The 132,134-nt window shown below is 49.6% G+C and overlaps 3 protein-coding genes across 4 annotated transcripts; all 3 read left to right on the top strand.

Annotated features, from left to right (window-relative positions):
* The first annotated feature begins 1,997 nt into the window (after positions 1 to 1,997).
* LOC136558238 (inositol 1,4,5-trisphosphate receptor-interacting protein-like 1) lies at positions 1,998 to 3,449 on the top strand. The gene has a single exon (XM_066552561.1). The coding sequence runs from the start codon at positions 1,998 to 2,000 to the stop codon at positions 3,447 to 3,449; it is 1,452 nt and encodes a 483-aa protein (XP_066408658.1).
* Positions 3,450 to 8,056: 4,607 nt separating this feature from the next.
* LOC136558237 (inositol 1,4,5-trisphosphate receptor-interacting protein-like 1) lies at positions 8,057 to 9,508 on the top strand. The gene has a single exon (XM_066552560.1). The coding sequence runs from the start codon at positions 8,057 to 8,059 to the stop codon at positions 9,506 to 9,508; it is 1,452 nt and encodes a 483-aa protein (XP_066408657.1).
* A 27,490-nt stretch (positions 9,509 to 36,998) lies between these two features.
* Positions 36,999 to 131,809, top strand: DAAM1 (dishevelled associated activator of morphogenesis 1). Of its 2 annotated transcripts, XM_066551974.1 has the most exons (27): positions 36,999 to 37,100; positions 56,783 to 56,881; positions 77,809 to 78,032; positions 91,171 to 91,260; positions 100,522 to 100,593; positions 101,886 to 101,980; positions 104,094 to 104,427; positions 105,581 to 105,691; positions 105,812 to 105,915; positions 106,319 to 106,385; positions 106,726 to 106,843; positions 106,968 to 107,106; positions 107,458 to 107,516; positions 107,847 to 108,034; positions 108,356 to 108,661; positions 108,743 to 108,850; positions 112,891 to 112,920; positions 114,223 to 114,326; positions 119,838 to 119,922; positions 120,705 to 120,811; positions 123,010 to 123,098; positions 123,367 to 123,535; positions 124,283 to 124,390; positions 127,308 to 127,368; positions 127,990 to 128,121; positions 129,639 to 129,809; positions 130,402 to 131,809. In XM_066551974.1, exons 3-27 carry the CDS (start codon positions 77,850 to 77,852, stop codon positions 130,609 to 130,611), a joined length of 3,240 nt encoding a protein of 1,079 aa, XP_066408071.1. In that variant the 5' UTR covers positions 36,999 to 37,100; positions 56,783 to 56,881; positions 77,809 to 77,849; the 3' UTR covers positions 130,612 to 131,809. The 2 variants fall into 2 exon arrangements, with proteins under 2 accessions (XP_066408071.1, XP_066408072.1); XM_066551975.1 differs by lacking the exon at positions 112,891 to 112,920.
* Positions 131,810 to 132,134: the final 325 nt, after the last annotated feature.

Genomic DNA, 132,134 nt, shown 5'->3' with positions numbered 1-132,134 from the left:
CTGAGAATGGACCACTCAAATCCAGGTGTACAATATGGCAAATGCCACACGTTTTCCTGGGGGGGAAAAAGCTTTAAATGAAACACAACAAAGTCCCCAAAATCAAAGAGTAATGTTGGAATATTTTGTGATTGATGGCTTAGAGAAGCAGCTGTGCAGTGCTGATTGTGCCTTCTCTGCATACTCATCATCTATGCTTGTCTCAGGGGTCTCTGAAGCCAGGTAATCATTTCTTCCTGCTCCAGCCTGTGCTGAGACCAAGCAGGCCTGGGGTGCCCAGGCCCGTTAGCAGGAGAGCTGGTGAAAGTCACTGCCAGGCACACGGCCTTCCCCTCCAAGGCTCCAGAGACACAAGGGCAGAAAGCTGTAGCCTAAGCTGCATTGCACTTGCACCTTTGTTGGCCTTGTCTGTCCTCTGGCATCCCTCAGGCTGGGCGGTGTAAATCTGAGCTGCTTCCACAGGGAATTCAGGGTTTGCCCACACTGGGGCCTTGCTGAAGGCAAAGGCCACGCAAGGGCTCTCTCCCTTGTGCCGCCCGTGCCATGGAAGGCCCCAGAGCAAGAAGGCATTTCTTGGCTGCTGAGACCCCTCTTGACACTCTGGCCTTGCAGGTTAGCAAAATCCACACGGACATACGGAGACATTCCCGCACTGACTTTCACTCCTAACCTTTCAATTCTCTACAAGGAAAATTCTGCTTTTTCCTTCTGCTCTGAAGGCCATGGATTCCCTTGGCTGATGTTTTTGGCACAAAGGTTCTCCTCACATGGAAACCCTTCCGGGCAACCTGAAATTCTTCTGCCCACTGAGAACCCATTCTGTCCCACGGGAAGTGCAGTGCAAAAGCCCCACGTTTCTCTCCCCTGCCAGGAGCTGGTTTCACAGCTCAAATGCCAGACACGATGCAGATGGCCCCAGAAGGGAGGTTGTAGCTTAGTGGGAGTCATTCTATCAGCCCAGGGAACACACAGTATGAGCAGAGGAAAATGACCTCAAGTTGCGCTAGGGGAGGTTTCGATTGCATCTCTAGGAAATATTCCCTCAAGCAAAAGGTGTCAAGCTTGGGAACAGGCTGCCTAGGGAAATGGCTCGGAGTGACCACCCTCAGAGAGGTAGAACAGTCTTGTTGATGTGGCATTTGGGGACCTGGCTGATTGGAGCAGTAGGCAGTGTTAAGTTTGCAGCTGCACTGTGTGATCTTCAGGGACGTTTTCAACCGCGCTGACACCTAGATTTCAGTGTAGCTCAACCAGCGAGGAGTCAAAGCTTAGAGTCAATGATCCTCAAGGGTGCCTTCCAACAGGGATGTCTATGAGATTGCCAGTAAAGGGCCGATGAAAAGAATGACAAAAAGAGAGAACAATGGGAAATCCTTTGGAAAAGCTTCCCCCAACAAGGGCAGCACTAAGCAGTACACCAGGGCCACTCTGAGTGCCTGAGCCAGGAGTTGGCTCAGGGCAAAAGGGTGGGGCTGGCTGGGTTGTGACATGCTGTGACACGTGTGACGTCACGGGGGACGTGTCACAATGGGGACAGCTCTAAAAGGCCCCAGCAGGTAACGCTGGCCCTGCATTGCTTTGGCAAGCGGTGAGTACACACGTGGCGGGGAGGCTGGACTGGGAACAAGGGCTGGGGCAGAAATGCTGCACCTGGGGCTGGGTTCTCCTTCTGCATGCAGGGACAGCCCCCCATGGGAGAGCCTTGGGCAGGCCACAGGGTGGCTGCTGCTGCTGCTGCTGCTGCTGCTGGGGCACGGAGACAGGCCTTGCTGCCTGCATGCTGTCTGTGGCCCTGTGCTTCCTACGCCCAGATCCCTGAGGATCCTGGCCTCTATCCAGCAAGCAGCAGTTCCCTCCCTCCCCGCCCCACTCACAGACTTCTCTCCCTCCTCCTGCAGACCATGGCTCCCATGGCGTTCTTTTTCACGCTCTTGAAAAGCCTCATCCAGTACCCACAGCCCGTGGCTGAGGGATTGGATGAGGAAACACGTCTGCGCATGGAAGTGCGTGCCAAACACCTGGAACGGGAGAGGCTTCAGCTGGAGCAGGAGGTGGAGCGGCATAGCCAGCAGCAGGTGCAGTTCTTGCTGCTCTTAGCTGTTGCTGTGCTCCTGGTCTACATCTTGGTCCTGTGGTTTATTGGGTGGAAAAGCAGCCTGAGGAGAGAGGAGGATGAAGAAGAAAACCGTGGTGCAAATGAAGAGGAAGCGGGCAATGTTGCTGCAAATGAAGAAGACGATGTTGGAAACGAAGCTGTCAATGAGGCTGAAATTGCAGCAAACAACGATGTTGCAATTGCAGTCCAAGTAGAAGATGATTTTGACGATCGCGTTGGACGACTTATAATGCAGCGCATCCGGTGGCCTGTACAGGACCTGCAGAGAGGCTGTCAGTGGACAACTAACCTGATGGACAATTACACGGTTTATTTTGGACACGTCTTGTCAAACAGTTTCTACCCAGTCTTGCAACGAGCCATCGGGGTGGGCAGTGCCTTTGAGGGCTGGAGTCCCCGTGAGGAGGACGTGGTGTACCGCGTGCTCATCCCCATGACTCCTCCCCGAGGCCACAGCTTCCACCTGGAGCTGGACAGTGCAGGGCAGAGGCCCGTGAGGAACTTCCGTGTCCGCGTGCAGCTGGAGTGCACCTGCAGGAGGGAGCAGCAGGCTGAGGACATGCTGTGCTTCCTGCACCAGCCTGAGGAGGAGCTGAGGAGGAATCAGGGTCCCAGCCTCCTGCACACCCTGTGCACCGGCTCCTACCTGGACGTGCAGAAAACTGCCCGCTGGTTCTACCAGCTGGTGAGAGCAATCTGGCCAGCTTTGCCTCAGTCACACAACTGGCACTTAGTGCTGCTGCCCTCCACGCGCTCCTGCCAATTCAAGGTGACCAACGGCAGGGAAAGCTTCAGGATTGAGATGCTCTTCGGGGTGCGGAGAGACGACTCAGCCGTCTTCGTCAGCAGCCAGACCAGAGAGGCCCACACAGCAAGCACAATCTGGCCCGAGTCTTATGCTGTGGCAGAGGCTGAATTCTTCAAGCACATTGCCAGGCAGGCGCCTCCTGACAGCTTGCACCTGAAATGCCTGCAGTTCTTCACCCGACTTCCGCTGGGCTTCAGCTTTTCCACCTACACCATGAAGACCATTGTCATGCACCTGCTCAATGTCAGACCCGTCTCATCGTGGTGCAGGAGAGACCTCCTAGAACGACTGCAGGATATCATCAAGAGCCTGCGCTTCTGTGTGCAAGCCAAACGCCTCAACCACTTCATTGTGGGGAACCCGACGCTCCCTCAGCACATCCATGTACCTGCAGATGTTCAAACGTGTGGGACGTACAATCTTCTCCTTCGCCTGGCGCAGCAGCCGGATGCCCACGCCCAGGCCATCCATGAGTACCGGGTTCTGAAAAGGTGGTACAAAAGAATCCTTCTTGCTGAAGATTGACCCTATGAAGGGGAGGAGTCATGGCTGTGAGCACAGAGCTGTGCTTGTGCTGTTCACAGCTGGCAGCAGAGAACCACCTTGCGGTCCAGATTTGGCTGAGAAGAGGTTGCGTGCAAAGGCTCTGGTGAAGGTCCCACTGGCTCTCCTGCCGCCTCAGCAGGTGGAGGGCCCTGGGTGGTTTTATACCAGGTCTTTCTGTAATTTCATTTTCCAAAAAAAGCACCCAGACCGCATTCAGCCCTGCTTACCACTACTCTCCCATGCCTGAAAAAGCACATGAAGAGAACACGTGCAGGGCTAAAGCCTCCAAAGCCGACCTGCAACATGCAGTCTTTCCTGGCCTTTGAAAAGGGGCAAAATCTAGAGCGTGGAAGTAGTGTGAATGTGGGACAGAGAAAGAGAAAAAAAATGGGGCAAAAAGGACCAAGAGAAAAAGCGGGCGCTGCTGGCCGAGGATCAGTCAACGGATGGAGTCTCTCTATGTTCCTGGAAGGGACATCTTGACGTCAGCGTTGGAACAACGGCGTTGGAGCTGGCCGGAAATTTTGTATACGAAGGAATCCAGATTTTTATTTCATAGATATATAGTGTATTCCTATTATAGACTATAATATTTATAAATTAGATATACTACTAAACTACCATCAACCAAAACAATATACTAAGAGAAATAATATAAAATATATGAAATGTGTAGTTATGATGTCAGGATAAAAAGTAATTTTAAAGAGTTGAATCTGTAATTATGTGTAAATACTAACAGTAGAGGCCATATTTAGTGTCACTATCTGTTATGACACATATTGTTGGTTTTAGTATGTTTATGTCTGGAAGGTGTTCCATAAAAGAGAGGTATTTCTAACATAGATAAGATACATATGATATATACATGCTGTTAAAATTAGATTTGAATAGAACTGTGTAATATGTATTATATACCCTATGCCTGTATATATTACCCCATGCCTATAATATATTAGAATATATTACGTTACTCATGCAATTTTTAGATACATATATAGCCATATCTACTGTTGCTATCTGTTATGAACCATATATATGCCCTATAGTTAGCGCACTTAAGAGCGGTGAGCTGGAAAATTCTTTGCTCTTGTTTCAATAAAATGCAATTTTACAGGATCTGCTGTGTGCAAGACTTTATTGATCTCAGCAAGGCCTAGAGTAGTGGTAAATGTCACCCACTGTGAATCTGGGATCTTGAACAGACGCCTTGAAGTCAACCAAACTGAGAGTGCTGAATTGGCTCTAAGCAGAAATTAAGCCAAGCCAAGCCAGCCCCTCAGATCACAGAATCCCAGAATGGCTTGGCTTGGAAGGGTCCTTAGAAATTGTCTTGTTCCAGCCCTGCTGCCAAGGGCAGGGACACCTTCCGCCAGGCCAGGTTGCCACAAGGCGCATCCAAGCTGGCCTGGAACACGGCCAGGGATGGGGCAGCCACAGCTCCCGTGGGCAGCGTGGGCCAGGCCTCAGCAGCCTCTGAGGCCAGAATTCCTTGCCCATCACCAGCCTAAGGCCGTCCTGTGTCGCTGGGAAGCCACTGGCCCTGGCGCTGTCCCTGCGGGCCTTTGCCAAGAGCCCCTGTGCAGGTCTCTGCTGGCTCCCGGGCAGGGACCGAAAGGCCGCAGGAAGGCGCCCCTGGAGAAGGCCTTGGAGAGCGCTGGGGCCAGGAGTGCCGCCATGAGGGCAGCAAGCGGGGCCTGGGCTGTCTGTGCGTGTGGGAGGGCACAGGGCGGGCACCGAGGCCCTGCCAGCTGGAGCTGGGAGCTCTGCAGGGCGGCCGGCAGAGAGGCCTGGGCTCCCGCAGCTCTGCAGCCCTCACGGCTGAGGCAGCTGCCCGGGCACAGCCGGCTGGGGACACGCGGCCGGCCCGGGGCCAGCCGCAGGGGGAGCCGGCTCTGGGGCCGGCCCAGGCCGCAGCAGGGAGCAGCCCATGGGGCTGTGCCCGGCCAGGGAGCGGCTCTGCCCGGGGACAGGGCTCCGGGAGCAGGGCAGCAGGGCCGGCAGTGCCGGGCACAGACACAGGTGCACACATGGCTGCAGCCACAGTCAGGATCACGCAGGAGCCTTCTCACTCTCTGCAGCTCCCACACAGCAGGGTGGGGCTGGTGCAGGCCAGCCTCTGCTCCCAGGAACCAAGGGAGAGGACAAGAGTGGCTGCCCGAGGAATTGGTGCAATTGTCCTTGCTTGAGCCACTTCAGCAATGTGTGGCAGCGGCACTCGGGGACATGGTTGCGAGTTGAACTTGTCTGTGTTAGGTTTGTGCCCTGCGACTTGATAGCAGGACCAATGTGGAGTGGGACACAGCCCAGCTGCTGGCAGCTGTGAGCTGACTTATTCCGTACAGATGAGCCTTCCACCATGGCGAGCACCAGTGCTGGCAGCCGAGCCACTGGCACCATGCCACCTTACACTACTGCAGAAGACTTGAAGGCTCAGGCTGTGTCACAGGAGGGGGGTGGGTGGCTCTCCCAGCTCTTGAGCTCAAGGTGAGAGGAGAGAAAAGCTGTTACCCATCAGTGCCTTGAACTGAAACATCGTAACAGGGGAAAGAGATGTGCAAAGGCACAATTTTGAGTTCCATGTAGGCAGCACTGAGAATGGACCACTCAAATCCAGGTGTACAATATGGCAAATGCCACACGTTTTCCTGGGGGGGAAAAAGCTTTAAATGAAACACAACAAAGTCCCCAAAATCAAAGAGTAATGTTGGAATATTTTGTGATTGATGGCTTAGAGAAGCAGCTGTGCAGTGCTGATTGTGCCTTCTCTGCATACTCATCATCTATGCTTGTCTCAGGGGTCTCTGAAGCCAGGTAATCATTTCTTCCTGCTCCAGCCTGTGCTGAGACCAAGCAGGCCTGGGGTGCCCAGGCCCGTTAGCAGGAGAGCTGGTGAAAGTCACTGCCAGGCACACGGCCTTCCCCTCCAAGGCTCCAGAGACACAAGGGCAGAAAGCTGTAGCCTAAGCTGCATTGCACTTGCACCTTTGTTGGCCTTGTCTGTCCTCTGGCATCCCTCAGGCTGGGCGGTGTAAATCTGAGCTGCTTCCACAGGGAATTCAGGGTTTGCCCACACTGGGGCCTTGCTGAAGGCAAAGGCCACGCAAGGGCTCTCTCCCTTGTGCCGCCCGTGCCATGGAAGGCCCCAGAGCAAGAAGGCATTTCTTGGCTGCTGAGACCCCTCTTGACACTCTGGCCTTGCAGGTTAGCAAAATCCACACGGACATACGGAGACATTCCCGCACTGACTTTCACTCCTAACCTTTCAATTCTCTACAAGGAAAATTCTGCTTTTTCCTTCTGCTCTGAAGGCCATGGATTCCCTTGGCTGATGTTTTTGGCACAAAGGTTCTCCTCACATGGAAACCCTTCCGGGCAACCTGAAATTCTTCTGCCCACTGAGAACCCATTCTGTCCCACGGGAAGTGCAGTGCAAAAGCCCCACATTTCTCTCCCCTGCCAGGAGCTGGTTTCACAGCTCAAATGCCGGACACGATGCAGATGGCCCCAGAAGGGAGGTTGTAGCTTAGTGGGAGTCATTCTATCAGCCCAGGGAACACACAGTATGAGCAGAGGAAAATGACCTCAAGTTGCGCTAGGGGAGGTTTCGATTGCATCTCTAGGAAATATTCCCTCAAGCAAAAGGTGTCAAGCTTGGGAACAGGCTGCCTAGGGAAATGGCTCGGAGTGACCACCCTCAGAGAGGTAGAACAGTCTTGTTGATGTGGCATTTGGGGACCTGGCTGATTGGAGCAGTAGGCAGTGTTAAGTTTGCAGCTGCACTGTGTGATCTTCAGGGACGTTTTCAACCGCGCTGACACCTAGATTTCAGTGTAGCTCAACCAGCGAGGAGTCAAAGCTTAGAGTCAATGATCCTCAAGGGTGCCTTCCAACAGGGATGTCTATGAGATTGCCAGTAAAGGGCCGATGAAAAGAATGACAAAAAGAGAGAACAATGGGAAATCCTTTGGAAAAGCTTCCCCCAACAAGGGCAGCACTAAGCAGTACACCAGGGCCACTCTGAGTGCCTGAGCCAGGAGTTGGCTCAGGGCAAAAGGGTGGGGCTGGCTGGGTTGTGACATGCTGTGACACGTGTGACGTCACGGGGGACGTGTCACAATGGGGGCAGCTCTAAAAGGCCCCAGCAGGTAACGCTGGCCCTGCATTGCTTTGGCAAGCGGTGAGTACACACGTGGCGGGGAGGCTGGGCTGGGAACAAGGGCTGGGCCAGAAATGCTGCACCTGGGGCTGGGTTCTCCTTCTGCATGCAGGGACAGCCCCCCATGGGAGAGCCTTGGGCAGGCCACAGGGTGGCTGCTGCTGCTGCTGCTGCTGCTGGGGCACGGAGACAGGCCTTGCTGCCTGCATGCTGTCTGTGGCCCTGTGCTTCCTACGCCCAGATCCCTGAGGATCCTGGCCTCTATCCAGCAAGCAGCAGTTCCCTCCCTCCCCGCCCCACTCACAGACTTCTCTCCCTCCTCCTGCAGACCATGGCTCCCATGGCGTTCTTTTTCACGCTCTTGAAAAGCCTCATCCAGTACCCACAGCCCGTGGCTGAGGGATTGGATGAGGAAACACGTCTGCGCATGGAAGTGCGTGCCAAACACCTGGAACGGGAGAGGCTTCAGCTGGAGCAGGAGGTGGAGCGGCATAGCCAGCAGCAGGTGCAGTTCTTGCTGCTCTTAGCTGTTGCTGTGCTCCTGGTCTACATCTTGGTCCTGTGGTTTATTGGGTGGAAAAGCAGCCTGAGGAGAGAGGAGGATGAAGAAGAAAACCGTGGTGCAAATGAAGAGGAAGCGGGCAATGTTGCTGCAAATGAAGAAGACGATGTTGGAAACGAAGCTGTCAATGAGGCTGAAATTGCAGCAAACAACGATGTTGCAATTGCAGTCCAAGTAGAAGATGATTTTGACGATCGCGTTGGACGACTTATAATGCAGCGCATCCGGTGGCCTGTACAGGACCTGCAGAGAGGCTGTCAGTGGACAACTAACCTGATGGACAATTACACGGTTTATTTTGGACACGTCTTGTCAAACAGTTTCTACCCAGTCCTGCAACGAGCCATCGGGGTGGGCAGTGCCTTTGAGGGCTGGAGTCCCCGTGAGGAGGACGTGGTGTACCGCGTGCTCATCCCCATGACTCCTCCCCGAGGCCACAGCTTCCACCTGGAGCTGGACAGTGCAGGGCAGAGGCCCGTGAGGAACTTCCGTGTCCGCGTGCAGCTGGAGTGCACCTGCAGGAGGGAGCAGCAGGCTGAGGACATGCTGTGCTTCCTGCACCAGCCTGAGGAGGAGCTGAGGAGGAATCAGGGTCCCAGCCTCCTGCACACCCTGTGCACCGGCTCCTACCTGGACGTGCAGAAAACTGCCCGCTGGTTCTACCAGCTGGTGAGAGCAATCTGGCCAGCTTTGCCTCAGTCACACAACTGGCACTTAGTGCTGCTGCCCTCCACGCGCTCCTGCCAATTCAAGGTGACCAACGGCAGGGAAAGCTTCAGGATTGAGATGCTCTTCGGGGTGCGGAGAGACGACTCAGCCGTCTTCGTCAGCAGCCAGACCAGAGAGGCCCACACAGCAAGCACAATCTGGCCCGAGTCTTATGCTGTGGCAGAGGCTGAATTCTTCAAGCACATTGCCAGGCAGGCGCCTCCTGACAGCTTGCACCTGAAATGCCTGCAGTTCTTCACCCGACTTCCGCTGGGCTTCAGCTTTTCCACCTACACCATGAAGACCATTGTCATGCACCTGCTCAATGTCAGACCCGTCTCATCGTGGTGCAGGAGAGACCTCCTAGAACGACTGCAGGATATCATCAAGAGCCTGCGCTTCTGTGTGCAAGCCAAACGCCTCAACCACTTCATTGTGGGGAACCCGACGCTCCCTCAGCACATCCATGTACCTGCAGATGTTCAAACGTGTGGGACGTACAATCTTCTCCTTCGCCTGGCGCAGCAGCCGGATGCCCACGCCCAGGCCATCCATGAGTACCGGGTTCTGAAAAGGTGGTACAAAAGAATCCTTCTTGCTGAAGATTGACCCTATGAAGGGGAGGAGTCATGGCTGTGAGCACAGAGCTGTGCTTGTGCTGTTCACAGCTGGCAGCAGAGAACCACCTTGCGGTCCAGATTTGGCTGAGAAGAGGTTGCGTGCAAAGGCTCTGGTGAAGGTCCCACTGGCTCTCCTGCCGCCTCAGCAGGTGGAGGGCCCTGGGTGGTTTTATACCAGGTCTTTCTGTAATTTCATTTTCCAAAAAAAGCACCCAGACCGCATTCAGCCCTGCTTACCACTACTCTCCCATGCCTGAAAAAGCACATGAAGAGAACACGTGCAGGGCTAAAGCCTCCAAAGCCGACCTGCAACATGCAGTCTTTCCTGGCCTTTGAAAAGGGGCAAAATCTAGAGCGTGGAAGTAGTGTGAATGTGGGACAGAGAAAGAGAAAAAAAATGGGGCAAAAAGGACCAAGAGAAAAAGCGGGCGCTGCTGGCCGAGGATCAGTCAACGGATGGAGTCTCTCTATGTTCCTGGAAGGGACATCTTGACGTCAGCGTTGGAACAACGGCGTTGGAGCTGGCCTGAAGTTTTGTATACGAAGGAATCCAGATTTTTATTTCATAGATATATAGTGTATTCCTATTATAGACTATAATATTTATAAATTAGATATACTACTAAACTACCATCAACCAAAACAATATACTAAGAGAAATAATATAAACTATATGAAATATGTAGTTATGATGTCAGGATAAAAAGTAATTTTAAAGAGTTGAATCTGTAATTATGTGTAAATACTAACAGTAGAGGCCTTATTTAGTGTGTCTATCTGTTGTGACACATATTGTTGGTTTTAGTATGTTTATGTCTGGAAGGTGTTCCATAAAAGAGAGATATTTATAACACAGATAAGATACATATGATATATATATGCTGTTAAAATTAGATTTGAATAGAACTGTATCAGATGTATTATACACCCCATGCCCGTATATATTACCCCATGCCTCTAATATATTAGAATATATTACGTTATTGATGCAATTTTTAGATACATATATAGCCATATCTACTGTTGCTATCTGTTGTGAACCATATATATGCCCTATAGTTCGTGCATTTAAGAGCGGTGAGCTGGAAAATTCTTTGCTCTTGTTTCAATAAAATGCAACTTTACAGGATCTGCTGTGTGCAAGACTTTATTGATCTCAGCAAGGCCTAGAGTAGTGGTAAATGTCACCCACTGTGAATCTGGGATCTTGAACAGACGCCTTGAAGTCAACCAAACTGAGAGTGCTGAATTGGCTCTAAGCAGAAATTAAGCCAAGCCAAGCCAACCCCTCAGATCACAGAATCCCAGAATGGCTTGGCTTGGAAGGGTCCTTAGAAATTGTCTTGTTCCAGCCCTGCTGCCAAGGGCAGGGACACCTTCCGCCAGGCCAGGTTGCCACAAGGCGCATCCAAGCTGGCCTGGAACACGGCCAGGGATGGGGCAGCCACAGCTCCCGTGGGCAGCGTGGGCCAGGCCTCAGCAGCCTCTGAGGCCAGAATTCCTTGCCCATCACCAGCCTAAGGCCGTCCTGTGTCGCTGGGAAGCCACTGGCCCTGGCGCTGTCCCTGAGGGCCCTTGCCAAGAGCCCCTGTGCAGGTCTCTGCTGGCTCCCGGGCAGGGACTGAAAGGCCGCAGGAAGGCGCCCCTGGAGAAGGCCTTGGAGAGCGCTGGGGCCAGGAGTGCCGCCATGAGGGCAGCAAGCGGGGCCTGGGCTGTCTGTGCGTGTGGGAGGGCACAGGGCGGGCACCGAGGCCCTGCCAGCTGGAGCTGGGAGCTCTGCAGGGCGGCCGGCAGAGAGGCCTGGGCTCCCGCAGCTCTGCAGCCCTCACGGCTGAGGCAGCTGCCCGGGCACAGCCGGCTGGGGACACGCGGCCGGCCCGGGGCCAGCCGCAGGGGGAGCCGGCTCTGGGGCCGGCCCAGGCCGCAGCAGGGAGCAGCCCATGGGGCTGTGCCCGGCCAGGGAGCGGCTCTGCCCGGGGACAGGGCTCCGGGAGCAGGGCAGCAGGGCCGGCAGTGCCGGGTGTCGTGAACGGCGGAAGAAATGCCTCATACAATATGCGTGAATGGCAAATCCCAAAGTTTATTGAAAGCTCACACATATTTATATTGGTGTTAATGAAGCTTATACATATTGCAAAAGCTGAGCTCATTATTGGTTAAAGCACACTTAGATGAACCACACCTACTTCTATGCTCTAATGATTATTTTGTTTCTATGTTTGCATTCTTCTAGCTTCTCTACCTAGGATATCTACATTTTCTGGCAAGCGACTTTCTTCCCCGTCTTCCCATTTCAGCGAAGGTCACTATGACCTTTGTCAGTGATTGGACACCGGTTACATAATTCCCAGCTTTTTTTCCCCTATCCTTATCCATCAGTATCACATCGAAATGGCCTTTCTCAGCTAACCAATTATCCAAAAAGCTCTCTACAGCCGGGCACAGATATAGGGGCACACATGGCTGCAGCTACAGCCTGACTTCCCTCAGGCAGACCCAACAGGCAGATCCAACATGGTCAGGCAGGATCTCCTCCCACCCTCTTTGTGCCCATGGGCCAGACTCTGCCTTGATGTATCCTGGGGCCTACCCTTAACCAGGTGCAGGGCCTTGTACTTAGATTTTTTAAAACCACATGAGATTTCCATGGTTTCACTCCTTGCGCATGTCCACATCTCTGTGGTTGGTGTTCTATCCTTCAGGTGTGGCTACTGCTCCACTCTGCTTGGTGATATCAGCAAATCTTCTGAGGATGCCCTCGCTTCCTTTGTCTACAGCATTAATGAAGATATTAAGAATCACTGCTCCCAGAATAGACCCTTGGGGGACACCACTGGTCACCCATGTCCCTCCTGACTCTGAGCTGTTGACCTCTGGAAGCACTGTGCATGCAATTTCTTATCCATCCAGCAGTCCAGGCATCAAGTCCATCTCTAATATAGATAAGATGTTGTGGGGATCATGGCAAAGGCTTTACAGAAGTCCAGATAAATGACTCCTGTAGCCCTTCCCTTGTCCCTTCATGTTCTGGCTCTGTCACAGAAGGCCACTGGGTAGGTCAGGCAGGATTTACGCTTGGCTGTCCTTAATCACCTCCCTGTTTTCCATGTGCCTTTAGCATAGCTTCAAGGAGGATGTGATCTGTGATCTTGCCAGGAACAGAGGTGAGGCTGACATGTTGGTCATTTCCAGAGTGTTCCTTTCTACCCTTTTTTAAGATGGCTGTAGTGGGTTCACCTTGGCTGAATACCAGGTGTTCACCGAGCCACTCAGTCACTTCCCTTCCTAGGGGGACAGGGGAGAGAAAATAAGATGGAGAACAAGTACTCAGTTTTGTCTAAGGTGAAAAAACAGAGTTTGTGCACAGAGAAGTAAAGGAGAAAAAAACATTTAATGTCTACTTCTCACAGACGAGCAGTGTTCAGCCACTTCCTGGGAAGCAAGCAATTTCTATGTTCTCTGGTCTTCTCATTCCCTCTGAAATACTGGGCCTGTTCTACCACACACCTTAACAGAGCAGAGTGATACTTCCTAAGGAGAGCTCTGTTCAGCTTAGCAACCCAGCCGTGAGTGGCCTCTAGCTGGAGCCAGAGGTTTATGTATTCCACTCTGGTCCTGGAGAAGTGTAACAAGTGAATGGCTGCAGACGTGCTTGCGCTCTCCAGAACGTCAATCTTCCCTTGTTTCTAGTTGGTTCCTTGTCTTGTTAAAGCACTCTGAGCAGGGGAAGAGGGAAGCAGCCGTCAATCTTCCCTTGTTTCTAGTTGGTTCCTTGTCTTGTTAAAGCACTCTGAGCAGGGGAAGAGGGAAGCAGCCGTTTCCAATCCTTTGGCTAGCCCAAATCACACCCACAGATGAATAAAGGACAGAATTGCCCACAAAGTACTTGCTGACTTTCTCTACTCCCCTCTAGCAGCGATTTCTTTCGTATGGTGATATTTTCTTTTGTGGGGGTGATGCAAAATGCAAGGAAACAAGCAGAGCCAGCAATCAGACTGCAAGTTAGGTCACTGCAAAGAAAAGGGGTTAATCTCCCACTCAGAGCTAGCAAGGGTTAGATAAAAACATGCCTGTGTGGAGCGTGGAATGCTGCAACAGGTCCCAAAGGGCTGAGCACAGGGAAGGGAACTGGGACAGGGTCTGGAGATCAGGTGTGATGAGGAGCAGCTGAGGGAGCTGGAGGGGCTGAGATTGGAGAAGAGGAGGGTCAGGGGGGACTTTCTTGCTCTCTACAAATCCCTGATAGAAGGGTGGAGTAGCCAGGTCGGGGCCAGGCTCTGCTTCCAGGGAACAAGGGACAGGACAAGAGGAAATGGCCTCAAGTTGTGCCAGGGGAAGCTTAGATTGGGTATTAGGAAAAAAATTCTCCTCTGAAAGGGTTATTAAGGGTTGTTAAGGCTGCCCATGGAATTAATGGTATTGTCATGTCTGGAGGCTCTTAAGGAATGTGTGAATGTGGCACTTGGGGACATGGTTTCAAGGTGGACTTGTCAGTGTCAGGTTTGTGGTTGGACGCTCTACAGTCTTAGAGAACTTTTTCAACTTAAACAATTCCATACTACTGTGATGGGGAGCCGGTTTTAATCCAGAGTATTTTGTAATGTCATTTCGTAAAGTCATTAATAGCAACTTCACTCTAGTGCTCAACATTATGCAGCTGCTTTTCCTGTGCTCTCCTCATCTTCACCTTCAGCCTTGGAGCAGGAGAATTGGCTTTGGTGGGATCAGTGGTTGTGGGAAAGCCTCATGCCAGGAGGTCATAGGTTGTTTTACTTCTGCCAAGGTTGGAGCTGCCTCCAGAAAAGGCTGTGATGTCTCTGGTCCCTATTCACATTCTTTGACCACTCTGAGGTGAGTTCCAGGCTGCAAGACATGTTGGTCAAGCTGAAGGCAGATCACAGGAAGCACTAATCTGAAACCCAGCTGAACCAAGCAATAGAGAAAATCTCTTAGCCAAATCAATCCCAAACCGCGTTTGCCAAGCAGATGAAAATGACATGAACACAAAAAATGTAGGAAATGGTGGGAAAGTCGCTCATTTCCAAACAACATGCTTCAGGAATCACTGTTTCATGTAACAATGAATGGAAGAAGCTGGTGTGCCACTGTTATGACCCTGTGTTGTTTCAATGTTGTTGGTCATACAATGGAGTTATTACAGTATTATTATGGTGCAAATTATACGTATTTAAAACTATTGCAATATTTTTCAGGGCTTTATTACTTTCAGACAAGGTTTTGCCCAGCTGCCAATGGGAGCAGATGACGACAGAAAGAACCCACGCATGAAGAAGATTTGATTTGCTGAAGTCCCTTTAGCTTCCCCTTCTGCCATCTGCTGCAGCCTCTGACTTGATGGCAGGAAGAATGTGGGGCAGGACACAGCCCAGCTGCTGGCAGCTGTGAGCTGACTCATTCCATACAGATGAGCCTTCCACATTGGCTGGCACTGGTGCTGGCAGCTGAGCCACTGGCACCATGCCACCTTACACGGCTGCAGAACCCTCCCAGGGTCAACCTAGAGCAGGGGAGGGGGGTGGGTGGCTCTCCCAGCTCCTGAGCTCAAAGTGAGAGGAGAGAAAAGCTGTTACACATCAGTGCCTTGAACTGAAACATCGTAACAGGGGAAAGAGATGTGCAAAGGCACAATTTTGAGTTCCATGTAGGCAGCACTGAGAATGGACCACTCAAATCCAGGTGTACAATATGGCAAATGCCACACGTTTTCCTGGGGGGGAAAAAGCTTCAAACAAAACAGAACAAAAACCCAAAACCCAAATAGTTACATTTGAATTTTCTGTGATTGATGGCTGAGAGAAGCAGCTGTGCAGTGCTGATTGTGCCTTCTCTGCACACTCCTCGTCCTTGCTCATCTCAGGGGTCTCTGAAGCCAGGTAATCATTTCTTCCTGCTCCAGCCTATGCTGAGACCAAGCAGGCCTGGGGTGCCCAGGCCCGTTAGCAGGAGAGCTGGTGAAAGTCACTGCCAGGCACACGGCCTTCCCCTCCAAGGCTCCAGAGACACAAGGGCAGAAAGCTGTAGCCTAAGCTGCATTGCACTTGCACCTTTGTTGGCCTTGTCTGTCCTCTGGCATCCCTCAGGCTGGGCGGTGTAAATCTGAGCTGCTTCCACAGGGAATTCAGGGTTTGCCCACACTGGGGCCTTGCTGAAGGCAAAGGCCACGCAAGGGCTCTCTCCCTTGTGCCGCCCGTGCCATGGAAGGCCCCAGAGCAAGAGGGCATTTCTTGGCTGCTGAGACCCCTCTTGACACTCTGGCCTTGCAGGTTAGCAAAATCCACACGGACATACGGAGACATTCCCGCACTGACTTTCACTCCTAACCTTTCAATTCTCTACAAGGAAAATTCTGCTTTTTCCTTCTGCTTGGAACGGCATGGATTCCATTGGCTGATGTTTTTGGCACAAAGGTTCTCCTCACATGGAAACCCTTCCGGGCCACCTGAAGCTCTTCTGCCCACCAACAAGCCCTTCTGTCCCACTGGAACACGGGAAGTGCAGTGCAAAAGCCCCACGTTTCTCTCCCCTGCCAGGAGCTGGTTTCACAGCCCAAACCTTTCCCTCAATACTGCTAATATCAAGCAGTTCCCACATGGCCAGTTGTGTTCCCACCCAAGTTTTGCAGTGGGACACTTCAGGGCATGTAGTCTTCCAAAGTGTCCTGCCTCTAAGAAGGGAGTTGGACTTTGTGAGATGGCTATGGGAGGTCAGTTGAGGAAATACTGTCAAATGATCTTAAGCTCCTTAAAAAAGGAAATCTGTAATGTTCAGTGGTATTTTCTGGTTTACAGCTAAGTGACTGAAGTGCAACAGCTAAACGGGACTCTCCCTAACAGAAATGTGAAATACTTTAGCAAAAGAAATATTTTTTGGTTTTGAGAACTATGTCTTTCAGAGAGGGCTCCTTTTGTGACATATCCCTTACTCAATTCCAACTTGCTTCAACTTTTTTCTCCCTTCTCTCCCCTGATGGCAGCACAGCTGCTGGCTTGGGATGGAAATTGCTTTGTAGCACCAGTGTTCCTGGTGAAATCCTTCTCTGAGGGTGGAATGACCTTTGCACTACTGCAGTGGTCCAGAGCATCAGCACCTGAGTTTAGCATTCTGTTCTGACTGTGGTTTTTACAAAGTAAAAATCTCACTCCTGAGCACTTGAGGCTCATCCTCAGCCAGCCTGAGCCAGTGGCTCCTGAGGGTGGCTGCCCAGCTCTGCCAGCTGGCAATTTGCTCCTCTGAGCCTACATTTCTTCATGTCTCACAGGCATGAGTCTTTCTAGACACACTCCAAAAGCAGCTCTGAGCTGGACACTGACCCTGCTACAGCATTCACCACAAAGCAAACACTGAGTGCAGGGCTGTAAGGCATTTAACTTTCAGTCAGACAGACATTAGGTTTATGAAATCTGGGCTGTGAAAGCACTAGTGGTTTTCTAACAAAATGTAATGTTTATTGCCCAAGACTCCACCCTCTAAACCAGGATCTCTGCAGACCCAGTCCCAACTTTCTCATTGCCTCCACACACAGCAGTTTGGGCTGAACAAATGCAGCACTTTTCCCCAGAGTGGTAAGACAGCAGCTTCCCTCCTCCTTTCAGCTAAATTCCCACTGCCAGACAGGTTTTCAGCCCCCTCCTTTGGCCCAAAGCATCCACGTGTATTTGTGTTTTGTGACTTTGAAGAAAATGCAAAAGGACTTATTTTATTAACAGCCAACAGACACTTCAAAGCAAAAATGTAGTAGAGAAATTAATCATTCTGCACTTTCAAAGTGAGATTTATTATGATTCCTAAAATAAGTTTAAAATGAACCAAAAGATAAATGAATGAATCACTCTTTTGAAATAAAAGTCAGAACTTCAGTGGAAGGTCTGTGTACTGGTAAAATTAAATGCAAGGACATCTAATTTTCTTCATTTAAGATAATATTAACATAATATGTTGTCCCTTAGCATCTCAATGGCTTGGGGAAAGTGTTTCCCTTTAGCAGAAAAGGTTTTGTGTGATAATGCTTTCCCAGATTATTGAAAAGGTTTTGTTCCCACCTTTTTTTTTTGTGTGTGTGTGTGCGTGGAGGGATTTTCTAAACAGCCAAATTAATTTCCTCTGAGAAAATGCCCACTTTCTGTGTTTACCAGGGCAAAAATGCCATTGTCTGGGGAAAATGGATCTGATGGGAATTTGAATTCAGGGGCAGGGCATTAACATTTGCTGAGATGGATAACAAGTGGGACAGAGTTTCACCTAAGAGGTTACATTCAGATTCTTGGTGGATTTTTTTCCATAGTTCTTCCAAGTGCACAATCTACCAGAAATTGGCAGGACAGTGTGGCCAGCATGACGTCCAGCTTCAAGAGTGTTTTTTTTTTTTTAATAACCATCACTGCCAGTTGCTGCTTTGGGAGCTGGTTCCCAGAAGCTCACGGGAAGATGGTGAGATACACCCTGCTTGCTGCTGTGATCACAGGCTGTGAGCAGACAGAACCCATTTCACAGGTAGGACTGTGACCAGAGGAGCTCCCTTAATAACCCTACCATGTTTTCTCAGCCCATTTTCCTCCTTGTGTGCCTGGCTGAGCAAGGATGCTGCTTTCCCAGCTGTGGCCGTGCATTCTGCATTGGCCTTGGACCCCATCAGCTCCTTTAAAGTTATTCTCACTGTGTTATAACTCTGTTTCCACTGATGAGTACATTCTGTATTTTCCTCAAACCGTATAGAACCAAAAACCTCACTAAGCAGAACAGCTTTGCCTTTTTCTGAATTATTTGTACGCAAGAGATGCTTCACCCCAAGGGCTTGAAAGCCTCAGCTTCCCCTAATTAACACTTGTCTAATGCACTAAAGTGGCTTGGAATACTTTTATTTTCTGTCTGCCTTGGCTTTCATTTCAAAAGCACAAATTCTCTGACTACAAATAAATGACAGCTTTGCGCTGCAGGGATAAAGCGCCTGGACAAAAATACTGCAGCGATATGAAAGGGAAATTCAAATGTCAACATGAAGTCCTTAGACACCTTTGAAAGAGTTTCCTGTTTTGCCAATCCTTTAGGGCCAGGCAGTGAGTTCATGCAGAGCTTGCTCAGAGCTTACTGATACCAGCAGGCCAGCTCACGGTGGGGACAGCACGTATGCCAGTGGCACCTCACTGCTGCAGCCAGCCAGCTGAATTTACAGCAGAAACCCACCCCAAAACAGGCTTCTAGCTACAAATCTCTTGCCAAAATTGGGCAAGAGCTTCAATCACCTCAGCTTCCAGAAGATGGGGCTGTCCTTCCTCTCAGAATCGTCCTGCCTGGTGGGATACTCTTCTGACTCATTTTCACTCATAGTGCTCAGCAAAAAACCTAGAATCACATTATTGTTCAGGTTGGAAAATACATCTGAGATCATTGAGTCCAACTGTTACCCCAGCACTACTAAGCCCACCACTAAACCGTGTCCCAAAATGCCACACCCAAACACCTTTATGAACACCTCCAGGGATGGTGAGGTGAGCTGTGTTTGATATAGGAGCTCATATATAGGTGAGCTCATGACCTGTACAGCGTGTTTCAATGCCTGACTATCCTTTCAGTGAAGAAATTTCACCTAATATCCAATCTAAACCTCCTGCTATACAACTTGAGGTCATTTCCTCTGTTACTTGTGATCTGGGAGAGGATACTCATCCCACCTGCCTCAACCCTCCTTTCAGGGAGTTGTGGAGAGTGGGAAGGTCCCCCTTGAGCTCCTTTTCTTCAGGCTGAATCCCTCCAGCTCCCTTAGCTGCTCCTCATCAGACTTGTTCTCCGGACCCTTCCCCAGCTCCATTGCCCTTCCCTGGACACTCTCCAGCCCCTTAATGTCTTTCTTGCAGTGAGAGGTTCAAAATTGAGCACAAGACTTGAGGGGTACTTTGGTACAGAGATTGTTTGCACATGACTGTCCTTCCCTAGCCCACAAATCACTGTGTGGTGTTTGCATGTGTTGCTGCTCTGGAGCTGGGCTGAGCAAAGATGGTGGTGTCAGCCCAAAGAGAGATTAAATGATTGTGGAGGAATTTCTTTATCACCATCCTATGTAAATAGAGATTAGAGACAGAACATTTTCCTTACAGCTGTGCCTCTGCAAACAGGAGGGAATACAGGGCCAGGCAGTATTACAGAGACAGCTTAAGTGTGTTGTTGCAAATCCAAGAGGACATGGACTGATGGTAGTATCCAGGTAAAGTGAGAGAGTGGCAGTGCCATTCCTCCATTGGCAGTGCCTTGGGCAACAGCAGAGCACCAAGCTCACATTGCCAGGTTTGTGTTAGTCCCAGCTGAGCCTCAGTGACCTGCTCCCTGAAGGCCAGGTCACCAGGTCACTGGTGTTTGTCCTCCAGGGAAAGGTCTCTGTAGGCAGTGGAGTTGCAAGATCCCTGAGGAGGCCCCTGTAACAGTTCTGTCCCTGGCAGGGTCCCAGGCCAGGCTGGATGGGGCTCTGAGCCTCCTGGTCTAATGGAAGGTGTCCCTGCTCATGGCAGGGGGGTTTCAACAAAATGGTCTTTTGGAAAGTCCCTTCCAACCCAAACAATTCTATGATTCTATAACATACAGATGAGAGCAAGCAGGAGCTCAAGTTGGAAGTTCAGTATTTGAAGTGTTAGTTCTGATTGCTTTCTCAGATAAATTGCTTTCCTTTGGGGTGGGTGGCTAATTCCGTGCACTGAGCACTGAATTATTATTGGAAGAGGTGAGCTGTGTTTGATATAGGAGAGTATATAATGTAGCTTTCCATGTTTCAATGGCTGCCTCCTTTTTTGCAAGCCGGCCTTGGAAAGCGTACAGAGCAAAGTAAAAATAAAGCAGTATTCATCACTAGTAATGAAAAGTACTCCTACCCCAAAAGAGAGAGGAGTAACATTTTTTACAGTTTGAAGTGTGGGCATTTACCAGAGCAGGTCCTGCTGTGTGCTTGGATGGCACCCAGCCCATGTCTCATTGCTGTTTACTCTGTAAATATTGATTTCCCAATGGGAACAACTGTTGCACAGTACAGCCAGAGTTAAACAACAGCTCTGAAAAAAAGAAGCCAGCCACCCGCATGCCTCACTTCTGCAGCATTCCTGAGACAAGGCTGTATTTTTATCATCTGCAAAACCAGCTACATCTGCTGTGCTGAGCTATAACTGGAATCCCAACTCCCTCATTATGACCTCTGTCAGAGAAGTGAGCTAGCTTCTCTGGGGTATAATTTAAATTCTACCAGTTCCATGGCTTTCCCAGGAAAAAGATAACACTCTGGTGCATGAAATCGGATGAGAGACTAGCACAGCTCAGCTGCTGTAAGAGGACATGCTGTGTCCTCTCATCTTTCCTAAAAGTCCTTCTAGGCCACAGGTGTGCATTGCTGCTATGGATGAACCTTTTTGAAAACCATCTCCCACATTTTAGCCTTCTCCTGCACACAGCAGCTTTGAAGTATGGAGCTTTTCTCCCTCCACCTGCCTCCAGTGGCCTTGGGTTTGCTGCTCTCTTGGGTGCTCAGCAAACGCTGCCCCTTTGCAGCACTGCAGCCACCCAGGCAAAGTGGGATGTCCTGCAGCACTCCCAGCTGCCTGCAGGCCTGTCAGCGTGCCTGCATTCCTGCCTTGCATCTGCTGCAGCTCTTGTGTTGCAGAGCTGTTCCCAGAACACCTCGCTGGATGCCCTGGCTGTCACAGTTATCTGAGGTTTTCTCAACTGGTCTGAAAGGCTTCAAAACCCCCAAGAGGAGGGCAAGGCTCCAAGTTGGACCTAAGCCCAAGTTCTCTTCATGCTGAATGAGGGATGCCTCACTCCACAGGGGAAAACTGAAGCAACTCTCCAAGGGCCCCTTCTTACCACCCATCATGGGAGGTTGTTCCCCTGCCAAGGTGTCCTAAAATCAAATATGAAGATAAAATACTACTTTGGTGGCATTTTCTTTTTAGGAAGATCATTTCTGCACCCTCTGACTTCAAAGAAGAATTTCTGAAAACAGGGAAGTAATGCCAACACCATCTTTGCTTTGCTCTGACGAGGACTCCTAGAAGGAGAAATGGTTCTCCTTTCTCATTTCTCTCAGTTTTGTTGCATCTGTTAACAGGATTCAATTAAGCTGCCAGAAATGATAAGCATTTAAAGGGACATCAGCCATCACTCCTCACTCCCAGACAAAATCTTTGTCATGTCAGCGGTCATAAATCATTGTGATTGTACTTGGGAAGTGTTAGACACTGTAACTCATCACCAGGGCCTATTCAGCTTCCCTCAGGGCACTGTTTTACCTGGTCTGCCAAGGTAAATGCCTTGTGCTGTTGGTACACAAGAAAGGAGCAATTGGGTGGTGTAGAAATTATGTCTGTTTGCACAGAAAAAGAAAAAAAAGAGGTTAAAAAAGGTTCCTTCTAAAATGGATTTAAGATTGCAAGAGGTAGGTTGGTCAAAAATCAAATGCTCCATCCCTGGAAAAAAGTCAGGCTTTTTAAACCCTTAGTTTGATACCAAATCAGGACAATAAAAATGGAAAATATTCCTATTTTTCACAGGACAGTATTTGTTGCCAAGTTCTGGGACACTTAAGCCTTCCATCCCTGCTCACTTTGCAGCACACAGATCACTGTGATGCTGGTGCCAAGGGGCTTTGGCCCCTGTTTTTCACCCAGGCTTAGGCCATATCTCTCATAATGCACCCAGAACAGCATCATAAGTGGTGGTAGATAAATACAGACCAAAGGGGCATCTCTCTGCACCCAGAGTGTCAGATTTAAGAGCAGAGGTATTGGTGGATGGAGATGAACTGACAAGAAAACACAAGAATACAGGAGTCTACTCCCCATGAGTGTACAGCCTCAAAGCCTTGGGGGCCAGTCCCAGCTTTGATCTCTGCAACCATCACCAGGCAGGTCTCAAAGAGGATGATGAGGTATGAATGGGAAGAGTAAAAGGCAGCACAGGAGGAAACATGAAGGTGTTGGGATTGAAAGTGGAGCAAGATGGTTATGACTGACCAAATCCATGCTTGGCCAGGACAGCATCTACCAGGCCATGGAGAGGGAGCTGTGGAGAGGCAGAAGACAGCTGCAGAGAGATAAGATGGGTGGGTAAATTGGTGGGCTGGGAAACATCATCTCTCCATGCCACTTTCGAGAATTTGTGCTCATGATGAGGACAACACAGGCTCAGGTGTCAGCTTTGCTGCATGGATGAATTGTTAAACAGATGCTAAGAGGAGGGCAGACAGTGGCTTGGGTCAAGATGGGAAGCCTCACCAAGAGCTCTCTGCTGTGGCAAGCCTCAGGTTTCCTCAGCATCATCCTGGTGGGACTTGTCCACCACCTCTTGAATTTCCCAAGTTACCAGTTACTTTTCAAACTTCTGTCAGGAGAGGCCAAGCTATGACTGACTCACAGGTGCTTTTTTTTCCCCCTTAGTCTCCTAAGGGGATGGTTGCAAATTGCTTCCTGCAATCAGGCTCCTTCCTTGCACACTGGCAGGCCAAAACAGCCCCCTGAGCTGATGGAGGCTCTGGAAAATGTTGTTTCACGCTTGGCTCTTTCAGCGCCCTGCACCAGGCACAGGAGGCAGTTTGGTCCTTGTGCTTCATTTCAACACCACCAATATTGACCTTTTCTTTCCTTAATGAGAAGGGATTCAGGGAGGTAGGAGGGACAGGAAAGGAGGTTTGCTCTTTGCTCCTGCTTTGTGAGCCAAGCAGAGGAAAGAGACGCTCAGGGTTTACTTTGAGGTCTTTTCACCTTGAAAATAGAAGTGCTGGGCAGGAGGGTTTTACTGCTTTCCACACTCTGGGAAGGGGTTTTGCCACTAGGCAGAGGAGAGGCCACATTGCAAATCAGCTGCTTTTTGGGGTTTTTTTCCTCCTCAGTCTGCAGATCAAATGAGTGCTCAGCAATGGCAGGTTCAGAGTCCACTGCTCAGAGATCAGGGTAGAAAGAATTTGGTCCCTGTGAACTGAAATGTCTGCCCCTACCTACACTGCCCATGTCCAAAGGTCTCAGTTGGGTCTTTAAGAAGGGGATGTTTTTCTAAATTCCTGTTTCTGGAGTCAGAAAATTGCGATAGAGGTTTTAAATTTTGGGGTTGTTTCTGCTGCTGCATGTGGGGGGAAAAAACCACTTCATGTCCTGAAAGCACAAAATCTCAATAAAAAGAGACAACTTCTACTTAAAAATAAACAAATATGAATCTCATTATTTCGGGAACCTTAATTTACAATGTATGAAGTCTGTGATTAACAGTACTGCATATCCATGAGACTTGAGCAGCAGCAAGTGATTTCCCTGGCTTTATTCAGTACCCAAAAATGTAACAAGACCTAAAAAAAAAATTAAATAACTATTTAGCCTCCTGCTCACACAAGTTCAGTCTAAGGTGGAATTCCCAGCGAGGATTTCTAAAGGAATTCCCAGTGAGGCAGGTAGGAAAGCCAAAGCAGATATCCAGCCTTGAGCCAGTGATTTCCAGTTTGTCTCACCACTCATGTGTGCCACAGGCAGGGCAGGATCAGGCTCTCTGCAGGTTCTGGCCCCTGCCCCATGGCAGCCAGTGGCTCTGGTGCCATCCTTCCATCCTGCTCCTAATGGAAGTGATGACTCAGGATTAATTAAGGAGCACACCTTTCTCAGTGTGCAAGCAGCTCCGTGTCATCTTTGCTTTACCATGGCTGGTGATGCTCCAGGCTCAACCAAAAATCTCAGTTCTTTAATTTGTAAACAGAATACCAAAAGTAATTTGCTTGGAAATCACCAACAGATTAACAACCTCCAGCTGTAATTTTGATGACTAACTCGGCCTGATCTAACTCAGCTGTGCCAAAGTTCTCATTTGTTTAATTTGACATTTTCCTACGGGTTCTCCACAAGGAGGATGGAGAGGAGATGGGTTTTCAGATGGAGCTGAGGTTTGTTTGAGGTTTATTTTGAAGCTGTGCACTCGATGGGTTTTAAAGATTGTGCAGATCATGTTAGGATAACCTGCTGCAGACCTGTCTGAAAGGAGAAGTAGAAAGGGCTGATCTAGAAATCGGAGAGACGTTTTTGCAAAGCTGGAGGCCTGCTTTTGATAAGCACTGAATTCAGTTCCACACTCACAAAAAAGAAGTCTCCAAGTTAAACACTTTTAATATCTAAGTCAATTCCAGCCTGTTTTCAGCATGAAGGCATGTATAAGCTTTTGTACCAGAAAAAAAGCAGGATAAAAAATTAAATGCGGATCTGTATTTCTCATGGCCTTCAGACTCTTTGTTTCTCTTCCAGGCTGATTTACTGTGTTTCTGTGGATTTATTCAAACTAAGAGGGTCAGCATTTCAAAAAGAACAGATAGATAAGCCAAATATGCCCAATCCAATGCCATCCATTTTCAGCATTAATTCAGAGCAGCTTGCAGGTTGGGCATGGGTGAGTAGATCCTGGATGAAGTTAAAAGCAGATAATTCTCTGTGTGAGCTCAGGGTATCTTTCACCTCTGATCACAAAAAGGTGTAATATTCAGGAAAATATGCCCTCTGCCTTTCTCATGGCTGACTTAATAGCTAAGATCAAGTTGTAAAGATACTTTTTGACCATGCAGAGTGTGTCTCTTTGCAGGAAGGGAGAGAGGAGGCTGAGGAACAGCCCAGATCCATGAACAAAGGGAACAATAGGAACTATTCTGCAGGCAGAGGCTGCTGCATTCTTGAACACATTCACATGGATAAAGGAGATCAAATAAGAGCTTCCAAAGCTGCACTGATGATAAGAGAAAAATACTACAGCACTGTTCTGCAGGCTGGACTGTGCAGGGATTATACAGCAGTTTGTCCAACACAGCTCCCCAGGGCCAAAATGCAATCAGTAACCCTTCCCTTAGAATCCTGGCTTTTCTGCAGAGCCACAAGAGCATCTGATAATTCCCTGGCAGCCCTGTCCTTGTGCAAAGGCTGGGTGAGTTGAATGTCCGGTTTGTGCGCTTTTCTCACACACAGCAGCGCTGGCAGGGAGGCACAGCACAGGCAGGGATGTCCACATCCCCCCTCTGACACTCATCCACTCCTTGGGCTTGGGCAAGACATCCAATCTCCAGGAGCTGCTGGAGGCACAGAGGGCACCAGGACTTGGTGCTGGACATCTGCACCCAGGGAAGGTATGTCCCAAAGGAAAGGGATGGATATGGGACAGAGGTGGAGCAGATGGAGCTGGGCTGGTGGTGGCAGTGGCTGTTCAGAAGAAGAGCCTAAGGTGGAAAGTAGGTGGGTGTACCGCAGTTGGGGAGAGGGATGGAGACTCCCCTTCTGTGATTCAAAAGAAGGGACAAATTCATCCCTTCTTGGCTGACAAGAGCTTTTGTTAGAGGCAGTGCCAGGGCATTGCTGGAGCTGGGATTTTGAAGAGGAGCCCACAAGCAAATATTATCCAGAGCGTCTTCCAGACAGCTCTGGTTGATGTGGAGTACAAACAGCAAGCAAACGAGCAGTTTTGTGTTGTAGCTCCATTAGGGCTTCGTGCCTGCGCTCTGGGGCTGGCAGGCTGCCCCTGGGCTGGGCTGGGAAGGGAGAGGTGAGTCTCCCAGATCCCCTGTTTCTCTGCCAGGGCGTTTCCAAGCAGCTGCAGATTGCACCATGTCTGACGCAGGAGATCCTGTAACTGCCCTGCTCTGTCTCACCGACTCTGAGCTCGAGTGTTTATACCAAACCCCAGAGATATGGCACTGCTCTGAGAGGCTTGAAAGATGGATGATGTTAAACACCTCTAAAAGGAGTCCTGGATGTGGAGATGATTTCTGAGCACGTCCAAAGGAGCCTCTTCACCTCTGCTTCCTGCCAGCAGAATCACTCAGGGCATCTGTGTTACAAACACATGGATGGTAGCCCAATAAAAACAATGGCAACTTTTATACACAGCCTCCAGTTCAAGCCCTTCCAGGAGAGACTGCTTCAAATAGAAAAGAAATACACATCAAAGCCGGCCCCCAGCATCTGCCAGGTTTGTTGGGGAGCCGCAGCATCTGTGTGGTGGGTACATCACAAGCAGTCACTCCCCAAGTGGGAATCCTTCTTCCAGGAGTGAACTGGGGAGAGCAGGGCCCTTTGGGGCTATCAACAATGTGCATGTTCACCTCTGCTGGACTCAGGTGGGTGATATGGCATTCCTGGAGCATCCTTCCCAGGGAATGTATCAGGTGTCATGTGGGGCTGTGCTCAGCTCTGGAAGCAATGGGTGCCAAAAGCTCACAGGGAGAATGTGGGCCAAAGAAAGCCCAGCATCATGTGAGTCCCTTTAATCCAAACTGAGCAATGTGCTAATAGGATGGTCAGCAGCTCTGACTGCAAAGAGACTCACTTGGAAAGAAATGGAGAAAGTGGAGTACCCTGTGCCAGAAAAGGTCCTTTGTATCCCAGGGAGGAGCTGGTTGTCTGGAGGGTCAGGTTGTCAGCTCCTGTTTTCCATGACAGGGTCATTAAGGATAGGGCAAAGGTGAATGGACACTCAGCTGCTGTCATCCCCCACTGTCATCCTCTGCAGCCACACCAGGTCAGAGGCAAATCTGCACTTGGTTACATCCCCAGCACATAGTGCAGGACCTCCCAGGTAGCCCTTCCTGCGGCCAACTCCTTGTACCCAGGACTGGTTCTCTTGTTCCAGCCAAAAGAGGGTTGGTGCCAGCCTGTGCTGGGATAGGACGGATGTCTGGAGGCAGACAGGTCCTGGGAGCTCAAGAAAAATGCCCTGGTGAGTTGTGCCATGAGTGTCAGCTGTCCCTGGGCCAGGAACAGCCCTGGCAGAGCCAGCACAGCAGGTAACGGGACACAACAGTCCATTGCCTGGGCTGAAATTCTAGAAAATTATCTTTCCACATGATTAGCATCTTGTGGGGCACCCATAACACCTACAGCTTCCTTGAGCCAAAAAGATCTCACTGGCAAGGGTACTTTTGACAGCTCCTTCTACACATGATCTTTGCTCCTGTAAAAAGCACAGTGTAAAATGTCTTCTGACAAACTGGTGTTACTGTTTCAGTGAAAGCTTTGAGTGTTCTTGACTCAGTGTAAATAAATAATGTTGAAAGAATAATACGGAGCTAATAAAGCTATTATCTGGGAATATTGCAGCCTAATCTCCAGCTCAATGAAGATAATGAGTGCTGAATCATGCCTGGAGCATCCTAAGTAAGTGGCAGTGGTTTGATAAAGGATAGGAGCAGATTTTTGGTGTTACCCTGTTGCTTGCCTATAGATTTCTGGAGTGACCTTTGTGGGTCCCTAAGCTGGCTGTGGGTCCACATTCCTCCTGGTGGCAGAGCTGGCTCAGCCTCCCATTGCCTTCATCCTGGAGTGGCCCTGGGAACCAGCTGGCTTGGCCACAGCAGCGTGACCAAGCAAGTGGCACATGGCTCTGGAGCAGGATGGGGATGCCATCCCCAAAGACAATGCCACATCACACAGCCTCTGCTAGGCCCACGGGGTGGCTGGGTGTCACCAAGGGGTCAGCCTTATCCAGATAACTGATTCCCATGAGGAATGGACTCCATCTGTGTCCCACAGCTGTGTGGGCTGCAACTGCAGCTGGGGAAAGACACTGGCCTTGGCTGTTCAGCCACAGTGAAACCTTTCCACACCTTTCCCTGGGGCTCCTGTGATGGTGAGCCCGTGGCCTGAGCAAATTCCTGCTTGTAAAATCCTTTATCCTCACAGAAAGGCAGACACAGTGCAAAGGGTTTGCAGGGGCTGGACTCAGTGGTGCTTTGGAGCTTACATTGTCATTTGCAAGGAGCAGAATGTGGCAGGAACAGGCTACTAAATGGACAGCTTTGCAGCAAGCAGCCATCCCAAAATAAAACACCCCCGGACAAGTTGAGGATACACAAAGGAACTGACAGCCTCTGAATCTGGCTTCACATCAAGGAGTTGTAACTTGAAAGCTTTATTTAGACTACTAAGAAAAACAGCTGCAGAAGAGTACTTATGACGTGCTTTAAAGGGGGATTTCTGCAAGGAGAGAAGTGCTGGACTCCTGCTGGAAGTGGAGCACACAGCCCCTTCAAAAACCCCAGCATGAGACTGGAGAGCATTGCAGAAGGGCAGGATTTGTATTACCTGAATATACTTCTGGAAAAAAAAAATCCCAAACCAAAAAACCTCACAACAATTTAAAAATAATAAAAACCTACCTGGAGGAGAGCTTAGGGGAGTCATGAGCAAGGGATAAATCAGGGAGTGGATGCAGTGCTTGGCAAGCTTTTGGTTTGCATCTCCCTCAGACCAAGTCGAGCTGCCTGGTGCTGGGTGGTGGAAATGCTGGCAAGAGCAGCCCGAGCAGCACATGGACCTGTGCAATGTTGGAGAAAAATATTTGCAACTGTCAAACAGAGCAAGCTTGTTACGTACCCAGCAGGGCTCTATCGCCGAATCCCTTTCTGCAGAGCCATAAAGAGCGGGGAGGGGGAGGTAACTCCAAGGCGAGATTCTTGTGAGCTCATAAATCTCCATGAGCTGGGTCCCAGGACTGATGAAATCACTGGGAAGCCCAGTGGCCTGGTTTCTGCAGCACTGCCCTCCCTGCCTCCGCCAGCGACGGCATCACTGGGAGAAAAATGGAGCCAAGCTTTTGGGAGAGGGGTGGCGTTTTCCGAGCAACGGGGAAGCTGTTACAGCCCAGGGCTTTCTTAGGATGAAATGATTTAAGCACCTCTCTGGCATCCTGCTGATCTTTTGGAGGCGGGGAGCCTGATAGCTGAGACTCCTCGGGATGATAATTGTGGTGTATTTGTAGAATCAAAGGTTTCCCCTTGGAGCAGGGCCAGCAAGCTTTGGGAAGAAGAATGGATCCAATACAAAGGGGTTTTTTAAAAGCCCATTAAGTCGCCTAGGGGCTGAGCTCAGATTCCCACCGCCTCGGCAGCCAGGGCTCAGGGAGCAAGGTTTCATTCCCATTGCCTTTGCCCAAGTGGGAAAGTCCTTCTTCCCCATTCCTCCCTTTCCCAGGTCTCCAGAGAGAGGGGGATCACGCTGGGGTCTGGGTGCAGCCCCTGGTCCTGGAGGGAGCTGGGGGCTGCCATCTCCCTGTCCTGCACCCCAAAAACCCAGCTGGCCATGGAGAGGCTGAGCCAGGGTCTTGAGGCTTCTGGAATACCCATGGCTAGGAACTGTGAAGAGACCTGTGAGACTTGGTTTGTGTTTGAGCCCTATGCTCATAATTTGTACTGTCCCTTATACATAAACCAGCATCTGGGAGATATTGAGACACTCACAGGATCTGATCTCACTCCCAACTTCCCATTGGTCAAAACAGGGAGAGCCATGGACAGAGCTGGAGGGGCTGGGGGATCTTCTCCAAGGCAAGTCCATGTCCCAAATGCAATCTCTGGAGGGACTGAAGTGTTGCAGATACTGTGGAAAAGGCTGAACCGTGCGTGCCCATCCCCTCTCAGTGGCACTGCCTTGGGGGATGCTTGGGGCAGTCCTCAACATCCTGCCCCCCCAGGCTGGCTCTGTCCTGTACCTGAGACACCACCCCAGACCTTGCACAATCACATAAGGGGATGAAAAGCCAAGCCTGATAGTCCCATCAGCATTTCTCTCCTTGAGGGTTTCTGGAGGCAACAGACATCCCTAGGAGTCAGCTCTTACTCATGCCGCCCCCATGGAAAATATAAGGATGGGGTTGGTAATCCAGCTATGACTAAGGAGGTTGCAGCTGGGGAGGTCCCTCTTGCTGTTGCTGTGACTGTGATTTCCCTCTCTGCCAGTTTAGCAACACCCTTTTGTCACCAGTAATCTGAGGCAGTGAGGGCATTTTCAGGGTTCCATCCACCACAGTGATACAGGGAGGCTGCTGTTACTGCCACACCTCCTAACGCCCCAGGTGCTCATCCCTGCACTCCCAGGCCTCCCCCTGTGCCAGGGAGGTGCTGCTCTCCCAAGGCTGCAACCTGAGTCTGAGACCTCTGAGCATCACCAGCCATGGGCAGCTTTTAGATACTGAGGACTTCCTGCCAGGATATCAGCCAGAGTCTTGTGCATGGACCTAAAATTCCTGCAAGGCAGATGGAGGAGGAGAGGTTTGTGTGCTTGGGCAGAGAAAAGGCTGAGCAGAGGAAAGAGGAGACCTTTCCTGCAGAGTCCAACCCCATGCCAAGCCAGGAAAACTTTCCAGTAGGGCTATTGCTGTGGGTACAGCCTGGATCAGCCAGAGGTGGCTGCAATACCTCCCCATCACAAACATTCCCAGCACAGTGGCTCTGACAGCTGATGGAACCACAGCTGCATGGAGACCCTGGGGTGGAGCAACATCTGGGCATCGTGGAAAAGGGAACACGAGCCTGCAGGAGTCCAGCAGAGAGACTGCAACTGGAGAGTAACCAGAAGCCCTCCAGGGAAAACCTGTAAGAAAATCTAGCCAGTCAAAGAGAGATGATCTCATGGTGCTGATGTCACCCCAGGAGTGCCCAGGGATGGAGCAGGGAGGCTGGAGCAGTCCTGTGCTGCTCCATCCATGCAGGATGTGACCTCTTGGCAGGGATGCAACAGGACCCTGCTGCTCTGCTGGCTGCAACATCGCTGCTCAAGTCCTGTAAACAGATCTGTCCTGAATTCTGCTGATTATAAAAAAAAAATGCAGCAGCAGGACGTGTAAAAGCCACACTGATGCTCTGAAAGATACCAGGAGCATGTATGTCCAGTTACACAGCTGTCAGGGATGGGAGAAATATTCCTGCCTGTGCTGCTCGCTGAGTCTTCACATTCCAGCCCTTGTGCTGGGAGGAACAAAACCTCTTAGCTCTGCAGTTACTGGAGACAGGAGGCACAAACTTTAAGTCATCTGGAGTCAGGCACTGTAAAAATTTAATGATGCAGGACAAATCAGGGGGACCAAAATAGTGAGCAAAATGGAGAGGGTTTTGTGATTTATTGTGCTCAGCCAGGACTTGGGGTATCTGTGAGCCATTCCACAGACTCTCAGAGTGACCTTGGCTGAGTCACTTTGGACAAATTCTGCCAAGAACTGGTTTAGGCATCATACAGAATATTGAATCATGCCAAAAATCATGAGGATTAAGATATTCCAAATGCAGGTAGGCCCTTGATGAGGGCTCCTAATTCCTTTGGATAAGTTTCTTTCCTTAATGGATGGCAGAATTGGGACCCACCCAGTGACCTGGGGGTTTTATGCTGCAATAAGAAGCTGGAGGCTCATCATGAGTGTAAGGTGACTTGGCACTTCCTCACTCTGTTGCTGCTACAGATCTGGAGCAAAGGATGCTCCACTGATAAAACAACAGCCTCACTTGTCCCCCTGGCTGTTGTAGCCATGTGGATTTGTAGCCCAAGCAATGGAGCCAGATCTGGCCAGGCTATTTCCACCTCCCTGTTTTCCCTTCCTGCAAAGCCTTAATCTGAGGTTTTAAATGGGATTTAAGTGATGCTCTGGCTTTTTGCTGGCCCCTCTGCAAAGGCAATAAATTCAACCCCTGCTAGATGTGAACAAATAAAAGCAGCTCTCCCTGTAGGCTGTGTGTGCACACATCCCTGTTAAAGCCTTCTCTGACAGCCCCAGCAACAGCTGGTGGAAATCTGCAGCAGTCTCTGGCCTTGAGAGAGAGGCACTGATTTACACCCCTCTCCCACCCCTTCACTCCTCTTCCTCCTGCCTCACCTCTTCCCTGGATGCTACCCTTCATCTCACCTCCTTTCCTGCTCTCAGCAGATAAATAACCAAGGATGGGAGGAAGAAAACAGGGCACTGAACTTTCATCCATTGAGAATTTGCTCTGGTGTTTTTTGTTATTGTTGTTTGTTTGGTACCTTTTGCAGCAATTCAGTGCAAGTCATCTCTAGGAATAGGGAGGAGGAAAAAGACCTGGGCAAAGTCCCTAATCAGGAATGGCTTGTTTTCTAGCTGTGTTGGGAAGTCTAGGGGGAAGAGACAGAGCCCTCCAGCCACCCTGAACAACACATGTTCCCCCAAACCCAGCATGTGAGGCTGGCACAAGGCTGTGGGTGAAGCCTGGCACTGACAGGACAATCCAGGGAGGAAGATTGACCCCTGGCTTTGTGAGCAATCAGGAGCTGAGTGTCAGGAGCCTGCCAAAGACACACCAGGTAGCAGCAAGATGATCCAAACCAGGGCATGGCCACACATGCAGCATCTCACAGGAGACAGGCAGGAGGATGGATGGCAAAGGAAGCGTGAGGGGCTTCTGGCAGCTGCAGGGACCAGTGGAGAGGGGAGGAAGGCGATGACAGAGCACAGAGAGGGGTGGACTGGAGGGCCCTGACCAAGGCACTGAGATGATTTAAAGCTTCCTACACCCCAGCACACTTACAAGTGCTTTATATCTCTCTGCCACTCATCTGAGTCATCTGTTTCCCACAGGGCATGGTGTTCTTTCAGGTAAAGCAGCCAGGAGAGGTTGTGCTCTCCCAGCATCTCCCAGCAGAGTGGCTTTAGACAGGGCAGGGCTGGAGCAAGACCTTGTTGTAACTGTTTACAGTAAGTCTCACAATCTGCTCTCCAATTGTTTCTTACATTTTTTATTTTTTAGAAAGACCAGCTGGATGGGGCACTGAGCAAGTGGTCTAGTGGAAAGTGTCCTTGCCCATGACGAGGGGTGGAACTAGATTATCTTTAAGATCCCTTCCAATCCAAACCATTCTATGATTCTGTAATATGATTTCATGATTTTACCCTTCTCTGAACACACTGGAAAAGAATTTGGTTGCTTGGGCTCCTGATAGCCCCACCTCCACCAAGGTACAACTCCCTGGTACGCCATAAAGTACTTATGTACATGTGATTAAATGCCACTGAAGCGGATGGGAATTTGCTTACAAGCAAATTACAAATTCCTTACAAGCTTAAGGACTTTGCAAAATCAGGGCCTAAATCCACTGAGTCTTTGCTAATGCTCCCAGCCAGCTGAGTCCTGCCTTGGGAACGTGTTTTATTTTCCCTTCTGGGGCTATGAAATGTTACTCTGAAGCTTTGCCTCCCCCTGCCAGCTGCAGGGAGCTGATGTGAACCCTGGGGTGAGAATGGGCTTGGTGCTGTTGGAGATAACATTGATTTAGGGTGTGGTTTGTTTTCACACAGAGCATCCCAGCCCAGATACGGAACCTCTAAATGTCCTCTAAGTACTCTAAAAACCTCATATCAAAGAACAAAAAGCATAATGCTGTCTCCTACCTTTGAACCAAAACAGCCCTGATTGCTGTGATGGAAATATTCCCACAAGCTCCCATGGTCTGGGATGGTGGTAGGGGCTCAGGTGGCGATTTTGTTCTTTTGGTGCAAGTCTTAGGTTTAACCAGAACAACAATTAAATAAAAGCTGTGCCCTGTTTTTCTGCTGAGCATATCATCTGTGCAACATGAAAGACTATAACCTCGAGAGGGCTTTTTTCCCTCCAAAATCAATTTTACTTAATTTTTGTAAGGGGATGGGTTCCATATTCCATTACTGTCAACTGAATAAAGAGTGTCCTTTTAGGTTTCACTGGAACACATAAAAACTCTTCCCCAGGGATAAGACAGTATTGATCTGACATGGATTGGTCTCAGAGAACATTTATTAGGGTCTGGTGAGCATCTAAAGACGAAGGCTACCAAGTATATTCTTACAGATTTAGAACAAGAAACCCATTTTCTTTCCCTCAGCCCTGAGAAAGTCCTGGTTTAGTTTTTCATCCAATAAGCAAACCCTGCCAACCCCTCCTGTTACAAGGCATTTACAGGGATTATTTTCCAAGCAGGCTTGGTACCCGTGGTCTCCCTTTCTCGGGGCCGGATGCACATCAGTCTTCCACTATGACTATTGCATGTGTCCTACTTATCCAGAAAGGCTCTGGGCAGCTGCTTATTGGGTTTTCCTGTCTGAATACAGGAGCTTAATTTAATAGGCGGCTGTTGGAAAAACAAGCAGGAAAGCAACACAATGGGGTTTGATAAGCAGCGTCCAAACAAGCTCTGAGGAGGCAGTCACCAGAAAATGGCTGAGCAGTTCTGATGAGGAAGATGCAATTCCAGATGCCAACCATTAAGCTGATACTTACCCAGGCTGGGAGCTTGCAGATGAAACCATCACTATATGGTTAACAAAAGTCCTTGAGGAGGAGAAGAGTGGGAAGGGGGGTCCTGGGAAGGCATTTTATGGAGGAAAAAAAAGATGAATGGAAGAGCAAAAGAAAAGCTGTGCTGGGATGGAGGCAGGGACCATTTTGCCCAGCATCCTCTCATAGCCAATGGTGCATGATAAGCCAGGGGTATGAGAAGTGTTCAGGGATATTTTCCCATAAACTCTCCAAGCTCACAGCAGGCTGCACACAGCTCCAGGACTTCCTGAGCCTGAGGCTTGTATAGAAATACTGGATTGAATAGTCCTGGCCTAACCCTTTACCTCAGTGAAAAATGCTCCCTATCTTTGATCACCAGTTCTTTGGTGAGAACAGAGGCCACAGCTGCTCACAGCATTCAAGAGGAGAGCAAACCAGGAATTTGTACAGCACTTTTTCCTCTTTCCTCATTAACTCCTATCCATCTATTTGCTTTCTTGACTGCTACTCAGCAATGAGTTGATGCTTTCATCAAATTCCTTGTTATAATCCGGGATCTTTCTCCTGAGGGGCTGCAGTCAGTTCAGAGCCCGTTGCTGTTTGCATGATGTTAGGAGTGCTCCCTGTGAGGCTCATCACTTACATTTGTCTCCAGAGAATTTCATCTGTCATTTTGTCACTGAGCATCCCGAGGTCTCGCTGCGCTTTGGTGCCATTGGCCATTCCAAGCAGCTCAGTGTCACCAGAAGCCATCACCATGTCCCCACCCACCCTCACTCCTACATCACTGATGAAGATGCTGAGCACAGATCCCTGCTCAGATCTCTGTGAAATTCCCCATCTCATAACTCCAGTGCACACTGACCACCCCAGTCTGGCCTTTGTGGTTTCTGCCTAAAAACCACTGAGGCTTTTTTCATGGCTCCTTACTCCCCTCAATATCTTTTGATGAAGGATTTTGTCAGAGCCTTTAGGAAATCAATATCTCTTATATCCATTAGATCTACCACATATTTGGCTCCATCAAGGACTGTGGTAGATTTTGTGAATTATAATTTCTCTTGCCAAAACCTGTGCCTGGGTACAGATGTTTATCCTCTTGTCCCACCAGTTTCACAACACCACCATTGGGTTTGCTGCTCCAGAAAACCTGCCCTTGACACCTTTTATCCCAAAACTGCCTCTGTGATTGTTGCCTCCCATTTGCTTCAACACCCAATGGGCAAGAATTCAAGCAAGGCAGGCTGGAGACCAGCATGGCTGAGCAGAGACCTGCTCCTCAAACTGAGGAGTGAGAAGCAAATGAACAGTCAGTGGAAGCAGGGACAGATGACCTAGGAAGAGTACAGGGATACGATTTTGATGTTTAGGGATGGGGTGAGGAAAGCTAAGGCACAGATGGAAAAGGCCAGTGAGAACCTGTTCTAGTGGAAGCTGTCCCCGCCCATGACAGGAGGGCTGGAACAAGATGATCTCGAAGATCCCTTCCAACCCAAGCCCTTCTGTGACTCTGTTAATTTTACTCCACATTTTGGTATCAACTCTATGGATGCTCTTTCTTTACTTTCCCAACACTGGCTTTTCCTTTGTCCCTGCATCAATTTTTGTGCAGACTCCATATGAAACACAATCACAGTAAATCCCTTCCTGCCTTTCAGACCTTCCTATATAGTTGTTGCCAAGAAAGAAAAAAAAAAATCAAGATGTAAATAGCTTGACCTGTTCTCAAAAAAAAAAAAAAAAAAAAGTTTACTTAAGGTACAGTGTTCCACACTATTAATTTGATCTGAGATTTGATTTGCACCAAGAACACAAACCGCTCCTTCTGCCATCTCATGCAGCGAGGTTATTCCCATGCACGTGGGAATCCAACCGTGTGTCCAATCGCTGCTCTGATTCACGTGAAATGGGAACCCCTGGAAAATTGATTTCTTAAATCCAAGCGGAGCCTGCCGCATCTTGGGAGGCCTCCCCCAGGCAGCTGCGACACAGAACCCGCGTGTCCGTGTCGCCCATGTCGCCAGCCGGCTGAAACTTTACCCTCGCCGCTCGGCGGGATAAACCCTCCCGCCTGCCCTGCGCCTCCTCTGCAGCACGGGCAGTGAAGCGGGGCCCGCAGCGGAGCGTCCCGGTGCGGTGCCCTCGGTGCGGTGCCCCCGGTAAAACCTCCCGGCAGAAGCTCCGGCAGCTGCGGCACCCCCAGCAGGGCAGCCCCGGCGGCGGAGCCCCCGCCCCGCGCGTCACTCGCTCGCAGTGCCGGCGGCGGGCGGGCGGTGACGCCAGCGCGCCGGGCGGGGCGGGCGCGGCCCATTGTGGGCAGGGGCCGGGCGGGCTCCGCGCCGCGCAGCGCAGCGCCGCGCCGGCAGGTACGGCGGGCAGCGAGCCCTCCGCCCCGGCAGGAACGGCGGGCGGGCCGGGGACAGCGAGCCCTCCGCCCCGGCAGCAACGGCGGGCAGCGAGCCCTCCGCCCCGGCAGGAACGGCGGGCGGAGCGCGGGCACCGAGCCCTCCGCCCCGGCAGGAACGGCGGCCGCGCTGCGGTGAGTCCTCCGAGCCCCTCGGCGCTCCTCCCCTCTCGGTTCGACGGAGTGTGTTGCCCTTCTCCCGTAGCCGTGCTGGGGAGGGGTTCGGGAGAGCCGGCAGCGGGGCGGGGGACGGCGCTTTTCTGCCTTTTCCCCGCCGTGCGGAGGGAGGCGAGCCCGCGTCCCACCCCGCCCCGGGCGCTGCGTGGAGCTGTTGCCCTGAGGGGAGCGCCCGGGCCCCTCGGCGCCCGCCCCGCTGCCGGCGCCCCGGAGCACGGCGTGTCCCGTGTCCCCCGGCCCCGGCGTGTCCCGTGTCCCGGGCGGTGCCGGTCAGGGGGCGCCCACGCGGGGGCGTGGGATGCGGGATGCTGCTGCTGCGCTGCCTTCTCCATGGCAACGCCTCCGGAGGCTGCTGCAGCCCCGGCGCCGGCTGGCACGGCGGCTCCCACCCCTGCGGCGACTCCCACACCACCGATGTGACCCCCCCCGATGGGGCTCCCGCGGGCTTTGGGGGGCCTCAGGCTCCTGAGTGCCTCCCCACAGGCACAGCAGTTTGGGGCTGCCCCATGGTGTGTATGTGCCAAGCCTCTGGTGCTGGTGTCACACGTTTTGCTGCAGGCGTGCTCTTGTCCAGCCGATGCTTTGATGTGGGAGCTGGGGTGGGAGTAGGATTTTGACATGTGCCGATGTTGGGCTGTGGCTTTGCTACAAGCAGGTGTGTGGCTCAGGCACCAGGTGGGGAGCTCGGGTCTGTCACTGGCTGCACCCAGAAATTCTGGGAGGGAGGATTCCGGTCAGGGGTCCACCTGGAAGAGGGAAATGCCCTTGCTGTGTGGAGCCTTGAGGGTTGGCACCCTCTGCCATTGGTGTGCTGTGGCTGTGGTCAGATCCTGGTCTTTGCTTGTCTTGAAGTCTTCAGTGTGAACAGTGGGGTTTGGTCCCTGGGGTCTCCAATGCTCATGGCTTTCACTCCATGCTGCCTCTTGCATTGGTGCTGGTGTGAAACAGTCTGCATCTTTAAGTGATCAAGGTTAATTTAAGGCAAAGACAGATGATAATGTGACGATAATGTGCCTCCTGACAAAAGCCACGTGAATTGACCGGGCTGTGCTGCCAAACTGGGGATGGGGAGCTCCCTGTGGAAATCTGAGGCAGGTGGAAGATCACGGGGTGCAGCCAAGTCCCCTGCTCCAGGTACTGATGAGAGGGCAGCCCGTGCCATGGGCTGCCCTGGTGGTTTTGACCAGGCCTGAGCACTGCAGATGCCCGGCATTGTACAGCCAGACAGCTTCTCCCAGCAGCACGGAGAGGGAGAAGCCAGCAGTTTCCTTTTTTTCCCCTCTCTAGAGGTTGATTCTGATACTGAGTACAAAATCAAGTGCTGCTGTGTATTAATGCCTCAGTGGTGAACCGTGGTGCAACCTCGTTATCCTATCCTCCCTTGCCAAAACCAATGTATTCCAAAGCTATTGGCATTCCCTGCCTGCCCCTCTTGGAGTCCCATTAGGAGCAGAGGTGTCCTGCAGCATCTGGACCTTTTTCCACGAGCTCTGGAGTTTGTTTTGGCGTGCATTTCCCCCCAAACCCTGCGGGTCAGACATCCACCTTGCTGTTCCTCGATTAATGAGTGACTCACCCTGCTCTCCTGATGGCCATATGCCGGGACCTGCCTCTGCTCTGACAGGAGCAGGAAGCAAAAGCCAAAGTCCGTGATCTCTGAACGCCCAACGCTGTGTGACACCAGGACAGGAGGAAGCAGTGACACTTCCTGGCTCTGGCCAGCGCTCAGCTGGTGTGTGGCTCTGCCCCTGGTGCCCTGACACGGCCCTGGGATTTTTGGGTCCAGCCAGCCAGGCGTGCACCCTGCTCGGTGCGCTGGCCTCTGCCCCGGGGAGGCAAACAGGATGGGTGAGGTGTAAAATCAGCGCTGAATCCGCTCCCCTGGGCTTGAAACGGAGTCAAACCGGTCTTGACCTGAGCTGGCTCCTTATCTGACCCTTTGTTTGTGGCAGGGGTGCAGGAGGGAGCAGGGAAGGACAGCCACGGCGGGCTGGCTCCTCCGGTGAGGACAGGCAGGACCTGGGGACAGCTGGTCTGACTGGATCGTGTTTATCTCCCTTTGCTTCTCTGCTTTGTTTTGGTTCCTTCCTCCACTTTTTCCCGCGCTATCATGTCACAGCTGAGGAGCCCAAGGCAGTGGGGACATGGAGCTGTTGGGCAGCTGGGCTTCCCAAAAATTCTGTCTGTCAGCCAGCCAGCAGCGTGGCTCCTCTCACTCCATCTTCCTGCTTTGAAGTTTCCATCCCTGGAAACTGGGGATCCCTGGGGTGCTGGGGATGCCTACTAGGTCCATCCCTAAAAGCTGATGATGCACTTGGAGCAGCCCAGGTTGCACGTTGGTGCATTTATCACCTGAACGGGCTGCGTGGGGACCCTGACAGATGCCCCACCCAGAGTGAGTGGTCTGCCCATCCTCCTCCTGCACAGACACCCACCGAGCTGCTCCCACACGGCCACTTTTATCTCTGAAGTATTAATAAATGAAGCCAGCCTATTTCTGTGAGCCTTTTTAAGAGGCTGGCAGGGCTGCCTTGAAGGCTTGCTCGGCACTGCAAGTATTCAGAGCTTTTTTCCGCCTGTGCTCTAGCAGTCGATAAGCCAGGGCATCCAGCTGTCAGCTTTGGAGATTGCCAAAGCCTGCTCAGCGACATTTCTGCAGCCTTCGCTCACAAATGAGGATTTTGTTGGACGCTTTGGTTTCTGACTTGATGCTGGTAATTAAATATCTTAACTCGGCTTCAGAAAGCTGCCACTGCTGTGGAGTGACTGGTGAGGCCATGTGAAGCAGGATGTGCTTGTTCTGCTGGAATTGAGTGTGACCTAACTATGATTCTTCAACCTGCAATTTATTTTCTTATAAAAATATACTTTTTTATATAAGCAAAACCCTTTTAAAGGGGAAGAAAAACCTTGTGTTTTACTGCTGTGCTGTTAAGCTTGCATGGACCTGCTGGGACAGCTGTTTATTTGCAAGTCGTGGCAGCCAAATGCTGTAAAATTCAAGTCATGTCCACATTGATTTTTTCCCCCCTCTCTCTTTTTTCCCCCTCTCTTAATCATATATGTACTTTTCACTCATGCAACACAACAGATGTCAGTGCTATGCTGGAAAAAAAAGGAGCTGATCTGAGCAAAGGGCCATAAATTGGGGCAGAAATACTGAATGTCTGATTCTGACTTGTGTGTTGGTTAATTTAGATGCTAAGTCACATAGATTTACTCGCTCTGTGTATTTAGCATACTAGGGGATGAGAGAAACAGCTAGTTAAGGGTTGGAAAGTCATTAAATATTCCAGCTGAAGCTCTTCTGAGTATTGCATTAGTTCCCTCATCCTTCATGACATATTCTTTGAGCAACCTAAACTAGGGGAAGGGGGTTGGAACCAGATGGTCTTTAGGGTCCATTCCAACCCAAACCATTCTGTGATTCTATGATTTCTAACTTTCTATTTAACGCAAAAATTAGAGGCTCCACAGCCCCTTGCCAGATACATGTTGTAATTTGCTGTTTGCCTTTGATTCTTCTTTTCTTTCTTCCTTAATTGGGAGAAAAGCTGTGCTGAAGATACCAAGTGCAAATGGTCTCCTGCCCTCTCAGGAGACCATTTGTGCTTGGTATCTTCTGTCCTTGTGGCATGTCATAACATTCTGGCAGTCACTGAGGAACCAGGAGTTCTGGGGTAGCACAGAAAATCTCAGCTCAGTGAGTCATAAAGCTTTCAGATCTTTGCGGCCACTGAGAAGAAAACCAAAGGAGATGGAAATGAGAGAAACAGCCCTGGCACACTGTAAGGACGTGGTTAGTTGACTGAAGAGTTTCAGGATCTGAGCTGACAGCACTTTGTTTCGTGATTGGTGTGGCCTGAACACCAGCCACCTGAATTATAGCAAATTAACCAAATTAATGCCTGAAGTTGTCTGAACATCTGGCCTGTGTTTTCGTCATGGTGGGGTTGGGTGGGGTCATTCCCAAGGGCATCTGTCCCATGCTGTTCCCAGGTCTGGAGCAACCTCTGTGCCCTCACATGAGTCTCTGATTACCCCATCCTGTTCATGCTCCCTCCTGTGTTCACCCCCAGCCTTTTGGGGGCAGTTTATTGTAAATGTGTGACATGGTGAATGTTTGTGCTGCCTGGAACACCTGGGAGACGAGGCTGCTCGTGGTCCCTTCCTGAGTCAGCCAAACTGGATGGGATGGCCCAGCCTAGAGAGACTCACTGGTGACTCAGTGTGACCATGACTCAGAAGGTTTCTCCCTGTTCTTCTCCTCATGGCTGAGTTGCCTTGAGAGGCAAAACATTGCCGTGGCCCATTGGAAGGGCGGTGTTGGACAGGTGTGTTCTTACCCACCAGCCTGTGGAAACCCAGGGCACTGGGAATATTTCCCTGTCTGCTCTGGGGTGCCCTGACCCCCAGGGAAACACTGACTTGGAGCCTCATTCATGGATAAAGTTTCCCAAACTGCAGAATAGAGTTGAATTCACTAAAGTAGATTGTAGAGAGTAGTGTAGGTGTATCACTTAGGTAGGAAATTTAGGGTTTGGCATTATTAGTATGTTGTGGATGGAAGCAAGATGGAGGGCACAGGGTGTCATCCTGGGTTTCTTCTTCATTCTTCTTCTTCCTTCTTCTTCATGGGTTTGGGTGGCACTTTGTAATTGGGTGGAAAAGTCTGCATTGCAGGCTCTTGGGGATCAGTTATTGGGTTAAAAGGGGAAAAAATCAAGGATAAAGGGGAATAATCAAGGTTCCTAATTGGATAGTTTAGCTTTAAAATACCTTTTAACAAGAGATTGTTGGCCATTTTTGCGGTGCTTTTCCAGCATGCTGAGCCTGGTGTGGACGGCGTGCAAAACTCTAGATAAGATAATAATAATCAAGAACCTGAAGACTGAAAAAATCCAGTGGGTCTCTTTTGCCTGACACTCCAGGAGGGTCTTCCCCAACAGGGGAGCCCCTGGGAGGGCCCAGCCCGAGTCCCAGAAGTCGGGGAATCAGCAACACCAGCTAGCTGCTCACCATGCCAGTGCTGATAGGTGCTAATGTTGCTTTTCAAAGCAACGTTGCTCTTCAAAGCTCTTCTAAGGTTGCTCTTCAAAGCTCTTCTCTTTCTCCAGTACCTGCCACTTGCTTGGATTGTTATTTTCTGTTTGGAGCTCACTTGCAGGCTGGGAGGAGGCGCAGCAGCGCCTGGTGGCGCGGTTGGTGAGAGCTGATGGCTGGAGACATCCTCTCCTCTCTTTCCCAAGCCAGAGCTCCGGGCAGGGCCTGGCTGCTGGATGATTGAAGGATTATTTGCCGTGCCAGACAAGTGGCTTCATGTTTCCCTTCTGCATTCCTGGGGCTGAGCACTGCATAGCGATGATGTGCTTTCAGCTACGTGCTGCTTACCTGAATCATGGCTCCCTCCTGAAGTCTGGGCTCTCCCTGTCCAGGCTGCCCTGTCCCTGTGCCACCGAGTGCTTTATGAGAGGATAATGAAATAAGGTGTGGAGGGTGTGGTGGAGGAGCTGCAGGAGTGTCCAGCTCTGTCTGTGACTGTGCCTGTGTTTACCACACCTCCTGAAGGAATGGTTTTCGGAAGCTGAACCCAGTGACCCAATTACCGACCTCTGGGTTTGGATTGCTGCCAGGAATTCTGCACTGAGGCTCCTCGTCGCTTTTGTGCAGGCCCTGCGTGGAAAGCAGCCATGCCAAAGCTCAAAACAACTTGGCAGCAGCCAGAGATGGTGAGATAAAGAGAGGGGAAGGACCCAGTTAATCCACCTGACCTGTGCTCATCCCTGGGAGAGCACAGTGGGATCTCTCCTGGTGTTCCTGCTCCCTGCTGCTCCTCTTTCTCGTGGGGCTTTCATCCCGTTCCCCTGGCGATGGGCAGGGCTGCTGGCAGATCCTGCCTTGGGGCAGCATGGCAGGAGGAAGCAATTCAGAATTGTGCCATTCAGAGGCAGGCTCTGGGGGGTGGTGTGTGAAACACCAGCAGCTGGGCTCTGTACCAAGATGCAAAACTGAGCTACAGAGCTTGGCAGCTTTTGGGGAAGGCTCTGCAGGGTGTGGGCTCCTCTGATGCTTTGCAGGAGTGAGGATCAGCTTGTCTCCCCTTCTAGTGAGCAGAGCATCCTCAGAGGTTGTAGGGTCGAGCATCTGAGGGCAGACTGTCACCAAGCAGGGAAGTCCTCACACTGTTTTTGGGCAGGAACACAACTGTCCATACACTGAGGCTGCAGGGCAGGGCAGCTGGGGCTGTGCTCTGCGCCTGGGAGCCAGCTTTGCACCACTTGGGCTGGGAGGAGATTTTAAAACTTTTAATTAAGAAATTAAATTTAATTTTTAAAAAATTATTTTAAAATACATTTATTTTATTTAAAAATAAATTTAGTTTATTTCATTAAAATTTAAAAAAAAAACCCTGGAGTATGTAAATGGGGGATGTAGAGGGGCATCATTCAGGGGTGGGACCTGCAGCCACTCAGGTCTGAGGTGTGAGAAGGAGAGTGCATTGTGTTACAGGGGGGTGTGGAAAGATGTTTTATGCTGCTGAGGTGATTTTCTAGCAGCTGGGTGCCTGTTACAGGCAAATTCTGTTGGCAGGCTTTCCTCCCAGCACCAGTAGGGAGGAGGAGGAGGATGGAGGAACAGTCCAGAGACCATTTCCCCCACCCCAAACGAGCAAGATTAATTGTTTGCTGTGGCATGGCCATGGAGGCAGCACAGGAAGATGTTTTCTGTCTGTGATGTGTTATGTGACATGGAGTTCAGTCCTTGGTGGGTCTGCCCTGCTGCTGCTCCTGAGTATTTTTCTTTTTTCCAGACCTTTCTGAGGTGGCTTTCTGGAGCTGCACATCCATCTGACTTCTGACTTTTACCTAGCCATGAGGTGATTTAGGTGATTTTATTTTTTTGGGTTGTCATTTTTTTGCTGGTTTTTTTTTTTTTTTTGGTTGGTTGGTTGTATTTTTTTTTGTTTGTTTTTTTGAGTGCTTGTTCTTTGCTTGGCCTCAGCATCAACTTCATGAATGGTGCTTAGAGGAGCTGTGAACTCATGTCCCATCCTGGAGAGTCTGTGTCAGCTGTGGTCCGGTGCAGCTGTTTCCTTCAAGGATGCTTGTGTGGATGGAAGCCGCTGTAAATCTGTTTGTGCAGAGCCTTCCCTGCCGTGACTGCAGGCATCCTTCATGTTCCTGTTGTTTCATGCTGCTGCTCCTGGAAACCACAGCACCTTCTTGCCAGGGCTGAGGGTGGGGGAGATGTGTCAGGGAAGGTGGGTGCCCTTGTCGTGCCTGGCTTCCACAGGGATCGCATGCCAAGGGCGCTCCATGGGCTGAGGTTTCCTTCCCTGTGCCCCCGAGGCACGAGGAGTGTCCTGGCTTGTGTGCTCTGTGCAGGGAAGAGAGGCTGCTCTGTGCCTTGATACCAGGGTAAGCCTTTGGGTGCCTGGTGTTTTTCAGCTGCCCTGTCTGGCTTGGCACCATTCCCCCTGCATATCCCATGCATTGCTTTCAGCCTCTGTGCTTCTGCAGGGGGACACTCGTGAGCCCAGCTTGGTGTTGGATCTCATCCTGCAACACAGGAAGAAAGCAGCCCCACGGTGCTGCCTCCTTGGGTTTTCTTCTTCCACTAAGTCCTGTGAGCAAGCACAGGCCTCCTGCCATGCCCATCCCTGTCTCTAACTCCATGTAGGAGACAGCAGGGTTAAGGCTGTTGGAGCTCTGGTTGTTCCAAGGTGCTGGGCGAGTGTCAGGCAGGAGAAAAGCTGAACTTGCAAATCTGTTCCTGGGCTCTCTGGTAAGTCATGCCAAGGACTGTTTGAACAGTGCTAATCCCAGGTGCCTCTGGAGCAACCTTGTTTACAGTGCCAGCGCTTCAAATGGGTGTTCTGACAGAAACTTTACGCAAGCCATTTGCTTACCAAAGCTCTCTCTGGTCTGGGAGATTGGTTTTCAGACCTCATCTCCTCATCCCAGCATTTTGGAGACACCCTGCAAAGAGACTGGAACCTTTTTGGGGACCACCTGGATCCATTTATGAGCTCCATCTATTTTTCCATGGAGAGTGCTGCTGGTGAATTGCATGTGAAGTAGCTGGTGGCTCTGGAGGCATGAGAAATCCCTGTCCATCACATGGAGCAGAAAGATGTTGAGGAAAATTTTTGGAGCATGCTAAATATTGTAATCCCTGCAGTCAGTTCTGCTTTTGGGGCTGGGGCTGGAATTGAGCCTTTGTGCTCATTTTTTTCCCCATTTACTTATGTATTAAATGCTGCTCTTCCACTTAGCAGGTTCAGCAAAATTTGTCAGTTCTTAATTGATGCAGTGGTGGTCATAGCTGTGTTCAAACTGCAGTGATGTGTGACAGGCTGTGATTTGGGTTACCTAGTCATGAAATTGTGCCATTCCTTTAGCTGGCACACTAGGACTTACCTTACATCCATGCTTTTGAAGCCATTCTATAGCGTGACAGCTTTCATCGTGAGAAAAAGACAGTAAAGAGGGACTTTAGCCTCAAAATTCTCTGAATTGATTTCCAAAGGGTTGCTTGTAGTTGCATCACAGGAGGCTTTGTTGGTTTTGCTCTGGGGATGAGGCTGAGCTAGGTGACAGACGTGTGAGACAGTGGTGAGGATGTGTCTCGCAGCTGTAGCTCAGTTGCCTCATGTTCAAGTTTTTATTTTACCTTTGCCTTGTGGTTTGGACTGTGTTTTTCATTTTGAAAAGTCAAACAGACTGTGTCTTTGGGGTCTGGCATCCCCAGTATGCTGTGAGGTGTGGGATAATTAAGGAAGGACCCATCCCTTGGGGAAGGCAAGACCCGAGCTCCAGCTGTGGTAATGGGCTGTGACAGTGTGCTCTGAAATGTATGCCCTTACTCTGGGAAACTGACTGCAGGCAACACAGAGTAGGGGGAAAAAAGACCTGTGAAAAATGGGTGCTCATTTTTCCAGGGAGGAAAAAAGCCAAGGAAAACATATCCAACAGTCGCCTTGTCAGATATGTCACGAGAATGTCCTTATCCAGCCTCTGGGTCGGACTCAGTGCTGCTAATTACAGCTTGTCTTGCTGCTGAAAGGAAAAGTTTGAATCTGTTCACCCTGAGTTTCCCACAGCAGCATTTTGGGACAGCACCAACCCCATATCTGTGTGCCTGGAAGCTCTTATCCAATGTCAGAGACTGGGCTGCTGTTTGCACCAAGCCTTGGATTTGTGTTCACCCATTGTGGCTGAAGGTCTTGGAAAAACCCCTCTCTGTCTCTCTGCACTATTCTGAACTTGCCCTGCAGAGTTGCTCTGGAGCTCAGGGGATGTTTCTGTAAAGGTCCCAAGCACAGGACCCCCATCCTTTGTGGTGCTGGCCTTGTTTTTGGCTCTGTGCTGCCACCGTAGCTCAGCTCTCCCATGGGTGCAAGGCTTCCCACCTAGCAGACCTGGCTGCCTTTCAGGAAAATAAACAGCCCTTCTCTGCTGGAGCTGGGAGTCCTGGGCTGCTGCACGAGGGGAGAAGGATGTAACCAAAGGACCCTTTCATCACCTGTCTCTCTCTACCTGTGCTGCTGGGGCTGGGCTGTGTCTGATTTATAACACGCTGTGTTCAGGGAACAGCTTTATGTTCTTGGTTCTAAATTCTAAATTCTCTGAATTTTCCAGGAGGGGAAACCATCCCCAGCCTTTCCATTTTGCACGTGGCTGTGTTTGTGTTGGGAGTGCAGCGTTACAGAAGCCTGTGGGATGTGAGCCCATGGGCAGAGCAGCAGGGCAGGCTCTCACCTGAGCTTGTGGGATGCTCAGTGCTTTCCCAGCAGCAGCTCCAGGTCATGCAGTGCCCAATACAGATGGATGTTCTGTATTCAGCTTGCCAGTGCTGCCCTAACCCCAAGCTTATTAAAAGCCCACAGGACTGTGTCTTCCCCTTCCTCCTCCTGCTTCCTTCCCCCTTCCTTGGCTTTTCAACACCAGGTTTTGAATAAATCATCTAGGATGTGATCACACAGGAAATTCGCGAATTTAATTTTATTTTTTTTTTACAGCCAAGTTCGGAAGTGAATTCAGCTCTCCAGGGTTTCAGTCCTGTGCTTTTTAATCACGAGGTTCCCCATCCTTTCTACTCTGTCACTTGTGACATGACGTCTCCTTGGCCGTGTAAGCTTTTCCCCTGCCCACAGAAACAATAGCTGCTGGAAATGCTCTTCAAGAATAGCTGGGGATTGCCTGTGAAAAATGCAGATTAAATCTATGTTAGGTCTTTTTGTTGTTTGTTTACTGCTTGGTTATCCTTTTCCTTCAAAGAAAAGCAAAGGGCTTGTTCTTGTAGAATTCAACCACTCGTGATGTGTTCCTAGCTGGAAGTAACACGCTCAAAATCCTGCATTTCTTTGTGCATCTTTGCTTTATTTTCTTTTTCTTTGTGGGTGGGAGCTTAGGGAGTATAATGGGCAGATTAGCAACTGTATTTGTGGAGTAACCCATCTTTGTGCAGGTCTGGCTAGAAACCAATTAAGCTTGTCTTGATCTCTAAATGAGATTTTTGTCCAACGCCTCTCCCAACCTCCTTCTGCATCCATTAATAGCAGGGTGGGATGGAAACAGCTGAACGAGTGGAGATGGAGTGTTGGATAAACACAGAGGCGTTGGCTGCAGGGAGGTTCCCGGGATGCGTGCGAGCTGCTGCCTCTTTGTGTGGTTGTTTTGTAGCTCTGGTTCTTGAAACCTGGGATTAGCAGGGTTTGACTGCAAGTGTGCAATCCCCTGTGGTAGCAGGAGTGGGGTTGGTGGGAAAAGCTGCTGGATAAAAAGGGAGCATCCCGTGGACTTCATTGCTGTGCTGGCCCCCATTGCTGTGACATCCCTGGGGTGTATTTGGGAGCTCCTTGTGACTTCCAGCTGCAGGTCCCCCAAAGTGCCTTGGCTTGGGTGTATCTGTCTGGTCTTAAGTTGCTTTTTAGCCTGGAAAAACCCTTTGGCTTTCCAGGGGGACACATGGCCTTGCCAGGCTGGGGGTGTTTGGTGCTGCTGTGATGAAAACCAGTCCGGGAACGGCGCTTCAGTGCGGTGTTTTTGAAGAGAGCTGATTAAGGAAAGATGCCTTTAATAAGCTGTGCCTTCAGGGAGCCCTTCTATCTCTGTCCCAGACTGTTTCTGCATCAAGATAAGGTTGCAGGGCAGCTGGATCTGTGCTCTGCTTCGGGAGGTGTAGGAGGGGGAAGGGCACTGGGATTTCTTCCAGGTGTGAATGTTCATTATGGTCACTTTTATTTGTAAAGTACCTACAGATAAGCCATGCACAGGTGATGCCTCCCTTCCCTGCAAGCCTGGCCTCGCTGTCAGGGGACAAATGATGGCAAGAGTGATCTCAGAGAAAAGGGGAAAGAAAAACACTGGGTGAACTTGCAGGGTGTAGGTGCTGCAGATGTGCTGTAACATGCTGCAGACCACCTTGGAACTCTCCTAGGGACAGGAAAGCACAAAAAGCACAAACCAGCTTTCCCCTGCATGCCTAGAATTTTGCTCTCCATCTCCCCACTCCCTAAATTCCAAAAGCTCTTGAGTTATTCATGGAAGTGCTGCTTTTTTTCTTTTCCCAGTGTAAAAGTGCCCAATAAGAGATGTGGGTCTAAAGACATGGAATGCTCTGCCACATGAAGGAGGTTTTGTTGTGGACTTTGACATCATGGCATGGCCAAACCCAGTCACTTTCTGTGCTGGGGAAATTTGGGAATCCTGAATCCACAAAGATCTGGGTGTGGATGAAGCAAGTGCCTTCCAGGGTTCCATGACAACTGCAAAAGCCTCAGGAAAATCTAAAACTGGGATGGCTGGAAGATGGTTTCAGTGCTTGGGTGGGAGTTATGGAGAGAGGAACAGGAACAACCTCCAGGACTGGTGCTGTTTTGCTTTTTTGGGATGCTCTTGACTAAAAAGCTGCTGAGTTTTGATGCCAGTGAGACAGAAAAATACCTGGTGGCAGAGTGTCCCCCCGACTTCATCCTGCTGTCGTGGGGCTGAGGCAGTTTGGTGCAGTGATCTGATGAGGCATGGCAGCCCTGCCCTGTGGAGATACCATCTCCTGGGAGGAAAATGTAAAAATAACCACGGCTTTGGCTGCGTCTTTGAGTTGCGTGAGAGTGCAGCGCAGGAGGTGGGGGATGAAATTATATCCATGGAAATGAGGCAGGAGAAATGAATCTTTTCCTGGGAGGCAGGTCTGAAGGAAAGGGCCTGCAGATCATGAGGGAAATGTCCTCACCCTCCTGTGCTGTGCTGGGCTGCAGGGGACACACTGGAGCTGGGCTCTGGGGTGGTTTCAGAGGGTACCCCGGGGTTCCCTGTCATCCTCTTCCTCACTGTGGGCTGAAGGAGGTGCAGCCCATGTGGGTTCCTGCACTCATCCCATGCCATTGCTCCAGGGTCTAGACAGATGACACAAATCCTTGGGAGAGACTCTGTCCTGCCCAAGGCTTTGGAAACCTGTTGGACCCATTCTTCCACCTTTTTGCTTTCCAGAGCTTTTGTGGAGCAGGTCTGTTCCTCCATGGGGGACCTCTGAAGTGTGGAGCTGGGAATAAATCCATGGGAGCTGCTGTGGATGGCAGACGGGCGCTCCTGGCGTAAGCAGGCTCAGCTAATTTAATCTGTGGTGGACATGATCTCCTTTGTCTTCCAGTTGAGCTAAATATACCTTTGGGTTGTGGTTATGGAGGCTAACTCCCTTTTTGATTATGGAAGTCACACTAACACGGGATGCAGGTGGCTGCCTCTGGATGGAGCCGGGGGAAGAGCAGGATTGGGCATCCCATGGCTGAAACTCTGTCCTACTTATCTGTATCTGGACCAGGGCCAAAGTGTGGGATGCTTGATGGGCATCTCTGTGGAGGGTTCCAGCTCCAGAGTTTCGTGTGATGCAGGTTTTGGAAGCACAAGGAATTCCAGCATAGCCATAAGCTTTCCGCTGTCTGACAGGTTTTGAAGTTTGGTGGCTGAGCTGCACCTACCTGGGCATGACTGGTGGCTTCAGGACAGAGAAAAGGTCCCTCTCCTTTGCATCTTTGGTCCCACCATCTTTGCATAATTCCCAGAAGCAGCAGTTCTGTATTTCTGGATGCAAAGGAAAATAAAAAGCTGTTGGTCAGCTTGAGCAGCAGTTGGGAGAAGTTTCAGTCTTGGAAGGCAAAAAGGAAATCAAAGGCCAGTGGTGAAATTTAATGTGTCAGTCCAAAGGTGCCACCTGGGAATGTGTGTTCCTAGGATCAGGCACACAACACACAAAAGCTGTGTGGTGGGGGATGCCTGTTTGCACCCCATTCTGCCTTTGAGGTGCTCTGCCAGAGCTGCTGGGTGGGTCTTTGGTTGCTTTATCTCCTGGGGTTTGTCCTGTGTGACAGCATCTCAGACTCTTCTGTGTGTGGCCTCAAAAGCGTCCTTGAAAGACCAGAAAGTCACAACAACAGGTAGAATGTGCTGCTGCTGCACGAGGCCATGCTGGCCTCAAAGCCAGGAGTCACTTGATTTTTTCAGCCCTCACTGTTGGTGGCTTCAGAGAAGCCAGGAAGGCAGTTCATCAGCAGGAGAGCTTGAGTGAAAAGTGGCTTCAGGGTCTCTGCTCTTGGCAATTTCTGAGTTAAATACCCAGTGTCAGCCATGCAAGGGCCTTGTGCAGGCATTTGCTGGAGGCTGGCAAACCTCTATTCCCCTGTTTGCTGCCCTGGTGTGTAACCAGCTTATCTCTGAGCAGCTGGATTTAACCCTCTTATCCACCTCTGTGCCAGCCCTTCACACTCTGCTGCTCCTCCCTCCCAGGATGCCAGGAAAAGCCTGGATGACTTCCATGGGAAATGGATGTTTGCCCTCCCTGGGATGATTACTTCTGTTATTTAAAAAGCAACAAAACAAAAAAATGCACCAGCAAACTCCTGGATTGGGATAATTAAGCTGATTGAAGTGTTTAAGTGAATGAATTTCCTTTTAATTAAAAAAAATATATATAGTCTCATCATGATTCCTAAAATAATGAGCCACTGACCTGCTTTATCCCTGATTTGGCTTACAGATGGAGAGGGAAGGTAAATTATCATGGAAGCATAGAATGTCCTGAGCTGGGAGGGACCCTTAAGGATCACTGAGTCCAACTCTGGCCCTGCACAGGACATCCCAAGAATCACATCATGTGCCTGAGAGTGTTGTCCAAATGTTCCTTGAACTCTGTCAGGCTTGGTGCTGTAATCACTGCCCTGGGCAGCCTGTTCAGAGCCCAACCACCCTCTGGGGAAAGAACCTTTCCTTAACATTCAGCCTGAACCTCCCCTGACACAACTTCATCCTCTTCCCTCAGGTTCTATCACAGAGAAGAGATTGGTGCCTGCCCCAGATTTTAGATAAATTAGGGGAAATCAGCTTCACATTGAAAGATCAGCTCCTTGTCTTCTGTGACAGTGCCTGAGTCTGTTAGCTCAGGCAAGCAGAGAATTGCTGTCCAGGGGCAAGGCAGTTTGTCCTTCCCTTCCTGGTGTCTCTGGAGCAGGGCAGCACTCCATGGTGGGACAGGCAGTTTGTCCTTCCTGTCCTGGTGTCTCTGGAGCAGAGAGCGCTCCATGGTGGGGCAGTTTTCAGCTCAGAAAAGTGAGATCTCACCTCCCTGCCCTTTCCATAAGCCAGGAGGATGCTGGGGAGGCAGGAGCTGTGCCCTGGGGCTGGGAGGAGCCAAGGGACTGCATCACACCTGAAATTGCAGAATGAAATGTTAATGGCTCTCCCAAAGCCAGTGCACATGGGAATGGCACCCCCTCAGCAGTGGGTTCAGTGAGTAGATGTGATGAGACACGTTTATTTATCCAAATACTGATCAGTGCCGAGGGACATGGGTGGGTTTGGGGGAAGGGGTGAGGCAGCCTGGCAGGTTGGAGGTGCCTGAGATCAGCAGGGATCACAAACACAGCTGTGTGTGCCCCTGTGCCCTGCTAACTTCAGCTCATCCTGCCTCAGACTGCTGCCAGAGATGCTGTGCTGTTATTAATCTGCTGAGATAATTGCAGTTTTAATGTTTCCAGCGGGGGAGTTCACAGGAGGCAGAGGCATTCCTGGAAGGTGGGTGCCATCCTGGAGGCATCCAGCAGCCTCCAGTGACTCAGCTGGTGCTCTGAGTGGTGCTGATTTTCAAAGCTGGGAGGTAATATGAAGAGGACAGGGAGCACAGGCAGTGATTTGGAGCTGTGGAATAACATTTTCACAGAATTCACAGGATGACAAGGTTGGAAGAGACCTTCAAGATCATGGAGTCCAACCCAGCCCCAACAGCTCAACTCAACCCTGGCACCCAGTGCCACATCCAGGCTTTGTTAAACACACCCAGGGATGGGGACTCCACCACCTCCCTGGGCACACAATTCCAGAACTTTATCACTCTTTCTGTAAAAAACTTTTTCCTAATATCCAGCCTGTATTTCCCTTGGTGCAGCTTGAGGCTGTGTGCTCTGGTTCCGTCAGCTGCTGCTTTTTTGAGCTGTGATTAGCAAAAGAGGCAGTCTGGGAGCAGGGCTGCTGCTGAACCCTTGCTGGAAGGGCAGTGCCTGACTCTGCTTTGGCTGATGAGTGTGGAGGGAAGTGCTCCAGCAGCAGCCCTGCACATGCATGAAAGCTGGGGAAATGTTTTGTGCTGGGAAATGGGAATGCTCCTCTTGCCTTTTCATCAAGAATCCATAAAATGGCATCCAGCAGTTCTTCAGCCCATGCCTGGAAGCCAAAGCCAGGTGCATGCAATCCTGAACAAGGCACGGGGACCTCTGGATATTTATTTCTATTTGAGCTGCATTTAGCTACTGGAACAAACATTTGCAGAAAGTGGCCTTAGCCTTGGCTCAGCATCCTGAATGCAGACCACAGGTAGCCCTGAAGGGAGTTTGAGCTTGGTGAAAGCACATTAAGCCATCAGTAGCAAAAAAAGCAGATAAGATGAGCAAGCTGCAGTGTTTGGGAGCCCCATCCTCTAGGAGAAATCACTTTCAGAGCAAACACTCCTAATGTAGCTTCACAGGGTTGGAGGAGGACAATGCAGGAGAGACCCTAATGGATCTGTGCCACATCTCACCAAGGGAGGAGACAGTGTGATGGTGTTCACAGAGGTTTTCAGATGAGGGAAGAGATGAGAATGTTGACTCCATGTTTCAGAAGGCTTGATTTATTATTTTATAATATATATTACATTAAAACTATACTAAAGGAATAGAAGAAAAAGTTTCATCAGAAGGCTGGCTAAGAATAGAATCAGCAAGAATGATAACAAAGGTTTGTGGCACAGGCACTGTGTCCAAGCCAGCTGGGCTGTGATTGGCCATTAATTAGAAACAACCACATGAGACCAATCCCAGATGCACCTGTTGCATTCCACAGCAGCAGATAACCATTGGTTACATTTTGTTCCTGAGGCCTCTCAGCTTCTCAGGAGGAAAAAATCCTAAGGAAAGGATTTTTCATAAAAGATGTTTGCGACAAGACAGCTTCACAGGGATGGAGGAGGATAATGCAGGAGAGATCCTCACGGATCTGTGCCACATCTCAGCAGGGTGACAGTCCTGTCCCACGGTGAGCAGACCCCAGAGCAGTGGCTGGGGCAGTGTTTGGGAAGCTGTTGGGAGCAGCAGCATCTGTGTCCTGTCCCACCTGGTGGCCACAGCCCTGTGTAAGCCAGCCAGCAGGTGTGGGTGGAGTTTCTGCAGCTGTGAAAATGATGTCAAGCAGGTTTTTTTTCTTGCAAAAATAATCTTTTGGCTCTGCCTGCTGTGGGGCAGAGAGGTGGGGACCAGGTGAGATGTGACACAGATCTGCACTGGCCCCTGTGTTGCACTCTGCCAGTCCCCCAAAAAATGTAAGAATGTCTGAAATGTAAGAAATGTCTGCTCTGAAAAAGTGATTTCTGCTGGAATGTGTGACTGAAAGGACTGCAGTGCAGCCTCTCACTGCTGAGGAGAGTCCTCGTTTTGTCTCGTCCCGTTGATCTGAATGAAGTGATTTATAAGGACATTTTCCATGAATCAATAAATCCATGCTTGCTGCTGTGCCTGGGAGGTTTAATTTGCTCTAGATACTGCACAGAGTATCTCTGTCCTGAATTGCACTGCCAAATTCTGCTCTTTGGGAGAGGATGAGGGTACAGCTGGATCCTCTGGGAACATGCTGCCAGCATCTGAGGGTGCCTGATCCCTGTTAATTACTGTGCACCTCCTGTTGTGGGCTGAAGAGTTCAGTTCAGAGTTTCCCTCTGTGTGGAATTTGAGGGCTTAGTCCATTGTGCCAAGCATTTCCTGATGTTTCAGATCTTGGGGAAATTGAAGCCAAAAAAACAGGGAGGGCTGGGGATCATTGGCCTTTGAAGAGACCTCAGTGCAGAAATCTGGGTTACAGGTAGGTTTGCCTGCCACATCTCTGAGTGATGTTTCCTCTCAAGAGGAATTGAAAAATTCCCTCTGCTCTGCACCACCTCCCCTTTCCAAAAGCTGCTTTTATGAGCCCCTTGGAAGCAATGCACATGTGTTTACAAAGCCTGCCACTGGATCTGCCTGGAAAAAGAGGGTTCAGAAACACAGCTCTGCTACACAGAGAGAAGTCAAAGGTACCTCCAACTCCCCCGAGTCCTGAGCTTGTTTCCTTGCTTTGTCTGAGCACTGTGGTCATGGATGGATGAGGGGACCTTGCTTTGTGCTGTGCACTGGGGTTTGGGGTTGTTCCTGACCTCTTCCTGTGCACAATGGGCGTTTTGAAAGCTTCTGAACTGGTGGGGGCACAGACTGGCTCAGCTGTCCCTGTGAGCACCTGGATCCCACCCCACCTCTCATCCTGCTCCACCTGCCTGGCTGAGCCCCCAAGGACCCCTCCACTTCTCCTCCAGAGCAGCTCTGAAACCATTTTACATCTTTTGGAGGTCAGAGCTCAAGCTGGAGAATCCAGAAACGTTCCCAGAGCCAAAACACGCCGTGGCAAGCGGGTGTGTGCCTGGTCTCTGCTTCTCATTTCCTCCAGCACTGTGAGAGCACTGGAGCTGCACATGGGGTTTCAGCAGGGTGTCCCCTCTTTTGTTCCTATACATTAGAAAAGTCTGTGCATGTGTTTATATTTAAAACCAATATGTATACATGTCGACATGGCCATTTGTGAGCTGTGCCCCTCAGGACTGGTCTGGTTGGGCAAAGGAGGAATGTGTTTCACAGCTGCCTGCCTGTTGCACTGGCAGCTGTGTGATGGTCCTGCTGGTCCAGCCATTCTTGCACTTGGAAATAACAGGTGTTGGCAGGGAGTGATCCCAAACCTGCTCAGACCCATCTAGGAAGGCTCCTTTTGAATTGAGCAGGCTTTGGGATAAGTCTGGCAGCACCAGTGGAGAGGCTGTGTTGCTGTTGTTTGTGTCACAGCCTGGGCAGTCCATTCCACGTGTGCCCATCTTGCATTTTCCATGCCCTCTTTCCCACATGCTTGCTGGTGTGTTGGAAAGAAGCAGATGCAGCTTCTGGAAGCTGTAGGGGCTTCATGTTGGGCTTGAAACATGAACATGACCTTGTGTTTGCTGGGACAGCAAACGCAAGGTCAAACAATGGCTGTGCCAAGTGGAGCAGCCATAGAAAGTTGTCATTTTAAATAATTGCCACAATGGCTTCTCCTCCCTTTCTTCCACCCCTTCTCCATCACCATGTCCTTCCCCACCCACGACCTGGGGGCTGCCTGGATCTCTTCAGGATTTATGTTAAAAGGGAAGTGTTTTGTACATAATTAAACCATCCTGGATGGAAATGGGATTTGGTGCTTACCGCTGTGACTCTTTCTCATGCATGAGGGTGAACTGATTGATTGCTGAGGTTTGAGATTAAATATTCCCCTGAGCTCCACTGGCATTTAGTGTGCTGGGGAGGGGTGGAGGGGAGTTCTGGTTTTCCTCCAAGGCAAGGAGAGCACGGGAATGTTTGCTGAGCACATCCCCTCGTCCTGGTCTGCAGCATTGGCTGTAACAGGCTCCTGGCACAGCTGTCTTGGGCACCAATAAAGCAGGTGCCTCTCTCCATATCCATACTGGTGGATGGGCTGCTGCTGGGCTTTGCAAGCTCCTCTCAGTGCTGCATTGAGCATCCCATTGCATCCTGCCCATTCCTGGTGACTCAGCTGCCTCCCCACCTGCCTACACCTAGTAGTGGGGTAGACCCGCTGTCCCCACCTTTCTCCTTCAGAGTGCACCTTATTTGTTTATTTTCCTGAACTTCTTTTCATCCCAAAAGCCCTCTGTGTTTGGTTTCGATGGGAAAGGAGGAAAATCCCCCACACTCCTCTCCTGGAGTGCGTGGTGGGTTGGAGACGCCGCCTTCCCCCTTCCCTTGAAGTCTAATTTTAGCTGAAGGCGTCGGGATCCCTCCAGGGTATGGCAGAGATTTCCTATCAGCTGCCTAGACCTTAAGAAACAAAACACACAAACAAACACAGCACACAAGCACTTGAGGTTTATTTGGGTGAATTCTTTCAAAAAAAGGGTGTGACTTATTTTATTTATTTTTTTTTTTTTTTTTTACGAGGAGCGCACGCTGGCTTTGTTCTGCTGCAGTCGAGTATTTCAGGTCTTCCAAGATTTAATCAGAATAATTAGTTACTGTCTGTTTGTACCTTCTGTTTCTGTTGCAGGGTTACCAAAGGGTGTATTTATCTCCCAGAGGGCTGCCTAAGTGTGGCTTAATCATTAAAGCATCCGATTTCCTCCAAGTTATCTGCCATGAGGCTTATGTAAGTAAACAAATAAATAAATAAATGAAAGCAGGGAGGGTGGGGATGGTGTTGGTGGATTCAGCTTGGGGGGGTTGTACGGATTTTTCCTGATTGTCACGGGTTTAATTGTGAGCTGCCTGTGGTTCCTAGCCCGTCATGTGGGGATCAGAGGACTGAGTGTTTGGGCTGGCACTGAACACCCAGCCAGTTTAATGAGGCTGCTCCCAGCCAAGCCTTCACCCCGCTAAACTGGCAAGAGCTGTCTTGCTCCCTGTCATTTCAGGAGCAGGGGGGAAAAAATAGACCTTACAGGAATGAAAGGCTTTTGCTTTCACTCGTACAGTCATGGCTTTGACTCCTTAACCCAGTGGTATCCCTTATAAAAATCACAGCTCTGTCTGGACATAAGTTACCACTGTAAGTTTGGCAGGATTGGGAATTAGCTGTTTTTCAGCCTGTTTGCCTTGTTTGGTTTGGGGAGGGGGTCTGTCAATGCATACATTTCCCATCTCTAGCACAGCAGATGAGAAGGGCTCAGGAAGTCACTGCAGGGGAGGGTGGGATGGCTGGGAAGCCTCACAGGGAGAGCTGTGAGGTGCTGAACCAGCCCTGGTTTGTGCCTGGAACCTGAGTGAATTGTGGGATGTTTTCCCTTGTGTTTGTCACCAAGAGCAGATGAGTGGCCCTGTTCTGATGGCAGTATGGGGCTGGACAATTTGCTTTCTTCTGTTTGCTTTCTTCTGTTTGCTTTCTCTTTCTTCCTGAGCTGGGTTGGATTCTGAGGTGCTGGCTTGTCAGCTGCCTTTGCTGCCTCATTTATCATGTCCCCTGTGCAAACCCTGGGAGTGAGGGTTTGGGGTGCATGCTGCTTCCCTGATGGATTTAGATACTTTTAAATCCAGAAGCAGCCTTTGCCATCAGTATCTCTGCTTTCCTGTGTGAGAGGGAGCATAATTTTTTTGAGGTTGGTAGCTTTGTGTTAGCCTTTCTTAGAGATGCAGGTGTGCAGCTTTGTTCCTCCTGGGAGAAGCTCATGAAAGGGAAGGGGCCTGGAGGGGACAAGGTGGGACCAAAGGGATCTGCAGGGCTTTGGTGGCTTCAGGGAAAATTGCTTGTGTGAAGGTTGAGGTTGAAATCCATCTTCCCTCTGCGTTTGTTGGGAAGAGTAGAGACGAGTGATGGGGCAGGTGTTGGACTCTGCTGTGGCAGAGCTGAAGCTGGACATGATCCCACATCCTGTCCCAGCTCCAGAGTAACAATTTGGAGGGACAAATCCCCTGGCAAATCCCCTGTCCCCTCTGGGAGCGATGTGGAGGCTGTCACAGCCAGCAGCGCGTTGCTGGTGCCCTTTGCTCTGTCTGCTCCGGTGTGTGTGGAGTGGGAAAAGTCCTACTTGATGGAAATGCTCCTAAGAAAGCCTGTCAGCCTGATTTGTTCCTTGATGTTTGCCCAGCTGGAAAGCTGGTGGCAGTTCAGACAACACCTCCTGAAGCACTGGGAATGTGTGATGTGCAGCACAGCCAGTGCTCCTGCCTGGCACGGTCCCTCCAGGCACAGGGAGGGCTGCTGGAGCGGTGGCAGCTCTCTAATCCCCATCCTACCCCTGTGTTCCTGCCTGTTTCACTGGGCCTTTCACAGATCTGCTGGGTTTGGGCACAGGGAGAGGTGAGGAGGAGGAGCAGAGCTGGTGGAAGTATGGAGAGGAAGGGAGGTGACAGAGTGGTGGAGAGGATGCTGGGAGGAAGAGGAGATGATGTGGCTCGTTTGCCTGGTGCTTTGGAAGTTGCTTAGCTAAATTAAGTGCTCACTGGGGAGCCTCATTTGGCTTTTAAATAGCTTTGGATCATGTGAATGCTCTGTGTTGCTCTCTTCTTCCTGCAGCGTGAGCCACCTCCTGTCCCCATCTCTGAAGAATATCCCCATAAGTCTACCTTAGACTGTGGGAGGGGAAGCTTGGTGCTCACCTGCTTTCAGAAAGCTTTTCAAAGTTCTCTCCAAGCTCCTCATCATTCCAGACCATCCATCCTTTGTTTTTGTCCAGTCTGAACACTCTGAGCTTTGGTAATTGGGACTGACCACAGGTTCCCTCTCCCACAGAGGCCACAGCATGCCAGGAGCTCTGTGCTCATCACACAGCACCAGCTGGTCTGGGATGAGCTCACTGGTCTTCCACCATCCTTCCTTGAGCATCCCACTTAAGGCAGAAGTTGATGCCCCTTTGGCTTTCCTGTTCTTTTGCAGGCCTGTGTATTTATTCTTTCCTTTCAGCCAGCTGAAAAACTGCTCCAAGAGCCTGGAGAATGATTTTGAGTACCTTATTTCCCTGGTTGTACCTTGGTGCAGAGCTGGATGTTATTTGTGCACTCGATCATCCTGCTGCCTGGTAAAGGAAATTCATAGTGCTTAGTTTTATTTAATTTCTGTAGAAAATGAAAGTATCTCAAGATATTTATTTTTCTTTGTCTCTAGAGTAACACACTCAGTGATGGGAGTGTGCCAAAGGCAGGAACAAATCCTGAGGATGGGGACGCAAACAATGTTTGGTCTCCAAAAAACTCTGTCTCAGTCAAGGATGGGGAATATTCCCCACACCAGAGCCCCCTTGGGGGGTTCAGCTGTGTCCCCCCATGCAAAGGGATCGTGGCCACCAGGTGCCACTGAGGTGTCCCCAGACATGGGGCTCCCTCCCTGCTCTGCTGCTCCACCATGTGCCCACCAGCCACTTCCAGACGTGGTGGGGGAAGGTTTGGGAGGAGCACACCCCGTTTTCCTCATAAAACTCCAAACAAGAGGCTTGGCCTGGTTTAGATTTTAAAAATAACTTGCACATTTGGAAGCTAAAGTTTCAGAAGGGCTCTGAATGGGATGATGGCTTTGATCGTGACAGTCCGAGATCAAGGCAGGGCTTCTTGGGTTTGCTGCATCAGCTGGAAAAGATATTGTAGTGTCTAGACTTTATCATCCTCCAGAAAGGCTCTTTTTTTTTTTTCCCCTACTCTACAAAAGGTCTAATCCAAAGCCCATGTACAGTTGGTAGGAGGGGCTTTGATTGTGTCCAGGAGCATGTTGGAAGAGGTGGGGATGAGCTTTGGGCTTTGAAGGGCTCAGACCCTGCTTTGCTGTGATGGAAGTTTGGGATGTCAGCAGTGGGATGAGGATGGGGACCAGCTGTGTGCCAGTGCCCCCTCCCCAGAGGGGTCAGTTCCTGCAGCTGAGCCCTGCTGACACCTCAGTGCTCATCCTTTGGCTGCTGTGCCTGTGGTCAGCTGCTCAGACCAGCATCTCCCACAGCTGTCTGAGTTTTCTCTGTGTAATAACCATAAACATCCACCTTTGATGGTGTGTGGACAGAACTTCAGCATTTTTAGCTTGAGTGTAGAAAATGTATGATTTTCTCTCTTTACCATTCCAAAAGTAGGTTCTCAACTTTTTTTTTATTATTATTTTACTGAATTCTTTTATTATTTATATTTTTTTGTAATTCCAAAAGAGAAGAATAGGGAAGGATATTCCTGATTTGCTTGGAATAACCTCAAAAGCCTGCCAAGAAGGTGAGGACATCTGGCCACATGTATTCATAGAACCATTAAAGTTGGAAAAGTCCTCCAAGATCATTGAATCCAGTCTTTGATCAAACACCACCTTGTCAACCAAACCACAGCACCGAGTGCCACATGCTGTTGTTTCTTGAACACCTCCAGGGATGGTGACTCCACCACTGCCCTGGGCACTCTGTCCCAATGCTTAACAACCCTTTCAGTGAAGAAATTCTTCCTGATGTCCAGCCTGAAGCTCTCCTGACATAGCTTGAGGCCATTTCCCCTCGTCCTGTCCCTGTTCCCTGGGAGCAGAGCCTGAGCCCCACCTGGCTGCACCCTCCTGCCAGGGAGTTACAGAGTGAGAAGGTCCCCACTGAGTCTCCTTTTCTCCAGGCTGAGCCCCCCCAGCTGGTCCTCATCAAACTTGTTCTCCAGACCCCTCTCCAGCTCCTTTCCCTTCTCTGGACACCTCATGTCCTTCTTGTTGTGAGTGGCCCAGAACTGGACACAACACTTGAGCTGTGCCCTCACCACTGCTCAGTGCACAGGGACTGACTCCTCCTGAAAGCCCACACAGCTCCTCTATCACATTGGAATATGCCCTGTGGAGGGAGCAGAGGCAGCTTTTCTTTGAAGCTCTGTGTGCAGGGCTCTCGGGTGTGTTTTGGCAGGTGTGTCATTGGCAAAGTCACCACCAGCCATTTATTTCCTTGGTGTCTCTGCTGCAGCACACACACCATGATGCCATGCTCAATGCCCCAGGCTTTGGAGGGGTTGCAGCCTAGTTATGAAAGCTTCATCTGGAAGCTTTGAGAAACATTTGGAAATGTTTTGGAAAACATTTGGATCGAGGATGCCTTAGCTCAGTGCTTGGTTGTTTTACTTTGCTTTGTCCTTGAGCGAGAAAAGTGCTCTAGGGTTTCTGTTTTTTTCTTTCCATCAGTTTTTCTTCTAGACAAACTTATTTCCAGGGATAAATCAGAGCAAATGCCAGTGTGAAAATAGTTTGTGGTGTAAAATGGTACTAAAATTGTGCTGGAAGGGATCTTGAGAGGTTACCTTGTCCCCAAGGGTAGTTGAATACGCTCATTGGTCTGGAAAGTGAATGTCTTTGCTGGGAGTTGTTTTGTCATAAATTGTCTCAGGAGCAGAGGCAAAAATCTACCAAATAATGCTGTCAGTATGTGTGCACGAGCTTTCCTCAGTTTATTCAAATCATTTGCCGAATAAGTGTTGAAAATTAATGCTGGGTTTGTTCCCAGAGCTATTCAAAGTAATATTCCAGAGTAACCTTTTCCACCTTGGCATTTGCCAATATACTGAAACCCATATGGATGAATTGCAGCTACCCACAGTCTGTATTTGACATGGAGCCATCTCTGTTTTGCCCCATTTCTGAGACAAGAAGTCCCACTGGGACGAAAAGCAGGTTTTTCTTTGTTTCTTGTGAATTAGTTGTGACTTTTCAGTTTTCCAGGTGGTCACCAGCCCTGTGGAAATCCACAGCAGCCTCTCCCCTTGACATCTGCAGGCTTAGATAAAGTTGTAAGATCCTGGGCAAGGATCACCAGAAATCTTCATCTGCTTTGAGACTGAGCCAAGTGACGACTTTCAGTTAATTTCTCCTGCATCTTGTGTCTTGAACGATGAATCAAAAAAAAAACCAAAAACCAAACATACCCAAGAGCCCTACTTTAATGCCCCCACTTTTGAAGGTGCTGCAGAGCTCCATGGGGTTTTTCAGCTTGCTTTTAGCTCCCCACTTCAGTGATGGAAGGTTCTGAAAGAGGTTCACCTGCAGCCAGCTGGATGCAGGCTTGTTCTCCAGCCAGCAGTGTGTTGGTGTTGCAATCCACACAGCCCAGATGGTGACTGGTTTTCCTTCACCTGGTCTTTTCCCCAACCAGTTTCCAGTAGGTGATAGGAGAATTCACCCATTTTTGGCTGTGGGGAAGGCTTGGCAAGCCCCCCTTGGCCCATCTGCACATTCAAAGTGAGGATGACTGGCATCAGCGTTATTGTTTGGCCAAGTGTATGCAGGGATATCACAGCTTAGATTTGTTACAGATGGGTTTCTGGATATAGTCTGAGGCATTCTGACAGCCAGTTTTATATCTGTGTAAAAGTGATTGGCATCTCTATAAATAAAGCTGCTGTGGGATTATAAATCTAAATATACTTATTCATTAAATTATTTTTACATTTCCACTGGGTTGTCATCCTGGCTTATCACAAGCAAGCCATGCTCTCTGCCTGAGTGTTATCCATAGCTCCAGCCATGTGGCTTCTGAGGCTTGGAAATATTTTTTCACTTGTGGGTGAGCTATCCACGAGTCTCTGTGCCATGGATCTCTTCACTGGGATGTCCTCACAGTCATCACTGGGAATGACCCTGTCCTGGACACTGCTGTAGAAGGGGCAGTGGCTGTAAATACAGGAATGTGAGTTTTTCATGCTTCACAAGCGAGCATGACTTTGCTGGGCTATTTAGTACCTGTGACCAGGTAAATACCGTTTGCATGGCTCCTTTGGTGCTGGGAAGGGCTCCTCCATAAGATCCTCCATCTGTGTCCTCAGGCAAGGAGTCTCACAAAGTTTCCTCCTCCTGTGCCCCAGGCCAGGCTGCATGGAAACAGGGCTCTGTCCACCTGGTTTAACCATCCCTGCTGGTTGTTTTGGCTACAGGAGCAAGGAAAAAAGTCCCCCAGACCAGTTTCAGGTGCAGCTGTGAGCTGGGGAGGTGCTGGAAGGAGAGCCAGACACCAGCACAGGCAGGCAGCAATGCAGGCACTGGTAAATCTGGCTTGGTCTTTGAGCAGGCTGGTGAGAACACTGAGAGCTGCACCCTCTGGTTTCTGTGGGTTTTTTTTTCCTTCTCTTTTCAAAGCATTTGATTATTAATTCAGTAAATGATGAAGCACAGAGAAACATGTGCCTGAGTGGCAGAATATCAGCTGCCTCACTCTGCTCAGTAATAACATGCATTGTTGAAAGTTAACCCGTGATTTTATTGTAATTTCCTAATGAAGGGAAGCTTTAAAGTCAGTCTGTCCATCTGCTCCTCCTTCCATCACTGACAATTCATTAAGTCCATTGCCTGGTTTTGTCCTTTCTTTCAGTTTGGTTCTTCATCTCAAATTTGTGGGGCTGCTACAATTTTGGTCGAAACAGCCATCAAGTTAGAAGGGTGTTAGGGAGGCTTTTTATTAAGGGATGCAGTGAAACCTCAGCCTGTACTAGACACCAGGGAACACACATAAATGTTATGAACATCCAAGCCATAAAGAGTGCTTTAGCTGGATTTGCCATGTTATGAGACAGCAGAGAGCCCACACTGCAGGTCCCTGTGCAGACATGTAGGTGTTACCAGGGGGGATGTTCACCTCAGTGAATTCTCTGATGTCTGATAAATGTGAGTTCATCCTACAGCCTCACTCTAAAAGTGGCTTGTGTTGCTGAGAGTCACAGAAGGAAATATTTCCATTCATGTTGGTATTTCTAGTGCTGCTCACCCCACCAAATGTAGTTTTAGTAGCATAACAGGGTCAGCACTGTCTTGTAGGGTCTTCAGAAACTGGTAGCAGCATTTGGATGTGTGACAGTGCTCACAGGGGTCTTAGGATGAGGGAAGAGGTGAGGATCTGACTCCATGTTTCAGAAGGCTTGATTTATTATTTTATGATATATATTATATTAAAACTATACTAAAAGAACAGAAGAAAGGATTTCATTAGAAGGCTGGCTAAGAATAGAATAGCAAAGAATGATAACAAAAGCTTGTGGCTCAGACTCTCTGTCCGAGCTAGCTCACTGTGGTTGGCCATTAATTAAAAACAACTAACATAGGCTAATCAAAGATCCACCTGTTGCATTCCACAGCAGCAGATAACCATTGTTTACATTTTGTTCCTGGGGCTTCTCAGCTTCTCAGGAGGAAAAATCCTAAAAAAAAAAGATTTTTCATAAAAGATGTCTGTGACATGGATGTCTTGACTTTTTGCTGGAGCTGGTTGCCAGTCCAGGTGCAGTTTGGCAGGGGAGATCATCCTGCTGGGATTCAGCATCCTGAAGGTGGGAGCTGGCCCATGCTGTTGGAAACCTCAGCGTGCTGTATCTCAGGAAAGCACAGTCTGGCAGGTGAGCAGCAGATGGACAGGAGAGGCCTGACTGGGGGGTCCTGTGTCCCTGCCTCTGGGTTGTTTCTGGTGCCCAGAGCTGAGCTGCAGCTGCATGGCGCAGGTGAGAGGTTGTGGGTCGTGTCCTGGAGGTACCAGGCCTGGTTTGAGCAGAACAAATTTCACAAACTCAGAAGTTAAATGAAGCATTTTGCCTGGTGCTGATTAGGCCAGAAATTACGGTGGCCAGAGCTGTGTGCCAGCAAACAGGGGAGTGGTTTTCTCTGGGATGACATTCCCATGGTCCCTGTGTCCTGCTGCAGACCCTGGTGCAGTGATGTACCCCCTTCCTCCCTAAACCAGCAGCAGCTCCTGGTTGGCACACGGTACCCAGGCTCTGGAGGTGCTCAGAGCATCTGTGAGGAGGTCTGGGGGTTGTGGTGTGACCAGCTGGGCTTGGTGCTGTGACCGTGGTCACAGGGGTCTCAGGATGAGGGAAGAGATGAGGATCTGACTCCATGTTTCAGAAGGCTTGATGTATTATTTTATTATGTATATTACATTAAAACTACACTAAAAAATAGAAGAAAAGATTTCATCAGAAGGCTGGCTAAGAATAGAATAAGAAAGAATGATAACAAAAGCTTGTGGCTTGGGCTCTCTCTCTGAGCCAGCTGAGTGTGATTGGCCATTAATTACAAACATCCAGCATGGGCCAATCCCAGATGCACCTGTTGCATTCCACAGCAGCAGATAACCATTGGTTACATTTTGTCCCTGAGGCCTCTCAGCTTCTCAGGAGGAAAAATCCTAAGAAAAGGATTTTTCATCAAAGATGTCTGTGACGTGGTGCTGCTGGTATGTGGGTCCTCTGTGGGTGTGGGATCATTTCATCACCTTGTCTCAGGGGGAAGGGAGAGACCCTGGAAGGAAAGATCAGCCACCAGCACTTCCCTGCAGGGCTGTGATGGGGTGCAAACAGGATTTGACATCCAGTGTGTTCTTGGTGAGCTGCCAAATGTTTGCATATCAGCCTGGCTTTTACTGGTAGGTGACAATGCTTCTTTCCAGGCCTGGTTTCCACCAACACCAGAATTCTTTGCAGTGTTGGGGGTTTTTTTCTTCCCCTCTTTGTTTCCTCTTTTCTTTCTCCATTCAGTGCCTTAGTAAGAACACAGCTGAAGTCCTGGGAGCCCAAAGGAAACCTGTCTATTACACATGACCCGATTAGAAGCCATGGTAATAAGCATTTGAATCTAAAGCTAGATTAGGCAGGGAGCAGTCTGAGGCTGGATTTGCCAAGCACACATTCCTTTTCTCCTTTTCCATAGGACGTGGTGGTAAATCTCCTGAAAGTGAATTTAGAAAGGCTGGCATGTGTCAAGTGCTCCTGTTGATGCATGGGTTGTTCTTCTCACTAAGCTGGGAAAAAAATGCCTGTGATTGCCTGGAAGATGCTTTTTCTCCTCTCTGCCTGCTCTCACAGCTCATGTTGCAGTCCATGGGGATGGGTAGCTCTTGCCAGCTCTACAAATCTGCATTTTAAGGGCATTTGGAAAGTTTTTGCCTGGAGAGGCAATTATTTCAGGGTGCTTTCTCTCTTCCTGTGACAACTCTGGCAGTAGTGGAGTGAATCTGGAATTTTCAGGTACCTAAATCCAATTTGCAGCTTTTTCAAGCTTCCACTTCACTGTTACAGGTCTTGTGCTGGAAAAGGCTGCAAAGATTTGTTATCCAAAAGTCATTTAATTTCCTTTCCCTGTGGCCAGTCAGAAGATTATGGATGATCTGAGGGTCGGTCTCTCTTTGCATTATGTCATTACCCTGTGTTTAGGCCATCCAGTGTTAGTTTGGGACAATGGGATGCAGAGGTCAGACAAGGGGGGAAAATTGTTTTTCAATGTTTAGGGCAGTGTCTGGGCAGCAAACCTGCAGGCTGTCTGCTCTAGGAGAGGGTTTGAGATGGAGTCATGAGTTTCAGTGCTGGTTGGATTTTTTGGGTCCCCCTTTGTTATCCCTGGTGTTGTCTGGGCTGTGTTGGAAGACCTGACATTCTGGTGAAGGCAGAGCTGCCCCCCTGAGTGGCCTCTGTCAGCCAATTCCATTGCCATTTTTGCTGATAGAGGTGTTTGCAGAGCTGCTGAAGGAATGGGAGAGTGTTTGAGGGTGTTGGGGGTGAATTCCCTCACTGCTCAGCTGGGCAGACCTGGTGTCAGTCAAACGCATTGCCCTGGAACCATGGCAGGAAGGGAGCTTTGAGGGAATGCCACCAGTCACTGATCCCCTGAAGCCTTACCCGGGTGTGGAGAGCTCTGCAGGACCCACCATGCCCAGGACTCACCTCTTGGAAGTGAGAAGCTCTCCATGGGTTTGGATTGTGGGTGAACCCAGACTGGTGTTGATGGGCAGAAGTAAAAATGCCATCACTCCAAGATTTAAATGCTGAGCGTGACTCCAGCTGCTCTGGAATAAATACCCTTTGGTCACTTGGGGTCATCTGTCCTGGCTGTGTCCCCTCCCAGCTCCTGGTGCACCCTCAGCCTCCTCTGGTGATGTGGGGTGAGGAGCAGAGCAGACCTTGACTCTGTGCCAGCCCTGCAGAGCAGAAACTCAAACATCTCTGAGTTAGCAACACAGTTTCCAGCACAAACCCAAAGAAATCCAAGCATTCCAGCCACAGCCAGCTTGGGATGGGGCAGGGCTGGTTTGGGGAAGGTGAGAGGGGTGAAATGGAGGTGTGGGAGCATCTCTGCAGAGAGCAGTGGGTGGGTGTCAGAGTTTGGTGCTGCTTTATACAATCATCTCCCTTTCCATTAAAAAAAAAGCCTAGAAATATCAAATAACCACTTTGAAAAAATGACCCAAGGGGCTCCTGAGAGGCTCAGATACCCTGAGAGAACATAACTCTGCACTGTGTCCCTCTGAGCCCCCACCAAGCCTGCAGTGGCCTTGGGAAAGCTGCATCTGTGATCATGGACACATCTGAAATATGGTGAGTTCCAGATATATCAACACCCAGCCTTCCCTCCTGCTGCAGATGCAATTAAATTTAAAAAAAAAATCAAACATAGTTATGGTCTCTCAAGGTGTCTGAGCCTCTCAGGAGCCCCTTGGGTCACTTTTTCAAAGTGGTTATTTGCAATTGCTAAGGCTTTTTTAATATTTTTTTAATGGAAAGGGAGATGATTGTATAAATACCTACAGGGGTATTTATTTATTATCTACTAGGGATATTTATTAATTACAGAGGTGGGAAGCTTGTGTAGCAATTTGTGCCAGGTGCAGTGTGAAAACCTGCAAAGAAGAGAAATCTACTCCCATATTTAGCCCTGGCAGGGATGTGACCACTGTAGCTGTGATGTTGCTCCTCCAAGGGGTTTCTTCACTGAAATGTTTGCTCAGGAGGGGTGGAGAGGCTCACTTTTTGAGCAGTATATAGAGATGAAGGCAGGCAGGCTGCCTGAAGCACTGGAGATGCTGTAGATGCCTTGTTTGGACTCCAGACTCTCTGGGGAAAACCAGATTTGGTTCAATCAATGCACAGAGGAAAAACTAACAATCCTGTGCATGTACTCAGTGTGTTTAAATTCAGTTTGTATTGACACTGCTGATGCTGATACTTCCCTGGATTAAGCATTAAAATAGCCTCTATTGATTTTTAAATGCATCCCCTTGGGACCTCCACTGGGCTGACATTCCCCTCTGGATGCTCCAGCAGGAGAAGAGGAGCTTTCCTTTGGTCCATCCCCAGCAGCCATGTGTGGAAGGATCCCTCCCCTCTGTCAGAAGCTGCATAATTAGGCAATTAAAACCACGTGTCCCCATTAAGAGAGGTTCTCTGAATTGCAGGTGGTGGATTTGAGCAGCTGTCCTGGTGGAAAATCGAGTCCTGCTGCCCTGTGGCTCAGGATGGTGCAGATCCATCCTGGTCAAAGCAGGGCTTTTGCCATAAGCTACATTTTGTTGTGTTGTAGCCACATAAAATAAGTCTGACCAAGCCTTCCAATTAATTTCACTTGCTGTGCTTGCCTGATTTTTTTTTTCATTTAAATGCCAACAGTATTTCAGTGAAATGTGATAAAAGTTGCTGTTTTTTCCCAGGCTGGGTGGGAGCTGTTGGGATCACGTTGTGCCTGGTCTGAGCTCACATGCTTTGTTTTTTGGTGTTCATCTCCTGGAGCACAGGGAGGTATTAGTGTCATACTGGAAGGAAAAGTGGCCAGGGGCCCTTTTCTGCCATTAGACGTATTTATCAAGGAATTCTCAACCCCAGGTTTGTACTTAAGGGGGGAAAATCACTCTGGATTAACATCAGAATTTACAAACCTTTAAAAGAAAATCAGCATTGCAGATGGGTAGGCCAGCTGAGGGATCTGACAAGTGTGTTGTGTTTGCTCTGGGCACCTTCAGTACTCTGGGTTTAATGTTATCTTGAAGTTTAATGATATTTAGCCATCGGAATCCCTGCTGGGAAGGACTCCTATTTCCAGCAGCCTTCATCCAGTTTCCATTTTGAGAGAGAAGGAAACCAGCTTGCTCCACACCACAAAATGCCTCAACACCTGTGGTTCCAGTAGCCTCACCTTAAGCACAGATAATGCTAAAAAACTCCAAACACCACCCAAAAAAAGCCCTCTGGGACTCAGCCAGCAGCTCCTTGTTGCCTTGTCCTGGTGGTGGCCCCATAGCAGATGTTGCTGTGGTGATGGACTGGAAGCATCTGCTGCTGAGAAACTTGGAAATTCCACTTTGTGCAGCCAAATTAAGAGGCTTTAAAAGAGGAAAAAACCTGCCTGCCTTCAGCCAGTCCCACCCCAGGGATTACTGCTGAAATGGGGAGCAGTGGAATGGAAAGCTCAGCAGTGCAGGTTTGCATACAATAAATGACAGTCACAGCCCAAATATTCATTGGAGGAGCAGGGATGAAAAAAAAGGAGAAGAATTAAAATAAAGGAAGGCTGTTATTGAACTGTTGTTCTCCAGGAAAAGGCTAATTGGGCAAACAAATATCCTCCTCCAGTGGGAAATGTGGCTCCTCTCCCTCTTGCCAGGCTGCTGAGTTTGTATTAACAGCATTTGCATCGTCAAAGGGAGTAGTCAGAACTTGTGATATCTGGTGGAAATCAGTGCAAAGCTGGGCTTTACAGCTGGTTTTAGCACCTTCTGGAGGTGTGCTGTGCTTTGAATGAGCATTTTTGTTGAGCAGTTTTCTCCCAGCTGGGGCCAAAACCAGCTGTGGAAAGGGACTGGGGCTGGATTGGTGCTGGTGCTTGTGCTGGGTGATGGGGATGGAGCCAGGATGGAAGGGGATGCTCCCCTGGGATGCTCAGTGAGGCTGTAGGAGCCCCCTGAGCTGCCCAGGGGATCTTGCATCCCTCTCTTTTACCTGGTTTTGTCCCTGAGGGCTGCCTGGACAAGGCTGGGCATCACCCAGCCCAGGCACTCCCAGAGGTTCAAATGGCACAGGAGAAATTCTGGGAGGCTCTTCCCTGCAAGGCTTCAGGCTTTCAGGAGAGCCTGGGGTGGGTGCTAATCCCTCCCTGCAGGTAACCCCAGCTCTGAAAGGGCTGTGTCTGCCCCTCTGAGCCCCACCACAATGCAACACTGACAGCTGCTGCCCCAAAACAAGAGTGGGGTGAGGGGAGCACCGGGACCTGCAGTCCCTCACGCTGCCTTTCCTTTCTGCTGGTTTTTTTGGTTGTTGTTCTTGGTTTTTGGGTTGTTTTTTTTTTTTTTTTGGTTTTTTCTGTGTTGCCTTTTAGAACTTGGCTGGGACACAGGGAGGTCAGGGGAATGCCCCAGCATCCTTCTTGGAGAGCCAGCTCTGCCTTCCTGGAAAATCTTTTGGGCTTGGATAAGTGTTGTGCCTGGGTTTCAGGGTGCAAATCATGGAGAACCTATAAGGGAGCATGTGTGACTTGAAAAGTGTTTCTTCCTCCCACCGGTGCCAGCCCACCCCACTTTTTTGGTTTGATTCTGTGAAAAGAGGACCACGAATCTGCCTGGTTTCTGGGAAAATGGAATATATGTGTCTGTAAAATTGGGTCATTCATTCACCCTAGTGAATATCAAGAAATATATATATATGTATATAGGTTTGCAAACTGGGTCTTGTCTGTGGCTCCAAGTTGTTGTCCTTGTTCCTGAAATAAATGGTATTTGCCCGAGCTGATCTGCTGGAGCTCCTGTAAGAAGTGGTCTGTAGTGGTTTGGAGGATCTCAGCTTGTCACTGATGAAATTTACCCTTTTAGTGGAGAACTCCTGACCTCCTGTGTTACTGTGCTGCTCACCATCTAGATAGCTGGGAAACTTCCAGCAAGGTTTGGTTTTTAATCCTCAAAAACCAAACAAAGTTTTTGCTGCAGCAGCATCTTTTCCTGGTTGGATTAATGTGTGCACTGAGCCGTGCACCACAAGGGCTGTGTGGGGCTCCCTGGACCAGCTCCTGATGGATGCTGCAAGCCCTCAGCTTCTCCTTGGATCCAAGCTTGTCTCCATGACCTGTGTGAGAAATAGCCACTCACTTTTCGTAGTTGAGGAAGGTTTATTAAACCTTATCAAAAATACAACAGAAGACTGAATAAAGAAAAAATGTTGCGGCGCCGGGAGCAAAACATTTTTCCCACCATGTGCTCAGCCCCCTCACAATGGTTTTTTCCCTTTTAACCCTTGTCAAAGTTCTGTCCATCAACCCCTTCTTCACTGTCCAGTGGTGGAGATCCTGGTTGGAGGTCAGATGTCACCACAGTGACAAGCCAGCCCTCCCAGATGTCCCAACCCCAGCTGTCCCTTGATAACCACGCGAGGCGGTACAACATAACTATAAATCTATAAAACTTTGCTCAACCTATATCCGTGATATTTGTCCATTAATTGTGAGAGTCAATCATGGCATTACTCATCTATCACAACAATCCATGGCATTACTCATCTATCACAACCAAACAAAGTTTTGCTGCAGCAGCATCTTTCCTGGTTGGATTAATGTGTGCACTGAGCCGTGCACCACAAGAGCTGTGTGGGGCTCCCTGGACCAGCTCCTGATGGATGCTGCAAGCCCTCAGCTACTCCTTGGATCCAAGCTTGTCTCCATGACCTGTGTGAGAAATAGCCACTCACTTTTCATAGTTTAGGAAGGTTTATTAAACCTTATCAGAAATACAACAGAAGACTGACTAAAGAAAAAAGGTTACGGCGCAGGGAGCAAATGTGCTCAGCTCCCTCACAATGGAGGTTTTTTCCCTTTTAACCCTTTAACCCTTCCCAAAGTTCTGTCCATCTACCCAGTGGTGGAGATCAGATGTTCCATAGTGACAAGCCAGCCCTCCCAGCTGTCCCTTGATAACCACGTGAGGTGATACAACATAACTATAAATCTATAAAATTTTTCTTAACCTATGTACATGATATTTGTCCATTAATTGTGAGAGTCAATCATGGCATAACTCATCTATCACAACTGCCATGGACATCCTGCAGCTCACCATCAGCCATCCCCTGCTCCAGATTTTGCCTGGCTTGGCAAAGCGAGCAAGGATTGATTTCAGCTGGAGAGTGTTAAGACAGATCCTGTCTCACCCTGCTGTGCTCCACGCTCTTCCCCCTGAAAAGTGGATTACAGAGCCAGCAGTGTGTGTGCTTCCCTTGGCAGGGACCTCACTCATGTGCTGGAGGGGTGACAGGCAAGCCAGGCCATGGCACTCTCACAGCACCCTGGAGGTTGTTGCTCTTTTCCCTGAATAGCATCAACTCCTCCAGGTGGGAGCCCCATGCAGACACAAACAAAAAAAGTCTCTCCCAGCACCTCTGATAGGTGTAAGTTTAAAGTGGAAAAAGTGGAAAAATCCAGCTTTTCTGGAGTGTTACAAATTCATTAAGCTTTGTCTTTCCCTCACCGGCTCTGTAATAAAATTGGTCTAATTTTTCTTGCTGGATGTGGCCATCAGGCCCCCAAAGCTCGTCTGCCCTTGAGCTGAGTGAAATGTTCTCTTGTGAGACAGCAGGCCCAGATGTGTGCTTCAGGATGTGACAAATGCCACAACAAATGGTAAAAATAGAAAGAGGAGGTGACACATTTTAGGCAAGCACTGGGTTTTTGATGATGCTGGCAGATGGGGCTTTGCTGGAGTGAGCAGAGCAGCCATCTCCTCATGGCATCAGGGGCAGGGTCCTGGTGGCCTTCAGGACCCAGGTAGCCCAGGCAAGCTATGGAGACACAAAGCACTCTTTTTGTTGGGATCATAGAGTATAATAGGATTTCTGGGATGAGGAAAGAGGATCGGGGTAATTCAGGATTTGGCAGGTGTATTTATAAATCCATGAAACCCGAGTCTTTGAGATTTGCTTGTGCTGAGAATCAGAGCTCTTGTGATGCGCTGGTGATGAGTCAGGCTCCTCCTGGCAGCTGCATCATGGAAAGGGTCCTGTTCCCATCCCTTTTGGGCTACTGTTCTGAGAGTAGATGGGTGGAAAAAAGGCAATCGATAGTTTAAAGCCTTTTAGTTGAATGTGTTGGGCTTTTTGCTCCTTCCTGATGACGTGCACTTATTTCCACCAAACACAAACATTGCTCCCCTGTACAGCCTATGCCTGAAAACAGCTTTACAGTGGAGAAAAGGGGTTTTAGTAATCAGCATGAGAGTTTGTGGCCAAAAAATCATTCTGGTTGCTTTAAACAGGAGCAGCTGTGCTGGGGATACCAGCACCATGCTCAGCACAGTGGAGGTGCTGGAAATGGGCTCAGATCCTTTAAGCTTCTGTGTTGGAGGGGAGCTGATTCCTGCTCAGGGGAAGGCAATCCTATTTCTGAGCTTTTCATTCATGCAAGAGCTCAATGTCAAACCTTATATTTTTTAAATTGAATAATACTTAGACACCCCCCCTTCAGTGAAAAGTCTTTTCATGCGCCATTGCACATTTTCATTTGCACATTTAGTGCAAATGTGAAATGGAGGAACACTTTTCTCTCTTGAGAGGGATGTGCAGCTGCCTTTTGGATGGGCAGAGCACTATGAACACACTTTGGTGGGCTCACAATCAGAACCAAACCTAAGAAGAGTTTGGGTTACTGAGTGGAGCCAAGGAAGGTGCTGACTGTCTTGGGTCTGTAAGATGAAAAATCAAAATGTGCCTGAGAAAGGCTTTGGTGCTTCTCAGGGAATGCTTCAAATGTACAGCTGATCTGAAAAATGCTGTGGGAGCATCCACTTTTTTATTGCTGTGGAGGTCTGGATGTGACTTACACGGGAGGAAAAATCATCTGAAATTGTTTATTTAGAGAAGTGGTGCGAGGTGGCTTGCACTGTGCCCTGCTCTGGGTGTTGAATTCATGGGGAGAAACCCCGAGGGAGGATGAGCATTGCTCAGTGGTGGGGTGGGACAGCTATAGGGTGCACTGTGTGGAATGCCAAATTCCTGCTTTCTAAGAGCTGAGAAAAGGGGTCCAGCTCACCTGGCTGTAACACTTGGTGACAGTGATGGTGTCTTCCTAAAGTCCTTGCTGAAGCCGAGTGCCTCCCAACCATCACCAGCCAAGGGCGTTGCTTCGCAGTGATGGGTGAGAGTTGGAATATTTCCATTGTTTGGGAGCATCCCAGGCTGTGCTGAGGCTCTTGCAGAGTAAAGGCAGGCAGAGCTTGGCATGGCCCAAGATGCTGAAATTGGTGGAGACACCAATTCCCAGCTTGGTGAGGACACCAAGGCAGAGGCAGTCAGTGAGCGCTGTTACACCAAAACCACCTGCAATAAAGCTCCGCATTCAGAGACAGAGCTCGCTCAGGATCTTGCACCCTCACTTTGGGAGGGGAGCCAGGAAAACAACAAGCTAATATTCATGTTTGAGGATTTAGCTGCTGGCTCCGGGGTGGGTTTGGAGGAGGCGGGTGTGAAGGGGAGCGTGCGCTCCTCTGCTCCTCTGCATGTGTCTGTGCCCTTGTTGGGTATTTTTAGGCTGCAGACCGCAGTGCTGCAATACCGGTGCTGGCTCCCAACCAGCTGGTTGGGGCATCGGTCACAGACAGGCTTTGGCAGCTCGTTGCTCCAGTTTAATTTAGCTTGCTGAGGAGGCTGTTGAATATGCAAGTGGTAATTGCCGCTCTCCTTTCCTTAAAGCAAAGGCGGAAGCGACACCAGGCTCCAATTTTCTCCTAATGACTGATTTCATTTAAACACTGCTCAGGGCGATGCAGGCTTGATGCTTTTCTTTTTAGGGCTGGGGAGAACTATGCTTCTATCTCTGGGGGTCACTGATCCAGGTGGCCTCCATCCGTCCTGGTCACACACATGAGCTAAGCTCCTTCTCCTTCTCTTCAGTCTGGGTTTCCAGTTTGAAGCTATCACAAACACATTTTCACCCTTGTTTCTGTGCAAACAAAGTTGTTTGGGAATGATTCAGCCCCATCAGTCCTGCCTTGAGATTTGGGCTTGGCTACAAGTTCCCTCAGTGACCCTTCCCAACCTATCATCCCTGGCTCTGTTCATACAGGGGCAATTAAGCTTAATTTATTCTGGCCTGCTCAATAGAAGAGGCCAGAAGGCACCATCAGATCACAATCTGACTTAAATGTATTGATCTAATTAGCAGTCAAAGGTACAAGCAGGAGGTGGGAGCAGGACACTTAACATATGATGCAGCATAGAACTTGTCCCTTCTGTTCTCCTTAACACAAGCCTCCAGATTGCCAGGGGCTGCTGCTTTTTCTTCTTGAATAACCAATTTCTGCAGGATTTGCAGGGGAGGAGGAGGCTGTGTAGCTGGACTTTGTTCTGACGATGCAAGCTGCTCTGTCTGCAGCTCCCAAGGACCTGCCAGGGAGCTGTGTTTTGATTTTGATCCATCTTGTCAATGAATATTCATCAGCCTTCTGAAGGTTTAATGCTATTTGCCTGGTAGCTAACATATTCTCTCCCTAACCTTTTTTTAGCCTTGGTTGCTAATAACCTACAGCCCACTCAGTCTACATTATAGGGTGGTTTGGTTTTTTAAATTGTTTATAGATGAAAATGAGGAACCTCAGTAGCTCCAGAGCTGGAAGCAGCTCAAAAGTACCTTGTCTTGGTTGCTGTATGGCTGTCTGCTTTAAACCCCAAAATAAAACCTTGCCTTTTGGTCTGTCATTCAGACTCCTCATAAAACATTGTCAGGAGTGTGCATCTCTGAAGAGCAGGTGTTGTTCTGATAAAAGCTTTCCACACGTTTTTGTAAGCCCAAGTCAGAGCTTGTATGTAGCAGCAGGTTTCAGGGACGAGGCTGACATGGTGTTGAAAAGGGGGTGGAAAATGCCCTGTGGAAGAGTTGGGTCTGTTTGCTCCACACCAGCTCCTGGAGCAGGGTCAGGATCAGATGCTGCTCTGGGACTGGTGTGGCTGTACCCATGGACTTGGAATGACCAAGTGACCAAACTTTGCACATCTGAGGACCCAGTGTAGGTTGGAACAGAGCTCCTGTGCTGGGCAGCCACCAGCAGCATCTCCCTTTGCACCCTGCTCCTTGTGACCCATTAAAACCCAAACCTGCAGTGTTTTCTCCCATATTGGAGTGAACAGAAATCCGTGTGCCTTTGGCTTTTTGTTTCCCTCTCTTCTTTAGGAGAGAAGCTCTGCAGCAGGTCCCAAACCCTGCTGACACTGAGGGGATGCCAGCAGGCAGCTAATGGATTTGCTGCGGTGCTGGCTGCCGGGGAGCCGTGATGAGAGAGCTCTCATGGCAGCTGAAATTCCTCCAGCGGCTGCATATTTCTACATCCAAGATGTAAAAATGTGAAATGAGATTTGGGGCCCTTCAGGAAGGGGGGGGGACTCTCCAGGCTGGGCACAGAACAGTTGCACAGGCTGGGATTATCCTGTGTGAAGATCCAATAGCTGTTTCCCATGTTTGTGGTTCAGCAGATGATTACACCACGTGCTAGAAATGTGCCATCGAGATCATCTCAAGGGTCAAATCCTCTGTTAAAGAGCTGTGGGTAGAGCTTGAATTTTCTGCAAGCTCCCTGCTTTCAGAGGGCAGTGTTTGCCATGCTGTGGTGGTGCAGGGTCTGACCTCGGGTCTGACCCCAGCCCTGGCTCTCCACAGGGCACAGCAGCTGTTTATTCTGCTGTATAAATCCATAGTTGGAGGGAATGGCAGGCTCCAGGGAGATCAGACACTCCTTTCCAAATGCTGACCTTTTTTCCCCCGAGTCTCTTCATAGCTTTGTTAATAAATCTGAGTCATCCATATTTCAACCTTGGCTGTTTGTCCAGTCTCTTAACATCTCAGTGTCTTGTTTCACAGAGATAAAATATGTGGGTGTGTAACTTTGTAAGACAAATGTTTAGGCTTTCAAAAATTCCCTACTTTGCTGGTTGATTTTTCTCATTAGAGTGTTTCTCCACACTCCTCATTCCTCATAGGTGACTTTCCTCTTGTGTTGCTGACTTAAGAGTCCCAATTTTGGGGCAGTTTTTACCTGATCCTTGCTGTCATTAGGCAGGCAGGGCACATAGTTCCTGCCCTGAGCTTTGCTCCCAACCAGAGTTTCAGAAATCAGCAAAACCCAAGTGGCTGCCAGGGCGAGCGATGCCCGACGTCAGCACAGCTTAGGAAAATCTGAGCTACCGGCCCCGTGTGATTTTTATCAGCTGAAATTGCCTCTTGTAAATATTTACTGGAGCTGCAAGTAAGGTTTATCTAATTAAAGCCAAGCAAAACTTTCCATGAAAAAGAGCTGCCGTACAGGGGGCTGCTGGTGGATGTTTAGGAACACGTTTAAGAGTTGGGGGAAGCGTGCAGAATATTTTTTCAGCTCTGCTGCTGTCTGTAGCTCGGGGCATGCTGAGCCACATGAGGTCTTCAAGGATTGAATCACTCATGGTGGGGACCTGGTGGCCCCACGCACATCCAGCTGTTTGTACAGCAGTTCCCTGAATTTTCCATACCCCTGGCATGAAGGGATGTGAGGTGTGGGTATGAGGGGGGCTGCCATGGCATGGGGAGGTTGGCACAGCTTTGCTGGGATGGGCAGCACCGGTGGGGCCCAGGACTCCTCATCCCACGGGGACAGCGGCGTGACCCCTGCGGCTGCCAGCCCTGGCACGAGGCAGACCAAATGCATCTTTTTTAATTTGCGTGGTCCTCAAGGTTGCCAGGACTGTAAGCGTCAAATCTGAGCAGAAATATTTGGCACGAAAACCGTCTGTGCTCTTCCCCTCGGTGCCGAGCGCGTGGGTGGCTCGGTCCCTCCTCCCACCGCGGGACGGGAGCGCGGCGCTGCGGGGCTCCTGCTCCAGCCTCCTCTCTTCTCTTCCCTTCAGGATCTAGTGCCCAGCAGGGAGGGACGCACAGGATTGTGGCCATGGCCCCGAGGAAGAGGAGCGGCCGGGGGATCTCCTTCATCTTCTGCTGCTTCCGCAGCAGCGAGCACCCCGAGATCACGTACCGGCTGCGCAATGACAGCAGCTTCGCCCTGCAGACCATGGAGCCCTCGCTGCCCATGCCGCCCGTGGAGGAGCTGGATGCCATGTTCACCGAGCTGGTGGTAAGTGGGATGCTTCTTAACTTCAGGGTTAGGTTTGGGGTTTCTCCCTCTTTCCTCTCAACCTCCTCTTCATAGTCTCCCCAGTCTTGGTTTTGAGCTTTCAGGCAAACTTTGGTGTGAAGGGAGGCTGAACCCTGAGCTCTGCTCCTCCCTGAGGTCCTGCCACTTTGGGGTGGTCTCTCTCATTAGAAGCTCTTAATTTCTTATAGCAGGGGGTTGGCTCCAAGCTGGTAAAGCAGGATGTTCCCCATAGATGCAAAGTGACTTGCTGGGCACTCAGCTGCACAGAAATTATCAGGTGTGGGCTTCACTGAGATTTGGAAAGTCAGGCTATTGTTTCTTTATCCCTTGGTTCCAAAACTTGAAAAAACATGGATTAAGAAAAAAATTGACAGCCAAAAAAAGCTTTAATTTCCTCTAAGCAAAACCATTTTGGTGTGGTATTTTGGATGGTGTTTTACTTTGAGTTCAGTCAGCAGTGAAATGAGCTTTTCCTACAGTGCTTGGATACATAGAGGGAGCTGGGAATTGTGACACTGGTCACACCTCAAGGTACAGCTCATTGCATTAGATGCCAGGCACCATGGACCTGTTGAGCCAGGCCTCTTGGTAGAGGAAAGCTCCAGGTTGTATTACAAGAGCTGGTTTTGCCAAGACATCCTTCTCCAAGGGTGTGGCAGACCAGGACACCAACACAGCACAGTGGGGATGAAGTATCCCTGCAGCAGAACTCTTCTGGTCAGGTTGGGTTTGTTCAGGAAAAGTGTCTGTCTCTGTCCCAATTAATTCTCCACTGATAACTTGGCCAAATCAGGTTATCCTGGGGAAATTCTTTCCCATGGATCACTTTTCCCCTGCCCCACCCAAAGCCTTGTTGGGCTGAAGGAGGCATCTCTGGATGCTCATTTGCTGGAGCCCCACTTGGCCTGTGCACCTCATCTCAGCTCAGGATTTTCAAAACATCTCTTGCAAACTCCTCCAGATGCTTTGTGCAGTGGCAGTGCCACAGGGAACCTCTGTGTGTGCAGCAAGGCAGGAGCCAGTCCAGCCTGAGGCACAGTCTGGTGTGGCCCTTCTGCTCCCCAGCCCTTCTCCATGCTAGGGAGATTTTTAGTTATTTTTCCCCAGTCAAGGGTGAGAAAAAGGCCCAGAGGCAGCTGCTGCTCCAGGGCACGCTGGCAGCAGGAGCTCCCTGGGGACTGAAGCCATGCAGGGAGGGGGACAGAGGGTGCCCACCGTGCCTCCTGCACAAGCAGCTGCAACCCCCTGGCTCCCCAAAAAACCCATCAGGCAGATCTCAACCCAAGCCAGCCCTGGGTGGGAGGGAGGGGGAAGCCAAGCTCTGCCCTGTGGGCACAAGGAGGCAGATTGCCATTCAGGGCAGTGCAGTTGCAAATCCTCCCCTTGGTCCTTACAACAGCTCCTTCTTGCTCTCTGTAACCTGTTGGTGTCGGGTGTTAAATTTCAGCATTAGTTAAATGGTTTGGAAAGTATCCCACTGTTCCTGTACAAACCCTCTGTGTAACATTTGGAAGAGAGACAGAGAAAGCACTCAGAGGTGCTGGGCTGATCTTCATGCCTGCAGGAGCCCCATGCCATGGTGCTTGGCCCTCCTGGGTGGGATGGCTTGTGCTGCTCTGTGGGACTGAGGCTCCCTCCAAAGTCCTTGGCTGTCTCAGCCCATTGGGTTGAGGGAAGTTAAAGGGGTTGGAGGGGATCTGGAGGCTTTGCCAGCTGGAGTTGGTCCTTTGCCAACTCTTCCCTTGCAGCTTTATCCTGATTTTTCTACTCCACTTGTTTGCATCAGGGATCAGAGTGGAGGGATGGAGGGTTTCAGGCCTGGGGTGGGGGGTGTCTTTGGGGACATTGCAGCAGTAGGCATGGACAGTCCTCCCACAAACAGAAACAACAGAGTGGGATCCCTGCTCCACAGATCCCAGCCTGCTGCTTACATTGAAGGGCGAAGTCCCTTTCTTTTTGGAGCCATCCTTCAAAATATTCCCTGAGCTTTGTGTGTTTTTAAGTGTGGATTGTTGATCTGAGGCAGGAAACATCCATAGTGTGAGAAATTGGTGATTGTCCCATGCCAGCAGCAGAGGATGAGGGCCTGAGCTGCAGAGGGACGTGGAGCAGCTGTGACTCCAAGGTCAGCTAAATGCTTGGGCTGCTCTCCCAGTGTCTGTTTTTTTGGCCTGTTTTGTGTTAGATGGACACTTAGGATTTTAATTGGGATAGGTAATTAGAACAGATAAATATTTAGGGGTTTATTCTGTGTCTGTGCAAGTGTTTTTCACTTAGTTGCATTAGAAGCAACAGGAAAATGGGATTTTTTTTCACCTGGGCACAAATTTCAGCAGCAAGAAATGCTTGATCTTCATCCCAGACTGCAAGGATGATGCTCCCTGTCCCAGCCAGCCACATGCAGCAGGCAGGGGCTTTTCCCTGGCTCGGGGCAGATGCAGATGTTGTTGTTGTGGTCAGTGACTGATCACTGCTTCCTCCCAGAGGAACCTTTTCCCTTTCCCTGCCTCTCCCCCAGCCTGGTGTGAATGGGTTTTGTCGGAGCATTGTTGGGATGTCGCTCAAGCGGGCACCGGCCCTGTCTGAAAGGATTTTCTTTGTCCCCTGTCCTGCCGGGGCTCCGGCCAGGCTCAGCCACCCAGGGAGGAGCAGGTGCTGGCAGAGAGGCACAAACAAAAGCAGAGTGTTTCAGCAAGATTTACTGATTTGCAGCTCCTCTGGCTGGGACAGTGCTTTATGGTTTTGTGCACCGCTGTGTCCTGGCAGCTTGGGTAGGCACTGGTTGCTTCCCCAGGCTCCTGCAGAGGTGTGGCACCTGCCAGGCAGCATCCACTGGATTTAGGGAGTTTCAGGAGCCTCCCATAGGACACATCAGGAGGATCACTGATCACTGTGCCCCAGAGAGGAGGAAATGTGGGGTTGCATGAACTGCCTGCGAACCAAGAGAACAAAGCTGTGCCATCTGCCACAGCTTCTTTCAAGAGGCTCCTGCGTATCCAGGCTAACAATACAGCATTTCTTCAAAGGCTGAAATCTTGCTTGCACACTCAGAAAAAGCACTTGCAAAGCTCCACATAATGGTGCCATATGGTAGATCTTGCCATAACAATCCTCTCTATTTTCTGCCAGCAACTAGACTTTCCAGCAGATGGGTGAATGACTGATGTCCTTTATATCTGCTTAACACTCCTTGTCACTCCAAGGCTTGTAATGCTCTGTGTGTGGTGCTGTGCACTGGGCAGGGGGCTGGGATGCCTTGGTTTGGAGAGGATGGGAGGAGCCCCAGCATGACCCAGGACCCCTGTCTGTCTCTCCTCACAGTGGGGTGGGTCACGGTGGCATCTCCATCCCTGCAGAATGAGAGTGATGCTCTGCTGGCTGCTGACAGAGCTTAGGTGCTCAGAGGAGCTGCTGAGTCTGGTGTGGCTTTGCTTGCCCCTGAAGCACAAGATTCTGCCTCTCCCTGATCCCACAGGCTGCTCCCAGCCTGCATCCCTGCTGGTGGAGGGATGGGTTCAGAGGAGGTGCTGCTCCAGACATTCCTCAACGCTTGCCTTGCCCAGGCTTTGAGGAAATTCCATTTACTGCTCCCAATGGGGCTTTGCAGCCTTTTCACTTCTGAGCTAGTGATGCAGAAGAAATTAGAGCAACCTCCATCCTGCCCTGCATCCTGCCTGTGATGTGCAGCAGCCTGTTTTTAGCCTGTGAAACCAGAGCAGGTAACCTTCCCTGGGTGCCTCAGCCCAGACTCCAGCAGCTGACAAATTTTTTGGGATTTGGGGAGGTGACAGCAGGAGGTGAATGGCTGTGCAGTGTCCCCAGCCCCCCAGACTCAGGATGGGTGCAGGCTTTTGCCCACTGATGTTGCCTGAGCTTTTTGTGCCTTCCCCTCACATGGAAGGCGGCTGTATCCCCTCCCTGCTGCTTTATGAAGTAGTGGAAACTTGTGAGCCTGAGGAACAATAAAAAGGTCTCTGGCAGCTTATATGATTTATCACAGCATTTGTTTTTGCTGTACTTGGGGCAGCTAATGCATTTCATCCGAGCTGCTCTCTGGATGCTATCAGGAGATGGTGAGGAGATAGAATCCCCTGTACAGACATTAAATCTGTTGCCTTTGAAATGTTTCCTGGTGGTCAATAGGTCTGTGGCTCATGATATGCAGTGCTGGGGCAGGATTCTCCATGGATAGCTGTCCCTTGGAGCTGTGCCTCCCCTTCCTCTTGGCATGCTGGGATGATGGCTGTTTTATATCCTGCTTGAGCAGGGAGCATATAAACGTGAGGAGAAACGGTGGTGTGGTCAGTGTGAGCACTGCTGTGTGTCAATAACAGCTCAGCCTTGGGAACTCATTGCTAGCAATCTCCATTGTGCTCAGGAACTTCAGCAATGTGCTTTCTCCCCCGGTTTCTAATCCAATAAGGAGAAAGTATGAGGTTTTGGGCTTTGCAAAACAACACGGCTTTTAAGTAGCAGCTGAGGGATCAGCTGCAAAGCCAAGCTTTGCATTTCATGCTTGCAGGTCAGCTGTCATACTTTGCTGCTTGGTCCTTCCAGCATGAAGGACTTCAGGATTTTGAGAACCACTGGATGGTGACCAAAGCCATTTCCCCTATATCTGCAAAGAAAAGCATGTGGTTGGTATCTGGAAAAAATGACAATTGCAGTAGCCCTTGTGTCCTGGGCAAGCCACCCCTTTCTGCAGGGTCCATCCAGAGCCAGATGCTGAGTGTGGAGCTCCTGACCCCATCCCACTGCTGTCTCCCAAAACCAAGCTCCCTCGGCTTTTGAATCACTTTTAAGAAGGCAAACCAAATGATAGGTAACATCTGCTTTTAAATTCACTCTGTGGGGATCCGTGTGCCATATGGACACTTCACCAGGCTGCCCAGTTTTTGTTTTTTTTTGATGTGAACAGTCTGGACCTGCCAGGCTGTCATCCCAGCCCAGCGCTCACGGCGCTTGTTTTCATCACCTCGTGTTGTTAACGCCCTCCCAGCTAATCTCTAAATGCACCTTTTGATAGGCAAGCATCTGATAGGGAAGTCACACACCTACTCGGTCAGAAAATAAGGGTTTTCTGCCTACTTGTGTTCCCTGGACCTGAATGAACCAATCCACCAAGGAACTTTGTATTTCAGCAGAAACAGCCCTGTAATTGCAGTATCTATTACTGCTACAAACCAGCGTGGGGTCTTGCCCAAAAACGTGCTGTTCCCAACCCCAGATTCTACAAAGGAGCCATGTTACAGCACAATGTAGGGCAGGGAGCACATAAGGAGCCCCTTTGTTTCCAGGAGAAGTCTAAGTGGAGTGGAAAAATAATACAGTCTACCTGCTAAATGCTTTCCACTTTGCACTTCGTAAAAGAGGAGGCCACATCCCTGGGAGATGCCTGGCAGCTCATTTGGTAACATATCAGTGACCTTAATTGGGGCATTTAGGTTTTTGGCTTGCACTTGCTCTGAGTATTCCTGGCACAGGTCACCATGGAGGGCACCAGCCTCTCTGGACAGGGAATCTGCTCCGGGAGCAGTCTTCTTCCCCACTGCTCAGTGGTTGGGTGGTGTTGCTGGAGTTGTGAGCAGGATTGGACAGCAGATGAGTTGTGCTCGATCACCTTGCTCAGCTGGAAGCATTCCTGCTGGGAATAGCCTGTGCCTGCCTTGTATCCATGAGCAGATACCAGTGGAAGCTGTCCGTGCTGCTGTAGCATCTGCTGTTGGCAGAGGCTGGGTGTCCCTCAGCGTGGGAACATCACCAAGGTCAGCTTTTGGCAGCTGAGGCTTTTGCAGCCCTGCAGGGAGGATCCTGCCTGAGTGCCCAGTGATCTCAATTCCCATGAACTCCAGTGTTCCAATCAATACCAGTATTTACAGGGATCAGCTTCCCTTTCCCAACCACACCCAACATCTGTAAACCAGTCTGTGCCTGCTTGCATGTGACATCTGCTGGGTGTCAGACCCTGAAATCATGGAAATCACAGAAATCACAGAAATCACAGAATGGTTTGGGTGGGAAGGGACCTTAAAGATCATCTCATTCCAGCTCCCTGCCATGGACAGGGACACCTTCCACCAGACCAGGTTGCTCCAAGTCTCATCCAGCCTTGGTCAGAAGTGTCCTCCTCTCAGGGTGACTCTGCTTTGCACCTGAGGAAGTTCTTAAAAATGCTGTTGGGATTCCAGGTGTGACTAAAGCCAGGCCTGTGGGGGATGAGGACTTGTCCCATCCATTTCCATCCTCTGTTGCTCCATCAGCATCAGGCTACAGCTGGCTTCTGCTTCCCGTGGCTGCATTCTCTAGTTCCCACAACCAGAGTGGTATCTCTTGGGATACTTTCAGGATTAAGTTGGTGTGGGGCTTTGTAGCCTCTGATTCCATCCAGCCCCTTTTGAAACCCTTCCCAGAGCATTTTCTGGGGAAACCTTGGCATGGTTTAGCCCCAGACCAACCATCCACAGTGTTCCTACCTGAGCATCCCTGTCAGGCAGGGGACATCTGGAGCCACTCTTGACTTGATTTCCAGCTTGAGCAGCTCCCTGAGATGCCAGCAGCAGCAGCAGTGTCAAATCTGACTGAAAAGGGAGCTGCTGCTTGCGTTCTGTAAAGAGGTGAGAGATCCACATGTGAAACCTTACTTATTTGCCAGCTCTGTGCTTTATTATGGTAGGAGGTGCTCCCATCAAAGGACAGCCATCCCCAGCTCTGGTTGATTATATTGAATCCATTTGAGCTGTCACAGTAGTGGATAATAGGCTGAGACATATTTTTGTTGCTTTTTCAGGGTGTATGTACAATTGTGTGGAAGAAGCACGCTGGTGATGCACCTGCAGGGCTTCTGGATCTGAGAGTGCTCTGCAGGGTGAAACTGTGTAGATCAATAACTCAGGCTGGAAAAGTACCCTGGGTTAATTAAAATGGGAGAAAGGTTTTCCAGATGAGGTCGGTGAAAAGGTCACAGGAGGCTGAGCTCAATAAATAACATTAAAAAAAAAGTGTATATGAGGTTATATAGATATATATGTATATGATAACAAAAAAGGAGAAACTAAGTGGATACCTCTCTTAAAATACACTAATATTGAAATATAAGCAGCTTTGAAACCTTTAGCCTATTAAAATAATCATTGAATTAAAATATTAAAGCATGACATGCTGTCTGCCTCAGTTAGGTATCTGATGGGAACATGAATCAACTGCAGCTGGAGTTTATTGAAGGGCTAAATCAGCTATTGATGGCCATAATCTGTCCTGCAGGAGGAGGAAGGAATATATATTTCATTTGTGTCTGTCCAGTGTGTTCAGGTCAATAACTGAGCAGGGTGAATTGGGGTCTTTCTGAGACTAGGAAGAAAAATTCGTTGTGGGAGGAGGTTAACCAGGCATGAGCACTTCCAAGTGCTTCTGTTATTCCTTGTTGCTGCTACTCATTCACTTGGCTGTAAGCAATTTCCTTTATTCAGGGAATTCATAAAGGCAAAATGAATAATAATCTTTTATCTGTAATGCTTATTCATTAAAAATATGAATAGTTGATTTTTTTTTTGTTCATGTTCTGTAATTGCAGCTGCAAGTTGTCACGGAGAAATTAAAAATACACAGTGATAATATTAGCAGGGTTGGCTTGTCTGAGGAGTTGTTTTTAAGCTCTCAGGGTACTGTAGCTGAAAAGAAGTGTGCTGAGGAGGAGGTATTTTTATTAGTGATAATAAAAACAAAAGACTTTAAAAAAAAACCCCTGAGATAAATCTGCATACACTGAGAATTGCAGTTGCCTAAATAAAGCTGCAGCTGGAGGAGCTCCTCCTGCAGCACACAGGGTGGGTGTGGAGGCAGGGGCTGTTTGTAACAGCCACTGGTTAATAAGGATTAATATTCCTTTTTTTCCAAGAAAACAGCTTAAAAGGAAAATAAGGAGCTGAGTGGGGTGTGTTCTGGGGCAGGGGTTTGCTGAAGGCAGCAGGGCCAGCACTGGAAGCAGCAGCTGCTGCTCCGGCCACACGGGCAGCGGAAAAACAAGGGATGAGGAATGGGGGGAAAAATGCTGATTGCCATTTCCCCTGAGACCACAGCCTTCTGGGATAAATCACATTGATGAACTTGGAGAAGAATGCCTGGAAGAGAGTGAAAAAGCAATATGACCCCTGAGAAAGGAAGGCGGTGCAGGCTTCAACAGGACATTATTTATGGACTTCTTAATTCCCATGCTGGACCCCTAAATGCCAAACATTGCCAAAAAGTTCACATTTTGTTTTTTTCCTTCTATTTTTTTCCAAAATTTTTGAACATTCTTGGATCTCTCTCATGCTTCATTTGATGATCCAAGAGATCTCATGTTTGCATGCTATAGCCTCACTTACAGAAGGTTCTAAAATCTGTGCATCCACCCACCAGGAGTAAATTCACTTGCTGTTTATTATGTTGGTCATTTATTGCTCCAGTAACATCTTTCTGTATGTGTGTATATATATATATATATATATATATATATATATAATATAAATATATATGTGCTCACCTGTATGTATAAGTAAATCCAGAGAGAAGTGGATGCCTCATCCCTGGAAGTTTTAAAGCCAGGTTTGATGGGACTTGGAGCAGCTTGGTCTAGTGTGTGGCATCCCTGCTCACAGGGAATGTGTTGAAACTAGCTGGTCTTTATGGTCCTGCCCAAAACAAGCTTTTCTGTCATTCTATAAACATATATATGTATGTTTATACAAACCCAGCACAAACAAGCAAATTTCAAATAATCATTATTTCAGGTATGGCAATGAGTGACCCCCAATCTCCTCCATGTACTAAACTTGCACAATTTATCAACCAGAAAGGAACATTGGATTTAAAGGTTTTTAATTTTCTTTTCTTACAACCTGTAAGGATATTTTGGAGTTGCAGACTCCTCTATAGGAAGTTATTCCTTATTTAATCTCTACTCCCCAGATGCTTCATGCAGAATGTCTGATGGCACGAAGGACCTGTGGGATGAAAGGGAAGAACCCGTGCTGGTCACACTGTGGTCTTGTGGACATGGGTAGGCAGCACTTGGGCTCACCCAGCTCCAGGAGCCCATCCTGGAGGTCATTCCTGAAGTCAGGAGATTTGCAGCATGCTGCTGTCTCCCTCCTGTTGCCCCCACTAATGCTCTCAGTCTGTGGAAGATGCTCATTAAAACATGGCATGAGTGAGGTGGCAGGGACAGGAGTTTGTCTCAAAGGACTGAGGCTGGACTTGTTGCTTTTCCTGCTGGGAGGGTCGAACGTTTCTTCCAGTGGTTTTTTGGCTTTGCCTTCAGGAGGTGGTGGGAGATGGCAGTGGCTACCAACCAGAGAGGTGGTGACATCTCCCTCCTTGGAGATACTCAAAAAACCATCTGTACATGGCCCTGCTGGACCAGGGGGTTGGTTGCCCACAGGGCACCTCACAGCATTGAGGTGCCAGCCTGGGGAGGTGCAGGCCATGGGGACGTCTGTCCCTGAGTGCTGCTGCGTGTCCTCCAAGGGAGAGCTGTGGACTACTTATTACTTGTTTGGCTCACAGGGTTGTGCTCACCATGTGCTGAGCTCAGCCACGCATTTCTCAGGTAGCTTTAGGAGAATGCTGTGAGACCTCACCTTCAGTGGAGCTCATGCTGTGCTCAGAGAGAGGGGGTGAGGCTTGCTTGGCTGGAATGGAGAGCTGTCAGCAGAGCACACAGCATGGAAGTGTTGTACCTCCTGGAAATAGCAAAATACACACTGAGAGTCAAGGCTTCCCTATGAGTTTTTTTAAAAAAACATATTCAAATGAAGATTTAATGTGGAAACCTGTTTCCTGCTGTAAAGGTGAATAGTTTAGCTGTACAGGATAAACATTTAAGAGTAGCATATCTCTTTCCAGTAAAAACACTCTGGGCAGAGACTTCCTTTTGGCTGTTATTTTTTATGCCACTGACCTGATTCCAGAAGAGTATTAAAAATAGTGAAGTTGGCAGATCCTGACACAGGAGGCAGCCAGGTGGAAGGGGCAGAGCTGTGAAAGGTGAGGGGTGAGGACTGTGAGGGTGATGGACACCGACCCATGGTTGTCTTCCCACTCTTCAACAACTGCCAGCATCACAAGCTGTACTGGGAGTGTGTGGACTGCAAATGGCCCATAAAATGAATTTCCAGTTAGAATCACCTAATTATCAAGCTCATGATTATTAATTGAAGGCCCATATGGGTGTGAGTTTCTGAACAGCTTCTCTACCGCGCTGTGACTCCAGTTGATTGTTAAAGGCTTTGTGGGAGCTGCATTTCTGCAGTGGGCTGTGAGCCCCCAGAAAACAGGTGTTGTTCCTGTCCTTTCTTGATCTTTTGGAGCTGTTTCTGAGCAGCCTGCACTGAGATGCACATCAGTGAGCCTAAGCAAAGGGCTGGAGGTGGCTGCAGGAATCCCCAAACACGTAAAAACCAGCAAAGACCTGACTCTTCCCAGCTGAGTCACTGTTAGGGCTCTGAATTACAGTCCTTAGTCACTGTTTGATTAGGAGGATTTTCATATTCACTGGGTGCCACACAGCATTTATTCAAACACCTCTCCTGAGCATCCTGCAAGATATCATTAGGTAGGTGTTGTTGAGTGATGCAGGGCTGTGATGACTGAACGTGTTAGAGCGGAGGCACGATGAAATGTGCTGTGTGAGACTTAGAAGCATTTCTGCACCTTTTTTGGATGTGTTTGCACGTTGTCATGTGCCAGCACCTCCCTAATATGTTCTTCTGTTTTGTCCCTTCTTGCTCCTGCTTAGGTTTCAGCTTGGTTTAGGGTTTTTTTTTCCTTGTTAATAAATCTTCACATTTGCACAAGTTGTCTTTTTAGGGTATGGGCATTTTGAAAGCTTCAGTAAATGTTTTTCTGAGGATCTAAGTGCAGATGTGCTTATGGCTGGTGCTTTCAGGCCAGATTATCAGATTCACATGGCCAGAAAGTGGGGTCACAGTGGAAGCAGTTTCCTGTGCTCTCTCAAACCCTCACCACAGAGGTAAATATTCATCAAGAGCCCCTTGTCCTCCCCCACACTCCCAGATTTACTTTTCCAGTGAGGTGAATTTCAGCCAGGTCCCTGTGTGGGTGTCATCCTGTTGGTCACCTTTAGACTTCCAAAAAAGTGTTCAAGGCCAGGCTGTAAGGGACCATGAGCAACCTGGTTTAGAAGGTGGAGAATGTTGGAACTAGATGATATTTAAGGTCTCTCCCAGCCCAAACCATTCTGTGATTTCTATGAACTGAGGCTGAAGCAGAGCTTGGATGTTGACTGGCTCATAGCCTGAGGAAGCAACGGGGAAGTGCAGTTTTGATTTTGAGGCATGGAAGGGTGACAAGGCTTGCCCAAGGCTGGGGTGGAGGTTGGTTGTTTGATAGGGATCTCTGACCTCCCAGGCTGTAAGGACATGGGAATGTTTGAGCGTGGCAGTGGTTGGAGTAGTCCCTAGCCCAGGTTCTCCTCCCTGGCTGCAGGAGGATGGGATGTGTCTTGCACTGGGCTCAGGTTTTCTCAGTCCTCTCTTTTCCCCCAGTCTCTGTTACAGCAGAATGGGTTTTCTGTTGTAAAGGTGTCCAAGTCTGTTTCCAGAACTCCACCAGCATCAGCTCTGTGCAGCATGGTGGTTTGAAGATTTGGGGTAAAAAGGTCAAGGCAGAGGCAAAGCCTCCTCAATGAGTGTGTAATAAAAAAAGCCTCTGCAACAGTTTTCCTTTTGAGGAGTAATTTCATCAAGAAGAGAAATCAATACCTGCTGTGCATAGATAAGCCTTTCTGAGGTGTTTGGGACTGCCAGCAGCCCTCTGTCACTGGTTGTTGTGCTGGAGGGGGCCCCTGGGTTTGGGTTACAAGAAAAAGCTCCCTTCCTTGGCTACTGGGTGCAATATGAGCTTGAAATATATCAGCTGAATTTCCTGGTGGCCTGTGGGCTTGCTGGTGCAGGGACCCATCTTTTGCCAGAGGCATCTTGCTCAGCCTTCCCCAAATGAGGCTTTGACTGGGGTACAGAAGCTGTTTTAGTTGCTAAGTGTTATTGTTCAGGCAGAGAAGCTTTAGCAGTTCTCCATATATGGTGTTTTTTTGCTTGCTGGAATTAAATGTGTAATTTTTAATGGGGATCCTCTTACTTAAATCCACAGTCTGGGTGGGATGAGTTGGCTTGAAGCCATGGCAGGGCTTCCCTGTGACCTTCTGCAGCCTCTCAGTGCTGCCCCCAAACCCCTCCAGCACGAGGATTATCATCAGTGCTGGTGGTTTTAAGAGACACCCATGGCTCTAAGATCAATGTTGGCTTCAGCAGCAAGCCTCCCAGCCCTGCCTGAATGTTTTATTTAGTTCCCTCATAAAAGCTTTGACCTACATCCAGCACCAGGAAGCGATGAGGCTTTGATAATGCTCGGGCATCCCGGCGGAGGGCACGCTGCTAACTGAGCTTCTGAGTCAGAAATGGATGTGTGCTTTAAAACATCAGATAAGCCAATAAAGGCTTCAGTCAGTAAACAGCTTTATCTCTGCCAGGCAGTACGTGATGCAGTTTTGATGGGGAGGATGTACCTCTTTATGAGCTGTAGGTATTAGGAAAAGAGCTTTCTATTCTTAGCTGTAGGAAAACAAAGCAAAAGCCAATTTTTGATGATATGAGGGTGTCAGCAGTGGAAATGGGCTGGACCACTCAGGGTGAGGTGCTCTAGTGAAGTAATGATGATAAAAAGAAAGGTCCTGTTTGAATTTTTCTTTGCTCTGTGTGTGTGTCTTAGATGAGATTGCTCACCTGAAGCTGTCAATGTGAGCTTTGTGGGCAGCCCTGATGGCTTCATGGATGTCCTTTCCAAAACACTCACAGCCTTTAAAAGCAATGAAGAAGATGTCTGAGGGGGACAAGGCAGGGAAGTTTACAGCCCAGAGTCAGGAAAGGTCAGCAAGAGCAGGATGAGGATTGGCATCATTGCCCTGACAAATCCAGAGTCATGGGGTGATGCTGTGGGGTCACTGCTGTGCCATGGTGTGACCCCACATTGATTTACACTGCTTGTCTGGGGGGCTGTGTCTGTGCCATCACCTGTTTGTGTACTCATGGTGCATGTTTTGTGTTTCTTTCCCCCTCTCCAGGATGAGCTTGACCTCACAGACAAGCACAGAGAGGCCATGTTTGCGCTGCCGGCGGAGAAGAAGTGGCAGATCTACTGCAGCAAGAAAAAGGTAAGAGATTTCATGGGTGCTGAGCCTCTTCCCTCTCATGCAGGATGGGGGGAAGCACGCAGCTCTCTTGGGATGCCAGGTGATCTTTGGGGTGTCACAGAAATGGGCCTGTGTGACCGTGTTCACAGGGGTCCGAGGATGAGGGAGGAGATGAGGATCTGACTCCATGTTTCAGAAGGCTTGATTTATTATCTTATGATATATATTGTATTAAAACTATACTAAAAGAATAGAAGAAAGGATTTCATCAGAAGGCTGGCTAAGAATAGAAAAAGAAGGAATGAATAACAAAGGCTTGTGGCTGGGACAGAGTCTGAGCCAGCTGGATTGTGATTGGCCATTAATTAGAAACATCCACATGAGACCAATCCCAGATGCACCTGTTGCATTCCACAGCAGCAGATAACCATTATTTACATTTTGTCCCTGAGGCCTCTCAGCTTCTCAGGAGGAAAAATCCTAAGGAAAGGATTTTTCATCAAAGATGTCTGTGACAGACCTGTTCCTGGGGTGACCCTGGGAAAAGAGAATCTTTGGTCCCCTGCCCATTCAGGCTGGAGAGAGTGTCCCCACAACCCACATGGGTGTCCCCACAACACCATGCTCATCCCTGCTAGCACATCAGGGCCATGTGGAACTCTGTGGGCACTGAGGTTGGCCTTGCAGGGGTGAGGGGCTGCTCACCATCTCCTCAGAGCCCCTCCCAGGACCTAAAGGGGGCTTATAAAACAGATGAGGACAAACCTTATAATAGGGGCTGTTGCAGTAGGACAAGGGATAATGGTTTTAAACTGCAGGTTTATTTAGGTTTGATTAAAGAAGAAGGTTTTTACAGTGAGGGTGTTGAAACACTGGCACAGGTTGCCCAGAGAAGCTGTGGATGCCCCATCCCTGGAAGTGTTTCAGGCCAGGTTGGGTGGGGTTTGGAGCCACATGGTCTGGTAGCAGGTGTCCCTGCATTGGAATCAGCTGATCTTTAAGCTTCCTGCCAACACAAACCATTCTGGGGTTCTGTGATTCCATTGCCAAATTTGCCACAGTGCCCCTCACCTGGCTGCAGGGGGTGGCTGGGCAGTCACTGCCCTGCTCAGAGGGTGCTCACTGCTGTAAATTCTCTTTTCTCCTGCTGTAGCAATGGCACCAGATTTTCCATCCACATTTTAGGCCAAGAGCAGGCTTACCTTGCTCATGTAGGATTAAATTTTAAGCCTCTCATAAATACCCCTGAAATCCCTGTATTATTGTTAGACAGAGGCCTGCCATGCCCCAGATTTAAATGGGAGGGGAGAAGGGATGTGAACAAATTACAGGCACTGCTCTGGATCAACAGGAGAATGGGCAGGGGATGCTGCTCCTCACTCCCTGGTGGATAAGCAGAGCCTGGCCCTGGTGTGTCTGGATAATGGGAGAGTTAAATCAAGCAAAGCCATGTAATTATTATTGTGAGTGCAGATTACAGGCTATCTAATCTCCTGAGGAAGGGTTTAGATGGAGCTGATGGTGGCTCTTTCCCTTTCCAGACCCTCCTTGCTCTCATGGGTTTTTAAAGGCTGAGCTATGAAACTCCTCGTTCATGGGGGGAAGGAGCCACAGAAGTGTCTGGGGCATCATCCTCTGAGGATCCATCTGAGCCTGGATCCTGGCTGCTGCTCTCCTCTGGTCCTCATTCCTCTGGCTGTTCCAGCCATTCCTTCCCTGCTTGTGATGCCATAAATACACATATAAATATATTTATACATATACATATACATATACATATACATATATTTATAACTATAAATATAAATGTAAATGTAAATGTATGTGCACACCTGTATGTATGAGTAAATCCAGAGAGAGAGAGAAGTTGTGGATGCCTCATCCCTGGAAATTTGAAATTTGAAATTAAATTTCAATTTTAAAATTTAAAATTAAATTTTAAAGTGAGCTGCAGGGCACATGTGCCACTGCTTGCTGTGATGGAGACAAATATTGTTAATTAAAAATGAGTGAGACCATATCAATGAAGGCTCCAGCCATGGAGGAAATCAGGACTGACATGGGCTGGAGAGCAGGTCTATGCACAGCAGGCTCTAGGCTGTCCTGCCCTGTGTGGTGATGGCTGGTGATGAGCAGCAGAAACACTGGTGGATATCCTGGCAGCTCGTGGTGAATCTCACTTGTGCTCCTGTGCATTTATGAGGCCAGATCACCTACATGGCAGCCTGGCATGGAGGAGAGGGGCTGCACTCCTCCAGCTGAGAGCAGTGTCTGCTTTTTGGGCAGGGCAGCAGGGCTGGGCATGGGACAGTGGTCCTGCCTCCCTGGAGTGGCAGTGGTTTGGGAAGTGCAGGGTGTGCCCAAAGCCTGTGTTTGTCAACAAGATGTTGCTTGAGATGCTTGCAACACCCAGTTTTACCTGGTGGTTCCCAGGGGGCTGGAAAAGGTGGACATCAGTGTCAGGCAGCTGCCTGATTACCAACAACCCAGAATTCTCCTCTGAGCAGTTTCTGCTCTTCACTCTGCTGCCAATTTTGGCTGGAGCTTCTGCTGTGCTGTTGGTGTCATCCACCACACTCAGCTCTCCAGAGCACATCCCTGATGTTGCTGTTTTATGTATTCCTATGACAGGCAAGATTTCATAAAAGGGAACCAAAAATGAGACATTTTTTGCTGGGTTGTCCTGGAAAGAGACCTGACAGCCTTGGCAGCACCTGTTGAGAGGAAGTAGGGGAAATCCAGCTGTCCCCCAGGCACGTTTCTTTCCCTGGAATATTTCCCCCTGGCCTGCAGCCCTGGTTTCATCCTGGTTTCTCTGCCCTGCTAGCAGCTGGTTTTATCCCAGCCCACAGGACTGGCTTGGCAGGGTGGAGGCTTTGTCCTCCCTGATTCTCCATCTGTGGAGGGAATGGGTTTGATCCCATCCTTGGGGGTTGCACTGCATGAACTCCTCGTGGTCCCAGCCCTCCTGCATCACCCTGTGTCACTCAGGGGACAGACAGAGGGACAAAAAGCATCTCGGGGTGGGGCTGCCCACTTCTGTCAGCAGCAGCCTGAGGAGGAGCTGAACTCTGCTCTGAACCCAGCAGCCCTGCAGTGCTGGGGTCAGGAGAGAGATTTATAGATTATTCTCTGAAGCTGTCAGCCCCTCTATGGCTGGGATAAAGCAGGGAAATGCAAAGGCAGAGATGCATTGCCAGTGGGATGAAATCTGCTTTTAGAAGTGGTATTTCTGGACCATGACTCGTTTCATGGCTCATCCCAAAATATTTCACTCCCTGCTGGCCCCGCTCTCCAGGAGAGGATATTGCTAGGAAGTGCAGGGAGGAGGAAGCAGGAGGGTTTCCAGATTTGCTGTTTCTTTGGCTGTGGGTTTGCCTTAGTGCAAGGGTGTGACTTAGGATGGCCTTTTTCCAGAGGGAGTTAATGATTAACCCTTGGTGCTTAGTCTGCAGGACCTGTTTAATCACAGGAGATTTGGCTCCTGACAGCTCATGCAGGTCATGCCAAGCTGTTAAAGCAGCTCAAAGGGTGGCTTTTATGAGCCTCAAAATATAGGTGGGTACAGGGTGTTGGAAGCTCAAAAATAAATGACCAGGTGAGAGGGATGGGTAGTGAAAAACAGCTGATGTCAATGCTGGGTCTGGCTCTGCCTCTCTCCCTCTGGGTCCAGCTGAGCATTTCCAAAGCTGGAGTAGAGGAAAAATGACCTGCAGGGATGCCAAGGGATGCTGAGCTCTGTAAGCTTGTGTTGAGAACCCAGTGGCATCACCAGCCCTGGGTGCATTGCTCTGAGCAGTGTGAAGCAAAGCTTGTATCTAAAATTTCCTCAGAGGTCAGATAAAAACCTTTTGCACTAGAAAGAGGCAGCAGTGGTGATTTTTCAGGGGAAATCTGTAATAAATGAGTGATGTCTCTCCAGCTATCCTCTATTTCCCAGGCAGACAGCCTCTTTCCCCTCCAACTGCTCCTTCCACCCACTCCCTCCAGAGAGCTTTGCTTTCCAGCTCCTTCTTCCACTTGTCCTGCTCAGCCCTGCAGCTCTTTTTTGGGGCTTGCCTCCCATTTCCTTCATTTAAAAAACATCAAACCCCCCCCATCCCCATATTTTTTTGCTGCAGTAGCCAGAACTAAGAGCAAAAGGTGACAAAGATGGCATGCAGGGGAGGGGAGGATAAAACAGCTGGGCATTTTGCCGTGCTCCAGGGTCACCTGGGATGGATGAGAAGGATTTCATGACCTCTGAACATGCAGATAGACCTGCTGTTATTGCAGCAGCAGGTTGAAATACCATCTCAGGTGTCATTTGCTCAGGCTGACAGAGAGAAACTGCCTGTTTGCATGGCTGGGGATGTTTTTCACTGGGAAATGTTTATAGTTTTTATCTTTCAAGGTAATTCCCCTTTTAGTTCCAATCACAACACACTTTTGTTTAAGCAAGGTTTTTCTCCCTCACCAGCCAAAAAATGCATCTGTTAGCAATCTTTTTTGGATTTTGAAGCAGAGCTTTTCAAACAATGAACCAGCTGACTACCAAAGGCATCTGGTCATGCTATATTTGCTTATGGGGAGCATAATTTTTAAACCCTGGGAAAAGTGTACAGGGGCACGTGTGTGTGTTTGTGGAGGAGAGGGTATAGCAAGTGTAAGCATATGGAAAAACCAGAGCAGGCTGGGCTGGGCTGGTTCAGACCCTGAGATCCCAGCTTGGGGAGAGTCTGATGAAATTCCAGCCCTTTGCAGCACAGCTCCATGGGGAAGCAGCTTTGGTGCTGTTCCAGGGATACCTGGAGGGATGGGGGAGCCTTGGGGGGCTGTGGTAAAGGCTGGGCCATGTTGGTGGAGCTGGGCTGGATTTAAACATCTCATAGAGGCTGCTTGGCTTTAAAACCTGTCCCTGCCACAGCCTGGTTCCTCTCTGACCTTGGAAACAGCATCCAGGTGGATCATCCAGAGCAGTCAGTGAGCTGCCACTGCTACCAGCTTTCCCTTGCCCTGCTGTTGTGGAGCAGCAAGGAGGGGTGGGGAACACTGTGCAAAATAAAAGTTATGTCAGGACAATGTGTAAAATTGAAGGGGGTGTTTCTGTTTTTGCAGCTGGTGCCAATTGAAGAGGGTTTTTTTTTTTTTTTTTTTTAATCCTTTCCTGAGGAGCTCTCCTAGGGCAGACCAGCCTTGCAGGTGGTGCCAGGAGGGAGGTGAACCACCAAAATCATAGAATTGTTAAGGTTGGAAAGACCTCTGAGGTTACTGAATCCAGCCCTTAACCCAGTGCTGCTGTGTTCACCCTTAAACCACAGCCCCAAGTGCCACATCCCTACTTTTCTGAACACTTCAGGGATGGTGATTCCACCACTCCCTGGGCAGCCTGTTCCAGTGCCTGACCACATTTTTAATGAAGAAATTATTGCAGACATCCAATCCAAGCCTCCCCTGGCACAACCTGAGGCCATTTCCTTTTCTCCTGTCACTTTCTACCTTGGAGAGAAGCCACTGGTGTTGTGACTGAGGGGCTTGCATGGAGCTGGCTGCTGTGAGCCAGCCCTTTCCCTCCAGCCCTGTAGGGTGTAGCTTGGTGTGTAGGACATCAGCTGGGTGGGGAGCTCAGCCAGCCACCAGCAGTTATCCCAAAGCAGCTCCAGATCCAGTTATCCCAGAGCACCACCATGGTAGGGAAGCAGGCTGCTGGCTCAGGTGTGACATCACCTGCAGGCTGAGGAGCTGTGAGGTGCTGCCAGAAGCTTCTTGAGGAAGCAAAGCAGGTGTGACAAAGCTCTGAGGAGCATCACAGGTGTGTTTCTCCCCACCACCATGGGGACACGCTGGGGGGCTGCACTGCTCCCAGCAGCTGCATTCCTGCAGCAGGAGCTTGTGGGGAGGCTCCTTCCAGGTGCAAACAGGTTGAGAGCAGCCTTGAAATTGCTTTGAGCCACCACTGGCTGAGCCCCCACCTCCTGTGCCCAGTGGCCATTGGGAAGAGAAGGAATTCTGGCAGTGGGAGCTGCTGCCACTCCAAGGGGGAGGCACAAGGGCTGAGGAAGTGTCAGGCTCAAAACCAAGACATGACAGGGCTGGGGAGTGTGAAATCCCCCTGGGAAGAGCAAAGGGATGGCTGGAGCTGCCAGATTGGTGACCCTCACTTGGGAAAGCTCCTGCTAATGGCTGGGCACTGCTTTCCCTGCAGTGCTGAGGAGGGGATGGAGCTCATTTGTGGGGTTCACATCACAGCAGCCCCTGTCACCCTGGAACAGAGCAGCCTCCATCAGCCCCATGCACAGGGCTCGGGACAGCAGAGGCTGTGACATGAGAGGGTGACCTGGTGACAGCAGGGCTGCAGCTGATGGGATTTGTGGTTTTGCCAGGTCCCTGGAAAGAAGAAACAGGTGAGGGGCTCAGGTGGAACAAAGCAGGGGATGCAGCAAGGGCTGCCCTTGTCTGTGCAGCTTTGGCATGTCTCAATTTTTGCAGCTGAGCACATGTGGGCCTGGAGGACAGTGAGGGATGTTGATGTGCAATTAAAGCCATCAGTGTCTCTGACAGAGCAGCTCAGTCTGGGTTGCAGCAGGGTTCAGAGCAGCCCTCACTCCTTTGGTGCTTGAGAGCACACACAGCAGCCCCAGCCCAGGGAAAAAGGGTCTGGGAGATGTTCAGTGCTGCAGTGGAACATCCTGGAGACACTCACATTTGATGGAGGTGCTCAGCTCTGTGTCTGGGCATCCCTCCCTGCAGGCAGGCTGCAAACCCCGCATCCCCAAAACCCACCCTGCGTGCTGGGAGAGCATTTTTCACACTCACCCTTTCAAACCCTGATGCTGGAGAGGTTCCTCCCTCCCCCTGGCGCTGAGCAGAGCCTTGTGACTCACTTCCCTCCGGGCTGTGCCTTTGTCAGGAGATTTCTTTACCACCAGGAGCACACCAAAGGACACTTCCCAGTGTGCTGTAGACCATTAGCCCCAGTAATTACCACTGAGCAACGTCCTGCAGGGAGCTGAGGGGAGGGAAGCCCCTGCCCTGATCCTTGCCTGCTTTATTGTGCAGTCCCCCTTTGCCTGGGAAGCTGCTTTCTGAGGAGCCTGCCCAGCTGCTCGTCGGAATTAATGAGGTTCTGCTGCACTTAATTGAGAGCACTCTCTAAATTGGGGGTTTCAGGGAGGAAATGCAAGAGCCCGGGGGAGACCAGCAAAGGGAAATATTTATAATGCAGCATGTTAATTATAAATGAGCAGTTTAGCCAATTTTGTTGTTCAGCCTCCCCTCCACCCCCCTGGAGACCTTTATTTGCTCCAGTGCTTCTTTTCAACTCTAAACGAGCAGCAGGTCCTCATCCCTGGCTGCCTCACAGGTGTTCACAGCACAGGGCAGGTCCTGGGCTGTGGGGTGAGGCAGCCCTGCTGCTTTCCCTCCCCATTCCTCAGCAGGGATCTCACTCCCTGCCCAGATGTGCTGGGCACATCTGGACACCTCTGGCTGCTGTGCCATGCTGGGGACCTTGCCACCTTTCCTGGTTGGTGTTTCTGGTGGGACAGAGATGCTCCTTATAAGAGGGACAATGGGAAGGAGCTTCTCTGACACCTCCAGGAGGTGACAGGACCATGCTCAAGGCACCTGTGAGTGTCCCAGCTCTGCTGTCCCCTGGAGTCCATTTGCATGCTGGACTCTGAAGTGGGGCAGGAAAGCTGGGAAAATCAGAATTCCCACAAGCTTTGTGCAGAGCCCTGGCAGGGCACTGAGAGGGTTGGCACGAGTGCCCAGGGCTCAGTGAGGAGCTGGAAGTCCCCATGGCCATGTCAGACAGAATTAACACCCAGCAGACAGATGGCCTGAGCCTCAGCCCAGCTGCTTGGCACCTCTGAGGGACTGTGGGGTCAGGAAAAAGTGTTAAAGCAAAGGGCAGAGGTTCCCAGGCCTCTTGCTGCTCTCACACTTGTGTTGTCCCTGCCTTGGAGCCGGGCACAGCCAAAGGAAGGGTCAGGGCTGGAGGCACAGGCTGTTCTGCCCAGGGGCAAACTGAGTCTCATCCAAATCACCTGTCCTTCACTCTCCTTGTCCTCATCTTGGCTGCAGCTGGGGAAGTTTGGATGCACAGAAGTTTTCCACATCAGCCTCTTGAGGCACAGTGAATATTTGGGGCTTGTCCAGCTCCCCCCATCACAGGTGTTTGTGGTGTGGGATGAGGTTTACAAACAGCTCTGAAAGTTAGGGAAGGGGCAAAGCTATGCAGCCAGTCAGGCTGTGATCAGAAGATGGTTACTGATGGAAGATGTTTGGGATCTGTGTAGAATTTGTTGACTCCAGCCTAGAGCTGTGTGGCATTTCTGCTGTGAAATCATCTTCTTCTTTTAATATATATGTCTTTAAAAAAATAAAAGTGAGGGAAAAGGTTAATTATGAAGTATTCCCTCAAATTCTGCCTGCTTGAAATCATCTTCTTCTTTTAATATATATGTCTTTAAAAAAATAAAGTGAGGGAAAAGGTTAATTATGAAGTATTCCCTCAAATTCTGCCTGCTTGCTCCATGCAGCCCCTGGGAATGTGCAGCATTACCTGAGCTGGGCTCAGAGGTAACTGAGGGATTTTAATCCTTCAATCCTATCCTACAAGAACAGGGTAGCACCTGAAAACCCCTCTTGAGCCCTGACAGATGCAGGGCATCGTGGACCAGGATGGCAGATGAGGCTCTGCATCACTCAGTGTCACAGACCATGGGCCCAGGGGTGGCATCCTTTAAGAGGTGACATTGCCAGATGCATGTTCCCTCCCAGTGCCTTATGAAGCCCCCAGAGGAGCTGTTGTGCCTGGAGTCTCTCTTAGGCTGTTGATATGTTGATAAGTCATGGTTCTGCTCCAGGAGTGCAGCCTAGATCATGTCACATTTAAACATTCTTCATTGCTTGTAAACATTTTCCCCCTGAGCATATTCAAGGCTGTGCAGCCAAAGCTTCAAGGGCACTGTGGAGTTGAAATGAGAGATTTGGGTGTAAAATTTCAGTCTTGTTTCCCTGAAGCTGATAATCACAAGACTGATGCAGTATCAGTGGGGCAGTGTTTGGTCACATGCAGGTGGTGTAATTGTATTTATGGCAGTTCAATAAATCAGGTAATGTTTGCATAGATGGAGTCAGGGGGAAGCTCAGAATATAGAAAGTCACACTTTTATGTTAATATAAAGTTAGCAAAAGCTCAGGGGTGCTTCAGAAATGGTTGGTCGTGAAGGGCAGGGAATGTTAATACTATTTTTTTACTAATCTGGCTTTGTCTCACTTTTTTTATCCCCTACCCAGGACCAGGAAGAAAATAAAGGAGCCACCAGCTGGCCAGAGTTCTACATTGATCAGCTGAATTCCATGGCTGCTGTGAGTATCCCCTGGTGACTCTGAACCCCCTGTGGGGCAGCAGCAGGGTGGGGACAGTGCCAGCATTGTGCCTGAGAGGGTGGCAGTGTCACCTCTTAGACCAACAGCTGCACAATGGAGACGCTCCTGCAGCACCTGGGGTGTTCTGTGCAGCCACAGAACCATGGGTGGGCTTTGGGTGACAGTGTCACCTGTAACAGGTACAGCTGCACAATGGAGATGCTCCTGCAGCACCTGGGGTGTTCTGTGCAGCCACAGAACCATGGGTGGGTTTGGGTGGGAAGGGACCTTAAAGGACATCCAGTTCCAACCCCCTTCCAGGAAGAGACCAGGTAGCTCCAAGCCCCATGCAGCCTGGCCTTGAGCACTCCCAGAGGGATGAACAGGGGCTGTGAGCCAGCAGGGAGTGTGCTGCTTCCCTCTGGGAAGGCAGGAACACCCAGTGCTGGCCATGGGCTGCCAGCCAGGCAGGGCCCTGAGCCTGAGCAGAGCTTGTGATCAAAGCCTGCCAGATGCCTGCAGGGTGGCTTTGATCTCCCTGACGTGCTGCTGAAGAGGAGCTGGGTTAAATGGAGGGGTCAGCACAGCTCCTCATATCTGCTGGGACCCTTTCTGCCTTGGATCAGCCTCAGCCAGGGCTGGCAGGGCTCACCCTGACACCTCTGGGGGCCCAGCACTGCTGGATGCTGCAGGAGCCACTCAGGGAGCTGCTTTAGCTGTAGCTGTGCCTCATGCATGCCCAGGGAGCAGGCAGCCCTGGTGCAGGAGTCAAATCCCAGCCCCAGCCCCAGCTGGAGTGCAAAATCCAGTGTGGGAGATGCATCCTGTGCACACAGCCCCTGTCCCCAGCTGAGATGGGCACTGCTGGGTTGCACTGGGAGACTTGGGAGTGTCAGGGCTGGCTGTTCACCATCCCCACGGCCTACTCTGGATGATCTCCAATAGCCTAATGCTTTTTTTGGATGTCTTTTTTTACATTGTGGTGCCCAAAACTGCCCCCAGGACTCCAGCTGAGGTCACAGCAGTGCAGCGCAGAGCAGGAATTGTGTGGGGGCTTGGAGGCAGTGCCTTCACCCCTCTGTCCCCATCCAGGCTGTCTCCTTGCAGAGCATGGAGTGGTTTTCCTCACTGCTCTTTTTCCCAAGTTCTGGGATTGCCATAAGGATTCCAGACATCCAGGGTGGGTTTAGGATCCCCATGGCTCAGCACAGTGGGTGGTGGGCACTGCCACTGCCACTCCTTGGGCACACAGGGACATTCCCCTTCTGATCTCTGCCTTCCTCCTTGCACAGAGAAAGTCCCTGATCGCCTTGGAAAAAGAAGATGAGGAGGAGAGAAATAAAACAATTGAAAGTTTGAAGACTGCACTGCGGACAAAACCAATGAGGCAATTCCCTTTCCCTTTTCCTTCCTTTCCCCTTCCCTTTCCCCTTCCCTTTCCCTTTCCCCTTTCCCCTTCCCTTTCCCCTTCCCTTTCCCCTTTCCCCTTCCCTTTCCCCTTTCCCCTTTCCCCTTCCCTTTCCCTTTCCCCTTTCCCTTTCCCCTTTCCCCTTCCCTTTCCCTTTCCCCTTTCCCCTTCCCTTTCCCCTTCCCTTTCCCCTTCCCTTTCCCCTTCCCTTTCCCCTTCCCTTCCCTTCCCTTCCCTTCCCTTCCCTTCCCTTCCCTTCCCTTCCCTTCCCTTCCCTTCCCTTCCCTTCCCTTCCCTTCCCTTCCCTTCCCTTCCCTTCCCTTCCCTTCTCTTCCCTATTTGTGGCTTTGGATTTGAGTTCTCTGCCAGAGCAGGGGGTTAAATAGGAATATAAATGGGAGCTGTACAGGGTGAGGGAGTTGAGGACTCTGAGGCACTAACTGCCTTTTTTTGGTTTCACCAACTGCTTTTTTTTTTGTGTCATATTTTGTCATTTTTTTCCTTTTTCTTGGTCCTTTAGTGACCAAGAGCCACCAAGACCTCCCTGTTTATTCAGGCAAATCAGACAACTTTTTTATTTTTCCAAATTTTCCTTTGTACTGAACAGAATGTAAAAATTCCTTGAAGATTGATTTTTTTTTTCCCCAAGAAAACAAGAATTTTTATTGGTCAGCTAGGACCTTTGTTTCAGCTTCAACTCCTCTTGCACTTTATAAGGGAATAAAGTCACACGAATCTTCAGGCTTTTATGAAATGGAAACGAATTTTTGATGGGAGGATAAATGAAGGCTGGGATGCTTTCTGAATGTCTGCAGCTTTTCCTAATTTCATTTTCTCTGGAGTCTGCATGCACACTTTTGCAACACCTAAGGTACCTCAGGTTGACATCTTCTGATGGGAATATGTTCCATTGGGAAGTGTCTGACATGTTTTGGTTATGGAAGAAACAAATTTACTATTGCTTGCAAATACCTTTCTCTCTCCCACCTGTGGTTAATGGTAAGAAATTCCCAAGGTCCAGGGTGAGCACCTGATTTCTGTGACACCTGGACCTTGTGGGTGTTGGCCCCTGCAGTGAGCAGGGCTGCTGGCCAGCCAGGAAACTTTATAAAACCCTTAAAAGTGGGATTTGAGTGTTTTTTGAGGGATGCAGCAGGCTCTGTAGAAAACTTTACCTGTTGGACCTACTTCTGCACCCAGGGAAGTGAACACCAACTTTTCTATTGACTTTGGCTAGAAGAAGAGCAAGCTTTGAAGCAGAGAAAGCAGTTTTCCCCAAGCCTGCAATTACTCCTTTTGTTGCTGCCCATCAGCATGGCTTGTTTTGAATTAAAATCATCCCAGTGCTGGGATGTTCTTGGCTCCTTTGCCTTTCCAGCCTTTTGCCAATGCAGAGGACACCCAGCCTGGGTGGCACTGGGCATGGGGGCCCTAAAATGCCTCAGCAGGGTGCAGTGCTGGGTCTGCCTGCTCTGGTGAACCTGCCTGGGCACTGCCCTGTGTTTGCTGTCTGCTCTCTGTTCAGTGGTGTTGTAAATCATCGTAAAAATCAGAAATCCCATAAAATTGGGGAGCTGTGCCTGAGGGAGGAGAGGGGTGTGGATGGTGAGGCAGGAGAGGTGGCAGAAGGCAGAAAGGCTGACACTGAGGTGTCTGCAGCTGATGAGGTGGTGACTTCAGGGCTTGAGATCTTCTTCCAGTTCAAAAATTGTCTCAAAACCCAGGTTGGTGTTTTTGCAGTGTGACTGCAAACTTCCAACCTCCATCCTGAGACTTGTGTTGGTGACTGGGTTAGCTGGTTCTCTTTGAAATATCCTCACTCTGAGGAACCTTGTGCATGTAGCAGAGGCAACCAGGCACCAATTAAATTGATTTTAACACCCCCATCCCTGTGTCTGGGCCAGAGGAGGCCTTCAGGCTTTCTGATGAAAGTATATTCCATGAACAAGTATACAGGGAGGTTCTAGGTGTACATCGACAGACTGTGTGGGGGTAAAAGGCCAATTATAAATTAATAAATAATTAATAGATCGATAAATAAATAAATAAATAAATAAATAATTTTAAAGTGAAAACCCCCCTTTTCTGGCAGGTTTGTGACCCGCTTCATCGACCTGGATGGCTTATCATGTATCCTCAACTTTCTCAAAAGCATGGACTATGAGACAGCAGAGTCTCGAATACATACCTCGCTCATTGGATGTATAAAAGCACTAATGAACAACTCCCTGGGCAGGGCCCACGTCCTGGCCCACCTGGAGAGCATCAATGTCATTGCTCAGAGTCTGAGCACAGAGAATATTAAGACAAAAGTGGCAGTGCTGGAAATCATGGGCGCCGTGTGCCTGGTTCCCGGGGGCCACAAGAAGGTACTGGAGGCCATGCTGCACTACCAGAAATATGCCAGTGAAAGGACTCGTTTTCAGGTAGGTGAGGGTGCTGGTTTTGGCTTGGTAATTTGAGATTTTTTACTAATTTTGAGATTTTTTTTTTTGGTTAATGGATTAAAGAGGATGGCGGGTTTGGTTGTCGGTTAATTATTGGTGTGTTTACTTCTTGTTGTGAGGTGGGATTAGGAGAAAGGTAAAGCAGGTTTAAAACTTCAAAAGGGTATAAAGAAAATTTTATTAATAAATTAAAAGGAAATAAGGAAAGTAATTAAAAGGAAAAAAGGTAGTAGGAATTAAATTAAACTCTTCAGAGCACTTCAAGGCCTTTTTTTTCTTATTGATAATGTAAAGAAACAAAACCTACAATTTCTAGTCCGTTTATTATTTCTAAAATAGAGGTTTTTTCTCAGTTTACTTAGGGAGAGAAGTTTGCAGGTTTTTTTTTTGGGTTTTTTTTTTTTTGTTAATGTTATGAAGATTTGTTTAATAAGAGGGAGAAACCCAGTTCTTTTGTGGTTTCTAATTTCTTCACTGATAACAGCTCTTTGGGGAACCCTGTTATCGTGAAGTCCCTCCTGTCTTCTACAGGTTTTCTTACAGTTTGTTAATGGGTTATGTTGATTTATGGGATATTTTTAAAGATGAGTTGTTTAAAGGTAAAAATTTTCATTATTTATTTCTAAATAAGTTCCTTTATTTCTGAATTTTGTTCCTTGGGAATGAAAAGTTTTACATCACTTCCCTAGATTTCCTCCATTCCAAACCACCACAGGGTCTCCACTCAGCCCCTGAAATTCAGCATTCCTGACCCTTTCTCCTCCTGAATATCTAAGTGGCAGCTTGCAGATGTTTTGTTATGGCTGTTTGCAAGTTGAAAAATCCAGAATTATGAAAAATCCAGAATTATGAAAAATCCAGAATTACCCCAGAGCCATGTCTGATGGGATCTGCAGGAGGGAGGAAAGGTGAAACCCACCAAAAAAAAAGGCTTTTTTGTGCAGGGTCCCTGGGATCAGAGCTCTGCAAGGCTGCAGCATTGCTGGATGGGCTGGGGATGCTGCAAATGGGTGCTGGGGTGGCCAGCGGCTGATGGAGCATCCCCAGGAGCTGCTCCTGCCCGTGTTCCCTGGCTGTTTGAGCAGCACTGGGGCTGTCACAGGGCACTGAACTGACCCCTTGTGTTTGGCAGACGCTGATCAACGACCTGGACAAGAGCACGGGCCGGTACCGAGATGAAGTGAGCCTCAAGACAGCCATCATGTCCTTCATCAACGCTGTCCTGAGCCAGGGGGCAGGCGTGGTGAGCACCAGGGACTGGCACAGGGGGGCCTTGGGGTGTGCTTGGGGTGCTTATTTTATTTCAGTGAACTTTCTGAGGGTGTGCACCTTGCTGTGCTGAGCCCATGCCTGTGCCTTGCAGGAAAGCCTGGATTTCAGACTCCATCTGAGATATGAATTCCTCATGCTGGGCATCCAGCCAGTCATTGACAAACTAAGGCAACATGAAAATTCAACCCTAGACCGGTGAGTAGGGACCCCCAGCACATTTGTGATTTTTGTCTGCTGCCCTTGCTCCAGGTGTTGGCCTAGAGTCACACCTCTTCTAGAAATTCCTTGCTGTCTCCAGAGAGGGAGAAAAAAATTCCAACATGGTTTTGCTGCATTCTAATGTAGGGTTGAGCTGGGGAGGATGTGCCATCACGGGATGCTGTCAGCCCTCATCCACCTCTTCTCATCCCAAAAGGCTCCTTGCACATCCTCTAGTGATTAGGAAGTCAGGGCTGAAGGTCTACTTGGTGTTTCAAGCCCTCCCAGTGTCTGGTCTGCTGACAAACCAGCTGCCTGTAATTTATTAATTGTAACATTTATATCTGCTTTTAACAGGTTGTTCTGGTTTGGGTTTTTTTTTTTCTCTTTCTTTCCTCAGGCACTTAGATTTCTTTGAAATGCTTAGAAATGAAGATGAACTGGAGTTTGCCAAAAGATTTGAGCTGGTGAGTACGAATGCTGCTGATGCAGACACTGGCACTCAGTGTCACAGTTAGTTTTAAAAGAGTGGTCAAAGGGACAAAGAGTGGTCTTCTGGATAAAATGTGGAGCTTGGAAATCTTTCCTGTTGCCCTGCTCTTTTGCAACATCTGTCCTAGAGCCTGCCTTAGCCCTTTTGTCCTTGGCCTGCCCAGCAGCTCTGTTTGCCCCTCGCAGGGCAGTGAGGCCAGTTTGTCTGTCAGTTTTGGGGTGAGGGTGGCTCATGGGGTGTGGAGCTGAGACTCAGGGAACAGGAGGTGCTGTTGTGGCTGCAATGGCCTGACCTTGCCTGTCTCCTGCCCACAGGTCCACATTGACACCAAAAGTGCAACTCAGATGTTCGAGCTGACGAGGAAGAGGCTGACGCACAGCGAGGCGTACCCGCACTTTATGTCCATCCTGCACCACTGTCTCCAGATGCCTTGTGAGTCCCAGGAGAGGCCAGGAAAGCCAGGGCCTGCTGGAGGCTTGGCAGCCCAGCCCTCCTGCCCAGCAGTGTCACAACCTGCCCTGTGCTCATGTCAGTCTGTCCCCTTCCTCCCCTGCAGATAAAAGAAGCGGCAACACCGTCCAGTACTGGCTGCTGCTGGACAGGATCGTGCAGCAGATTGTCATCCAGAGTGACAAAGGGCAGGACCCTGATGCCACTCCCCTGGAAAACTTCAACATTAAAAATGTTGTACGAATGTAAGTGCTCAAGGGTCACTGTTCCTTGCTGGTCACTGTCACACAGTGATGTTCCTGCTCCTCGGTTGGACACCAGCCAGCATCCCTGGAGCTGTTGGCTTCACCCCACCTTAGCCATGAAGCCCATCCCTTTTGTTAGACAGCATTTGCCAGTAATATTTGAGATTTAGGAGTTTTTGTGTGTTCCCTGATAAATTTTACATAACCTTGCTGAGGGGACACAGCAGAGTTATTAGGTGTGCCAGTTTGGGAGCCTTTAATTCCACTTTCTCAGTTGTGCTCCTTGCTGGTGATGGTCTCCTGTTTCCACTAGTAGGATTGTCTCATGTGCTACATCTCTTCTCCTTTTAGGTTAGTCAATGAAAATGAAGTGAAACAGTGGAAAGAGCAAGCAGAGAAAATGAGAAAAGGTGAGTGGTGGAGGAATACACAGTGTGAACTCTAACCTTGGCTAAACACTTACCATACACATGTATTTATATGTTTATTTATACATGTATCTGCAGGCTTTATTGAAGGGCTGAGATAGTGTCATGTCATGGGTCTGACATGGAAAATGGGCAAAGAAAATAATATTTTTTCATGAAGAGGCTCCAAAGGGGGTATTGAGGCACAGCACAGGCTCCCTTTTGTCAGCTGCAGCTTCTCTGCAGGGCAGAGTGGGGTTTAGCCCCACCATGGGCTGCTGTTGGCAAAAAGGAGTGTTTGTCACCCAAAGTGGTCTCCTGGGGCTGTTTCAGAGCACACAGAGCTGCAGCAGAAGCTGGAGAAGAAGGAGAGGGAGTGTGATGCCAAGGCCCAGGAGAAGGAGGAGATGATGCAGACGCTGAACAAGATGAAGGAGAAGCTGGAGAAGGAGTCCAGCGAGCACAAGCAGGTCAAGCAGCAGGTGGCAGATCTGACAGCACAGCTCCATGAAATGAGCAGGGTGAGACCTCAAACCTGCTCCTCTTGTGGGCCCAGTCCCTAACAGCCTGCATGTGCTGTGGGGTGATTCCAGGAGACTCAGCTGCATGGGGGGACTGAGAAAGAGGCTTGTTGGAAGAGCCACCAAGGTGTCTGTCCCTTGTGATGGGCTGATTTTTGCCTCTCGGCTGCACTGAGCCTCAGTCAGGAGTGTTGAAATCTTTGAATGCTTCATTTTTTCCTAAAATTTAACCAAATCAATTAAAAATCAGCATGGGGGTATTTCTTAGCTGGTGTCCCCACCTCCATATGACCAGTCCCCATTCCTCTTTTTCTCTCCCAGAGGGCAATCTGTGCTGCCAGTCCTGGAGGACCTCCCATGCCACCAGGAGCACCCGGGGGCCCTTCACCTTCTCCAACTCCCGGCTCCCTTCTCCCCCCTCCACCACCCCCCCCACTCCCAGGGGGGTGTCCCCCACCTCCTCCCCCACCACCTCCTCCAGGGGGTCCCCCACCTCCCCCTGGCCCCCCACCCCTGGGGGGGCTGATGCCTCCCCTTGGAGCACCCCCGGGCATGGCCTTTAAGAAGAAGAGCATCCCTCAGCCAACCAACGCCCTCAAGTCCTTCAACTGGTCCAAGCTTCCAGAGGTAAGCTGGGCAAAAATTTGGGCAGTGATGTGAGGGCAGTGGGTGAGGACCCCCACCTGCAATGCTCCCACTGTCTTGCAGAACAAGCTGGCAGGCACCGTGTGGACCAACATAGATGACACAAAAGTGTTCAAAATCCTGGACCTCGAGGACCTGGAGAGGACATTCTCAGCCTACCAAAGACAGCAGGTAACAGCTGGCCCAGGGTGGGCACACCTGGGTGAGGTGCCACCATTATGGGATCATGTGGTTTCACTGGTGGTCCCAAAACACATCTCCCATCATTATTTCATACCAAAGCCATGTTTGCCAGATCAGCTCCATCTGCTTTGTCCTCTCATCCATGTGCCAGAGCCTTGGTGTCGAGGCAGCTGTTCATGGCTCACTGTGCCTGATTCCACACACCTGACCATGTGTGCCCTGAAGATGGATCACCAAAAAACACACACCCAAAAAAAAAAAGAGAGAATGTTATGAAAATAACCCCCAGATGTGGCCACAGTTGGGTAATATTTTTGGATTGCTCTTAACAGCAACTTCTCCATGTGTCTGTATTGGGTGGAAAATTTCTATCCCTCTCTGGCCAAGAGGGACTAAGTTTTGCCCACATCTACCATGGGTGGGTCTCTTCTTTTATTTTTGTAGTGAGCCAAGAGCAAAATGTGAGCTTTGAACAAATATCCCAAACCAAAATAATGTCATTGCAGGCAAAAGTCTCTGCTTTTTAATCTCCTGCTCAAGCACTGTAGGCCCAATTTGGAAGGCATCAAAGTACATGAAGAAAATTAGACACTTATTTTACCCCAGGCAGGGTGAAAATGGGCAAAAGCAATGAGTGTTTCAAGAAGGCAGGAGAAAAAGCAAGAAGAGAGGCTGAAAAAGGATGTTCACCTGCTGAACACCTGGCTGTGTTCCTGGGAGGAGAGAGCAGCTCGTCTCCTTCGTGCCAGGCTCAGCCAGAGGGATGGTGCCAGGAAGGAGTGGACCAGACCCATTAAGCTCATTAGGCAGTGTGAGAGTTTAATCTGTTCCAGAGGCTAATTGAGGGAGAGATCAGGGTGGATTAGAGCAGGGCAAACATCAAGAGTGACCCACCAGCAGTACGTGCTGCCTGCCCCAGTGTTTTGGGAAGAGGTGACCACAGCAATGTCTCTTTCTCCTGGCATTTTTTGAGCTTGACTCATGCCTAGGGGAGGGCATGTCTGAGGACAAGGAATGGAAATGGAAGAGGAGCAAGAATAGAAACCTGAGTGTCAGCAGGATGGTTTGCCCTCGGGCCCCAGCCCATGAGTCACCTGGTGTGATGAGGATTATTGCCAGGCAGGAATTTAAAAATAATTTGGCTTGGCTGAGGTCCTGCTGGGTGAAGTGGCTGGTTAGGTTTGGGGCCAGGAGGAACAGGGAGATGGTGCAAGGAGAGCTGTGACATGGGATGAGGACCAGAAGGGGGCTGAATGGAGGAGCCAGGGGCTGGCCTGGCACTGGCAGAAGATGCTGTGAGAGCATCTGAAAGGTAGATGGGAAAGACAAGGCAAAATCCCACCTGTGAGATGCTGCTGGGGCTGGAGCTGCCCTTGGGGACGTGATGCACAAGTTCCTTGTGGTTCATTCTGTGTGAGTGGAGCCATGGGACACATCTCCCTGGGCCTGAGGGATGTGTTTGTCCAGCTGGGAGTCCCCAGGGTGCTCCCATTGTTAGTCCCAGGATGGAGAGGGGCTCATGGCTCTGCAGCCACAGCAGTGTGTGGGGTTAGATGGGCTCCATGAGATCAGGAGAAGTGGAAGTGTTCCAGGCTGGTTGAGTAGGAATGTTCCCTGCCCGTGGCAGGGGGGTTGCACTAGAGGATCTTTCAAGTCCCTTCAGCCCCAGCCATTCTGTGGTTATGTCACACATGCACACCACGGGGCTCTGTGTACATGGAGGGGGGCTGAGGCAGTGAACAGCCTGTCCCTGAGGCACAATGAACTCATCATGATGGTTTCACAACTCACAGCATCTTCAAGCTCTAGCAAAACCTGGTTTCTGTCACGAAGAAGCAAGGGAGGAGCAGGGTTCTCCCTGCCTGTTCCCTGTCTGGAGCCACTTGCTCAGTGATCATGCCTCTCACTTGTCCTGGGCCACAACACCCACAGGGGCATCAGGGGCTGCCTGTCTGCCCATGCCCCCAGACAAAGCAGGGCTCTGGAAATGCCTGGTCAGGGGGTGCATTGCTGTGGCCCTGCCCCAGCAGGACCTGGGGACAGCAGCAGGGGTGTGTGCAGTGCACAGAGCTCTCTGACCCCCCCAGGGTGGCTGCTGTGGGGCTGCCTTTGCTGGGATTTGTCTGGTTTTGCTGCCAGAGCGCCTGGGAATCCCAAAGTGCTGCACAGACCCGAGGCTTTAACCATGTACTTAATTTTAAGCATCTCTTTAAATGTTTTTTCCCACATCACAGGCTGGGATGTAAATGCAGGCTATTAGCTGAGCTCTGCAGCTTTGGGGAAGGGCCCTTTCCATGTGGGGAGGACAGGAGCCCTCTGGGCTTCCTGGGGCTCCCAGCCAAGGCTCTGCAGATGTCCCTGTCCCCAGAGAAGGTCTGAGCCCTGCAGCTGTACAGAATATCAGCATTTACAGACAATCCTTTGCTGTGGCATGAGAACTGGCAGCAGCTGTGTAAGGGTGTGCATGTAGTGATGCAAAAAGGCAAGTCCAGGACCATCAGGGCTTAAACTACACAGGGGTTTGTGCCTCTGTCAGGGATGTCCTGAGAGTCTTCCTGGGGGTAGAGACTGGGAGTGATGTTGATAAGCAGCAGTGACACAGCCAGGGCAGTTCTGGCAGGTCCTGCAGCAGTGAGTGATGTAAAAGAGTCAGGGCCAAGTGGAAAAAATATGTGTTGTTGAAGCAGGGGCTTAGCAGTGAGCTGGGAAAGAATTCATCTCCCAAAAAAGGATGAAGGAAGGAAAGGCTCCAGCTCCTCCATGCAAGGGAGAGTGACCTGCACAGGGGCCAGGGACAGCAGGGCTGGGAATTGTTTGTGGGGATGGTGGTAGCACATTTAAAGCTGCTCCTCCTTACACCATCCTGCAGCAGAGGCTGGATCACAGTTCCTGTGAGGGAGAGGGGCAGGAATGAGCCTGGTTTGAGGCCTTTTTGTAGTGAATCTTTTCTCTACCTTAATACATGAGGAGCTCTCCCTCTCCTGGAGCAGAGAAAGCCACCATGTCCTCCCTGCCCAGCATCCTGGAGCAAGTCTGAGCATCGTGGGGCAGGTCTGAGGGTTGAAATGGAAGGAAGAGCTCCTAATTAGGGACCAGTTAAATGAAGATAAAGATAGCCCTTGCAGCTTGTGGGTGTGCTTTGTGCCTGTCCCACAAAGGAGACTGCTGGGTAGAGATTGATTAGTCAAACACTGATCCTTAGCCTTAACTGAACCGAAGACTTTTAGCCACAAGATTCTTGATCAGCACAGCTCAGCCAAGAGGATGAGGAAGGAAAACTCCCGTGTGTGTGTGTGGTGCCAGCTTCACTGCACCTGCTTCCAGCCTGCTGGGGAGAGCACAGCCAGGTCTGGGGAGGGACATGCTGCTGGTGGGCATTGGGGCCAGGCTGCTGAGCCCTGGAGAAGCAGGGAGGAGGAGGAGGAGGATGAGAACTCGAGGGGAAGCATGTTGCTGTGGCCGATGGTGAAGTTTTGCTGCGGCCAGATTTGCTGCGGGATGCGCCTCTCCTTATTTCCACTTCCAAGCCCTGTTTTTCCTGGCAGTCACATTGGCATTTCAGTCCCTCAGATGTGCAGGAACCAGCAATTTTCCTCCAGGCACGGCAGGCTGAGCAGTGCTGTGCCTTTGGGCCAGTAGCAGGGCTTGGCCAGCATCCTCCCACCTCATCCCGTGTCCCCTCCTCACCCCTGTGCACAATGTGCCTCAGCCTGATCCCTTCAGGAGCCTCCTCTTCATCAGCTCTGCCCTTCTGCGCATCCCATAACCCACATTTTCACCTGCATCACCCCTGTTTTAGCACTGGCACCCCCAAGTGCCTCCTCTTCCATCAGCTCTGCCCTTCTGCACATCCCATAACCCACATTTTCACCTGCATCTCCCCTATTTTAGCACTGGCACCCCCATGCTGCCAAACCCCCCCATACTGCACATTTCCCTTCTCTGCTTCAGTTCCCTCTGGTTTTGCTGAGATCACTGAACTGCATGTGTTTTTACTGCCTTTTTCCATGCTTCTGCTATGGCTCTAGGACTTCTTTGTGAATGGTAGCTCCAGACAGGTAAGTGAGCACCTGCAGGAGTGTGATGTGGGGCTGGGGACAGGGACATGGGGACACGTGGCTGCTTCTGAGGGGGGGTTCATGTGTGACAAATGGGGTTGAATCAGAGAGGTACAAAGATCAGCAGAAGGAGCAGCTTGAAAGTTGGTGCTGGGGAGGCTGGTAAGGCAGAACCCACCCTCTCTGCTGTCTGGCCTGAGGTGAAAGGCAATGTCTGAGTCCAGGAGTTGGATTTTCAACTCCACAGAGAAGCTCCTACCCCTGAGCAGTTTTTGTTTTCAAAAGATGGAAATAAACCCATGGCTTGAAGCTCTCTGCTTGGTCAGAACTGGCAAGGCACATGAGAGGGGCAGCTGGTGCTGGGTGACTTGGGGATCATTTTCCATCACCTGCCTCTCTTCCCACTTCTCATATCTGCATGTTTTCTTCGTTGAAACAAGAAAATGAGTAAAAAAATGGTAATTTCAGTGCTCACTCTCGGCCCTTGGAGTGGCCATGTGCCAGGTCTCCTGCCTCATGGATGTTTAGTGTGGATCTGTAACGTTCAGGACCTTGCAGCTCCAGATTGTGTTCCTTCCAGAAGGATTGAATAGCCAGCTTCTAATTGATTACCCTCACTAAAATATGCAATATGGTAATTTAAACCTGGGGCAACGCGAACTCCTCGGGCAGCCCTACAAAGCTGCTGTTATGTAGATCTGCCCATTTGCCCACAAGCACACACAGTATTGTTACTCATCTGAAGGTAACGTGTTTAAGCCACTTAGGAGATACAGGTGCTTATTCCACACCAATTCCTGCTTTCAAATCCCTTCTTTTGGGAGGATTTCACTGAAAAAGCTGCTGGTTGCTTTTGCAAGTCTGACAGCATGTATTGGTTAGCTGGCTCAGGAGGACTGATGCATGAAGGGTGATCACAGATGTTTGGAGCAGGGGTGAGGAACAAGAGCGATGCTGAGCGTGTGCAGCAGCCCATAATGAAATCTTCCATGCCAGGGTTTAATGAAGTATCACAAGTATGTATGCTGAGAAAGCCAGCCTTTATTTATTCAGCAGCGCCCCTGTGTTTGCAGATTTTTAAATCTTCCCTGTCTGAGAAAATATTTACATTTCTAACCAGTGGCTTCAAAGCCAGCTCTGGTTTATGAAATGCCTTACTGTGTTTCAGTCACAGGCTTTACCCATAACCTGTGGTGCCACTCCTGATTTATGGGGCCCACTGTGTATCACACTGAGAGTACTAAATGTCCTTGCTGCTCCAAGGCTCTTCTCCAGGCTTTTCTTCTGCTCATTTTCTCGTAGAAGGAAGATGCCATCGATGACACGTTGAGTTCCCGGCACAAAGTCAAGGAGCTTTCAGTCATAGATGGCAGGAGAGCTCAGAACTGCAACATCCTCCTCTCCAGGTATGGTTAAAGCCTTGCTGTGGGGAGTGGGGTGTGAGAGTGCTCACAGGGGTCTGAGGATGAGGGAAGAGATGAGGATCTGACTCCATGTTTCAGAAGGCTTGATTTATTATTTTGTGATATATTTTATATTAAAACTATGCTGAAAGAATAGAAGAAAGGATTTCATTAGAAGGCTAGCTAAGAATAGAAGAAGAAGGAATTATAACAAAAGTTTCTGTCTCAGACAGAGAGTCTGAGCCAGCTGACTGTGATTGGCCATTAATTAGAAACAACCACATGAGACCAATCCCAGATCCACCTGTTCCATTCCACAGCAGCAGATAACCATTGGTTACATTTTGTTCCTGAGGCCTCTCAGCTTCTCAGGAGAAAAAATCCTAAGAAAAGGATTTTTCATAAAAGATGTCTGTGACAGTGGGGGGGATGCTTAATACCCTGCCCTGGGCTGCCCTGAGTGTGCTCCTCATCCCTGGAGCAGGGGGTTGATGACAGGAGCCAGTGCAGCCCAGTGACACCTGAACCCAGCTGCAGCCTTACAGCCTCAGGGTGGAGTGACTGGAGGGGGGACAGTGCCATTAAGGGTGTACAGTGGCAATTTGGTGTCCCTGGCAAGCCCTCACGGGATTGGGATACCCAGTGAGCTTTCACAGGAGGTCAAAAGGGGGTTGATTTCACCTCTTATCTTTCTCAGCCTGGGTTTTGTTTGCTCTTTGCTGGTGGTTGAAGAGGGCCTGTCTGGGCTGGGGAAGTGCTGGGTGTCAGCAGGGAGCAGCAGTAATTCAGCCAGGACCTTGCTGCCCACATCTGAGTTTTGGGAAGGGGATGTTCCCCTCTTAGAGCTGCCCTGGTGGTCTGACAGCCTCCCTCACACTCCTCACCAGGCAGGCTCAGCACTGCTACCAGCAATTTAATCTGATCTCCAAATGGCTGCCAAAATTATAAAAATTACTTTGGCAAGATAAACTACACCAATAAGACTGAATTTCCTGAGAAAAGGGAAACCAGGTTGTGGTGGTCTGAAAGGATGAGCTGTCAGTGTAGCTACTTGTGAAAAACCACCCAAAGAACAGCAGAAAATGCCACTTGTTTCTGACTCACCCAGCAAAAAATAAATCCACCATCAGTAAAGTTTAAAAATACTCACTCTGCTGTCTGGAGGCACAGAAGCTTCTGTGCCACCCAGGACTGGCCAGGATGCAGCAGCATGGCTGGCAGGTTGGCTTTGCAGCTGAATTCAGTATTTTCCCAGCCTGTGGGTTCTGTCTGGTTCTTCCTAGTGGAGATGGTGCCTTGTCTGGGCAGCCCAGCTGATTTCCTTCCCTAGAAAGCTTGGAGAGGCTGATGTCTGCAAAACAAAAACCATCTGGGTGGGTAACTCAGCCCCTGGTGCTTTTCCCAGAGGTGGCTGGCAGCCTGTGGGCAGCGAGTGCCACAGCATTTGGGGGTAGAGCTGCCCTGGTTTTGGCTGGCTCTGCTCTGGGCTGCTTCTGGGGATTTTTGTGCTTCCTAGCAGTCCAAATAAAAAAAAAAAAAAGGATGATGATGAAAGCAGAGTTTAAAGCAGGCAAATGAGTGTGTCTGTGGCAGGCAGCTATTAGCAAGTAAAACGATGGGATTTGGGGCTGAGCTGCTCCTGGCATACGTAGGCTGAGCGTGGAGTGGGTTTAGGTGTGATTCAGCCAGAGGTTTAAGTGTATATTTGGAAGTTAAGCACACAAATAGGTCCTTCAGTGGGAAGGGGAGAGACCCAAGCACTCAACTTCAAAGCCATCTTGCACATCCTACTGAGTGAAGGTCTCAATTTCATCTCCCCAGCAAACCTTTCTCTTCCAAGAAAGCAGTGGCTGGAAATGAATTGCCAGTAACTAATCCCACAAAAAGGGCAGGATGGAGGTTGCTGCCTGCCTGCCTTTCCCTGTGGGCCAGTTCCTAGGGGAGAAGCAGGACCAGACTTGCCCTGCAAGGTGGTCCTCAGGCCTCTATGTGGCTTTCCCCAGGCCCATCCTCATGCAGGGATGTGTGGCTTTGAAGTTGCAGTGACTTGCCCCAGATGCTGCCTTGGAAGTGCTTTGGAGTTCATCCCATGGTACTCCCAGGACCACAAGTGAGCTTCTCTCCCCAGAATCCCTTTAGGTGAATTGATGCCAAGTGTCTCAGAGGTGGTGTAGGGATAAAGGCCAAGCATCCTTTTAGTATTCTCATGTCCAGCTCCTGCATCTCCAGCAGCAGACTCTGTGCATCACTGGGCAAACCCTTCTGCAGCTGCCCATCCCAAAGCTGGCCAGAGCAGTGTGTTCTGGTCCCAAATGTTCCAAAGGGACTGGTCTGGCAGCTGGGCTGCTCCTATCCCACCTGGCTTGCATGGCCACCACGGGGCTGAGCAGTTTCACATGTGAAAGGACCTGCAGGCTTGGCCCCTGCTTTAGCCCAGACATTTGTGAGCTCACCAGGCATTGTCTGGCTCGCAGCGTGGAAAGATTACAGCCACTGAGATACTTTATCTCTCTCTGTAGATTTATTTTTTTGCCTGTTTCCCTTGCTTTGGGAGAAATTACTGCGCAGTGAGATCACTGGATTTTCCTCCAGCTTGTAATGCAGCACAAGAACATTTTTAACACTTGCTTTTTCCTTCTGTTCTTTGGAGAAGGCTTTGCTGATGTCAGTGCCTCACCGTGTCTCCCTCTGTGAACCCACCACGTCCTTGCTTTTGCTCCCTGTGCATGGGTGTGTATTTTTAGTCCTGCTTTCTGCCAGATGCAAACCCACCCCTCTCTCCATCGTTTTCCTGCTGTGAATGGCTCATTTGATTCCCCTCTCCCAGCAAGGCGACATAAGGCATTTTTTTCCCCCCTCAAATCAATGTGGCTTTTCAGGGAGGGCGCGTCCCTTTCCTGGCAGAATTTGTTTTTCCCCTTCACACTTATTACATCCTCCACGGGGTCTGACAAAAGGAGGCTGGGCTGGTGAGCTGTCACCTCTCATTGCCAGGCTGCTGCCTCTAAATCCCTGTGACAGCAAGTCCTGTGACCCCGTTCCTCTCAGACGGCTCGCCTTCGACAGCTGCTGCCAACAATGATAATTATTGTGGTTATAGATAAGCTTCTAGCTTTCACTGGCCCCTTTCCCATCAAATTGTCTGAGAAGCTGTTTTCTTCTTGCTCTCTGCATCAGCAGAGAGCAGGCTCTTGTTCTTGGCACTGGATTGTGATGATTCCTGAGAAAAGTTGGTTGGTTGTTTTTTTTTTGTCCAACCTCTTTCTTTTTAAATGCATTTTTATTGTTGACTGTGCTTTCAGTGAGTAAGGGCTTAAAAAAGTCACCCTTGTCTTCCCCCACCCTCCTGGAGACAATGATGGTACTTTTCTGTGCTTTTTAGGTGTTTCCTGTGGATGAGGAGTAGCTGCCTAAGCACCCCCTTCTCCCAGGAGCATTTTTGCCCCCCCAAATACCCAGATCTAGCCAATGTCTGCTTTTCATCAGGGTGGAGACTGGTGTTGGTGCTCTGAGCACTCCTGTTTCTGCTTGGGTTTACAAGGAATTCTCCTGCAGTTTCATATCCCACCTTGGATCATGTCCCATCCTGGCCACTGCCATTGTAGGGTGTGACAGGTAGGGTGACCCCAGGATGTGGCTGCTGGTCACTGCTAGCAGCAGAGGGGATATTTTCCAAGGATTCTGGATTTGTTCCTTGTATGATGACCCCAACAATTGTCTTGGCCTCTGCTCAGTGCAATCTTTGAGCTTCCTCCCCTGGCTGAGGTAGATTTTAATTCACTCCCTAATTACCAGACCCTCTCTAGGGTGCTCCCTTGAGGAGGAGGTCAGAGAGGACTGAGTGCAGGATGAGAAACATGGGCTCATAAGGAATGAAGAGTTACTTACCAGGTTTGTAAGATGCACCTGTCTCAATAAAGCTAGTCCTTCACTTCCAGTCTTGAGCAAAATATTCCAAGCTAAACCAAGCCCTTGCTATCCTGGCCTTAGAGACCAGAACTCTGTCAGCTTTAGCTTCCAAAAGCCAACTCCACAGTCTCAGTCTGCTCCCTGCAGAGATGTGGGGATGAAAAACACCCTCCTTGTTTAATTACTCAGAGTGATCAAGTCAGCTCCCCATCTTCTGTTTGATCTGCTGGTCAGGTTGACTTCCAAGGTCTCACATCCTGCTCTAGGGTGTGTTTCTGGTTTCAGCTCATTCCTTTGAGCCACATCCAGTGTTTCAGCATCCCTTGGCAGCACTGAGCACTGATACATGAGGTTCCTCAAACAGGTCTTTTCAACTCTGTGGTTTTTCCCTGCGTGCAAGTACAGGGAATTACATTTTTTAAGCTGGGTCTGTTGCAATGGCTTTAACCATGACTGCACACCAGGGGAGAGAGAGAGAGAGAGAGAGAGAGAGAGAGAGAGAGAGGATGTAAAGAGTTGTAGGAGTTTCTGGGCTTTCCCTTTATTTAATTTAGATTATTTTATAGACCACAATGCAAAGAATAAGAAAAATACGTGTGGTTTTGCAATCAAAGTCCTTGCAGGGAGAGGTTGCTTGCAGTCAAATTAAAGTGTAATTAATGGCTGCTGCAGCCCAGGAGGAGCTGAGGGCGTCTTTCCATCTCTCTGTTGCCTCAGCTCAGTGTGGGCTGCTGGCAGAAAGATCCCTGCCAGGAAAGCCCAGCCTGGTGGTGCTTGCTGTGACACAATGGTCTGTGGTTTTGGAAATCTCCAATTTGAGGCTGCATCTTCAGTTCCTGTTAGGTGAAGTAGAGGAAGAAAAAGGTGGAGGAGAGGCTGGTTTCCAGCATCTTACACTTCCAAGAGCATTGAATCCCCACCCCTCCAAAGAGAACCAAACTGATGGGTTTCCTGGGATGCTGAACATCCACTTGTCCAAATTTTGTATTTCTTTCTAATTTTTTCCTAGAGGAAGACTCCAGCCAAAGGCGGTCAGGAAAAGTGGGAGAGACAATGCTTGAATCCAAGAACAGCAGTGGAAATTGCCCAGATTTTCCTTAAGGGTTGTGGCAGTGGGTTCAGGGGCAGTGCTGAGCTGCACTCCTGAGCCTGGGCTGGGCTCTCTTCCCTGTGGGAATGTAACCTCACTGGCCCTGTGGCCTTTGGGGGTGCTGGAACTGCAGGAGCAGCATTGCTATGGGCAGGAGTTACACCTGAAAGTTGGATATTCAATGTACTGCTTACAATCCTTACATAAAGTGCTGTTAAACAGGGGAATAGGGAATGGCAGCTGCAGTGTGGGGAGAGGGAATTGGATTGGGGGGATTTTGCCCCCTGTTTGCAGCAGGGCCAGGGCTGCTCTGTGCTGTGCAGATCCTTGGCAGAGCACAGTCCCACCACATTTCCCACACATCCTCCTTCATAACATGCTGGATAGAGCTGTTTGTGATGCTGCTCCTGGCTGGGGGTTCAGCTCTTCATGCTGCACAGGTGTGTAAGGAATCTCTCCTGAGCCTTCCCTGACTGCTGGGCTGGGAGTAACTCTCCTTTCCCTCCACCTCCCAGGCTGAAACTCTCCAATGACGAGATCAAACGAGCGATTTTGACGATGGACGAGCAGGAGGACCTCCCAAAAGACATGCTGGAACAGGTGGGCAGCGTGTCTCCTGCTTCCCTGTGCCTGCCTCAGGCTGGGACAACGCTGTGCAAAGTGCTTGGGATCAAAAGTACAGCTTTAAGTGTGCTGGGCCCCAAATTATTTACCAGCCACATGCTGAAAAACCACCCAGGTGGGCAGGAAAGCAGCTTGGTTGTGGTATCAGTGCTGGGAGCAGCATGGCCACCATGAGGCATTCCTGTACCTGGGTCTGCCCTGGAACCTTGAGGTGGGGCTATTTTGCCTTTTTGTGGCTGCAGCTCGAAGTTTGTGCTCAGTAGTGGTTTATTTTTGAAAGGTTTGACAGTGTTACTGCAGTCCTCAAAAGGGGAATCCCATTTTCACTCCCTCTGAATCCCTTTGGAGGCATATTATTCACCTGTCCTTAAAGCTGAGCTGGTAATTGCGCTTTGAGCAGAGATGTGGGAGGATTCATTTCACAAAATTTCCATCTGCTAATAAGTAGAGTTGCAGCAAATGGGAGTCCCTGACTGACATCTCCTCTGGCAGAGCTGATGTTGAAACCTCCTTGGAGCAGACTTAATTCATTTGTTGTAAAAGCTGAGTGATGGCAGGGCAGAGGCAGGAGACACTGACGTGATGGAGTAACGTGAGGAAGGTCACGGGGACAGCAATAACACTTATTTCACAGGTGCCTTGGGGTCACTGCCTGTACATGCTGAAAAGCTGTTAGACTGGAGGAAATAAATCACTTTTTAGCTCCTGAAAAAGTGTGCATGGATCTCATGTCCACTGCTGTGCTTTTTCCTGTTCAGCTCCTGAAGTTTGTTCCTGAAAAGGGAGACATTGACCTGCTGGAAGAGCACAAGCACGAGCTGGACCGCATGGCCAAGGCTGACCGGTTCCTCTTCGAAATGAGCAGGTTGGTGCCTCAGGGGACACATTTTGGCCATTGGAAATGAGCAGGTTGGTGCCTCAGGGGACACATTTTGGCCATTGGAAATGAGCAGGTTGCTCATTTCAACCTGCCACTTTTTCATAAATTGTAGAATCATTTAGTTTGAAAAAGACCTGTAAGATCATCAAGTCCAACAGTTAACACTGCTAATTTTTATCTGACTCTTGCTAGCTAAGCCTGTCTCCTGTTCTTGGCAGAATTGTGACCATTGGTCTTGCTCTTGGGAAGAGGATAAATGAAGAACATGCAACTGCCTCCATGTTCACACTCTTCCTTCAGTCTTCTTTCTTTACTCTTTTCAGGCTACTTTTTTTAGACATTATATTTGCAGTATGGTGGCACTGACAGAGAGATGGGTGTGACCCCCCTCTGGTCCACACATGCTTTCTTCCTCAACCTGTGGTCCATTCACCTCAACACAGGTCTCACCACTTCAGGGGATACAATTTGGCCACTGGCTGCATGGGTTGGTCAGGAGGTGGCAGTTCCATGGAGCCTGCTTGGGAAATAAGCCCTTCTTACTGTTTTTCACATCAAGAAATGAGTGGGCCAAGCAGACAGGAGGGCAAGCAAGGTGCTCCAAATTATAAGGATTATTTGTGATGCTCTGGTGCTAAAATCAGGGTTGTGCTCCCATACAAGCAGCAGCTGGACAGAGCAGGGAGAGGGATGGGGAGATGGATTTTTTTGGTGGTTCTGGGTTGATGGTTGGACTGGATAATCCTGAAGGTCTCTTCCAACATTGATGATTCTGAGATTCTGTGATCTAACCTGGTCAGATGGAAGGTGTCCCTACAGGGCAACTAAATGATCTTTCAGTCCCTTCCAACCCAAACCATCCTATGATTCATTGGGGCCCAGATGGGAAGTGCAGTTAGAATGATAACACAGTGCTCTCTTCCCTTTAATCCTAATGAATATTCCAGCCTGATGTATGTACATTTTGTCCTGCTGTGTAGATGAGTCCCACTTGTCACCTCAGGACTGACTCATCTCCAGGGCTCCTGAGACTGTATGAGACTGAAAGGAAATGCCATTTCTTCCTGCTCCTGGTAGCAATCATTTAAGACTTAGGAGTCTTCAGGGATGAATAGCTTTATCTATTGCATGCACATCCTCTAGAGGTGCTGGGTTAAAATCTTGAAGCTTCTTATTTGAATTGCACTGAGCTCTTTGAATTTCTTAGCTGAACTTCAAGCCAGTCACTTATTGGCAAGGTCAGTGAGTTTTACAATTGGAGATTGCACTGGGAGATCAAAAATAGAAATGCTCCCATCATCCCTGAGCAGTGCACCAACAATGGGCTGTGTGCTTGCTGAGTGTCACAGACAGGCAGGATGGAGCTGTGCAGCTCAGACCTGAGCCCTCAGGGCTCACTGACACTCAGAATTAGCTTTTCTATCACAGGTCACCTTTCTTCTTCACAGGCTCTCACCCAAGTGTTGCTCCCATGCCTTCATCCTTTGGAAAGCACAATGTGCTGATGCAAATGTTTTCCTTGATTTTTAATTTTGCCTTGTGGTCTGTAACTGAGTGTGATGTCTTTGTCACCTCTGATTAGTACAACAGTGCAGCTCATGGCTCTGTGTGTGAGCGTGTCTCCCGTGGGTCCTTGGTCCTGGTGACTCAAATCAGACTGCCATGTGCATACAAGTGAGATCTTGGTTAGCATAAACACAACTGACACGAGCAGAGCCATCACTGACTTGCCCAGGAAAGGGCCTTTCCAGCCCAGTCCATCAGTCTGATGATCAGAAGGTCCAGTTTCATTAGTTCTGGTCATAGGTGAGCCTCTCTCCAGCTGCAGCTCATCACAAAGCCATAGGGAGCCCAGACCTCATCAGCACCTTTGCTTAGGAGTGGTTGTGAAAGAACTGTTTGTTCATACCAGTGGGGTGTAAAGATCCACTTGTTGAACCTGCTGAGTTAAGGGGATAGGCTTGAGTATGTGCTTAAGAACCCACAGGGATCCACCCCAGGACAGCTGTAGCTTCAGTTGTCATTTTTTCCCATCTCAGCACACTTTCAGGGAGAAAAGGGGTCATTATTTTTTAATCACCCTGGCTCAAGCGTGCTTTGTGAGCACAGCTGTGAGCAGTGGAGCAACAGAGCTCTGCCTGGAGCAAGCAAAGCTCAGCCTGCTCCTCCCCTTTGTTTTCCAGGATAAACCATTATCAGCAAAGGCTGCAGTCCCTCTACTTCAAGAAGAAGTTTGCAGAGAGAGTTGCAGAAGTCAAACCCAAAGTGGAAGGCAAGTGACAAAGATCTGCTAAGGGACTTTGGGATCACTCCCAGGAAGAGCATCCTCTGTGCCAGGATGAGCCTGGATGGAGCGGGAAGGGAAGGGAAGGGAAGGGAAGGGAAGGGAAGGGAAGGGAAGGGAAGGGAAGGGAAGGGAAGGGAAGGGAAGGGAAGGGAAGGGAAGGGAAGGGGTTGGTGGTCACTCTTTGGGGGTGCTGAAGGGGTTGCTGGTGGGCTCTTGTGGCAGGGGGTAATGTCCCACCCCTCTCTGCTTTCAGCCATCCGTGCTGGCTCCAAGGCAGTGCTGCAGAGCAGCAGCCTTCAGCAGCTCCTGGAGGTGGTGCTGGCATTTGGGAACTACATGAACAAGGGCCAGAGGGGCAACGCCTTCGGGTTTAAGATCTCCAGCCTCAACAAGATTGCAGACACCAAGTCCAGCATTGACAAGTGAGCAGCCCCTGCCCTTATCCTTGGTACCACCCTTGGCCCCAGGGGTGCTGGGGGGATGCAGGGGTCATTAGCATTACCTCTGGGACATGGGTGGGTGGGAGCAGTCCCCTCCTCCTGCTGCCCAGTTTGGCACACCCAGTTATGTGAGTGTGCTTTTTTTTGAGCAGGACAGCTTTCAAGGGAAGCCAAGCTGCAGATCAGCACAGCGATTGATGGGGCCTTTCCTTCCTGGGCTGGCTAAACTCCAGCCATAGCTGATTAGGATGATCATCTTCCAAATGCTTTTTAACCCCTTTGAAGATGCCAGGAGCCAGAGGAAGAGTTCCCAGGGGCTTTTCTCCACAGGAACTCCCTCTGCCTCTCTCTCATGCTGATGCAGCCATTGCCTGGTTTGCTTTACCCTGCTGAGCTCTGTTCACAGAGCAAGAGGAGCTGGGTCAGGTCTCAAACCTGCCTGGTCTCATCCATCAGTAAGGACACTGGAGGACAAGAGCAGTGATGCTCAAGTCACCTCCCCTGGGTTCCTCCTGTGGAGAAAGAACCCTTCCTTGCAGGGCCCAGGCTCTGCCCTGTAGCTGTGCATGGGACAGACCCATCCCATGTCCCCACACAGGCATCAAGCAGCATCCTTGCAGAAATCCTCAAATAATTCATTACTAGGGTTGGGGTTTAACCAGGGGTTTTCACTGAACAATGAATCCCCCAAGATGCTGCCAGACTGACCTCTCTGCTCCTCTCTCCTAGGAACATCACCCTGCTGCACTATCTCATCACTGTCGTGGAAAAGAAATATCCCAAAGTCCTCCGCCTGCACGAGGAGCTGCGAGACATCCCACAGGCAGCCAAAGTCAAGTAAGCAGGGCTTGAGGTGGCACTTAGGCAGCCCTGGGAGCACCTCTCCCCTCATTTCAGCCTGCTTTGCCCTGTCACCTCACCCCAGCTCACCCTCCTGGCCAGACCCTGGCTGTTGGGCTGGGTATCCCATGCCATGGCCACGCTGGCCCAGGACTCAGAAGCAAACATCACCTGGCAGCTTTAAATCCCAGCCCTTGCAGTGAAGGCTCTAAAGTTCTGAGCTTGGGGGAGGAGAGCTGCTTGGAGCAGCCGCTTCCTGTTGTTATCTCACCACAAAAGCATTTAATTAATTTCTAATGGTGCATTAAGTAATCGGGGAGGAAGCGGTTGCGGTGTGGCTGCAGATAAAGGGCAGCTGTTTATCCTCATGTGCCAGGGAGGCTCTGCCTGCAGCACAGGCAGGACCAGGCAGCTGTGGGAGGGACTCACCTGCATCCAGATCCTGCCTTCCTCTTGTTCTGCCAACATGGAGTTTTTGGGGTTTGCAACCAGATTTTTAACCCTGCCCAGTGAGCTGTTGGGAACAGGCTGCCCCAGTGCAGCAAAGCCCTTAAACACAGCCTGAGCCTTTAAGATCAGGAGGAATCTGCTGTTTCCCTGCAAAGCCCTCAAGTATTTGCTGAAGTACCTCTGAAATCAGTGAGGCTCTGTTTTGGTGTTAAACTCCAGCTGGAGCTTATGGGCTTTGGTGCTTCAGGGATGCGAGCAGCAAAGATCAAAAATTTCTGCAGCCAGTTGTGTTAGCTGTGGACATGAAGAGGGGCTGAAACTGCACCCCTTTAGAGAGGATGCAGTTAGAACAGGTTACCCAGAGAAGTTGTGGATGCCCCCTCCCTGGAAGTGTTCCAGACCAGCTTGGATGGGGCATGGAGCAACCTGGGATAGTGGAAGGTGTCCCATGTGTCTTGGTTTGGAAAGACAGGAATCTGCTAAGGAAGGCAGGAGCTTCTCTTGAAATGGAGAATATAAACCTTCTCCACCTCTCCAAATTGCTATAAGTTTTAAATTAAGGGGCTCTTAGGCAAAAAATATGGGAGCAGGAAATAACAGCTCTTTAATAGAGAAGAAAAAAAAATAAAAGGATAAAATAAATAATGCAGTACACTAGAACAGCACTGACAGAGTCAGAACTTAACCTGACACCCTGTGGGTCAGGGTGTTGGTAGCAGTGCCATTGGAATTGTGGCTGCAGCCCTCCTGCAGTGTCAGGGGTGGTTCTGCTGGAGCAATGGGATCCTGTAGAGAAGGGTGTGGTCATCCTCTGAAGATCCAGTGGAAGAAGAGGCAGCTGCTGTTAGAACAGGTTACCCAGAGAAGTTGTGGATGCCCCCTCCCTGGCAGTGTTCCAGACCAGCTTGGATGGGGCTTGGAGCAACCTGGCATAGAGGAATGTGTCCCATGGCAGCAGGTTTGGAACTGGATGGGCTTTGAGATCCCTTCTGACCCAAACCATTCCATGATTCTATGAAATATTTATGGAGTTTACAGTGGCTTGAGGGTCTTCCAAGCTTCAAAGCTCTCTTGTAGCAGTGGTGGGTTCCCAGGGAAGATGTGTACTGGACAAAACAAGGATCCTCATGTATAAAATGTAAAATAATCATCATCCAGGGGTTGAGCACAGTGACAGGACAAATCTTGGCATGCAGGGAGGAGTGTTCTTCTTCCAGAGGGTGGTTGGGCACTGGAACAGGCTCCCCCAGGGCAGTGGTCACAGCCCCAAGCCTGACAGAGCTCCAAAAGCATTTGGACAATGCTCTCAGGCACAGGGTGGGATTCTTGGAGATCCTTGTCAGTCCCTTCCAACTCAGGATATTCCATGGTTCTGTGGGTGTGTGGTGCTCAGTTTGTAGGCATCAGCTGAGGGCATGGCTGAGCAGGACATGTTCCATGCTGGTGCAGGCTCTGGCTTTCCCATGCTCCTGACCTGCAGCTGTTGCACAGACACACGTGTGGGAAAGAAAACGCCTGCACAGAGGGTTTCTTCACCCCCCTAAACTTTTATCATTTCTCTCTAAACTGGACACCATATGTAACATTTGGGTTTGGTCCAATCCAGAGCGAAACCAAAAAGTTTCTAAAGCTCTGGAAAACCCTGAATTCCCCCCAGTCCTGCAGCTGTGAAGCAGAAATTGCTGCCTCTGTCAATCCCACCAGTAGTAATGAACTGCTGGAGCACAGAGCTCCCAAAACTGCATTTTCCCAGACTAAACCTGCCAGGAATGCTTGCCCCATGACCCAGCATCAGCATTTCCAGGGACCCCAGCCCTCGCACAGACACCCCTGGAAAGGCATCAAGCCTGTGGTCACTGAGGCTTTGTGAGAAAGCTTCTCTTAACATAGTAGTGGTAGAAACCCATAAGCATTTGAATTTGAAGCTCATCAGGGGCTTGAGCCTTGTGTAAACAAAGGCAGTGCCAGACGTGGTGATTTATTTTGATTTCTCTATACTTGGGCTGTCTCCCTTTGTGAAAGGCTCGCTCCTCCTTGGAAGGATGCTTTGCCTGGTGTTCACCCAGCCATGGTACCCTGAATAACTCTCCTCTATGCACTGGGATAATGACATCATCTACTGCTGGATCTGGAGAAAAATCTGTGTCCAGCACAGATTTCCTGAGCCATCCTTTCACTTGGAGAGGGCTGGAGGCTGCTGAGCTTGCTAAACCTGGGCAGTCCCCTTGATTAAAAATACAGAAAAGTGCTTTGCTTTGAAGCAAGCAGCTGCAGCCACTGTGAGATAGTCCCAGCTTAGAGGCTGTCAGCCTGATTTGCTGCTTGAGACACGCTGATCTGCAAAAAGGAGGCAATGTGGGCAGGGTTGGGGTCTTTTCAGTGGGAAAACCATGGTCAAGTTGGTCAGAGAGCTGTAGATTTTGCTGGGAAAAGCTGAAAATTAACATCCTGCTATTTCCAACAGCATGACTGAGCTGGAGAAAGAAATAAACACTCTGAGAAGTGGCCTGAGAGCAGTGGAGACTGTAAGTATTATTTAAATCAAGTATAGTCCAGCCTGGCTCTGAGCAGCACTGCATCCCTCCTTGGGGAGGCAGGCCAGGGAGCTCCCAGTGAAGCTGCTTTTATCTCACATCCTGGAGATGTGTTTGCCTTTCCTTCCTGCCCTGCACGTGTGCCTGTCCTCTCAGGGCTGCTCTGGCACTGAAGTTACCATGTGTGATGAGGCACACTCATGGTTTATGTCTGATGCATCAAGGGAGGCTGAGTAAGCCTAGTGATGATGCCCAAGGAGTTCCTGTGATATGCAGTGGAGTCTCCCCTTGGCTGTAAAAGCACTGAGAGTTGGGGAGCACTTCTGCAGCACAGCTGGAGTGCTGATGAAATGGTGGAGGTATCCCAGAGGACTCACTGTCTTGCTCAATTATCCCATAAGCTTTCCTGCAGGATTTGGCTTAAAAGCTCACTTGAGGCAGTGTGATCCAGGGTGTCATGCATGGCAGGGGGAGCAGCAGTGGTGGTGCCAGCAGAACCCCTGGCACTGATTCAGGCACACTCCCAGTGCCACTACCAGAGGCCAGTGGTATTTGTGTCCCTCATCAGCCAGGGCCTGACCAGATTTACCTTTTTTTTTTCCCCCCCCAAAGGAGTTGGACTTCCAGAAGTCCCAGGTTCAGCAGGCAGGGGACAAGTTTGTGTCCGTGGTCAGCCAGTTCATCACACTGGCCAGCTTCAGCTTCTCGGATGTCGAAGATCTCCTGATGGAAGCAAAAGAGCTGGTAAGGCCACCAAAGTCCTTGAGATATGAGCAGCTTTTCAGCCTCACCTCCTTCTCCCTGGCTGTACCCAGCTGGAATTGTCCTCCTGACCCGTGCTGGGGCATTATCATGGACCTCCCTGAGGCCATGGCTAACCCAGGCCACCCCTTTGGCCTGCTGGTGGTAACCAGATACTCTCTGCAGTGCGTTAGGAGTGGTGGCAAATGCTCTGAAAAGTGTATCATCTTCTGCTGACTTGGCTGGGTCTGGAGGAGAAGGTCTGGTCATGGTCCCCAGCATCTGTGGAAGCCCACTCTGAAGCAATTTTCCATGGTTGTTGTAAGGGATGGGTTGTGTGGAGAGCTCCAGCTCTTTGCTTTTTAAACACATGTCCAGATTCAAGTTGTGTTCCTGTTTTCTCTTAGGAAAGCAGAAACATCCCTGTTTTATAAACTTGATATCACATCAGGAGAGCATTTTCAGCCTTCCCTCCCCCACCAGAATCTTTAGTAACATGGCAGAGAATTGTAATATCTTGATTAAAATCAGCAAGATTAACCTCAATTATATTGACTTATATAGTGGCACTTCTCAGATTCCTCCCTGCATCTTGAAGTGTTAAGTCTCTTAAGTAAACAAAGAAATAAAAATGCACTAAATGTCTTTTGAAGAGCCAGAGGCACCCCTGCAAATAAAACTAAATCATACAGGCAGGCTTTAAAAATGTTCCTCTTGGTCTACCCTGCAATATCAAAGCAACTAATAAATCTGTTGGTGCTTTGATTTTGTTTTTCTTTTCTTTTAAGCGTGCTTATCTCCAGAATGTGCCTTCACAGTTTTAACAAACTTGCTCTGCACAAAGAGTCTCCTTCAGACTGGAAGTGAGAACAAAGAGTGTCAGTCCCAAGGACAACTCGGGGGCTGCTTGGGGACTGGGACATGTTGGCAGATTGTGGATGTCCTGTCCTGACCTCTGCTACGGCCTCATTCGACTCCCTCACATTAATGGTGTGCAAACAGCACAAGAGGGAGGAAAACTCCCTTATTTCCCTGCCCAGGGCTGTGCCTGAGCCTGGGCAGAAATCTCTGTTAGAAGTTTCACCAACACATTTGGTTTCAATAGCAGAGCATGTGGCAGTGATAAATAATACCCCAAAAATACTTCAAAGAAAAACTTAAAAGTGCAAGTTTCCCTTCCCCTGCCGTGTTTACTATTAGTTTTATGTCTTCAGTCCCACAATATTTTGCTTCCTTGTTTTTACTGCTGCTTAGTTAATAAAGTGGAGCTGGGGCAGGGGAGGCTCAGCAGAGCCAGAGGCAAGATGGGGAGAGGGGGCTTGATAGTGATCCAGATCTTGAAGGGCAACAGGTAACACATCAGGTGATTTATTTCAGCTTTAAATCAAGGCTTGATGAGGCAGAGCCCTGCTGTGTGCCATGGCTGCTGGGAGTGTTTCACTCTGCTCCATCAGGTTGAAAGTTTCACCAGTCCAGTGGATTTATCCAAAACTGATGCACCTTTGTCTTCTCTCTTCCAGTTTTCCAAGGCTGTGAAGCACTTTGGAGAAGACACAGACAAAATGCAGCCTGACGAATTCTTTGGCATCTTTGACCAGTTCCTTCAAGCTGTGACAGAGGCCAAGCAGGAGAACGAGAACATGAGGAAGAGGAAGGAGGAGGAGGAGCGCCGGGCGCGCATGGAGGCGCAGGTGAGCACACACCAGCAAGTCTGGCAGCACCTCCAGGGCATCTGGGAGTGACAACAGTGTCATGATATCCCCACGGTGGTCAGGGTGGCACAGGCAGCACTGAAGGCTGGGAAGGGAGCTTCTGTGGTCTCAGACCCAATGGCTTTTCACTACTTGATTAATGACCTTGGTTTGGGGAGGTCTTGCAGCTGAAATGTGCAGCAGAGCTGGTGCTGTCTGTCAGCTGCTGTGACCCACAAGCAGCAGCCATGGGGCTGTGACCCTCAGCCCATGGGTTTTATCACAGAATCTCAGAATCACAGAATGTTTTGGACTGGAAGTGACCTAGTCCTAGTTCCAACCCCCTCACTATGAGCTTGGACCCCTTCCACTAGACAAGGTTGCTTCAAGCCCTGTCCAGCCTGGCCTTGGAGCACATCCAGGGATGTAGTCTATCAATAACCCTGACCAGCTCTCATGTGCTAAGCACTGGGGTGGGAAACAGCCCTTGAGTTCCACGAGTTTGGGGATCACCACGCATGTGCTGGGCACCCCCACAACCACCTCTGTGAGACTGAGCTGCCTTCTTTCCCCCCTCCACCACGGCCTGCAGCTGAAGGAGCAGCGGGAGCGGGAGCGCAAGGCCAGGAAGGCCAAGGAGAGCGGGGAGGAGAGCGGCGAGTTCGATGATCTGGTGTCTGCCCTGCGCTCGGGGGAAGTCTTCGACAAGGACCTCACCAAGCTGAAGCGCAACCGCAAGCGCATCACCAACCAGCTGGCCGAGAGCGGCCGCGAGAGGCCCGTCACCAAGCTCAACTTCTGAGAAACAAACTGACAGCAAAACCCAGCAAAAGACACGTGGGTCAGTCTTTCTGAAGTGGCTGTGGTTTTTGGGTTTTTTTTTTTTTGGTTTTCGTTGTTTCCAGGACACTGCCTTGCGATTCCAAGCGGAACAGTGGCACGCTCTCTGTCCCCCGCGCGGGCGAGTGCGTGTGTGTAGATACTGTGTAAATAGTCGGGTCGGGGGGTGTGGAGGGAGGTGTGTGGGCAGCTCAGTGCCAGCACCACCTCCTCCCCACTCCAAAAAGTAGTTCTCCCCATGCACAAGCACAATGCCACGTCCGTGGAGCAAGAGAGGACCCAACCCCAAGCCGCCGGTTGTCCCCATGGTCCCAAAGCCGACGGGGAAGCTGCCTCCTGCTGCTCTCCTGCTCAGAACCCCCCAGGGCCACTTGCAGGGGACGCCTTGCACACAAGCCGAGCGGTTTAAAGAAGAAAAGACAAAAAAAAAAAAAAAAAAAAAAAGCAAAGTTGACTGAACTTTAATCCATTGTTTGTTTGTTTGTTTGTTTTCTCTCATTGTTGTGATTATTCTGAGAAACTCGCAATCTGTGCGTTCGCGCCGGTTCCCGAGCTCGGCGCCGCGGGTGCTCCCAGTGATGCTCTTCCCGTCATCCTTGGGAAATGCTCTTTTTCCTCCTGCTGCCACCTTGCTAAAGGACAAACTTTACCCCAAAGTGCTTCTCGCTGTAACGCCACACTGATGTATTTATACTTTTGCAACGTTTTCTGGCCCAAGACGGTGGGAAAGGTTCGGTTCTCGGAGGAGACGAAGAGCATAAACTTTTGCGTTGTAACTTTTGTTCTTGCTTTCTGTTCAATGGGACAAACTGTATCCTCTGTCAAGGTGGGTCAGGACCAAAGGTCTCTGAAATACAAAGGGGTTGGGGTAAAACCCAGCAGCTTTCACCTGCCTTCTTTTCCTTTTTCTTTCTCGGACACACAGAAGCAGTGATGCCAAGAAACACTCGTCTCTTAGCCAGGTCCTTTTTTTGACTGGTTTGCTGTTCATTGTCATTGCAAATTTGTAAGCAGAACTACCTGTCAAATGTCAGTCCAAAAAAAAAAGAAAAAGACAAAAAAAACCAATAATAAAAGTAATTCAGAGCTCTCAGGGAGTAATAATTTAAGGGTTTAGAAAATTAAGAATTGGAGAATAAAAAATAACCACCATTAACATATTAACATTTCTATTCTTAAATTATGCTGATTATATAGAGGACTGTTACTTTTTACTTTTATTTATTTGTGGTATGTTTTTTAAGAAAGCAAAACAAAACCTTTTTATACCACCAATACTTTTGTGATCTTTTTTTTTTGTTTGTTTGTTCTTTTTCCTGTGGAGAGATGAGTTTGTCCCTGTTGCACTAGATATTAACACTATTTGAAACAAGGTTGGTTGTTCTTTTTTTTTTTTTTTGTCAGATAATCGGTATTACTGGTGGGTATGGGATGTCAGTTAACTATATGTACTGTATAGCAAAAGTGCTGTTTAAACTAATTTGT

The sequence above is a fragment of the Molothrus aeneus genome, chromosome 6 (assembly GCF_037042795.1).
Source record: "Molothrus aeneus isolate 106 chromosome 6, BPBGC_Maene_1.0, whole genome shotgun sequence".
Lineage (NCBI taxonomy): Eukaryota > Metazoa > Chordata > Aves > Passeriformes > Icteridae > Molothrus > Molothrus aeneus.
This window is presented reverse-complemented; position numbering and strand designations above follow the sequence as displayed.

What these genes read in the sequence shown, in the direction of transcription:
- DAAM1 (XM_066551974.1), top strand. Translation starts at nt 77,850, where the DNA reads ATGGCCCCGAGGAAGAGGAGCGGCCGGGGGATCTCCTTCATCTTCTGC. An exon ending in CCACAGGCAGCCAAAGTCAA is followed by an intron (nt 124,391 to 127,307) that starts GTAAGCAGGGCT and finishes TATTTCCAACAG; the next exon opens with CATGACTGAGCTGGAGAAAG. An exon ending in TGATGGAAGCAAAAGAGCTG is followed by an intron (nt 128,122 to 129,638) that starts GTAAGGCCACCA and finishes TCTCTCTTCCAG; the next exon opens with TTTTCCAAGGCTGTGAAGCA.
- LOC136558237 (XM_066552560.1), top strand. Translation starts at nt 8,057, where the DNA reads ATGGAAGTGCGTGCCAAACACCTGGAACGGGAGAGGCTTCAGCTGGAG.
- LOC136558238 (XM_066552561.1), top strand. Translation starts at nt 1,998, where the DNA reads ATGGAAGTGCGTGCCAAACACCTGGAACGGGAGAGGCTTCAGCTGGAG.